Raw genomic sequence first — 144,179 nt, 5'->3', positions numbered from 1 at the left:
TTACTCCATTTAGAGTTTGCACCGTATATTGCTCGGATGGGGGGTTGTTATTAAGCGGTTTTGTGATTACCGGGTAGTTCAGCATTGCCGGTCTTTTGCTTTGCCAACTATAAAAATTGTCCCAGGATCGCCCTATGTTAATGGGACAGTAAGTGGGGTCAATCCTCAGATGTTGGGGGGTGTTTCTGTAATATGTTTCATCAATTGGTTGCTGATCGAACCATTTTTTCTGCCAGAGTGGCTAATTATCGAGGATGGCCTAAATCTGAAGGACCGTAATCAGAACCTCTCTGTAGTCCCCTCTGCTGTTTGGTTCAAGTTCGGGGAGCATCTTTTGCTGCCATAATTAAACTTCTTGCCGCATCAATGGTAGTGTTATCATCTCGTGCCCATGATTTTTTGCTACCTCATCTGGAGTGATCATGAGGAGGACAGCCGATTCCAGCACTTTCAGTTCATATTGCATATACGCCTTGTGTGAAGGGTCCTTTACTTCTGAGACTAGCACTGAATTTCATCTGTTGCCGACTCCGAGATGGATATCGTCGCTGGATTTGCAGATTCTTGTGTGCCTTTTCCAATGCTCGTAGTGGGCATCTCTGTTTGATGAGTTTCAAACGCTGATTGTTCAAATCCTTCTCCCTGCTCAAATTCCCCTGGGTCCTGCTGACACTTTGTTTGATTGGCTTTTAGAGCTGCTGATTCCCCACTTGCCTCAGCCATTTTCCTCTTTAAGTCATCGATTTCCTCATCCTTGACCTGTTGTAGGGCCCTATGAGCTGCTGTCATGATCTATCTGTCATATTTCTCTTATTCCAGGGCCTCTTTCACCTCTTTGATTTCTTGGCTCAAGGAAGTAGATCCTACAGTCATCGTTGAAGAGTAGGGTGTCTCCTGTATGGCCAGGAGCTGAGTTAGAGACCTGCTAACCACTGCATACAAGCCTTGTAGCTTCTCATTTTGTTCATTTTCTCTGGTTAGCTCCTCCTCGAGGCGTTGCTGTTCGATATGCAATGCAGAGTTCGCCGTGTTGAATTGTTACACTTCTTTGTAATAGTACGTTGCATTCTCCCGTTCTCTCTATAACTCTGATTGTGCTTGGAGATGTGCGTTCTTTAGTGCTTCGATTTGTTGCTTTAACTGTGCAAGGATTCTGTTGCTGCTCTAGATGCTTCTTTTTTTTGTTGTCTTCTAACTCCAGCTCCCTTAGGTTGTAAAGAGCCCTTTGACACTGGAACTATAGTTTGATCTGCTCTAAGTGAGTGTCAATGTAAAATGACTTAACTATCTCCACTCCTTCTTTCATGGCTGCTTGTGTGCGTGGCGATCTTGGCCTATGTTGGTCTCTGATCCGATTGCTCAGCCACCTCATCTTGCTTTTCTTTTTGTTTCAAATCTTTTAAGGCATCAGAGGTTGTGGTGGCAGGCTTTGTTTGTGATTCTGTTTTTGGATCCGTTTGCAATTCCGTCTGCTTTCCTTCGAGCCCTTTCTCCAACAGTCCTACCGTACTTTCTTCTTTCTCTTTTTTTGACGTCTCTGAAAGTGTCTCAGCATCCTTGGGAGAACCAAGGTCTTGACCTTGTTGGTCCTGTGTGTCGTGTTGTTCCTCTCCTTGCGAGTGACTTTCTTCTTTTTTAATCTTACTAGATTTGTTAGATGATTCTAGATCATCAACACGTGGCTTCTTTGATTCTTCTTGTTGCCTCTGCTCCATCTTTCGCTTGAGCTCATGGTGAATGCGTTGTCGCATGATGCTGGCAATTTTCTGTTTTTCTTCACCTTCCTTCCTCTTTTGTTGCTTTATCCTTTCCAAAGCCTCTGTTTGCCTACGTGTCAGCGGAGTATTCTTGGCTTCATAGTCTTCTTTCTCATCATCCGCTTCTGCTTCTTGGGTTTGATGCTGATCTTTCTTTTGTTGGCAGAGCTTTTCCCTCAATGCATGAGCCTCTTCCATAGTCCTCCTGGCATGAATAATGGGGATAGCTTCTACCAAATGTGCAGCCTTTTTCTTCAACCGGGTATATCCCAATGTGTATGGGCTATCCTGCTCCTCCTCCAAATATCGGTACTCAGAAGGAGTATCTCTTGGGTGGGACCCCTCTTCCTGGCTACTCCGAGCAACTGACTCGGTTTTCTTGCTGTCTAAATCCCTTAGAGGTGCACTTTGCCCTATCTGTTTGACTACTGGGTTCGGCCTTGTAGAAGGTCCTGCCACCACTGGTCTTACAGGTCTTTTGGATCTGTGGATTAGATCTATATGTGCTTCGGCAGGTGGTAGATCGTCGATCATTCCTAGTGCTTGATAGGCTATACGTGTGAGAATTGGTCCCCCGTTCATGTAAGCTTTACTTCTTTGACTGCCCTTCAGGTTTGCTTCCACAATAGTGTCAAGAAGATAGTTGCCAAAGTCGCAACTGACCACCCTGCCTTCAGCCAAGCCCATCGCCATTACCACTGCCATGTGCAACAAAGGTTTGGTATATCTAGGCGGCTTCTGCACCTTGAAATGTTGTGATATAAGATGCAATGGCAGTTCCATTTCTAAGTAGATTAGATCTTGATACGCCAGCTTGTGGCCTCGTTGCTTCAAAAAGTCTTTATCATTGTCTATTGCCTCCGTTTTCTGCAATAGATTGTGCGTCCCCTAGAGGTGGAGGGCTTCATTGATAATTTCCGCTGTAATTTTTACCTTAACGATTGCCGCATCCTTGTCTGTCAGAGTTGCTTCCCCATTGTATTGAATTGAACTTATGAGCTCGTGAGCTCGTCTGAAGTCTGTTCCCGAAGGAGGCAGTTGTAAGAAGTTGTCGAGCTATAGGCACCTGCTGACCCCTGCTTGCACTTCTCGTTTCTGGTGCAAAGGCCACATTTCCTGTGGAAAGATGGTGGTCTTTACAATTTCTCCGTCTGCTGCTTGAAACCTTCCGATGAAGATGTTCACCGGAATTGCTTCAAGTACCTGTTTGAGGTGATTTTTCTCATTTGATGAGATATCAGTTATCTCATAGGGTGCCGCATTCCACACCTTCTGTGCTTTCCTTTGAGGCATCCTGTTGCCAATTTTAGCAAGTGAAATTAGGTTTTAGCCATTGATCAAAATTGTTGGAAAGTGTAAACTTGGCCATAAAATGAAAAAGTGAACATAACTTTGTCAAAACTACCCCAAATTTGACCAAATTTCACCAGTGTACCTAGGATTACTATAGGCACAAGATTGTAATGTAATAGATGGATTTTGGCAAAAAGGAACATGGATCGCGATCCATGTTGGGAAGCATTTGAAAATTCTAACTTTGGGAAGTTGTTTCTAGGCATAAGGAGATGCTACTGAGAAATTTTCTCTGGATTTAGGGCTGAAGGTACATGGATCGCGATCCATGTTGGGCAATATTTTGGAAATCTGATGATACCATCTGGTAGGGTTCATCTTGATTATGACTTGGTCCAAAAATTTTGGGATTTGGATCAATGGTTTGACACTTGGACTGAAGTTTGGAAATCGTGTACAGATTTAGAGATTTTGTCTTTTTGAAGTGGATTTTGGGATTCAAATGGCTTGAAACTCCATGGCTTGGCTTTCTTGATCATACTGAATGAAATGGCATGGGTTTTAATTATATTGGGCAAGAAGGTACATGGATCGCGATCTATGTTGGGAAGAATTTTGATACAATTCTTGTGCACATTTGTTCCTATAGGTTTTCCTAGAATTTTTTTCAACTTTGGACATGTTTTTCCATAGTTTGCCCCATCTTTTAGTTTATGGCCATATTTTTTCCGTTTTGACCAAATCTGTTTCTGGCAACCACTTTTGGAGTCATGTTTTGCTTGAGATCTCTCCTTGTTTTGATTTCTGATGATTTAGGTCTATAGTTCATAGCTTTGCTTGGTTCCTTGGCAATTTCCCCCAGACATTGAATTCTTTTGAGAAGACAAACTGAATCCTAGATGTTTCACCATTTTGCAAGTAAACTTTTGCTTAGTTTTGATCCTACCACCATTCTTACGTTACATTTGCTTGTTGATAGGCTTCGAGGAGAGTGTGAAGTTTCCCAAATAAATTTAGCAGTAATTTGACCAAAAGACCATTTACAAACTAAAAGTAGCAATCCATGTGGGTTTGATGATCTTTAGAGCACTTTTTGTGATCATTTTGCAACACCAATACTATTTGTACATTGTCCAGCTAGTGAGCCGCTTTTATCCTGATTTTGGCAAAAAGGAACATGGATTGCGATCCATGTTTCCCAAACCCTAAAATCATGGAAACTTCTATAGGAGCGATAATAGAGGGTCAGGAACAAACTCCTATGACTGGTTTTTCAAAATGCATCCCAACATGGATCGCGATCCATGTTCCAGCACTTTTTTAGTTGTTTTTAGCTTAGCTAATACTATCAGTTGGTTGGGGTCTACTGATGAACTTTTTCTTGTTTTTGATGGGTTTTGGACTTCCTCATTGGCCCTGTTAGTTTGCCAATTTTGTGACCTTGTACTGCTTCGATTTGTTTTTTTGGTAATGTTGATGCAGTATGCGTCTGTGCGCTCCTTGCCGCACTGTCGAAGCAAGGGACTTGCCGATACACCGTGTGCGAGCCACAAATGGCTCCAAGCACACAACAAGACTAATCTAGCAAGCTCAAGAGAGCAAAGGGTGTGTCACTCACTGCTCTACGCTCGCCTTCGTGGTGGATTCCTCGCCGCGATGAAGAAGAAGCTGCAATCGTGCCGCGCTCAACCGCTTCGCCGCCGCCGTGCCTTCGTAGCAATGCTCTCTCTATCTCTCTCTCTCTGTCTCTCTCTCTCTCTCTCTCTCTCTCTCTCTCACACACACACACACACACATACACACACACACAAGGAGGTGAAGAAGAAGAAGATGGAGATGGAGATGGAGCAAGAGCACTCTTCTATTGCACAAATGAGAGAATGAGTGAATTTTAGGTTTAGTTGGCTTTTATATGAGCTCACCCCATTCACACTTGGGCGCCCATGCTTAGCCAACTAATCCCTTGAATGTCCCAGTTAGAGTGCGCCTCTCATCGGCGATCACTCTTACCCTTTTTCTATTTGGTCCGACAAGCCCGGTACCTGACTCTACCAAATACATAGTACACGTCCGTCGTAGGTGATGGGGTGTTCGTGAGCCATGAGGGTTAACATGCCCCCCTTCCTGATGTAGATTCCGTCCTCGGAAGCTATTGAGTTGAAGCTCGTTCATCGAGGTGGAAGAGCATTTGAGATGAATGTCCTTAGCCTTCTTCAGTCACTATAAAATCAAACAACATTGGCATAGTAATTGCATTCTCATAAGTGATTAAAAAGCATATGCAGTTTTAGGTAGACAAATTGATTGGTAAAAGAATTTCAAACAATTTGTCAGCAATTAACATTAAATTGCAATGTAATTAAATTGCGATGTAAAGGTAAAAAATTAAACAAGTCTGGGGTCGCTAATTTGACGGTGAAAAGGCACTAGAGATCGAATATTAATACCATGGGTAAGCTTCTTAATTTTCTGTGGTCAATTAAGTTGTTTAATCGCGAGAGCCAAGTATTCATGTTCGAGGGCTGACTAGAGGCTATATCTAGAAGACCTTGTAGTTAAGCTACCATAAAAGGAATTTCTCATGAAATCATCGCCTGACTAATTACTTTTTCTTTGACCCCCCAAAGTCTTTTCACAGTGATTCAATTTGATGTGTGTTCTTATTTTGTATGCCTTGGGTTTTTTGCTTTTCAAGGAAAAGCGCCCATACTGGGAACCTCTAGGGCTCTTGTACCATAGGCAATACATGTGAGTGAAGTACCAAATCAAGCTGAGATTTATCTTCCAGCTTAAGATTTTACAGTGTGGCACTTTGATTTTTTGTTTGTTCATTTTCAGCATTTTAATTTTGTAACTTTGGGGGGTCATATAACACTGATACAGCTCCCCAGGCTCATCACACTGGTAAACTCCCTTTATAATACTTAAGTGAAAGGTCAATAGGGTCAAGCCCACTAGAAAGCCCTAGTACTTTCACACAATGCTGCCTAAATCGGATTAAGAACCTAAGTAACCATTGATTATTAGGAAGGCATTCCCCATGGTATTAAGAGAAGATCTCTAACACCTAACTTGGTCAAACTAGCTTAGTCGGACTGTTTGATTTTTAAACCTAGACAAGTGATTATGACAAAAAATTACATTGAATTAAATGTTTGATACTAAGCAAATGCGGTGAATATTAGGCTACCAATCACAATTAAAGCAGACAATCATAGATGCAAAAAAGATAAGGGACAATGCTAATGGACAAGAAACACCTGTTTGTGTCGATGGTCGTGCTTGATTTGAAGAGTGAGTCGAGATAAAGATTCCATGAAGGTCCAAATCCTATCAATAGCAACACACTCTTGTACACACTAGGAAACAAAAGGAATACCTCCAGGAAGCACATTAGTGGGAAAATGTACCAACACTTATTGAACACAACAAAAAACATAAGGAACCCTAACCTAATTATTTGCACTCCCCTAGAGAGTCAAGGGAATAGAATATTGTAGAGGTTGGGGGGAAACCCTAAGGCTAAACCCCTATCCTCGTCATCGAGATAAACAAAGTCATCATCCATGAGACCATATGTGCCATCCGTGTAGTCCTGTAAATTTTCTTCTTCATCATAGGTGCCCATGTTTACTAAGAAGGTCACTAGATGCCTATAGTCATCTTGGTCAAAAGGGTAGGCTTGTGCAATGGGAGAAACGCTCTCTACTAAGTATGGATCAGACGTGGTCAAGAGACGTATCAGCCATTCTAACTCCTCAAAATTCCTCTCACATGCTAGCGTACCTATCAAATCCCATTCACATGCAAGCACTGCAAAGACCATGTGAAATATTTGTGAAAAGTAACGAGGGTACCTCTCACCCAAGGCAGGAGTGGATGACTCTAGCGTGCTAGCCATATCTGTACACGCAAATAGACGATGGTTAGAGTGCAAATATTACAAGGGTCGTGTTCTTGTGCATAATTTGTTTTTATGATTTTGTGTTATGGCTCTTGCTCTTTTACTTTTTTATCTTGTTTTTGTGAGTATAAGGCTTTATATATACATTCCCTAAGATTGGAGATTAAGAGGTCAGGGAGAAAGGTTGAGAGGGAAGCAAGTGAATGATGGATGTCCACAAACACTCCCCCCTTCCTTGGGTAGATCATACCGTTTGAAATGATGTCGTCACCCTTTGAAACCAATTGTTCCAGTTGGTAATAGGTGAGGATTTTTTCCAATAGTTTTCTATTACCCTAGGTGACTCGTCAAGTTGCAAGGGTGGTAAGGTACTCTCCCAGGATCGAACTTGAAGTGGTTCATCAGGTGATTCTTGAACACTGGGAGGTGTGGATTCTTTTGTAGCTTCATGGAGGTCCACCACTATAGATGGAGGCTGTGTAGAAGCTTTTACCTCTATGGATGTATTACATGAGGAGCTAGAAGCTTCATGGAACTCCCCCCTTCCTGAGCTAGGTGGAATAAATTGGTTTTGCCTTGGAGCCCAAACTAGCTCTGGACTAGGTGTGTAGCATTCTGTGATCTTTCCCTTCCCACGGTCTGCCATTGGCTTTAGCATTACATTGTTTGACTCATATGGGTTTGTTGTCGATAGTGAAGGACACATTTTACGTTTAGGTACCCAAATTTGCTCATTTCCATCATAGTAGCCTTGGGCTTCTAATAGTCGTTTTGGAATCCATCGTGATTTGGTCTTGAATCTCCTAGAGCGCGCTCTTGGTTCTCCAGGGAAATTTTTTCTTGAAATGGATGGGAGGGTTGAGGTAGTTGGAAGTAAGGCCTTGGGGACCCATTGATATGTACTCTTAGGTCATGCAGGTTGAGTACTTGCAATATTACTGCTTGCTGCAACTACAAGTGTTGAAGTGCTAGGTTCATGGGTAGCCGGCAAAGACGAGTTAACCACCTTGGCTTGTGAATGTTGGCTATCCTTCAACTTTGCTAGAGTTTGCAACGTAGGTGACTTTGCTTGAATGATAGGGGTAAGAGTCGGTGGTCGCGTCGTGACACTACCAGTATCCCAATCAGTAGTGCATTTGGTTGCCAACATCCACGTGCGTCCCAGGTTTACGTTGCCTTCCATAGCTCCCGCGGGCATGACTAGAAACCTCTGCACTATGCTTCCATTGTCATAGACAATAGGGGTCTGAAGGACTCCAAGAATAGCAGTTTTCTTTTTATTAATGCCCTTGACTTGCATCGTACTCGGGGATAGGGTCGGTTTCCCTAATTGACACCAAACTCCATAGGATAACAAATTGTGTTTAGCTCCCGTATCTAATAAGGCATTGTATAGTACTTTCCCATAGGGGCTACTTAGCTCAATTGGGTATCGTAGGGGTGGCTCAGATTCTAATGAGTCATCATCTGTGTCCTTGAAAAATGCTTGCGTGATTCCCAGATTAGCCTCTCGTTGGCGTCTAAGACGTTGTTGTCGTTCTCGAGCCTCAACTCTTGCTTGGATTTTTTTAAGCTCTGCTTGTTCCTTGGCGGCCTTCTTTTGATGGATGGCTTGCAACTCTTCCTGGCTTAGAGGATCATAATATCTTTTGAATTTACTCCCATTAAGGAATCCAATGGTTTCAACTCCATCTAGAGTCTCCACACGAATGGTCCCTTGCGGGGTAATTTCACACACTCGATATGGTCCCTTACCAGCGTATTTCAATTTCTTCTTTTCATTACGTACCCCGTACATAAGAACTTTATCACCAACCTTCATGTCTTTATCCTTTAAATGGCTATCAAACCACTTCTTTCTCCTATCCTTCTCCACTAGAGAATTTCGCACAGCTAATTGCCTTTCTTCATCTAGCCTTTCCAGGATATATAATCGCTCCACTAAGGGGTTACCATCCCAACCTTCTTGAGAAGCTACTCGAAGACTAGGAATGACAAACTCCCATGGCATAACTGCTTCTTGGCCATACACCATCTTAAACGGTGTGCAATTAATAGCAACTTTATACGCAGTACGATAAGCCCATAAAGCTGATGTAACCTTTTGTTCCCAATCAGTGCGATGAGCCTCAACTGTCTTTGTCAAAATGGAGATGAGAGTTTTGTTGGTACTCTCAGCTTGGCCATTTGCTTGGGGATAATAAGGTGTAGACTTGTGGTGAGATATCATGAAGTTTGATGTGAATTCTTTTATTACTTCATTTATAAAATCAGTTCCATTGTCACTCACAAGTTCAAAGGGGCATCCAAAACGTGTGATAATGTTCTCAAAGAGGAACTTAGCTGTTGTTTTTGCATCCGCCTTTCGTGTTGCTTTTGCTTCAGCCCATTTGGTTACATAGTCGGTAGCCACAATGATATATCGTGATTGCATGTTACGTGCAGCCGGACTAATCGGTCCTACAAAGTCTAAGCCCCACTTTTCAAATGGTTGGGTTACCTTGATGGGATGTAGAGGCATCCTATCACTTCTTTGTGGCTTCTTGAAGCGTTGGCATTCATCACATCCCTTTGCAAAAAGTGATGCATCCTTAAACAGAGTGGGCCACCTGACTGTAAGATCTTTCGGGCAGTCAACTTTCCTGAAAAGTGACCACCAACTACGCCCGTGTGTGCCTCTTGTAGAATATATAAATACTCATCCTCGCGGGCACAGCGTCTAAGAACATCATCTTTTCCTCTCTTATAGAGAGTTCCAGGCAATAAGCAATAGGGTTCGCATTCCTTGATTAATTTTTGAGCTATATCTTTTCGCAGTTCTTTGGGTGGAAAACCATTAACTAAGAAGTTAACAATCTTTTCACTCCATTCAGGCATTGTCTCAACAATGAACAAAGGAGTATCAGGCAATTCATCATCAACCCCCGTAGGAGCTTCGCCATTAGGGATACGAGATAACTGATCCGCCATGACATGTTTTCTCCCAGGCCTCACAACAACGGTGAAGTCAAACTCAAGAAGAATTAACAACCATCGTGTAATTCGACCTGTGGAACACGGCTTGTTTACCAAATATAGCAATGCTTGATGATCAACATAAAACACAAACTTGGTAGCAAGAAGGTAATAGCGAAATTTCTTTACTGCGTAAATCATAGCTAGACCTTCGCGCTCTGTAGTAGTGTAGTTCATCTCGGCATCATTTAATTGGCGACTTGCAAAGCTAATAGGGTAGTCCAATTTATGTTCTCCTGGTTGAGTTAGAACACACCCAATAGCAAAATTTGATGCATCAATATGCACATGAAAAGGTACATTCCAATCAGGTGTTCGCGGGATTGGAGCACTTGTTAGGGCCTTCTTTAATAACTCATAAGATTGATGACATTCTTCCGTCCAGTGAAACTCGATAAGAAGCTTGTACAATGGACACGCTATCTCGGCAAAGTTTAAAATAAACCTTCGATAATAACCAACATGGCCCATAAATCTTTGAACTCCTTTATAGTTAGTAGGTGGTGGCAAATCGGCAATGGCTTTAATCTTACTCTCATCTATGGATATCCCGTTCTTGGACACTATATGCCCTAGAATGACTCCATGCTTAACCCAAAACTGGCATTTGAAAGGGTTCAATGAGATGCGATAAAATCTGCACCTTTAAAATATTTTTCGTAGATATAACAAATGCTTCTCCCAAGAAGAATAAACACAAAGGTCATCTAGGAAAGCTTCACAAAACTCCCTTAGAAATTCTTTAAACGCAGTGTTTATTAATCGTTGGAATGTAGCAGGGGCATTCGTTAAGCCAAAAGCCATAACACGAAATGCAAACACTCCAAACTCTGTGATAAAAGCAGTTTTAGCTTGGTCCTCTAATGCAATTGTGATTTGATTGTAACCAGAGTACCCATCTAAAAAGCTATAAGCTTCCTTGCCCGCAACTCTTTCAAGCACATGTTCTGAATATGGCAAGGGATAATGATCTCTCCTAGTGGCTGCATTAACTTTCTTGAGGTCCACGCACACTCTTAGTTTTCCATTCTTTTTTGGCACAATGACTATTGGAGAAACCCATTCTGAGTGCTCAATAGGGTATATGAATCCACATTGTATAAGTTTTTCAATCTCCTCTTGTACAATTTTGGCGTACTTAGGATTCATTGGATAGGGTCGTTGCTGGACGGGTTTTGCAGTGTTGATCATGGGAATTGTACGTTGCACCATAGAAGGTGGAACGCCCTTCATGTCATGATATGTCCAAGCAAAGATATCCTTGTATTCCTTGAGGAGCTCCTTAAGTACAGCCTCTTCAGTTTCGGTAAGGTCTTGAGCAATAAAGACTGGTTTAGACTCCTCACCTGGTTCTGCTAATTCTATCTCTTTAACTACCGTTGGACCATCATAGACTCCACTACTTCCATTGGTAGGTATTCATTGGGCTTTGGCATACACAACCTTTCGCTCCCCCGTGGTATAAGATTTAAAATGTTCAGGAGCCGTATGTAAGTCAGTAGGCTCTTGTCCTGACGGAGACCTTTCTTTTAGTTCTGCCTCCTTTTGTTGTTGTGCTAACTCTCGGTTTTGACGTCTTCTTATAGTTCGACTCAATTTCGGCTATGTAACCTCCAATTGAGCGAGGTCAATGGGTCGCGGGCTGCACCACATAACACTCTGGAGATGTTCACCCCAATTGTCTACTAGCTTTCGATGAGCATCACATGCCCCTAGACAGCTAAGCCATTCTGCAGTAGATCTTTCCTTGTTTATCCTAGCTCTCACATTTTCTCAATATCGTCGTCTCTTATATGACCTTTGTTTCTTGTTAAGGTTTTGATTTTGGTAAATGTTTGAACTCGACTCGCTTGATAGGTCTTCGCTTGTATCTTCTTCACTCTCATCAATTTTTTGTTGATTACCTGTCTTTTTTTGCTTTTTTGTAATAGAAAATTATTTACAATGATTATTAGTCAGCCAAAAATTAGCCAAAATTTGTGTCGCCTCCCTTATATACATACTCTTATTCTGGCATTAGATGGTGATAGTATGGCTAGGATTATGCCAACTAAGAGTCTGTCAGGCTCTGAAAAACTTGTGTTTTAAGGGAAAGGAAAGGAAAAGAAAAGAAGTAAGATGATAATAATGGTATATACAAATGATAATCCAGTCACATTTCCCCCCTTCCTAGAATGAGTCGGCCGCGACGAACATGTATCAAAGTGCTTGGGAATAAAGCGCGTGTCTATGCATAGCCGTATAGTGTGGCTCTATGATGTTGATGGAGGATATGCATGGGAAAACAAAATGTTGTGCAAGAGATAGGTGTTGAACAATATGTTCAGTGGTTGTTGGTGGCGAGGTTCCTTGGAAGCTGCGTGGTCTGAACAATAGTAGTTGGAAAAGACGCGCTCTGTGTTTGACTGTGACCTGCAAAATTTTTGATGTTGCCTGTGGGATTGCTTTTTGGCATTTTTTGGGTTGCCATCAAAATTGCTTAGGTATGGATCCGCTAGAAGAGGCATCATGAGCGAGGTTGTTTTGGTTGTCATACCCATTTGCGTGTGTTTGGATGTCAAAGATAGTGGTCCATTGGGTTAGGCCGTTTGACAACAGTGGTGGGAAATATGTGGTGGTTTAATTTCTGTGTAGGCAATGTAGGTTTACGTGTATTGGTTTGGCGTTTAGGTATCCACAATTGCCTAGGCTTGGTTTCCATGATTGATTTCTTAACCCATATTTTCGTGACCATGGTGGTGGATGATCAATGAGCTGTTGCATGTGGCGATGGTAGAGGTTCCCATACATGGTCCATTTGTACGAATGGTGTGGCTAAAGATTGGCCCTCGTGTTCAATGAGTAAAGTGTTGTCCTGCCAGTTTGGTGTGGCTTGATAAGTGTGCATCCATGGCACTCCCAGAATAGCTGCTTCATTAAGATGTTGATCTTTGACCACATGAAATTGATGTGGATAAATTGTCCCATCAATGGTGATTGGAAAATTTATGTGGCCTAGACTGTCCATAGTACCTTTGTCTGCGACTTTGAACCCCATAGTGTTGGGCATTAGAGGTTCCTGTGTGATTTTTCTGAAAGTGGAGTAGTTAACCACATTAGCTCTGGCCCCTGTGTCCACTAACGCTCTTTCGGTCGTGTCGTTGGCAAGTTGTAAACCGAATGCGTAGATCCATTCCTCCTAACCATGTAGCCACCATTTGTATGGATGCTATCGGAGCATTCTTAATAGCCACGTCCTGTTGTTCTTTCCTCTAGAAGTTTGCTTGTTACCTGCGTTTCAATATTTTGAGTTTGGCTTCCTGCTGTGCTTGTTCCCGAATATCCTGTGCTTGATGTCTACGCTAAAATGCTGCATGGAGTGTTGCGAGTTCTTCTGGTGTCAGTGGAAGAAGATATTATTTTAACCCGCAACCACTCGTCCAATTAGGCATCTCCTCTCCTGCAAATGTTGCAAGTTTGATGGCGCCACTTTGTGATATATCACGGATTACAAAAGGCCCCATTCCTCGCTTTTTGAGTTTTTTGGAGTGTTGTTTTAGGGTATACATGAGAACATAATCCCCTTTTTGGAACTTCTTACCAATCACGTGTTGATCATGGAAAGCTTTGACTTTTTTTTTCTGAGCATATATCCCAGCTATCGCTTTAAGTCTAGTTTCATCTAATTGTTCTAGGGTGTCTAGTCTCTCCGATAGCTCATGGCTTGTCCATCCTAATTGTGTTGCCACTCTGAGGGATTTAATTAGGAATTCCAATGGTAGTATCTCATTAATCCCAAATACCAGGTTAAAGGGAGTTGTTCCAATGCAAATTTTAAAAGCTACACGGTAAGCCCATAAGGTTGTGTGTAGCTTTTAATCCCAATCATTTCTTGAGTCACTCACTATCTTGATGAGCACTGTGCATAGGATTTTTTTGGTACTCTCTGCCTATCCATTGGCTTTCGGATGATAGGGTGTTGACTTTTGATGGACCACCATGAATTCGTCAAGGAGGCTCTCAATGATGTCATTCACAAATTGTATTCCTCTATCGCTCACTATTTCAATTGGTAGTCCATACCGCGTAAAGACGTTTTCGAAAAGGAACTGAGTTGTAGTCCTTGCATCATTTTTTTGGGTTGCTTTTGCTTCCGCCCATTTCGTCATGTAGTATGTTGCTACGATGATGTTGAGGCGGTCTGGGGCGGGCAACAAGAAGAGTGGCCTCCAAGCACTCTTCTAGGCTCCCATGCTGCTCAATTGGGTTGGGGTTGGAAAAAAACAACAAACACACACACAAACCCGTAACCTAACCCTACACAAATTTGGGGCACCACCTAGTTTTGGATGCGAACTAGGACGCGTAGAGAGAGAGAGAGAGAGAGAGAGAGAGAGAGAGAGTGCTCGGGCTGCTTTGAAACGTATCGGCAATGATCAAGCAAACACAACTATATATTTAAGAAAGAGAGAGAAAGGGGGAGGGGGTGCTTGTTGCATTAATACCTTCTTACAAATCTGTCATGACAAATCAAAGTGAGATTAGTATTTGTTCAACATAGCTTGCGTAAATTTCACCACAATACATCACAAGAAAAGCCACCCCAATCACTGTCTTAAGGCCAGGGGAGTCCTCTCCACCCTGTCGCCTTCTTACAGTATGTGGGATTTATGGCTAGATTGATGAGAACACCAGAGACAAGCTATCAAGAACTTAACAAAAACCACCAAGACACTTACGCATCATTGTTGTCCATTACTTCACGTTGGAAAGGAGACAAAGTATCCAAGCTTAGTCCAAATCCACCCTCCTTGATTCAGCAAATGTTGGGCTTACACTAGTAGAAGAAATGATAGATTTCCTACTCTCAATTGAATGATCACTCTCTCTCTTACAATGGCATAGAGTTCCCTTGCTAATCCCCTATTACAACACATGCACATGCATAAGACAATGAGCTTCCACTCAAGAGCTCCTTCTAGAGAGGTTGAGCTTGGCTTCTCAAGCTATAGCATAGTGCTCTTGCTTATGGCTCCCCCTTTTGTGCTAGCTACACCCTCCTTTTATAGCAATTTTGAAGGCTAGGGTTACTCCTCTAACCATGGTTGGGTTAGATTTTCAGCAATTTATCTAATTTCTTTTGCTTGGAATTATCAAGAAGTTGGTGGGGAAAGAGAGAGGAGAGAAATGGAGGTGATAGGACTTTTCATAGTGGGTTAGTGTTAGTAGAGTTAGTATTAATTTACAAATGGAATTGGATATTTACAATGGGAGTATCCATGTAAGATACAAATAAGGAAGAAAAACTCTTAAGAGGTAAGAAAAGGTGGATTTCTTACAAGGTTGATGCTCCAAGTGTCTTGAGTAGGGCCAATTTTGACGCTTGTTGACGGTCCACTAGCTTTGACGATACATTTTTTTTCCACTCTTGACCTTCCTTGAGAGACAAGGTAATTGAAGCTGAGTAATCAACCACCATGATGCTGTCGTTTAAGAGAAGAAGCTGAATTTTGTGGTTTTTTTGATAGATATGGGTAAATTGGAGGAGGAAAAATGAGACTAGGTGGTCAATTTTGGAATGGAATTGTGTGTGGGAGGTTGAGTTCACCATGGTTTCTCTTATTCTTCAAGGTTGAGGAGAAGGTGAGTAGGGTGCAGAGAGGAGTGGTGAGAGAGGTGGGGCTGATGAGTGGAGAAGTGTGTGTGAAAGAGGAAAATGATAAAGTGGAAGAGAGAGTGTGGCTGCATAGCATGGGAAAACTGGGGTCCACTAATAAAATCATAGCTCACAGCTCGTAGCTCAAAAAAATATGAAAAAATTTGAGGCAAAAGTTCAGCCCACGAGCTACAACTTTTGTTTGTATCACCTTTTCAAACTCGGAGAGCAAGTGAACTTTAAAAATTCAGCAAAACCGACCGTTTTTTTCCACTGCTCAAGGTCCTTGTGGGGTCCTTCTTTGGATGATTCTTTTGAATACCTCCAAGAGTGAGCCCTCGATAGTGCATGTATGCATGCCACCTACCCTTGACCTTATTTGGTAGGTCTATAATTGAAGATATTGTTGAGATTATGATATAAGTGAATAGTACAACTAAGAAAATCAAATATTGAGGGGTCTAAAAAATATGTACATGTCAAATATAAATAATATAAGCGGAAAAAATATAAAGGGGTCAAAAGAAATCTCTCTCATTATGAGGCTACCATAAAAAGATAAATGTTTTTGGTGTTCTAAAACAAAACAAAATAGATGTAGGAAGGGAAAAATCACAATAGTGAAAAAATATACACATAAATAAAACTAGTTTTTTTGGATTTTTGTTGGGGTGGAGTTACACCAAATATAAGAGAAGCTTACATGAAAATATTTCTATATGGAATAAAGAATATGAAAAATGGTAAGAAAAATTGTGGTAATGGTGAGGCAATGTACAGAGCATAAATAACACACACCTAGGTAGAAATATTTAAATAAATACCAAAATAATTATGAAAAAATCTTTTATTTAGGCCCTATATACAAAGAAATATTTACATACGCATGGGCCATAATATACTTATATTTTTTATATTTTATATTTTTTTTGGCTCAACTAGCCCAACGACTAGCTAATTGAGGGTTTTTTATTTCAGTAAGGAGATATGGGAAAAGTCCCCTAACTCACACGCACCTATATACAGTGAAAGGGTGAGGGTAACCACAGTGTTTGAGTGATTTGATAGGGGGGGATAACTCACTATGGCAATCACAGAGAGCCGAAAAACGGCTATCATTAGCCCTCCCCCAGGATGATGGTATATTCATGTACCATCATAAAGAATCTTTTCCAAAGAGAGTGCTTCAGTGTCCTTGACAAGATCTTCATTGTTTGGCCCCTTGGAATTTTGGTTTGTGTTACACTCATGCTTCATGGAACAATACTTACATGGGATAGTTGCCTTTTGCTCTGGTAGATCCTTTGGTAGAAGGTGACTCAAGTAAGGCTTCAAGCGATAGCCGTTTACCTTCCTGGAGTGCTCTTTCCCATTCAAGTCCATAAGTTGATAGTAACTTGAATTGAAAGCCTTCTTGACTATGTATGGCCCCTGCCATCTTGTTTCAAATTTGGCATCAATAAGATTATCGAGTCGATTGTCATACCTTAGCACAAGATCTCCTTCATTGATGCCTTTGTCCTTCAGTTTCTTGTCAAGCTTCTCCTTTGTCTGTGTGGCTTTCCTCTTATAGCACTCGTATGCTGCTTCTCTTTTCCACTCAAGCTCAGCTAAGGTAAGAAGTCGATCCATCCATGCTTCTTGATCATCTTGTGCTGATTTGCCATGAAGTCGCATTGTTGGAATGTTTAGTTCAATTGGCTGTAAAGCCTCTTGACCATAGACCAAGTGAAATGGTGTGAACTCCGTGGCTTCCCTATATGTGGTTCGATATGCCCACAAGGCACCATCCAAGAAGTCATCCCATAATTTTGTTTTGTTTTGCACAATCTTTCTAATGATTCCTGCAATGACACCATTAGCCTTCTCCACCAAACCATTTGATTGTGGGTAGTATGGTGTGCTATGACGATGTAGAATGTGAAGCTCTTCACAAACTTCTGTGAGCAAGCCCTTCCTAAACCCTGGACCATTATCAGAAACAATCTCCAAAGGTGTGCCAAATCTGCAACAAATGTGATTGTACACAAACTTGCTAACTGTCCTCTCATTCACTCTTGCCACACTTTGAGCTTCCACCCACCTAGTCATATAGTCTACAGCCACTAGAATGTAGAGTTTACCATTTTTTGTCCTAGGCAGAGGACCCATAGCATCAATGCCCCACTTTTCAAAGGGTCCATTTGCAAGCACTATTTTCCTCGGGCCATGCACCAACCTTCTATTTCCATTTATCTGACAATTGTGACAGCTTTTACACCAATGTTGAACATCCACATGCAAGCTTGGCCAAACATACCCCGCAAGCAAAATCTTCTTCACAGTTGATTCTTGGGCAAAATGACCACCACATGCCTCTTCATGCAAACCTTTTAGAATGGCTGGAATTTCCTCGATAGTTGGTACTCTTCTGCACACTTGATCCTTCCCTCTTTGATAGAGGGAGCCTTCTAGGAAGAGATATGCGCTTGCCTTCTTCATGAGTCTCCTCTTCTGAGCCTTCGTGAAGTCTTGTGGAAACTCGCCCTCCAAAATGTAGCTAATAATGGGAGTCAATGACTCCAATCGCTGGTATCTCGGTTGCTTGACAGTTGCCGCCACCATGATGACCTGCACTTCTTTCTCAACACATGTAACTACTTGTTGTGCAAGTAAATCGGCATCTTCATTCTGTTTCCTAGGAATATGATATAGTGCACTTCTTCAAATTGATTAAACAATCTACGAATGGCATGAACTTTTGTCCGTAAGCTTTCATTCTTGCATGCCCAAATACCTAAAATCTGTTTAACAATGAGAAGTGCATCTCCCTTTACCATGAGGCGTTGTATCCCTTGGCCAATGCACATCTTCAAACCATGAATTAGTGTGTCGTATTCTGCTTCATTGTTGCTAGCTGAACTTGGTAGATTGAACTTCTCTTTCATGACCACCTCTCCACTTGGGTTGAGCAACACTAGCCCTCCCCCTGCTTTTCCTGTGGCTCGACGAAAAGCTCCATCAAAGAACAAGGTAAAAGCATTAGGAATACTTTTTGGTGGTGGCAATGGTAGGGTCTTTACTTCAGGCACCTTAATCTCCTTTTCATGCACCCTATAAGTGAGAATCCCTGCCAATTGTGCACGCACACTATCTTCTACCTTGAAAGAGTATTGAAACTCTTGCAACTCCATAATCCACTTTGAGATCCTAGTACTAAGATTCATTTGAGATGACACCCAAGGGAACAAATTCTCTGCGGTGAGAATTACAAAAGGTTTTGGGAGCAAGTAGGATCTAAACTTCCTTATCGCAAACATGAGAGAAAGCATCATGAGTTCTGCTTCTGTGTAGTCTCTCTCTAAAGCATTCATGACCCTACTAGCAAAGTAGATGGGTCGCATCCTTGTACTGTGGGGATCTTGTTGTAGCAACACAGCACCAATTGTTTCCCTTCCAACACTAGAGCTAACAAAGAATGTGTACTCCCAACAAGGAGGCATGAGTGTTGGTAGCTCTGACAAAATGACTTTAATGTTACAAAAATACTCTTCAAGCTCATCAGACCATGCAAATTCTACTTGTTGTGTCAACTTTTGCAAAGGATGAAGCAACTCCGAGGCTAAGTGAATGAAGCGTGACATATACTTCACCCTCTGAATGAAAGAGATGACCTCCTTAAGACTCTTCGGTGACGGGAGCTCAATAAGAGCCTTTGCCTTTGAAGGATCCACCTCAATGCCTTTATAGGAAACCTTGTGACCGAGCAAGATCACTTCATCCTCACCTATGTGGCACTTGTCGGGGTTGAGTTGACCTCCCATGTCGTAGAGCTTCTTTAAACCTTCTTCTACCCTTTGTAGATGCAATGATTTTGAGCTATAAATACAGAAATCATCAATGAACACCCTAATTGACTTTCCAAAGAATGCTTGAAACACCATGTTCATGAAACGTTGGAATGTTGCAGGAGCATTTGTCAGACCAAATGGCATGACTCTAAAAGCATAACAACCCCAAGGAGTGATAAAGGTTGTTTTCAATTGATCCTCCAATTCAATCCCTATTTGAAAGTAACCTGAGTAGCCATCACACACAGTGTACTTCTCATGACCAGCTACCTCATTTAGTATCTCATCCTGAAATGGGAGGGGAAAGTGATCTCTTTTTGTTGCCTCATCGAGTGGACGGTAATCCACACACACCCTCCACTTTCCGTTTTTCTTAGGAGTGACAACAACGGGAGAGACCCACTCTGAATTCTCCACTGGATAAATGAAACCTGCTGCTAGAAGCTTTCTTACCTCCTTGAGTAAAGCCTGCTCCTTGATGACTCCTAGCCTTCGTAGCTTCTGAGCCTTAGGTGTGGCCTCTGGCTTCAACTCAATCTTGTGTTGAACAACATCTACTCCACGCACATCGGTGTAGTCTTTAGCAAAAAGCCTCGGAAATTTCCTTAGCACACATTTGAACTCCTCTCTTTCATCCTTTGTAAGTGTTGTAGACAACATACCTTCTAACATTCCTTCATCTTCCACCTTTTGGTTCTCTTGGGAACCTACCTCTTCCAAACCTCGAGAAGAGGTCTCCTGGTTGTTTGGCTTAAACCTTACCCCCATGACTTCAATGGAGGACTCCTCTTCAGTAATGCTGCCGCTACTTTCTTCTTCTGAAGTGTTTTCAGTCCAATCTTCTTCCGTCTCACTTCGAGATGATTCTTCATGGAGCTCCTCTTGGCGTTGCTCCTTCATGTCAAAGACAACCTTCTTGTGATTGTCATTCCTGCAAATTAGCTTTCCACTCTCCCAATCCTGCAAAGCTCGCATTTTCATTAGCCATGGTCTTCCTAGGATAAATGGGTAACCATTTCCCTTGGTAGACATGACATAGAAATCCACTGCCTTCTTAATGTCAAAGGCCTCCACAAAAACATTTTTACAAATGCCTACGCACCTAGCCTTGCTATTGTTTGCCATTTTCACTTTGATTTCAGGTGTCTCATGGATGTGCATGCCTAGTCTTTGCATGAGCCCTTCTGTCATGATGCAAATTTGTGCACCCCCATCCACTAGACCTTTCCTAACCAATCTTCCTTTTATGTAACAATCTAGCACAGGTGTAATATCCTCGTTCATTTCAGCATGTGCAATTTTTACAACAGTAAAACTCTCTTTTACCTTTCTCCTAGTGCTAACTGCCTTTGTTAAATCCCTCCTAACTTGTGGGCATAATGCAAGAAACTGAGGCCATGAGATATCAGGAGCCTTACCTCGCATGTCTTCCAACAGGTTGTATGGAGCCATACCATGTCCAAGAGGGAAGTCTTGGAGATTGATACGACGTCGAGTCCTCTTAGCTTCCTTGGTCTCCTTTGCCTTCTTGCCTTGTCCATGGTCACTCTGTGATGGGACACCCTCTTTCTCTTTACCTTTTCCTCGGCCACGCTTAATGCCATTTGCTTCCATGTCAACCTCATTTGAGTTTGTCACCTCTACCACATGCACATTTGGATCTGGCAAAGGTGGAACTCCTTCTACCCCTTGTGGAGGTGGTCTTGGTCCATTTGGTCTTTGTAGAAGCCTTGGTTGTTGACCAGTTCCTTCACCTGCATTCATCACTGGGTAATTCAAGTTAGGTCTCCCTGGCTCCCCACGGGGCCAAGGACAATTATACATCCCATGTCCAGACTCTCCGCAATTCCAACATTGCAAGACTCTCCTAGGTCGTGGATCTCGCTCTTCAGACTTCTTTGCTTGTCCCTTTGGACCTACAGCTTGTGCAAGGTGAATTGACAGGCTGCTTAAAGATTCGTTTAATTTCTCAATTACTTCCGCCGTTACCTCAGGAAGCTCCCTCGATGTTGATGCTTGTGACTTACCTTTGGGTCTAAGACCTTCTATTGGAACCTCTCCCCTTAAGCACTTGAGTTTCCTATATTTCTCAGTAGCCCTAGTTTCAGCTGCATCAAAGGTAGCAGGTGCACCCGCCTCAACTTTTACCTTAAGGTCAGGAAAGAGTCCGGCTATGAACCTCTCCTTCTTTAGAAATTCTGCACCATCACCAGGGTTAGCAACATTTCGTATCCATAGAGCCCAAAGACGTAGAAACTCTTGCTTGTACAAGTAGTAGTCATCTAAGTCTTTTTGCTTATGAGAAACAATGTCTTGCCATAATTTTTGAGTGTTTTGGGGATCAAAGAAGTATTTCTTGAAACGATTCAAAACTTCTATGTAATTCCCCTTAACTTCCTCAGGCAAAGAGTCAAACCAAGTGCTAGCATCTTTCCTAAGGACCACCTCAAACATTTCTACACGTTCTTGATCAGTTATTATCCTCTTGATACGGCAAGACATCTTGAAATTCGCTAAAAATAATTCTGCATCCTCTCCAGGCTCTCCAAAGAAAAGAGGATACCCAGACATTTGGCGTTGGCTTTCCATTGAATTGATTTCAAAGTGACACCCGTTTTTGTTTTTCTTTCTTAAAAAGATTTACACAATAATGTTTTCTAGCTTGCAATCTATTCTACAACAAAATAAAGATATTCACATCAAATGACCTATGATAATCAATAAGAGGTAGGATGACAGGGTTTGGTGATGTGAGAATTTCTCCTACTCTTTGGGCACCAAACATGAACACCATACGTTGTTGAAAATGGATTTTCCTACTAATTGCAATGTTTATTCTAATGTGTGGAGTGAAATGGAAGGGGAAAACCTCTATTCCTGGGCCATTATCCATGGTCTATGCATGACCTAATGCTTAAAACAAAACAAAAATATAGACGTCCAAACTAAGGTCGTACCTAATGAGAGGCAAAATAAAAGGATTTACTGAAGCGTTTATCTCGGCCAACCTAAGAGGACCTAAAATTCTACGAGTGACACGTTGAAATTGCAACTTAGTACTAACGATTATGTGTACCTTTTGCCTCGCAATGGGAATGAAGGGATCATACAAATTTTCGTGATTCATGGAAACTACTTGACTATGCTAAAGGTTGATTCTACACAAAAATACACAAGCCGTTCCTCCGTGGGGGCACCAATTTGAGGCGGTCTCGGACGGGCAACAAGAAGAGTGGCCTCCAAGCACTCTTCTAGGCTCCCATGCTGCTCAATTGGGTTGGGGTTGGAAAAAAACAACAAACACACACACAAACCCGCAACCTAACCCTACACAAATTTGGGGCACCACCTAGTTTTGGATGCGAACTAGGACGCGTAGAGAGAGAGAGAGAGAGAGAGAGAGAGAGAGAGAGAGTGCTCGGGCTGCTTTGAAACGTATCGGCAATGATCAAGCAAACACAACTATATATTTAAGAAAGAGAGAGAAAGGGGGAGGGGGTGCTTGTTGCATTAATACCTTCTTACAAATCTGTCATGACAAATCAAAGTGAGATTAGTATTTGTTCAACATAGCTTGCGTAAATTTCACCACAATACATCACAAGAAAAGCCACCCCAATCACTGTCTTAAGGCCAGGGGAGTCCTCTCCACCCTGTCGCCTTCTTACAGTATGTGGGATTTATGGCTAGATTGATGAGAACACCAGAGACAAGCTATCAAGAACTTAACAAAAACCACCAAGACACTTACGCATCATTGTTGTCCATTACTTCACGTTGGAAAGGAGACAAAGTATCCAAGCTTAGTCCAAATCCACCCTCCTTGATTCAGCAAATGTTGGGCTTACACTAGTAGGAGAAATGATAGATTTCCTACTCTCAATTGAATGATCACTCTCTCTCTCTTACAATGGCATAGAGTTCCCTTGCTAATCCCCTATTACAACACATGCACATGCATAAGACAATGAGCTTCCACTCAAGAGCTCCTTCTCAAGAGGTTGAGCTTGGCTTCTCAAGCTATAGCATAGTGCTCTTGCTTATGGCTCCCCCTTTTGTGCTAGCTACACCCTCCTTTTATAGCAATTTTGAAGGCTAGGGTTACTCCTCTAACCATGGTTGGGTTAGATTTTCAGCAATTTATCTAATTTCTTTTGCTTGGAATTATCAAGAAGTTGGTGGGGAAAGAGAGAGGAGAGAAATGGAGGTGATAGGACTTTTCATAGTGGGTTAGTGTTAGTAGAGTTAGTATTAATTTACAAATGGAATTGGATATTTACAATGGGAGTATCCATGTAGGATACAAATAAGGAAGAAAAACTCTTAAGAGGTAAGAAAAGGTGGATTTCTTACAAGGTTGATGCTCCAAGTGTCTTGAGTAGGGCCAATTTTGACGCTTGTTGACGGTCCACTAGCTTTGACGATACATTTTTTCTCCACTCTTGACCTTCCTTGAGAGACAAGGTAATTGAAGCTGAGTAATCAACCACCATGATGCTGTCTTTTAAGAGAAGAGGCTGAATTTTGTGGTTTTTTTTATAGATATGGGTAAATTGGAGGAGGAAAAATGAGACTAGGTGGTCAATTTTGGAATGGAATTGTGTGTGGGAGGTTGAGTTCACCATGGTTTCTCTTATTCTTCAAGGTTGAGGAGAAGGTGAGTAGGGTGCAGAGAGGAGTGGTGAGAGAGGTGGGGATGATGAGTGGAGAAGTGTGTGTGAAAGAGGAAAATGATAAAGTGGAAGAGAGAGTGTGGCTGCATAGCATGGGAAAACTGGGGTCCACTAATAAAATCATAGCTCACAGCTCGTAGCTCAAAAAAATATGAAAAAATTTGAGGCAAAAGTTCAGCCCACGAGCTACAACTTTTGTTTGTATCACCTTTTCAAACTCGGAGAGCAAGTGAACTTTAAAAATTCAGCAAAACCGACCGTTTTTTTCCACTGCTCAAGGTCCTTGTGGGGTCCTTCTTTGGATGATTCTTTTGAATACTTCCAAGAGTGAGCCCTCCATAGTGCATGTATGCATGCCACCTACCCTTGACCTTATTTGGTAGGTCTATAATTGAAGATATTGCTGAGATTATGATATAAGTGAATAGTACAACTAAGAAAATCAAATATTGAGGGGTCTAAAAAATATGTACATGTCAAATATAAATAATATAAGCGGAAAAAATATAAAGGGGTCAAAAGAAATCTCTCTCATTATGAGGCTACCATAAAAAGATAAATATTTTTGGTGTTCTAAAACAAAACAAAATAGATGTAGGAAGGGAAAAATCACAATAGTGAAAAAATATACACATAAATAAAACTAGTTTTTTTGGATTTTTGTTGGGGTGGAGTTACACCAAATATAAGAGAAGCTTACATGAAAATATTTCTATATGGAATAAAGAATATGAAAAATGGTAAGAAAAATTGTGGTAATGGTGAGGCAATGTACAGAGCATAAATAACACACACCTAGGTAGAAATATTTAAATAAATACCAAAATAATTATGAAAAAATCTTTTATTTAGGCCCTATATACAAAGAAATATTTACATACGCATGGGCCATAATATACTTATATTTTTTATATTTTATATTTTTTTTGGCTCAACTAGCCCAACGACTAGCTAATTGAGGGTTTTTTATTTCAGTAAGGAGATATGGGAAAAGTCCCCTAACTCACACGCACCTATATACAGTGAAAGGGTGAGGGTAACCACAGTGTTTGAGTGATTTGATAGGGGGGGATAACTCACTATGGCAATCACAGAGAGCCGAAAAACGGCTATCAATGTATTGTGCGTGAGTCCTGTATCCTGGAGGTATGATGGACCCAATGAAATCAATGCCCCATTTGGCAAAAGCACGTACACCCATCATTTGCCTCAGTGGCATTTCATCTCTTCTTTGGGTGGTTTTGTGCATTGACATTCATCACATCATTTGACATATGTCGTTGCATCCATGAATAGGGTTGGCCACCATATGCCTGAGTGTAGCACAAGCTTTGCCGTTTTATCAGCAAAGAAGTGTCCACCAAGTTGTCCAGAGTGTGCTTAATCTAGGATGATGTAATATTCACTTTCTGTAGCACACAGCCATAATTGTTTGTCCTTTCCCCACCTATACAGTTGGTTGGCAATGAGAAAATAGTATTTGGCCTCTTCTTTTGACAGTTTTCATTCTTGCTTTGCCCCATCCCGCTGGAAAGGTTTTGTTTTTTAAGTACTCAACTATGGGAGCACTCCATTTAGGTGCTTGTACTACACGAAACATGGTGGCATGTTCCACTGGGGGTTGAATTATACAACTATCACAGGACTTTACATATTTATGGACATTGTATTCCTTGTAACCGTTAGCCTGTCTGTGTTTCACCAGTGTGAAATCCCGTATTTTGTATATGAGCTTGTTTGAGGTAGTAGGTGGTATCTTCGGGCTGTACACATAGTCTCAGTATCCCATCCTTACTGTGTTTGTATAGCCGTCCTGCTAAAAGTTGGAGATTTCATGTTTGATGGATAATTGATGGTTGTCTTTATGTCTGCAATGAGCCGATTGTGAGTAGAGGAATGACCTCTTTGCTCCATCTTGGCACCATTTCTATATTAAACAGATATGAATCAGGAAGTTCATCATCAACACCCTCAGGGGCTTCCCCATGAAATAGTCATGAAAGATGATCTGCTCTTTGGTGTGTTGTCCCCTTTTTTACGACCACCGTGAAGTCAAACTCAAGCAATAGTATAAACCAGTGAACAATTCTTCCAGTGTTGCAAGGTTTGTTTACTAGATACAGCAGTGCTTGATGATCCACGAAGAAGAAAAACTTGTTTTCTAGAAGGTAGTGTCTAAATTTCTTGACAGCACAGATCATTCCCAAACCTTCTCTTTCCGTAGTCGTATAATTTCTCTCTGTATTGTTTGGTTGCCGACTAGAGTAGCAAATGGGAAAATCCATTTTCTTCTCTCCTCACTGAGCTAATACGCACCCGATAGCATAGGCTGATGTATCCACATGGACATGAAAGATTTTGCTCCAGTCAGGGGCTTGCAAAATTGGAGCTGAAATTAAATGTTGCTTCAGTTTTTGGAAAGCATGCTCACATTCCTACGTCAATTCGAACTTAGTTATGAGGGCGTACAATGGCTTAGCTATTACAGCATACATATATATGAAACGTCTGTAATATCCGTAATGCCCCATAAATGCTTGCACTTCTTTTATCTTCGTTGGTCTCGGTAGTGCAGCAATTGTCTGCACCTTTTCTTAATCAGTTGAAATTCCATTTTTGGACACAATGTGGCCCAAAATTCTACCCTGTCTTACTATGAAGATGCATTTTCCGGGTTTAACCAAATACGATACATTCTGCATTTTTCAAAGACTTTTCCCAGATGAGTGATGTGATCAATTTGTCGATGGGAATGAACACAAAGATCATCCATGTAGATCTCCAAAAATTGTCTGAGATATTACTTGAATGCGTGGGTCATTAGTCTTTGAAATGTGGTCGGGACATTGGTCAAGCCGAAAGGCATTACCCTGTATGTAAATATACCCCACTCTCTCGCAAAAGTTGTCTTATGTTGATCTTCCACTTTAATCGTCAACTGGTTGTAGCCTAAGAACCCATCCAAGAAACTATAGGCCTCTTTCCCTGCTACCCTCTCAATAACATGATCGGTTATTGGCAGTGGGTAGTTATCCTTGATGGTGGCTGCATTTACTTGTTTGAGGTTTACACAGACACGCAGTTTGCCATTCTTTTTGGCTACCACCACAATCGGGGATACCCACTCGGTGTGCTCAATCTCATAGATAAACTCAACATCCTTCAGTTCGTCTATTTCCTCCTTAATTTTCTTTGCAAAAGTTTCATTGTACATGTAAGGACGTTGTCTGCGTGGTTTGGCATCACTCTTAAGGGGAATCATGTGCTGATATATCATTAGGATCTATCCCCTTTATATCTTTGTATGACCATGCAAAGACATCTTTATATTGCCTGAGCATATCAACTAGAAGTTGCTCTTCCTCTTTAGTAAGGTCCATGGCAATATATGCCGGTTTAGGCTCCTCACCTTGTTCTGCTAAGTTAATGCTTTTGGTGTTTTCAGGTCCATCATATGAAATTCTTGGTTCTTTGGGATCTCGTTTGGGTTTTTGCACCACTATCTTCCTATCCTGAATGGTATACTTCTTATAGTGGGAAAGTGCACCAAATTTATCATCATTTGATTCCTCATCAGTTTCCATTTTTGTTGTCCAAACTTCCTTCAAAGCTCGTTTCAAATCATTGTATTTGACTTCGCGCTCCATCTTGGACAACTCAAACGATTTTTTGATATTTTTCTCTTTTTTTGGTTTTTGTTTTGATGTTGTTTTGGTTGAGTCACGTTTCATATATCACTTTGATATCCTGTCCTTGAGGCAGTCAGTCGCTTTGACTAATCTCAAATACTACGTTTTGTCAGTTAATAGAGGTACTGAGTCCTCGTTGTGCTTGTTGTGGTTGTTTCTGCGTTTATCTCGATACCTGCTTTATCTTTGAGGGTTTTGTTTTGAGAAATCATAGTAGATCACTCGTCGATCCTTCCGTTTGATTCTCTGACTCAAGCTACTAGACAACTCATCGTCCGCGTTATCTTCTAGCGTCTTATCAGTCGAGTCTTGAAAATCTTCTTCTTCATCCATTTGGACAAGGTCTCTTATAGAGATTTCGTCCACTATGCATTGGCACTCGGCCACCCCTTCCTTGTCAGGTATGTCTTCCTCTGTCTTTGGAGTTAGGCGGACATTCATCATCTGGAATGGAATGATATCATACCCTTCCTCATCATAGAATTTGGTGAGGGTCACCTCGTTAACACGTACATCAAGAGTAGCTAGTATTTGTTACCATCCAAAAGGTTCGAACATCTCTTCTGGAAAAGGATCTGGTATGTATGCTTCGTCTTGTGCAGTCCTATCAAGAATGCAGTTTTTCTTTTTTAGACTTCCACAATCCAAAGCTTCTCCTATCCATTGGTGAGCTTTGTTCTGGAGCCACGCCGGTATTCCTACTTGTTGGTCAGTTGTGGAACGCAAGTCTTCTCCTAGGGTTCTTTCTACGTCTCTATAGCTATGATCTATGACACTAATTTTCGTAGTGACATCCTTGTTCCAGAGATAGATATAGTCATAGCCCCAATCTTGCACCATTTTGAGCTAACGCATGAATGGTCTGCCCAGTATGATGTTGAAATTGCTGCTCTCATCAAAATTCATAATAGCGAAGGTGTGTTCATATGCAATTCCACAAGAGGTTACTACAATCTGCTCCAAGATGCCAATAAGTCTCTCCAGGTACCCATCCGCTAGTTGAAGTTTCATTCTAGTTTTCCTTAGAGCAAGTTTTCCCCATTTTTTCCACATTGCTTTGGTGGCTATGGCAATTCTGGCTCCACTATCCAATATCGCTACCAATTTTACGTCCTTGTACTCTACCGATAGGGTAGTATTTCCTTCTTCACCTTCACAATAGTCCCCTACCTTGTTTACTGGCACTGGCTCATGTTTACTTTGCTTCGAGGGTTGTGTCTTTAGTGTGTTTCAAGAAGCCTAAGGTGAAGGAATTATCGGCCGTATTTTTTCCGAATTTTTCGCGACCTCATCCCAAAGATGCGGTCAGTAACTCTGACAGAGTCGGTGTACAACGGATAGAGGATGACATCAGCTCGTGAAGAGTTTTAGTATCCATCATCTTAGGATTGGCTTTCCATTGAGATGAGACTTTCCTTACCTCAGATCGAGTTTCAAGGTTACCAATAAATGAAGGTAAAGTCTTCAACAACTGTGGTTTACTGTCTTCCAATATCAATGTGCCTGCATCGCCATACAATGATCGGATGTCATTTGGGTAGAGGTCATGCTCCAGGTGGATTTCTGGGATAGGAGCTGACACAAGTGTGGCACTTCCATCTTTTCCTCACATAGCCCTATTTTCCTGGGGTAAAGGAGGTTGATGTCCCAAAACAGGTTGAGATTTTTCCTGATCCAAGATTGCGTTATTTGGCCCCACTTGGTACCTTGGAGGGGGCGGAAGTTGTTGTCCCCCATGTGGTCCACATTGTCTCTCTCTAACAGAGTTCCGATTATAGAAACATTCGTGAGTTTCGTGGTTTGTCCATTTTTGTTCTGTAGCACACCATTTCAATCTTTGTTGTGCATTTACTCCTAGCCTTTGTTGAAGGTTGCACACTGGGTTGGATGATCTCCTCCACAAGTATCACATTTTTGGGTGGGCAGTTGTTGTGTGTTTGGGTTCGTCTTGTTTCCTTGGTTTATCCTCTTGATCACTTCCTCGATCATTCAATCAACGTCCGGCACAGTTGGGTTTTGCCCTCCCAATTTTGTATGGACTCACTCATGGTTGAAGAGGTGCTACTAGACCCCTGATCTGTGTCTTCAGTCACCTCCTCATATGCTTTGCAGTTATCTACAAGATACAACACCTCTTTTGTGACTTGCTCAAAGGTTACATATGCTTTCAGGTGCAAGTCCTTTTTGAGCATGTCATTTTGCAATCCCTCTATGAAGAGGACTGATAGTGTTTCATCTTGAGGTAGCTCTCGAGCAGGGCATCTTTCTATGTACAGCTTGAAACGAAGTGATGCTTCCTTCACTTTCTCTTTTTCCTTTTGCCTAAATGCATAGATCTGGGAGATTGTGTTATGCTTGATCCCTCTTTTTGAGAATTCCTCAGCGAATTCTCGAAGAAGTTGCTCAATACTTGGGAATTCCAAACTGTTTAATGGTTGGAACCAAGTCAGGGCAGTACCTTCCAATGTCAACCCAAATCCTTCATATTGAGTGTGGAAATCAGTTACATGTTCCGCTGTCAATACTTGTTTGAAGATTGAAACATGGGCATATGGATCTCCAGATCCATTATACTTTTTGGGTAAGCATTTTGCCACCTGAGATGGTCGCATACGCCTGGCCTCTGCAACCATTCTAACACTCCTGGTCCCCCTGGTGTGGCTTCTCTTGGTTCATAATCTCCTCTTGGTACTAACAGTGGTATCCTATCCGCTATACGTTCATCAAGTCGATCTCGTGTAATAGTCGGAGGGATTCCAGTGGTGTAAGTGAATTCAGGAACAGTACTGCCCCTATGTGTGTTCATGGAAGCCCTAGTTGCCGTCGATCCTAAAGGTTCTATTTTTGGAACTTGTTCATGTCCATAAGAATCCTCCACTCTGGTTCTCAAGGGGCTCTCAAGTACAGTCTCAGGTCTGATGTGAGTAGTCATGGTTTTTACCTCTTTCGGATTTATGTAGTATTGGCTGAGTGGTCCTCCAAAATATGTATATCTCTCTAACTTCTTTCGATCCATTGGAGAGTACTTTCGGCCATACTTATCCATTATGACCACCTGAATACTTCTGCCCTCCGTGTACGTGTAAACATACAATTTTTTCTGGTCTGTTAATTCTTTGATGCGGGGCTCGTCACATTTGTAATAGAGTGTTTTTTCTCCATTATTGAACTTATAAAGCCCCACATATGTGTTGTCTGTGTTAAGGCGCTTTGTCTCATTGGTGCGTCTGAGTACCTCGTTTTGTTTCTCCATTTTGGGTGGTGCATCGGCCAGCTCATTATCTACTTTGTCCTTGGTGCCAGTCATTCCCCATTTATCCACAATAAAAGGGTTATGAACCACTAGGTACATCATTCCCTCTCGGTCAAAATATCTATCCCCGTCATAATCAACATCTACAAGATCTCTGAACTTAACACGATAGCGGTCCATTCCATCCTTATAGATTTTGGCTTTAAGCACATTTTTAAATTGAAACTTCAAATACAACAATTTCACATGAGATGTAGGTTGAGAAGGACCTGCACCCATCGAAGTTGTTCCCTTAGGGTTTGACTTGTTAGAATCTTCAGTCATGAGGCCGTATGATCTCTCATACGAATTGTCAGAGAAACTCTCCTCTAAAATGGGTTCCAAAGGCGGCATTGGTCTCTGATTCACGCTTTCTTTCGTTGAGTGATTACTCCCTTGATCAAAGATGTTGGGGTTCCTATTCTGGTACACTCTTCCTGATCGCAGATTCATGAAGAATTGGTAATAAAAAATCCAAACCAAGTTACCTCATTAAATAGTTTGAATCTCCCGTTTGATCTTGCTTGTTGGGTAGTATCTTCTAGTACTGCAACCTGTCAAGAATTTGCTTGATAGATGTAAGCTTACAGCTGTTCTTGTTAGTTCTTACTTTTGTTCGACAAAACTTAGCACACAATTCCCTACACAACCTCAACAATTTTGATCCAATTTCAATTTTGAAAGAAGCTCCAGGTTGCTATGGACTAGCTCCTTGTATGGTAAGTTTCTGTCTCTGTTCTAACTCAGAGGTACATGGATTGTGATCCATGTTGAGAAGCTAGTTGAACTTTTGTTACTAACATCAGATTTAACATGATTAAGAGGTCTTCCAGTATCAATTCTTTTTTTTGAAATGAATCTTTAGATTGGAGGCTAAGTTGATTTTGTCACTTTGCCTGAGCTTCTGTCAGTTATGAGCTGTTGGAATGGTTTCTTGCATCCAATTTCAACTCTGGAAGGACCACTAGACTCTTTGTGATGCCCTCTAGCTATGGTACTAGTTTGGTATCAATTTGTGTCAGGGAAACATGGATCGCGATCCATGTTCCTTTGTGTCAAAATACACTGAATTTTGTCCCCCAGCTAGTCCTTGGCCTAGAGATGCTGACTATATGGTTTTTGAATGCTTTAAAGCTTTTTTGGACAGACAAAAGCTAGTTTTAGGGTTTATTTCAGTGGTTTCCCCCTGGTGTGATTTTTGCCACCTTTTGCCCTCTTTTTGAAATTTTCTGATAAGGGTCCTTTAGGATAAAGTGCTCCAATTGTTATCACTTCCCTGCTTGTCTTTTATCAGCTCAAACTTCCAAAAAGACACATGGATCGCGATCCATGTTTGGCAAGATTTTGGACTGACACTTTGTGAGCTGATCACACAAGGTATGATGATGCTATTCCCCAAGTCTTTTTGGATTTGGTCAATTTTTTCCAAGTGAGAAGCAGGATTTTGTGTCTATTTTGCGGTTTTTTGCAAACCACTCCTTTTCTGGTATTTTGACCAGCTTTTTTCACTTTTTGTCTATGGCTCCTTTTGGAAAAGTTTTTCAACTAGTAATCAAGAGTACACTGGTCAAATCTTACTGTCAGATGTCTACCTGGAACATGGATCACGATCCATGTTGGGAAGCATCTGGGCATGAAATTTGGTTCTGTTGATTCCTTGCTTCTAGTTGGCCGCACTTCTCATCCCTTTTTGGATTTGGGCAAATAAAATTTCAGTTTTGTCCTGTTTTCCCTTTTTCCCAAGGTTTTGGTCTGCTCACCCCAATCGTTTGATTTTTATGATCTTCTAGCCCTCTTTTTCCCACCAAACTCAAGGTTCCGATACCTGAGAGCCTCTTTTAAGCAAAGGAAATAATTTTAGCACATTTTTCCAAAAAGGTACATGGATCGCGATCCATGTTGGACAGGCAAATTGGAAGTTTTTTGCACGGTCTTTTCCAACAAGTGTTTTTATCCCCTTCTTGAAAGTTTTACTGGGTTTGGTCCAATTTTGAAGCTCTGACCATCACTTCTTCAACTTTTCAAAGTTATGGTCTTCAACAGCAAAATAAGGTTTTTGACAGTTTTTCCCTCAATCCTTTTGGCCACAAATGATGGTGTAATTTGTTTCCTAACCTACTCCTATAACTGAAATGAATATGCAAACATAACTGAACTTAACAGTACGAAAATAACAACAACGTGTGTGGTGGAACAGCCCTTTCCAAGCATGTGAAAAATCAAAGAACGAAATACTATCTTGTACTTCACTCACAGCTTTCTTTTCTCTTAAGGAATAGCACTGGCTAGTCTTGGACTCCAGTCTCTATCAAGCACTAAACCTACGTCTAGCTGCTTCACTGTCTATGGGTAAGCGGAACGGGTATCAAAAGCTTGAAGGGAGAATTTTATTTTTATTTTTATTTTTTTGTACACTGAGTCACTCACCACCTAAGGATCAGTTTCCCCGGCAGCGGTGCCAATGTTAGCGGGTCACCGCGACGGACGTCTGCAACATAGCTCTTTTGTACTAACATAATATCAATATGCAAGGAAGCAACTCGGGATGGGGCATGGAGACTTAATGAGAGTGTCAATCTCACCAAAGTGAACTCAGGGGCTACTCTTTCTACGATAAAAGTAAATCAACCACTTCCTAGTCAGACAATCAATATGCGTCCAAATCCACCACTTAACGTCATCACGCCTTTTTGGTATCCAAACGAATCCGGCATGCCAGGAAACTTAAGGAGTGGTATCGCAACACTTATGGGCTCAATCCTACCAAGTTCTGTCACCATCTGGGAAGGTATATAAATCACGATCCATCACAAAAATGTGCAGAAAACTGAAACAGAAGTACTTGGAAAGATCTTCCTTAAGCATAGAAACACCTATCCGTGGTCAAAACATCAAAAAACAACCATTTTAACCCCCAAATCAATGCATTTAGCTCACAAACAATACGTCGCGAACCACAGCAGAATTGGAAATGATTACACTTAGATTGTAGAGCAAGAGACAAGGAACGCAATGTGCTATTCGGAATAAATTCCGATTACCAGCTCAGGAGAAAAGAAGATTACAAGTTGTAGTCACAAGAAGCCTCCACAGTGCACGTTTTTTACTTCCTCTGGCCAATGATACTTCTTTTCTCAAAACTAAGCGTTTTGACTTTAAAAGTTAGGGGGCTTTCCCATGGCCATCTGGCCTCTTACAAGGGTTGTAGACTCAGAGAAATAAAGAGGATATTGTCTAATCACATCATGATTAAAACTCATCTTAGGCTGAATTACATGGTTTTTTTCAAAAAAAATAGAGTGTCCACAGGGTTTGGTGTGCATACGCTTGTATGCGCCTGAATCCACCAAACAACCACCCAGGTAAGAGGCCAAAGAATGGGCACTAACTAAACCTGGTAAGAGAGATATTAGGGAGTCGTATCCACAAGGTAGCCCAAACATGGGTGGGTGGGGGGGAGGGAGGGGGGGGTTGATAGAGATATATACTTATGGTGGATAGCTCTATTTTAACCATTGTAATCATCCTAAAAAAGCTAGGAGTTGTAAGTAAAGTACAAGGTAATCTCCCATAAGGCAACAACTCAAGTTTCAACTCGAGTTCATACAGTTGGATATTACAGTGATTCAGAGCATAGTCAACAACACCCTTCAAATGAGGTGCTAGAGCAACCACAGCCCAATGCAGTGGCAAACCCAAAGTTTACTTAAAGGAGTCATGGTACAATGCATTGCCAAAAGGTATGTGTGTATGTAGTTGGGTGCAACAGTTTAGTCTTAGATAAAGTGACTAAGTGTGTGAGTGTGTGAGTTGTAACTAGAACTAGCAATCATGGTCAGATGTTGTGACCGTGTGCGTGTGCGTGTGCGTGTGTGTGTGTGCGTGTGTGTGTGTGTAGAACGAGAGAGAGAGAGATATATTTTTGTGCTGCTGTTGATACAGGACGAGAGAGAGAGAGAGAGAGATGGCGGGGGGGGAGGGTGAGTGTGTGTGTGTGTGTGTGTGTGTGTGTGTGTGTGTGTGTGTGTGTGTGTGTAAATAATGAGACGGAGAGAGTGCCTTCACCATGCACACTGCATGGGCTGTCGATTCAGAATAAAAGAAAGACAGAGAATGGCAAGAGTGAGAGTTGGAGAGAGAGCGAGAGAGAGAGAGAGAGAGAGAGAGAGAGAGAGAGAGAGAGAGAGAGAGAGAGAGAGAGACTAAGAGAGTGTGTGAGAGAGAGAGTGTGTGTGGCGTGTGTTGAGAGAGAGAGAGAGAGATTCGACTTGTGGCCCCTCTGGGCTGGTGACAAACAAGAAAGGGGAAAGAGAGAGCGTATGCTTGCGATAATGGAGGAGAGAGGGGGGGGATAATGGAGGAGAAGGAGGGAGTGGTGCCATGCTTGGATGCCCCTCTGTTGACGAATGAGCATGGGGGGTTGGTAGCGCATGCAGGGAAGAGAGGGAAAAATCTTTTTTTTTTCAATATATATTATTGTTGAGCTTCCCCCCCCCCCCCCCAAGTGGGGTTGATTCCCGCGGCCAGGCTCCGAAAGCCGGCCAGTAGGTTCCATGGTGAGAGGCCAAGCCTCAAGCATATATTGTGTTGCTTGTTCTCCGGTTATGGGTGCATTGAGAGCATGGGTGAGAGTGGTGTTCATTTTGGTTCCGTTGTCGGGACAAGCTCACTATGTAAGCTACATTTTTTTGGTTGTTTTGAATGCTCCAGCGGGTGCAAATTCTAGGTGTTGATGAAGTCGACAATATGGAAGTCACCAGCTTGGTAAGCTGACTGCCCTGGTGTGATATTTTTAAGCCTCAATGGAGGAGGTGGATGGGATTCTTTAGGCATATGGTTGAATGGGAACTTGCTTTCATGAGGAGTATTTGGAGCAGTCAAGAAAATCATAAAGACCAAAGCCAAGAGATTAAAGCTTGCTATGAGAACAAGAAGGGAAATTTGGGCAACCCTCCAGAATCCACCAACCCACCAAACCGTTTGATAAATGCACCTTCCCAAGGTAATACTATGATACTAGAAAACAGTATTCCAATCATGTTGAACTATGATACTATGATACTATGATACTAGAAAACAATATAATACTATGATACTAGAAAACAGTATTCCAATCATGTTGAACCAAGAATACAATTCAAGCATTTGAAGCAGCATGCAAACTGTTGCATACCCTTGCAAATGTGCATTTATCATGTCGTTCCCACATTTCTCCTTTATAGACTATTTTTACTTCCTTTTTCTTGTAATATTAGTAAAATTATCTAGTTATCTTTCAAGCAATCACATATACTCCTCCAGGCATATCTCTATCCTCGTCCCAGGACATCGGGTATCCTGTCTCCTCCACCACGTGTGGAGGCTGCTCCTTTACAAAGATTCCAATTCTTATTTTTCTTTATCCTGTGTGGGAAAGGCTTCAAAGATAATCTATTTTAGGTTTCCTTTAAATCAATGATCCCAAGAAGTAGAGCAAAGGGCTGGCTGATGAGGACAATTGCGGAATAGAACATTTAGGTTCCTAGCCTTTCCAAGGTTCCTTTTTACCAAACAATTTGAAGAGTTCCTTGATTAAATCACATCCTCCTCCCTTATCATGATCCCTCCATGGATCCTTTTTCCTTCCTCTTTTTCCAGTCGGCATCAAGCCTACCCGGACTAGGCCGATTTCCAGACACATCCGCGGGTCCCTATTACCCGACGAGGACACACTCCCATTCAATCCTATTTCTAGGGCAGTGAATGAACCCGAGCTCAAAGCATAGACCAACGGTTATCAGTCCTAGCTAAAAAGGACCATCCCCTATTGTATCCCACAGGTAAACACCTACACCGACCTTTTCCAAGCATGTAAGACAGGGTTCACACTTAAATTTTCTATGTTATGTTAGGGCTATCCACGTCAATCTTCTCGATAAAGTTTTTAATCCTAATTAAAATTTAGATTACGCTCCCTCAGTTATAATCTCTTAATTCCTATTTCCTTAGAATTTTTTTCTCAAGTAAGACCTTAATAAAACAACGAGTCTCTTGGAAGTTTAAGGTTCTGTCTCAACGTAAGTTTCAAGTTAACCCCGACTTTGATGAATCCCATTTTGGTCTCTTTTCATCATTTTCCATGCATGTGGCATCTCCATGGAAGCGACGGGAGTTTTATGTTCATGGAACACGGTCACGACATCTGTGAAGCTATCCCCTTACTCTCCCCTTCGAATTTGCAAAACAAACTTGAAATGAACAATGCATATGCTTTCTATGATTAATTTTTCTTTGGTGTGTCTATGCGTGGTACACATAAAACTTCAAAATGCACCAACTTGCAATCTTGGACTATTAATCAAAAACTTCCTTTGAGTGCTTATGCAAGAGTGAAACTCTTATATGCATGGTAGCGTAAAAATTGCAAAGTTCCTAAGAGTGGATATGCTAGTGTATCGTAAAATACGCATGTGATAGTGTATGAATGATTAACAATTCTTCTTTAAGAAGGGATTTAGGCATACCTTTACTACCGTGGAGAGGATTAATTATGTTGCTAAAAGAGGCGTATGGTTTCAGAACTTTCCATTTGGTAAGAGAGAAAAGAGAGAATGACTTTATGGGAAATCCTCTTTTTCAATTAACTTCCTTTGATTATGCTAAATTAACCTTCAAAACCTCACCCTTTTCCTAATTTGCATTACTAAAGAAAACCTTGCACATATACAACCAACATAGAAGTTATGTCTTCTTCCTAAGCAAAAAGGATTGCTTATGAAAATTGAAGAGCTTAAGCAAGAATTTAAGTAAGCATGAAAGTAAATCTCTTTCAAGAATGAGAATTAACAAGATAACCTTACCTTAGTGTGTATATGGTAGAATCTTCTCCTTGCTTTGGAAGAGAAACAATGAAGTGTGTTGACGTAACCTGCTCTTTTCCGCTTCACTTTGCTTGAAGACCATCGATTTGGCAATTGGAAGAATGAAAGGTTAGAGAAAAGATTCAAGCTATGGAAAGCTTGAAGGTTAAGAGAGAGAAAGTGGAGAGTGTAATGGTAATTTTGATTATGGTTATGGACATGGCTTCTCTTGAGGAGAGAGGTGTGTGTAGGGATGTGTGTGAAGGAGGATTAGCTTTGGCTTTCATAGCTCACTATCAAGCTTGCACTTTCCAAAATGTGAAGAGAAGTGTTTGATAGAGTAGAGAAGGCCTCCTTTTAAGCTTAATTTGATAAGTTGCTTAACTTATCTTGATAAGTTGCTTAACTTATCTTGATAAGTTACTTTTGCATATTTTGATATCTTTTCTTCCTTTTCAAAGCTTCTTCAACAAGCTACTTATGCAACAAGCTACTTTCCCAACAAGTGGCTTATGCAACAAGTTACTTTTTCACTTTACCCTTAATCTTTCTTTATTTCCTTATGCAAATTATAAAACTAATTTCCCATACATTGGTTATATCCACGTTTCCATAGTGTAAACCAAAAGTGTCTCGTGAGTAACTAGGGTGCTTGATTATAGCCCAAATTTACTCAATCGTTTTTAAAAAGTCGACGACTTAAATATGTCGTCAAGAGTAAAGGCTAAGAGGAGGACCTTACAAAATCCCCGACAAAAATAAAGAGTTGTCCTCAACTCTAAACAAATAAAAAAGGTGGTAAATCTTTATCCGTCAATTACACTTTCAACTTTTGGGTAACGCTAATTTACCCTTCGTTGGTTAGCTGGCCTATATAAGATGCAATATATTTTCATTTCTTACAGTATTATTCCCTTTGTCTTTCACTTTTCTTTCCATCCCTTGTCAAAATTTCTTAGGTTTGTCTCTTTGCTCATTATCTTACTTTATGGATTGGTGACAAGAGCTAGTTTTATATGTGGCCATTTCTCATCTTTAGCAAACAAGTGAATCCGTGAGGAGAGATTTTGTGGAGTGATATGGGTGCTTGCTATTTCCTCACTTGGAAACTTCAGTAGCTCAAACCAAATGGCGTACGTTTCAAGGGTGACCCTTTGGGGTTGGGATCACTTTCGTAATAATGTCCATTTGGCTACGGTTATTGAAGCTATGGGTTTGGGTCCTCGATTATTATTGTGTGATGAGGTGAATGCATTGAGGTTTTTTAGAACGAGTCTTTTGCCTTGCTCAATTCCTTCCTCATCAAAAGATATATCTTTACCCATTTAGAGGGCCCTTTAACTTCACACCTCATACTACAGAGACCAATGCAACAATTTCACAGTGAATCCTTCCTATTGATGAGAGGCCTAATATGTACCCTGCTTGTGATAGTTGCTTTTGTAATCATGTAATGGACGGGCTTATTGACCTCTAGAAAATTTATCTTCGTTGTATCCCTTAACACGTTCATCATGTTCTAAGATCTTGATGCTTGTCTTAAGTCCTTCTTTCTCTGATTTTTCTTGATGGATATAATGAAATTGATTTTTAGTTCTTATATATTGTATTTGATAAAAGTCCTTGAGAGAATTTCAAACATAGCTAAATCTAGTTTTTTTATTTTTTAATTCCATACAGAGATCTGAGTCACAAGATGTAACGGATAACGCTAATCTTGTTATTATTTAGCAAAAGGTCGGGTTACAAAGGTTCAGTAAGATAGAACTTGGATTTGTAGCTACATGGGCTAACATGGTTTAGTTTGAGTCCAAAAAAAAAGAGGAGAATCCTGATCAAAAAAGATGAGGAATTTGAGAATTAAGGCGTTCCCAATCTTCCCAAGAGGCATCTTTAATGGGATAGCCCTTCCGCTGGACCAAAACCTCCCAAATTGTTCGGTGTCGTAGCTTCTGCTCCTTCATGTCTAAAATTTTATATGGCTCCATCTTGAATTCTTCTTATATGTTAAGAATAGTGTCATCATCATTTAGGATGTGAAGGGGATCCACAACATATCTTTTTAGCAAGCTAACATGAAAAACATTGTGCACATGAGGGGGTAAAGCGAGTTCATAAGATTGGTCCCCTATCCTTCTCAGAATCTCAAACGGTCCACAAAATCTATATGCTAACTTCCTGTATTTTTCCAATTTGAGTGAACTTCTCTTTGGTTTGACCCTAAGAAAAACTCTATCTCCTGCCTTGAAAATTCGGGGAGATCTATGTAAATCAACATAACTCTTTTGCATGTCACTTGCTCTCTTAAGATTCTCCCTTATTATTTTAATTTGGCGATCCATTTCTTCAAGTGTATTCTTTGTTGCAGGCACTGTGAGACTTGGGTCGTCCATTTTGAGAGGAATGATACAATCTTGTCTGTCAGGACAAGGGTAGGACCAGTCCGGGCCAAGGGCCAGGACGGACATGCAGTCAAGGGGGTCCCTATATTTAGAAGGCCAGGGGCCTATATAGGGCATGGCCGGGTGGTAATGAGCATGTTCAGCTCCCCTTCCTTACTAAGGGCCAAGCCCCGCGACAAATTTGCAGAGACCTGTGCATGCAAGGGTGTGAGATTTAATGGAAGCTCGGAAGCTCACATGCATGTGCTAGCTTGCATGTGTTAACCTTGTCCTAACCATGCAGTGCAAAACTGATTACAAAGTTTTGAAAGCTTGATTTTGGGAAAACGGTTCGAGCTTCGACAATCATGAGCACCGCTTTAGACTCAGCCGCAGGGAATATCTACACAGACAGGAAATGTTTAGCATACATGCTCATGCATCATGCAAAACTTCGGCGGCTCAAAGCGGGCTATAAGAATCGGTAAGCAAGTTCCCGTTTGTTTTTTACATTCTGCATTCATGAAATCTTGCAGATCTATTTGTACTCACATATCGCTTGCCAAGGTCAACCATGTACACTAACAAACACGGCCGGCAAGACTAGAAAGTGTATCATGCATCGAGTATGTGTGATAACTTATACGGCTTTAAGCACAGTAGCTGGGTCGGTTTGATGCAAAAGCATAGCAAGTTGTCATTGTTCTAGAATCTCAAGGAGATTCACCTGGCTTGCTGATCGACTTCATGTACGGTGCCCAGTTGCTCGGTATGACCGCATACTGTCACCTTTTCTAGAAATTGACAGAGAATACATCAATTATGCATACTTTTTTATAATTCTCGAGATGGTGAGATATTCAACATGGTCATTTAGCTAAAAGTGTTCGACAAGGTCGATTCATTTTTGCCAATTTGCCATGTTTTGTAATCTCAAGGAGATTAGCACATCCTACTGCTTGCCTTGATGCAGGAGGCATGTTGTTCGGCATGGCCGACTCCTTGTCATTATTTCTAGCCGTTGCCATAGGATGCTTATCACACAGTCTTAGCTCATTTCAGTTGAAATTCCTCGACAAGGTCGATTCTTTTTGTCATGCTCTCTGCATGTCAACAACCGCCTCAGTTGGCTATCAGCAAGGCTTCAATTTCTGTGAAGCAAGGCTTCAAGTTAGGCATCTTGCATTGAGACTCCCCACGTTTGGCATATGCTATGAGCATACAAACTTGGGAGGAATTCGGTAATCTGCTTGTAGGTTCTTTCATTACATGCCAGATGGATGTATATGATACAAGGGACATATATATATACACGCGACAACTCTCTCTCGTGTAGCAGACTAGGCTATGAGCCGTTATGGAACAAGTTCTTTTCCATCAAAATTTCAGGATGACTGGTTACAACAGGATAACCAGGTGAGCCTGATTTTAAATTTGTTTTTTTTTCATGTTTTCATTCGAACACATTGTCTGTTATGTAAAGCAAAGTGCTTTGACAAATTCACATGAAGCAAGGCTTCTCACATGTGCCACGATACTGCCCATTCACTTGGCATCAAGGACATTGGCACGCCAGTTTGGGAAACTGTTACCATTGCAATTTGCTCCCATTTTATGTGTGGCAACAACACGTTATGATGCATCGCTCCCAAGGCAGAATCTGCAAGGCACTTATGGTTTTGGCTCTCCTGCTTGAGGCCGTTATAGTAGCCAAGGGCTTACAATTCTGCATGCACGGCATGCTAACCGGGTGCCATGAATTCCACTGATTCATGGATTACGCTTCCGCTATCACACTCGCAACTCTATCAAGGACAGACTAAGTGATGGACTGTTTAAAGTGTTTTTTGGTTGCTATCAACACAACAGTACTAAAAAGAACCAAAAATTTGGACTTTATTCCCAGGCACAGTGCCAATGCCAAGTCATCCTCATATAATCACGACCCCTACAAGGTAGATGGGTCGGAATGAGTTTTATGTTTTTCTATTATCTCTCTCGATGAGAGAGTCATACCAGAACATTGTGGACTACTTATACGATAAGCTGCACGTCAGGCATAAGATGCGTCAGGGCACACAGCTTGGGTACACACTCTACAACCTTACGGAAAGTTCCTCAGCCCAGCATGCTCTTCTACTCTCTCTCTCTCTCTCTCTCTCTCTCTCTCTCTCTCTCTCTCTCTCTCTCTCTCTCTCTCTCTCTCTCTCTCTCTCTCTCTCTCTCTCTCTCTCTCTCTCTCTCTCTCTTTAAGGGAATAACGAAAATTTTATAACAAGCTTTTGATACATGTTTTTCTGGTGAGTCAGCCTGAGACAAGGTACTCTAACTCTCAGCTAGAAATTGGGCAAGACGCCATCTAAATTAGTCCTCATAGGTTCCTCGATTGAACACTAATTGTCACAAGGGCTATGAGCCACACACACTGGCTAAGAGTCATTGTCAGATCTTGGGTAAGACCCAACTGTTGGTATTCCTTGGGCGATTGTTCTCCACCTCGACCAGATCTACCCAGGGGAGTACACATTGGCGTTAATGGACAAGCAAGAATCTTGTCATTACGGAGGTTTAGGGTGTCATTTTTGCACTACATGTTTTTAGTGCGACACTCAAGTTGAGTTTTTGATAATCTTCACCTCACAGCAGCAGCTGATCTCTACAAGGAAGTATAGATGCAGCAATCAGTTGTGATAGCATGGCTATCCACAAGAGCTAAGCAGTTCACTTGTGTGGATTTCCTGCTCTCTCCATGGCACTACGAAGTGTCTAAGGACATATTGTTCTGGGGTACAACCCGGCGGGTGACTGCTACATCACCCCATAGGCATTGCGGATCACAGTTGATCTGCATTGAGGATCACAGTTTGATCTCTCCCACTTAGACTTTCAAGGAAAGAATTCTGCAATCTACCACGCGGTAGCAGACAAATTCAACTTTTCAAGTTGATTTCAATCATTACATACACGGTTAACTATGTTGGTTACTATTACCTGCTAGTTGAGCCGTTTCTACAAAGGGCCTTACCAAATGGTTTGACTGTGTAGATTTTAACCAAAGGGGTTGGATTGCGAAGGCAACACCCACGGTTCCCAGTGCAAAGCTGTTTGTTTTTTCAGGTAAGAGACGTGCTCCTCTCCGTTTGAATACGGGTAAGTGAACATTACGTTCAAACCTCCAGGTACGCATCTATTGATTTGGTGTTTCCAATTTTTGTATGCTTTGCTTGTTTTTTTTTCAAGACATATAAGTACGCTTGAATGCTACAGAGCCATGCCAAGGGCATGTCGGCACAAAGTATTTTGAGCCAAGTGTCTAATCTACCTTTCTGCCTTCTGTTGTTACGGACCTACTTGTAGGGTTCGATTTGGCACATGTTGTCACATGGGATACAACATGGTCTAGGAACTCAAGGAGTTCGGTTTAGCCAGTGTGGAGCATGATAAAGAGGGTCCCTCTCACTCGCGTCGCAGAGTTTTTGTAGTTACCTCCACACACAAGTACATCTTGTACTTGAAGGATGTTCTTTTTTACACATCCTTACATGATACTTATTCCACATGTGGAGAATATGAGTCTCTAGACTGACACTGGCGCCATTATTTCAATTATGTGTGACGACAAAGTCCCTAGGTGTTGGTCACATCTGTTTTCTAGACCATTTTTAGCACGACGTATCAGGAGCAATTTCGTGGCTAGAAATTGTCGGATACTTTGAATGACTTGTTAAGGTACAAGTACTGCTAAACAACATTACAGATGGTTGTTTATACATATAGCAAGGCTATAAGTTGTTAATGAAAAAGTTTCATTGTCTGTATCTAGAAGTGATCAATGTTTCACCTTCTCTTGTGATTCAGACGTTTGAGCAAGGCTTGCAAAAGACTACAAACTGAAAGTATTTAGTTTCTTTTCAGAACTATTTACATTCCTTTTTAATGTGTGCTACATGCATCACATTTGCCATAAATATTAGCAAGGATCACCATGGCAATAAAGGTTCGGATCAGTTTTTTTCTAAATGCATGCACACTAGGTGTTATGGGCCCTAGTGTTTAGCAAAGGCTAATTTGCAACGGCATGCATATTCCTCAGGTTGTTGCTTATGTGCACTATCTCTATGAGATTACCTTTGAATCTACTGATCACCAATAGAGATCATGGCTCGGTTTGGGTGTTTGTAGATTTTTCACATTAACCACGATGGTTATTCCGAACATTGTTGATTCCTCAACAATGTACGTTGTTGTGATTCTCCATTTACCAGTCGTCTGGGAAGACTGTCTGTAAACCGTGGGGGAAACACACCTCAGTACTGTCAGTATCCAAGGGGATTAACAGATTACAAAGTGTAATCTTGGGCTAAAGGATATGCAAAGTGCGTACATTAGCACCAAGCAATCAAATTCATAAGCATTTATTGCTCTTTTTGGAGTTTACTTACTATCAATTAACGCATGTTGCAACTAGGTAGTCTCTTCATGTATAACTCAGATTCTCAACCTTGAACACTCGTTAGGGTACTCTTTTTGGTACACCTGTGTTGTGATAAACTTGTTCCCATGCTCATGATCGTTCTAAATGGAGTCTACACACTACGTTTGAATAGGAACCGATACCATCAGATGGTTACAAATGGACAACAATGTAGAAAATCAAGATGTTACTCTTGGTTTCATTGAACCTCCTACTAAACCGGGTTCCGCTCAAATGAACCGTTGGATCCATGTGGGATGTTACGGTAGAAAACAGTAGTGTTCTTATGAAGATACCATCACTTGTGTTTTCGCAAACAAAAACGCTTCTCCAAGGGGGAAGTAATGTCAGGACAAGGGTAGGACCAGTCCGGGCCAAGGGCCAGGACGGACATGCAGTCAAGGGGGTCCCTATATTTAGAAGGCCAGGGGCCTATATAGGGCATGGTTGGGTGGTGATGAGCATGTTCAGTTCCTCTGACCTTTCATTGTCGATAAAGAGCTTTGAATGGGGACATTCCTAGGCTTCTATGGTAGGAAGAATTATAAGCAAATTTCACTAAGGGTAAATATTTGATCCAAAGATGAGGTTGCTGATTGCAATATGATCTCAATATATCTTCTATGACTTGATTAACTCTTTCAGTTTGTTCATTTGTCTCTGGATGATAGGTTGAACTCAGGTTTAATTGAGTGCCTAAGGATTGGAACATGGCCTTCCAAAACTTAGAGGTAAACTTGACATCACAATCACTGATTATCCTAGCAGGTATTCCATGTAATCTGATAATTTCTTTTACAAAAATTTGAGCAATATCTGTTGCAGAGGTAGTGGTTTTGATTGTGACAAGGTGAGCTACTGTGGTGAATTTATCCACCACCACAAAAATTGAATCAAAATTTCCAGTAGTCTTGCGCAACCCTGTTATAAAATCCATACTGATGCACTCCCACTTCATTGCAGATATATCCAATGGTTGTAGCTTCCCAGGAATCTCAACTCTTTCAGCCTTCACCTTTTGGCATACCAAACACTTCTTAACATACTCTGAGGTATCCTTTTTCATCTTAGGCCAGTAGAAATTTTGCTTGCTATAGTACAATCATGATTAAACGCAGGGAAAAAAAGCAGTCTGGGTTAAGCCTTAGAAGATGGTTTTTCAAAGACTTGAGAGCCATATCCAAGCAAAGACATCCTGTTATAAGAGTATATTTGATTGTTCTCAGAGTTAAGTAGAGAGATATATTTATGTATGGTATATGGAAAAAATTACAGCAAACCTAATATGCTCCTCAAGTTGTACACCACATATCAGCGTGCCTCAAGCAAAAATACACAAAGCAAACCTGTGTTACAACATGGAGAGCAAGGCACATTCCACTTGCAGCATTTCATTTCTCTTAGTCTTAAGCTGTATAGAGTATATTTATATACCTCAAAAAGTGTGAGAGTGCACGTTGTCGTGTAGCTCCGCTCCCATGCTAAGAAAGATGCTAGATAAATGCACATCAAGTTGTTTGAAGCTTACATGATTAATGAACAGTGATTAGGGCCTGGTAACAGGCCAAGTTTGATGCTGAATATATGTCAAATGCGGCTGAAAGGGCCAAAACATGCCTTAATGATGCTAAAAACTGCTATGCTTGAAGTGGACATGGATGGGATATTATGACCTAGAACTACAGTGCTTGAAGTGTTGTATCGGCCTGTCTTTATAGCTCGTCGATTGGAGCTACGGTGAAGAAGTTATGGCAGTTTGAAGTTTGAGTCGATTGCAGATCCGTACCGGATTGGCAAACTGCAGTGCTGAGGTGACAGAAATAAAATGAATGCACGGGCTTGAAGTGCTCACTTTGTGAAGCGCGTCGGTCTTTTCAGATTAGCGATCGGAGTTCCAATTGCCAAGATATTAGCCATTAAAGATTCGCCGGGGGCCGGCTCCGTACCAGTCCGGTCCGCTAGATCGGAGTGCCATCTGGGATTTTTATAGCCTCAACAGGGTTAGTATGCATTTTATGTAGCTTGAGAGGTTTACAGGGATTTATGGCTCGTCAGGAAAAGTCTGACTTGATCAGATAAAAGGGCTTGAGGCCGATGACAATTGTCGGCGTGCTGCTGAACTGGGTAATTGTGGCATTATTCAAGATGCTGGTATGGACAGTAAAATTCACGATGATATGGTTGGTGAAGGATTGTTGGAGGAGACGACATGCTTAGCAATGCCCTGGTTGTTATGTATGATAAATTCGGTGCCCGTTAAAAGGTTGCCCGACTTGAGAAGGTTGCCCGGCTTCAAGGGCCACCCAAAAACTTGAGAAGGCCGCCCAAAGGCAACCAAAGAATTGGGGCATTGGACGACGACAATGAAGCTTTGCCCGCCCATAAGCCAAATTACCTTGGCCGCCCATATACCAATGGATTAGCATGGCCGCCCACTTGCTAAGAAAAAAGGGGTAACCCTATTTTATTAAGGAGAAAGTGTGAAGCCAAAGAAAAGGTGGCGGCAAACAGCGTGTAGAGGGTGCAGCAGGGAGAGAGTCGCTCACGCGAGCCGGCTCGGGACTCAGACGGTGTATGCAAAGAAGGGAAAAGTGCTTAAAATCCCCTTGCGCTTCATTTCGGTCCCAGCGGCGGCCGATTTGGCGCTGGTCACTGTCCGAGCCTGCCACATCATCACAGACGCTCCCACGCCACGTCAGCCGGCGTCGTGACTGCATGGTGGGGCAAAAACAAAAGGAGGGCTATTAAAAGAAGGCTATCAACGAGAAGCTAGGGAGAGGAGCGCAAAAAACAAAGAGAGCAGGAGAGCGTGAGGAGGTGAAGGTTTCTCTTCCTCTCTCTCGACAAGTCTCGGCAAGACAAGAGGGTGATTGCAAGTGAAGGCAAGCGAGAGAGGAGAGCAAGGGAAAGCCATCGAGCTTGGAGCAGAAGGTAGAAAGGGAAAAAGAAGCTTGGAGAAAGCATGACTCTCTCTCTCTTTCGGCTTAGCAAAAAGAAGCCAACTAAAGCACGATTCTCGTTCGGCTTAGCAAGGAGAAGGCAACCAAAGCATGATTCTCTTTCGGCTTAGGCAAGGAGAGATCAACAAGGGCTTGTAAGCAGTCAGGAGAAGAAATAGTCTTCGGCATAGACAGTGATTGAAGACAAATCAAACAGATGGAATCGACACAACAAGATTTTCCTCGTCAGCGGGCAAATTAGTTTAGTTATCTCTTTTTGATGAATTACGGAGCCGTTAACGGCCCTGTGTGATCTGTAATGGGAGTTTAAGCTCCTAAACTATCATTAGCATTACTTAATGGTGTCGTTAACGACACTTTGTCTTGATTGCGTATCAGTTTCATTGGTGTTACCAATTTTCGAGCAAGTTTTGTGCGTCGATAGCATTACCAAGTAATTAATTGTTGTTGTATTGTGCGGTGCGGCAATTTTTCACTCTCAATTTTTCCACAGCCAGCAGCCTGGTGCTGACCTAGCTCAAGTTTCGAACACTTATCCCCCGACAACGTGTGCAGGAGAGAGAGAGAGAGAGAGAGAGAGAGAGAGAGAGAGAGAGAGAGAGAGAGAGAGAGAGAGAGAGAGAGAGAGAGAGAACACACAAATACCAGAGATCGTGAAGAGGGGGCGATCAGTCCCCCCATGACTACCATGAGCAGAAGACCCTCAGTACAATCAGTATGATGGAAGTGGGTACCCCCCTAGCCCTCTAAATAGGTGCCCAAGGAGAGGTAGGGCAAGGCTAATAAAAATCCCCACGACCGAACAGAAAATGATATATGAAAATATATGTGGGCGCCCGGGCAAGGTGGGCGGCCAGACCAGGTACACCTAGACTATGGGTGGCCAGTCCAAAGACATACTAGCCGTACAAGTATGCCCTAGACCTGTGAAGCAGCAGAGTGGTCTAAGTCTAACACCCCCTCTCAGGACATGATGTTGAACAAACCGCGTGAAGCCAAAGATGTGAGGCAAATGATGAAGATATCTACTGCGATGTCCCCCACTGAAGGACAGTGGTGTCCGAACCATCAAGAGATCTCCAAGGAAAGATGTCGCATCGTGTATAATCCAATGGTTGGGCAACTTGAGTTAATAGACCATCTCATTGATTGGTCTAAGAATCATGAAGGAACTATAGTACCTTTTTGCTAACTTAGCATAGTACTTTTGGTGTCCCGTAGGATTCTTGCCCGTGGTGTGGCTTAATCAAGCCTTGGGACATTTAAGTAAGACACAATCATTTTCCTTAAAGGCTTGGGCTCATCTGTGCTTATCAATAGTAGCCTTTTGCCTTTGTTGTGAGATAGAGATAGCATCCTTAGTCTTTTGGAAAGCTTCTTGTGGATCTCGGCTATACTCATCTGCAGCGAAGATCTTCCCATGTACTTTAAGTAGTAGGGGACTTTTGGATCTTCCCTCAATTATATTGAAAGGTTCTTTTTTCGTGGAAGTATGTACAGTGTTATTGTAGGCATACTCCACTAAGGGTAAGTACTTCTCCCATTGGGACCTTTGATCTACTTCTATTATGTAGGCTTTTAGTAGATCAAAAATTGTTAGGTTAGCTATTTCACTTTGGCCATCCGTTTGCGGGTGATAGGCCGAAGAGAAATTTAGCCTTGTCCCTAAATTCTCAAAGAGAACCTTCCAAAAATCACTAGTCATTCTAGGATCTCTATCCAACACTATGGACATTGGCAAGCCATGGTACTTGAAGATTTGTGAAAGGAAGAAGGTTGCCATTTGATGGGCTTTGATAGTCTTTTTGACAGGTATAAAATGACCTTGTTTGTTGAACCTGTCTACTATCATCCATATTCCCGTATTCCCATGGATAGACTTAGGCAATCCAAAGATAAAATCCATGGATATGCTCTCCCATGGTGAATTAGAGATTGGCAAAGGTTGAAGCAATCCAGGTTGCTTCCCTCTATCAAACTTCGTCTTTTGGCATACCACACATTTAGAAACATTCTCTTGTATGTTTGCTTTCATGGTAGGCCAATAGAAATATGTTTCAATCCCTTTCAGGATAGATTGAATCCCTATATGCCCCGCATAAGGAGGAGCATGAGATTCATACATTACTTTCTCACGTAGCGAGTTAGTAGTGCATAGTCTATTGCCATAGAGAAGATAACCATCTTGTAAAGTAAATGGTTCCTCTTTCTTTTCTAGTGCAAGGGATGAAATCACATCTCTAAAATTGAGATCAATAGCATACTCATCTATCATAGAAGATAGATCATTGTGAGTTGCTATGGAAATCGCATTCACTCTCGGCCATCTTGAGAGTGCATCGGCTACTTGATTATGCTTGCCAGCAATGTGAGCAATATGAAAATGAAATTGTGAAAGGAAATTTTCCCACCTCATTTGTTTGTCGAAGATCTTGGTCTGCGTCATGAAGTACTTAAGGCTTTGGTGGCCGTCCGCAGAATGAAAAGAGTCCCCAATAAATAGTGCTTCCATGAGTCTAAGCTTAGTATGTAGAACTGCAAGGAGTTCCTTTTCATATATGCCTAGAGGTTGCTCAACAAGTCGAGCCTTCGACTTTCATAGGCTATGGCATGCCCTTCTTGGAGCAAGACAGCTCCAAGGCAATCACCACAAGCGTCACATTAGACCTCAAACTAGCTTTGAGAGATCCGGCAGTGTAAGCACAGGTTGAGAGATAAGCTTTTCTTTATGCTTTTTAAAAGCATTGTTCTCCTTGGTAGACCATGTATACCTAACGTTTTTCTTTGTTAGATCATGTAATGGTCCTGTTATTAGTGAGAGTTTTTCGATGAAGCATCTATAGTAGACACACATACCTATAAAGCTTCTTAGCTCATGAAGATTCCTTGGATTAGGCAATCCTTTCATTACCTCTAAGTTTGATGGATCCATTTGGATGCCATCTTGAGAGATAATGTGACCTAAATACTGAATCTCTTGAAAGAAAAATTCACTTTTCTTTCGATTAACATAAAGTTTATTCTCTCTTAAGACATGAAGTATTACCTGGAGGTGTTGCTTGAGTTCGTCCAGTGAATTAGAGTAGATGATAATATCATCAAAGCTTCGGTGGGGCCTGAATAGCTTCTCCATCAAGCGGTTGAATGTGGCTGGTGCATTAGTCAAGCCAAAAGGCATGGCAATGTATTTGTAAAGACCAAACGTACTGCGAAATGCGGTCTTTACAATGTCTTGATCAACTATCCTTATTTAATGGTATCCACTTTTTAGGTCAATCCTACTGAAGTAAATCGACCCTTGTAGCTTATCAAATGCGTCTTCTACCCGTGAAATGGGAAACCTATTTTTGATAGTGATCCTATTTAGTGCTCTATAGTCGACACACATACGATATGTGTCGTCTTTCTTTTGCACTAATAACACGGGTGAGCAAAATGGAGATGAGCTAGTCCTAAACATGTCCTTTTCAACTAACTCATGTACTTGCCGCATAATCTCCTCTTGTTGAGCTTGAGAAACTCTATAAGGAGGTTTATTAGGCAGTGAACTTCCTGGAAGAAGTTCAATTGCATGGTCATCATTGCCTCGTTTAGGAGGTACTTCACAAGGGATGTCGTCAATAAAAACATCTTGAAATCCCTTGAGAAAATTGGATAACTCTAGTTCCTTGTGATTGTTTATATTTTCTTTTGCTAAAGCATTAGGTTCATTGTGAAAATCTTTAACAAAAATCATGTACATGGAAATAGAGCTCTTTATTGACTTATTGAAAGCTTGCGTATGTAGGACAAGGGGTATGGTGTTACCCATCTCCTTAGCATCTATGTACATATCTTTTTCCCTGAACCTAAAGTAGATTTTCCTTTCAAGGAATTTAACATTGGCAACCATGCGATCAAACCATGGTGCCCTAGGATTACATCCTCGTGCTTGAGAGGAGAGATAAAGAAATCCTCTTTGTCCATATAGCTTTGGACATGGAGCCTCAATTTCCGATTAAAGGAGTGACTGAAGCTTCTTGCCCCTTGAAAGCACCATCGCCGGGTAGGACATCTCACATCTCATAGCCTTGGTTGCCTAGCTTGGTCTCCAACTCTGTGGATATGAAATTGTGAGTAGAACCAGGGTCAAAGAGAATAAAAGCATCATGTTCTCTTACCTTTCCCCAAGCATGGCATAGAGGAGATCCTTTGTGGTGAGCTTCCTCTTTCTTGATTTCGACCAAGGTAGCTCTAGGAGGCTCATGGCGGGTGTTCTTTGGGGACAAGCACGATATGCATGCCCTTGCTCGCCGCATTTGAAACAACGGTTATCCTTGCGATAACGCTCAAGCTCTTCAGGAGAGAGTTTGTTTTTGCCTTTGTAAACTCCCTTCTCCTTAGCTTTGTTGTTATTGGAATTGCCCTTAGGAGACTTTTGGACATTGTCCTTCCCCTTAGGCTCATTGGACCCTTGTTTTCTGTGGGCTTAAGTTTTCTCTTAGCCCCTGTTTAAATATTGATTCGTGAAGCCACCATGGTATGATGTATAACCGCAGATATAGTGCATGGCCTTTGGGAGTTCACATACTCCGCAATTTCTTCAGTTAAGTCTGCACAAAATTGTTGTTTTTGCTCTCCAAAATCCAACTTTCTAAAGACAGTGGCTTTGAGATGTAAGTCCCAAAACTTGTCTACATATTTTGAATGGATTCGTAGGGAGAGAGCTTCAAGCTTTGGCATTTGGTGAGTACTTTGTCTTTGGCATCGGTTGAAGGAGTACGAGTGGAAGTGCGACGCGAGAGAGAGTGCGAGAAGAATAGCACGACGATATGGTGAACTCGCTCTACTGTAATGTGTAGAGCATAGTGAGTTCTTATTAGGTTTTTACAAAAGAATATGTGTACATACCTGGCGGCCCGCCCACTTACCTGGGCGACCACATTGGGCTTTAAACCCCAACAACCTCCCACTTAAAGTCCAATGTGGTACTTTAAGTGTGAGAGAAGCTACTATACAAGCTAATATACAAGAGATGTAGAGAAGTGATGTACTACCCTACACCTAACTGCTTGCGAAAATGCGCAAAGCTCTCTGAGGGAAGTCCTTTTGTAAGTAGATCAGCAGGATTTTTTGTGGTGTGAACTTTGACAAGCTGAAGTTGCTTATCCTCGAGCATTTCCCTGATGAAATGATACTTCACATCCACATGCTTTGTCTTTCAGTGATAAACTGGATTGCGAGCCAATTGTATAGCACTTTGACTATCACAATATAACACAGGCATCTCTTCTTTGATTCCCAAATCTGTTACTAGTCGATTAAGCCAAATTGATTCTTTGCATGCCTCTGATGCTGCAACATATTCAGCCTCTGTAGTAGACTGAGTAACACAATCTTGTAATCTAGAACGCCATGATACTGCTCCACCAGCCAATGTAAAGACATACCCTGACGTAGACCTTCGGTTGTCTAAGTCACCTGCATAATCTGAGTCTATAAAACCCTTTACACTCAGCTCCTGACTCCCATAGCATATACGCATACTCTTTGTAGCTTTCAGGTATCTCAATATTCCTTTCACTGCCTCCCAATGTTTCTTGCCTGGGTTTGACATGTATCGACTTACTACTCCCACTGCAAATGCAATGTCTGGGCGAGTAGCAATCATTGCATACATCAAACTACTCACTGCAGACACATATGGAATCTTATCCATTTCAGCCTGTTCTTCCTCAAACACGGGACAATCTTGTTTGCTAAGTTTCACATATGGTGGCAATGGAACACTCAATGCCTTTCCCTTCTCCATATTGAAACGTTGCAAAACCTTGTCAATATACTTTGTTTGAGATAACCAAATCAACTTCTTTGATCTGTCTCTCTCAATGTGCATACCAAGTATATGACTTGCCTCACCCATGTCTTTCATGTCAAACGATTTTGCCATCTTTGACTTCAAAGCTGAAATTTCTTCCAAGTGCTTGCCAGCAATCAACATGTCATCCACATACAAAATAAGGATCAGCCAATTGCCATCCTTAGCCTTCTTTGTATATAGACAGTGATCGAACTCACTACGTTTGTAGCCTTGAGAAAGCATAAACTTATGGAATTTATGGTACCATGCCCTCGGTGATTGTTTTAAGCCATAAATACTCTTTAACAACTGGCATACCCAATCTTCCTTCCCTTTCTCAACAAACCCTTTTGGCTGCTGCATGTAAATTTCCACGTCTAAATCACCATGCAAGAACGTTGTCTTGACATCCATTTGGTGCAACACCAAATCTAATATGGAAACCAATGCAAGAAAGCATCTCAATGTAGTCATCTTGACCACCGGAGAGAAGACTTCATCAAAGTCAATGCCTTGTTCTTGCTTAAAGCCCTTGGCAACAAGCCTTGCTTTGTACTTTGGCTGACTATCATGAGCGGTGATCTTATACCTGTTAACCCATTTACAAGGTAGAGCCTTTTTGCCCTGTGGTAATTTAACTAGCTTCCATGTCTTGTTTTTATGCAGAGCTGTCATCTCTGACTGCATGGCCAATTACCAATTCCCGGAGTCCTTCATTTGCACTGCTTCCTTGTAACATGAAGGCTCATTGCAATCAGTCAACATGACATAGTTCATAGATGGAACAAACCTATCAGGAGGTCGCGTGACACGTCCAGATCTACGCACAATAGGTGGCTCAGGCTCAGCCACAACCTATGGTTCCACTCTATCCTGTCCTTGCTCCTCTTGAGCCCTGACATTTTGTCTTGCACGTGCAGGTCCATCTTCTTGGAAGACAACTCTTCTAATCTCCTCAACCCTCTTTGGTTTAGAATGATATTGGATTCATTAAAGTGAACATCATTGCTGCGGACAACCTTTCTGGATTCGGGATCCCAAAGTATGTACCCCATCTCACCAGAATTACCATAGCCTAGAAAGATGCACTTTCTACTCTTTGGCTCAAGTTTGTTCCTAAATTCCTTTGGAACGTGAGTATATGCCTCACAGCCAAAGACTCTGAGATGCTTGTATGAGGGCATTTTGCCTGACCATACCATCTCTGGCACTGAATCCTTCTGCAAAACCTTGCTAGGAGATCTATTTACAAGATGAACAGCTGTTGATACAGCTTCAGCCCAAAACCCATTTGGCAGTTGTGCATTAGACAACATACTTCTGACCTTCTCTTGTATGGTCCTATTCATCCTCTCAGCAACACCATTTTGAGGAGGATTGTAAGGAGCAGTAAGTTCAAGTTTTATACCTTTTGACTCACAAAAGTCCTGAAAGGCCTTTGAAACATACTCTCCACCATTGTCCGTGCATAAGCATTTAAGCTTCTTGCCACTCTGATTCTCCACAAGTGTCACACACGTTTTGAAAACACTCAACGCTTCATCCTTGTGCTTGAGAAAGTAAACCCATACTTTCCTCGAGTAATCATCTATAAATGTCATAAAGTAAGAAGCTCCCCCTAGAGATAGGTTAGGCATAGGTCCACACAAATCACTATGAACAAGTGCCAACTGTGTATCTCTTCTACTGCTTCTATGCTTATGTGGCTGCTGTGTTTGCTTACCATACAGACAATGTTCACAGAATTCAAAATCATTAAATGAAAAGCCAGGCAAATAACCAGAACGAGACAAGATTTCCATTCCCTTCTTGGACATATGTCCTAACCGGCTATGCCACAAAGAAACGTTCGGCTGCTCGGTTACATTGATTACATTTTTAGAGACATTTGATACATAAATCATGTAAAGTCCTCCAGACTTTACTCCATGTGCTACTATCATAGAACCCTTGGATATCTTCCACATGTTCTGTCCAAAAGTGGTGACGTAGCCAGCATCATCAAGTAAACCTGTGGTGATCAAGCTCTTTGTAATTGCGGGAACATGTCTCACATTCTTCAGCGTGAAAGAAGAGCCATTCTGAAACTTCAATTGAACATCTCCAACACCTAAGATCTCACATGTCTGCCCATTGCCTAGCCGAACATGATCTTTAGTGGTCACATAAGAGGTAAACCACTCCTTGCTTGGAGACACATGAAGTGATGCCCTTGAGTCTATAATCCAGTCACTCAATGCATTTCCATCAGATGCTGTAAGAAGAGCTGAGTCCATTGTATTCTTCAAGAAGTAGATGTCTCCTGACACTAGACTGTCATCCTCTGCAACAGTGTTTGTCACATTTATTTCTTGAATCTTCACTGAGGACTTGTTCTTCTCACCATGGTCTTCAGCTTTCTCTTTGCCTTTTTCTATTTTCCATTCTCTGCAGTCTCTTTTCATGTGACCCTTCTTGCCACAATGGTAGCATTCTATGTCACTCTTGCCTTTAGCACTGCGGGACTTGCTACGAGACTGATTCCTCTTTCCACCTTTGTACTTTTCTTTGGTCCTTCCCCTGACAACTAAGGTTGTTCCTTTGCCTTTGTCCATTGTCTTTCTATTAGTTTCTTCAGTAAGCAGACTTCCTTCTACACCTGCTATGTTCAAACCATCTGGAGGTGCAGAATTACTCAAAGCTGTGTGAAAAGTGTCCCAACTTTCCGGCAATGTGATCAACAGGAACATAGCTCTAACAGGTTCATCAAACTTGACACCTTGAGCTGACAACTGACTATAGATTGTGTTGAATTCATTCAGATGATTGGACATACGTGTCCCTTCTTTCATCTTCAAGTCAACAAGCTTCTTAAGCCAGTATACCTGTGAAGCTGCACTCTGCTTCTCATAAAGATCACTCAGCTTTAACCATGCTTGATAAGCCGACATCTCGTCTGCTACATTGAAGTAAACGCTTTCTGCCAAAGTCGGCATAATGGTAGAAAGTGCCAATTCATCCATTTCGCTCCATTCATCTTCGTCCATATCTTCTGGTTTTATCCCCTTGAGCTTTATAGGTTTTATCTGCTTCTTTTGTACCAACACGTGTCAAATCTGCTTCTTCCACAATGGGAAATTGGTTCCATCTAGCTTCTTGATATTGTAAAGAGCAGTGTCCTGTGATCCAGCCATAGCTACGCTTCACAGTGGTTTACTTTCCTGGGAAAAATTCGGCAGAGTTTTCCCTGTAAAATGACCTCTGAACCAATATCAACCTGTCAAATGAACCAAGAAGGCTTCAGATTCTACATAATTTTCGACAGAGTCTCCTTTGTAAAATGGCTCTGGTGTACTCAAAAACAGACCAAAAAACAGCTCAAAAAACCACTGTCTCTCTAACATTGTAAGCTGTGGGTAAACCTGTCCTGCACCTGTACTGTCTCTGACTGTCCTGTCACTGTCCTGTAAGCATAGACTGCGACAATGCCTCAACGGCAGTAAAGAAAAGATGCAATCCCAAGTGTCTAACTCACAATCAATACATCCTAGCTGCCTATCTAAGGGTGCTCGAGGGATCGCTCCAAGACCTGTATCACCGAAAGGATCTCAACATTCGAGAATCCCCCAGCTCAATAAAACCTCACTCGACCCTCAACAAAGGCTGCAGTAAATCTGACAGTACATAGACTTCCCACAAAGTCATACATCCACAAATTTCCCACTGTATGTTGTAACCGCTGTGGCGGTTGTTTGCTGCGTGACTCACAGCCAGCAAACCCTCAACAAACATACATCATCTCTGACAATACATCCCATGTGGAAGTACCTGCAATGTCAGGATGAAATCTGGAATATCAAGCAGCAAACACAAGCTACCTGATGAACTAGTGGATGTCGCCTACAGTCTGTGTGTAGATGCGCCCGTGTCGTATGTGACACGCCTCCAAGAATTGTGAGCCGTCCTTTGATGTGTAGACAACCACAAATCAGCACTCTAGGAGTGTCGATATCCTCAGCACCTGCAGTCGTAGGCCGAAAACCCCAAATTTGCAGAGTCGGATCTGCACCCGTCGAGACCACGTAATCGAAAATGGCCTGCGCAGACTTTTGTCGAAGCCGAACGGTGGCCGAGATGACCTCAGAATGAAATTCTGAGCACACCTAGCTCTATGGGCTATCCCACAAGATTTGGGGCCGTGTCTTTGCCTGTCAAATTTCACTCCAATCTGAGCTGGTGACTCTAGCCTCCTGCAGTGCTGCCCCGAGCTTCGATATGAGCTCTGATACCAATTGAAGGAGTACGAACGGAAGTGCGACGCGAGAGAGTGCGAGAAGAATAGCACGACGATATGGTGAACTCGCTCTACTGTAATGTGTAGAGCATAGTGAGTTCTTATTAGGTTTTTACAAAAGAATATGTGTACATACCTGGCGGCCCGCCCACTTACCTGGGCGACCACATTGGGCTTTATACCCCAACATCGGTGGCCAAAAATTGCTTCATAATGGAAGCTCTTAAAGCTTTCCATGTTTGTGGAGCTTCATCGTTTGCCCGTACGCTAGACCACCATTGCCTGGCGGACTTTTGAAAATGCATAATTACATGGCATAGCTTAGAGGACTCTGTGAAGCCCTCATTCTCAAATGCCGCATCGAATTGTTGGATGAAAGCCAAGATTTTGTCCGTAGCACCAAAGGTGCCATTGTAGGTAAGGAAAGAGATGCTCTTTCCTCCCTCTTTGAACTTCTTGAGCTTGGACGATTGGACGATCTCTTCCACGCGGCATAGGATTTCCTATTGCCTCTTCTTTTTTATGGTTCAAAAGTTGCACCATCGCTTTCTTCAGAAGATGAAGAATTTGAGGAAGATGGAGAAAAGGGTGACCTCTTTCTCGCCTTTTTCTTGCCTTGGTCCTCCTTGTCTGCACCATCACTGTCCTCATAAGAGGAAGAGGATGAAGAAGATGGAGAAGAGGGTGACCTCTTTCTCGCCTTTTTCTTCTCTTGCTTTCTGTCATTCCTCTTTGAACTATGGTGTGGAGAGGTGTGCGATGGTCTTCTCCGTTTAGGAGGTAATGGAGAGCGTTTTACCCGCCCTCTTCGCTGAGCCATCTCCGTCGAGGTGACAGGAGACTCACTTCTTTCTCGTTCCTTTGATGAGGGATCTTGAGTTCTCCTTTGGGAAGGAGATGCATCATCAAGAAGTAAATTTTTGAGTCCTTCGTATGGATCCTCTTCTTCCCGAATCAGAAAGAGGCCTCTTTTGGAAGTCTCACAAGGAGGCTTCCTACGTACTCTCTTGTCATGGTGGGGAGCTTGGAGAATCCCATGAGCACAAAGCTGCCGTTGCACTTCACTTTGGAGGGATGGATTGCCCATGGCTTGTTGAAGCTTAGAAACAAGGTAGTTAACAAGCATAGGGGGATCATTACTAGCCTGCTCATTAGCAAAATCAAAGCTATCAACATTAATTTCACTCTCTTTACTATTGTCAGCCATTCTAACAATTTTTAGGTGTGATATTTTTAGGTGTACTTTGGCACTTCAAGCCCTAGTTGCTGCTTCTCTTTACCCCTTTAGAAAAGTACTCAAGCTACTGTACCCGTGGCTTGAATATCATTAATTGTAAGCAATAGAAGGAGGGTCTTTCAACACCATAACAACATCGGCTCCTGTCAAGATTCTAATAGCTCAATAGTGGTTAGCCCCATAAGACTCCACTATAATGACCATAGCTCTTTACAATGATGCCCCGTTATCTGCACGAAGGCAGACGCATTGCAAGGCTGAAAAATCCCTATTCTACTTACTCAATTGCAATTAATAACAACCACCATTTATAGCTAGCTTGAGGACCTCCCTTCTTGAGCAAGAAAAGAGAAAAATTACGCTCTGATACCAATGTAACATTTAATGGCCTAGTAACTTGTGTGTAGCAGAAAATAGCATAGACATAGTGAGCATTTCATTAGAATAGATTCCTAATGAGCATAGCAAGAGTGCTTGGATGGAGAGAGCAACAAAAATCATAACACCTAGTTAGATAGGCATGAACAATACTTCACAAGAGAGAAATTAATCTATTGACAACAGTTGAGGACCGGATTTACATGGAGTCGGTCCCCATTCTAAAAGGCTTTGTATTATAGGTTTTATAGGTTTCCCCCATCAAGGGAGACATTTTACAATATAATTCTTTGTGTACCTTCAATAACTAGCTAGTGCAATGAAGATGGAAACTTCAAGCACTAAACAGACACTTATAAAACACAACATCAATTCCCTCACGGTCTCAGATCCAAGACCTCACACACCTTTGAAGATGGTGAGAGTTAACGGGGTATGAGAGTAGATTGAGAGGAAGGAGTAGTCTTACAAGAAAGAAGTATATCTCCTCACCTAATCACTCATAATAGCTTATAATTAGCATGGAAGAGGAGATGGGCATGCATTGAAGCTTGGCTCTTGGTTGGATTTGCATCACAAAGCCAAGAGTTGTTGGTGTCAGCCTCCCTTCTCACAAGCTTGGAGTAGGTGATGAGCTTTCCATTAAAGCTTGAGAAGGAGAGAGAGAGTCTTCTTGCTTCACATGAGATTGTGTGATAATTCCTTGCCAAAATCAGCCCCCTCTCTCTCTCTTGGTCGACCCCTCTTGCAAATTACTCATGTTGGCACCCAATTGGACCTTGCAAAGCTTAGCCAATGAAAATTAAGAAGCATAGCCTTGTGACATGTGTCCCCCTTTCCCCTTTTGTGAGAGCTTTAGGTAATTAAATAATGTAACTAAACTCTCATTGGACCACTCTGTCTTCTGGCCAATAGGAATCAAGCAAGCCATTGAACTGTTGAATACTCATTGGACGCCCAGGGAGACTGTTGATTAATAAGTCTTATTGATTCGTGTTTTTAAATGAATTAAATTAAATGAATTATTGGTTCATGTTTTTAAACCATTTAATGACAGCATAGTAACAACCAATCGTGGCATAAAAGAAACCAAAGTATAAACAAATTATGGAAAAAAAAAAAATCGAATTCGGCTCAACTCCAACCTGAGAGGTAGTGTTTTGTTCAACAAGCTCCATAGTGCTACTTTAAGAAGGGGAACTCAGCAACATCCCACACACACATTCGTCTATTGTGAACCAATGTAAACGGCAAACACACTCAACTTACTTTCCACGATACACACAACAGAGAGCAAAGCTAAGCGAGGGGAAAGATAATCCCTCACCTTGTGTTAAATAGTTGCAAGTAGAAGCCCATCCAACAATAATCAATCAATTAGTCCCACGAAAATTGCTTACAAAATCGGTCCGAAGTCCAAGTTTGCACGAGACACAACTACAATGTTATGATAGTACAAGTGATTTGCAATGGCGCACAGAGAAGAGAAAGGGGTACCAAATTGGCATACTGGAGAACAAACCACTATGCCAATAGGCAAGCAAAAGTGCTTGTAAAGACATGTGCAAAAAATGTATTCACGCTCGAGAGAGACCAAATAAAGGAAACGTACCCAAAGGTGACTACTCTATTGAATGAGTTTAGGGGTGGGATCCCACCACAGAAAACTAGCACCTCAAGGGTTTTTCTAAGGTAAATAAAACCTATTTACCTTACCAAATTATGCGAATTAGGAGAAAGATTTAGGGTTGTTTACAAGAATTTAAGTGGATGGCACATCCCAAGTCCAATTAATGTTGCAATTTAAAGGGTTGGACAAGAGTATCTAAGAATAGAAGACTGCTTATCAAGGGAATTTTTTCCGCTAGTAAGCCACAAATAAACGTAACTGTGTGTGTGTGTGTGTGTGTGTGTGTGTGTGTGTGTGTGAGAGAGAGAGAATAGAATTTCAAGGGAAAATATCAACAATCACAAATAGCAAGGTACAAACTCAAGGTAAACTCCGACAAAACAAAATAACCATCTATTCCATTAGTAGCTCAAGTGTAAGCATGTGTTGTTGGATGAAGCAATCGTAGGAAGACAAAATGACCATGTGTGTGAGTGAGAGGGAGAGAGAGAGAGAGAGGGAGAGAATTATCATAGCATTTTTGCACATCATAAATACATACATCTCTAATTGATGCATATCACCATCCATCACTTGCTATAGTCAATGAGCTGTGAGTTGTTTTATCTCTTCACATTTGAAACTATATTCAATGAGCTTATCCTAAATTGAAATGTGATGCTTAGATGCATCTCATCATTGGTACGCCTCATGATTTTATCACTTGCTATCTTTACTTCTCTTTACCAATTTTTGGAAGAGGTATCCTCTCCTTTAGATCAAGAGTGGAAGAGCTATCCTCTTCCTTTGGATCAAGAGATTGTGTTCTAAGCTTATGGCGATATCACTCAGATTCAACGAAGAACACCTTTTCAAAGCTTTATTCCACGTCTGAAAAATACTCGCATTTGTAAGCGCACATCAAATCATTTTGCATTACGAAAAGCCACAATGCATGCCAGGCACTGATAAGATGGGACGGCCAGGCTTAAGCTAAAGTTGTATAGGGGACGGCCATGCATTCTCATTAACACGTACTACATTCACATGCAGCATGCTCTTTGTCGGGCAAAATTATCAAGATGAGTGTGCTAACATGATATCTCAGGCAATTACCATCTGACAGACCTTGACAGACCAACAAGGCTCCCTAATCATAATATCAAGATGAGTGTGCTAACATGATATATCTCAGGCAATTACCATCTGACAGACCTTGGCAGACCAACAAGGCTCCCTAATCATAAGAAAATTACACCATAATTACAGCAATAATTCGATCAATTCTGCGAAACCAAGCCAAACAAATTCCCCGTAAAACCCTCTTAGTGTTACAAGAAAACAGTAAAAAATGGCAGTATGTACAACAGGCTCCTTAATTAAATTTCCTCCGTTAAAAGAGGGCGGGCAATAAACAAATGTGTCCATGGGGGAAAAGTACTACAACCCCCAAACCTCGTAAAACACTAGCCTACGCTTTCAGTTAGAGAGGAAGACCTAAAAAGAGGCAGACATTAATCTAAAAACTACAATTAGCAGAGATCAAGCCTTCCTGGCCTTCTTTGCAGGAGTTTTCTTCGCTTTGGGCGCAGCTTTAGGCTTTGGAGACTTGGGAGCAGGCTTGGCAGGTGACTTAACGGGAGACTTGGGAGCCACCTTCACTGCTTTGGGCTTTGGGGTCTTCTTGGGCGTTGCTGCCTTCTTAGGCGCTGGCTTTTTGGGGGTTGCTGCTTTCTTGGGGGTTGAAGCAGGAGGAGGCGGAGGGGGTGCTGCAGCAGCAGCAGGAGGCGATTTAGCAACCACAGCCTTCTTTGGTGCTGCCTTCTTAGCAGACTTCTTGGGCGACTTGGCCTTCTTGGGGGCGGCCTTCTTTGGCGCTACCTTCTTGGGCGCTGGTTTTATTGCCTTTGGGGCAGAGGGTGCCTTTGCGGCAGCGGAAGACTTGCTCTTCTTGGGAGCCACTTGCTTTTTGAGCTCATCAGATAGCTTGTACGAAGCCTTGACCTTCACTAGTTTGTTCTGTTTTACCAAATTTCTCAGCTGTACTGTCAAAAGCTTCTTGAAATTGGGAGGAAGAACACCCTTATACTTGGCATCTATGTACTTGGCAATGGCATACTGACTGGAACCAGTCCTCTCCTTAAGTGCGGCAATAGCCTCCGAACTCATCTGCAGATTAGAAGCAGGCAGTCAAAAATGGGCATACCAGGAACCAGCCCTCAATCACAAATGCATGTCCAGGAAACTTATTGGCAATCGGCCATGAAGAAAAACCGGATCGCCATGGTGAAAATAAAACCTCTCTCTCTCTCTCTCTCTCTCTCTCTCTCTCTCTCTCTCTCTCTCTCTCTCTCTCTCTCTCTCTCTCTCTCTCTCTGAAAACGCAAAACAAGCCTAGTCTGAAATAATACAATCAAGTGCCCAATGGTTGCAACTGCGTACAGTAAATCAAAGTTCTCCCCAATCTAGCAGAGAAAAGGAAAAAGACCTGAAGATAACTGGGGTGAGCAGGTTCCGATTTACTCTTTGGCGTAGCAGACTTGGCCTTCTTGGGAGCGGCCTTCTTTGCCTTCTTCTCTGCGGGCGGAGGAGCCGGGGAAGCTTCAGCGGCGGCCATGGAAATACGCGGAAAACTTGCGAGAGGGCTGAGGTGCAGGAGCTCGGGATCTGACTGTGGATTGACAAGAAATGAGCCAGACATACAGTGTGTATAAAAATAACCACACGAGGTTATGTGACGATGAAGCTGCTTTTTAAGCCTTGTTGAAGGCCCCTTCTTGAAATCCTGGCTTCCTATTGGTCCATTCACCAAAGAGAGGATCGAAGTCCGCTTCAAGTTTAATTTTGAGCCGTTAGATCTGACGCCATCGACGGTTAAGTGCTTTTCTCCTTCACGAAACTGTTTCCTTTTGCTCTTTGTTTTTGCTTCCAGCTTTTGAATCCCATCCATGGTGCCACCTTCTCTCACATTTCATGGCCTCCCTATCCGAGACCATTGCTTACATATTCCCCTTGCCACCAAGCCCACTTCCCATGGCAACCACCAAGTTTTTCCTACTCAAGTTCAATGCACAAGACATGTGCCTCGGACAGTTGCAGTGTGCTTTCTCTGCTACCAGAGTCCCCTCACTGAGCACCATTATGCGCCTGTTTGTAGTAATCTTGTCAGTGGAGGAGCGTATGGTACTTGTACATCTCATTTCATCATCGAGTTGCTCTCCCAAGTCTTAAAGAGCAACCGCACTATCATTTCTACCAAGTAGCTTTTATGTAGTGATTTGTGAGCAACATGTGCAATGTTGGGGAACTCAGGACAACTCTTGCATAGAAAAATGATAATAATAAGACATATCAAAGACTAGGGTGAGAAAGTATGCGTAGATTGTTTGATTTCTCATTGTGACATTCGAATAAACTCACACACAAAAACCAAAAGAATCCCCTTGTGTGCTTCATCCTCTTGAGGTTAAGACCCAGATATGCCCTTGGTAAATGACTAGAAAGAGACTCTGCAATGCATCGATTACGTGGTTTTATAGCATGACTTTCCTTAGGCCAAGTTACTATGATTGAGAGAGATATTTCAATCAGCATACAAAGACAACAAACACGCATGAAAGCACAACCTCCGATTGTGACCATCCAATGTGTAGTTTGATGGGAGATATTGTTTGAAAGGTAATTGTAAGCTTAAAACTCAAATAATATTAACACATCCATTGAAATTTACTTGGGAACATGCTCTTGGAGTTCATGATTTTTAAATTTCTACGTAGAACCCAAGCCTATGTGAATGGGACCTCAACGAGACTCCCACGTTACACAATCTCGAATTCCTCCCACTCTTCTTGATCAATTGGTACCATACCAACGATTTCATCATGTTTTTTGTCATGCACAATACCACCATCTTTCCTCATCATGTGTTGTAAGTTGTGTGCATGGAATAGATGTTGTCCACCAACCTTGCATAAAGTCATCACTACTGCCAAGAACATGGTAACATGGGGGCGGGGGGGGGGGGGGTATCACATTCTCTCTAATGTCTTCAACTTCCATGGCCTACTTCAATGCACATGCAATGAGCATGGGACAAAGAATGCGTAGAAAAGCAACCACGATTACTAGGGTTGACCACCCCATTTCCCTATATACACATACAGGAAGTAAAATGTTGTCCACTAAAAGTAAATCCAAGTCTAACAAGAATCTCCTCAACTCAACTGACTCACAAGTTGTACAACCAGTATCTATAGAAGTTACTGTTGTTGACTAATCCAAGAAAAAGCATCGAAATTGAGGGTAAAGGCATAAACTATTGGTATCTAAATCATTTTCCAACTCTCAAATGGTCCACCCTCAAGGAAAGAGTATTGTCCACTAAAAGCCATTCATGACCAACGTAGACCCCATGCTCTTAGACAATGTGCACGTGAATACTCCATTCACTGCACCCCCTGACTCTTCAGAGCTATTCCCCTCCGAGGATATATTACTTGATGGTAGAAGCCTTGCCGAAGTGCAAGAGGTTGAGCAATATATCATTGCGGCTAGGGAAAAGGAAATTGAGAGCTTACACAAGGCGGAGCAACGAAGAGAGTTAAAAGCAAAAGCTCCTATGTCAATATCCTTGCTAGGAGAGCGAGTGCTCCTGAATTAGCGACCACTAAGGTCAACCCATAGAGAGCCACATTGCATATAGTTCTAAAGACACCCCTAGCACCTCAATCCTAGATGGAGCGTTCTTAAATGAGAACTGGGAGTACAAACTACAAACGGAAACTCTAACCGACTTATACACATGTCACCCCTATCACGTGGGTTGGTTAAATGTCCTACAATCCACAACGGGTGCTACTAGCGTAGAGGATCAACGACAAAGAGTTTGTGAGGTCATCCATAGGGTTATTGAGCTAGAGAGACAGAACAAGGGGATCCATATGCCTTCAATGGGTCTCATGAGATTCTTGGATACAAGGAAGGCTAAACAACCAACCTTATCACAAATGGAGACTCCCTCGGTAACTCCGATGGATCCCTCATATGTTGTTTCGCCAGGGATCTCAGTGCAATCTGAGCCTACAAGTGATAGCTTTACTTTTCCAAGTCTAGCTCATCTTTCCCTTGATGACACCACGGCTACCATGCATAGCCCAATGATGGGCATGCCAAGAAACACGCCATGGACCTCATTTGTTAGTAAAGCACCTACATGGTAGCTCAATGCCGACAACGGCCCCTACAAGTGTGTACCAATCGTATGCACCTATGGGTCATCGCACTCATGTAGCCCCTACCCCTCCCATTGTTTCAACAACCTATGCTCCACAACCACAACACCCAAGTTCTTATTTCCATGGGACCATACCGGCTAGCATTAGCATGTCACATCCGACGTCTGCTATGGCTAGGGCCACACATATGAAATTTGGAACGCCACATGGCACAACACCGTACCAAACGTGGAACCCAAGGGCTTCCTATGCGCCAAGCCCAATGCCAATACCTAATCCACATGTAGTCTCTGGAGCACCTCCACCCACGGTTCCTGCTCACTTAGGTGACTTGGCAAGATTTGCTCAAGCTATCGGTCGATCTATTGCTGAGAATATGTGTAACAGCCTGATAGAGAACCTAGAAGTAAGGGAATACAAATAGCCAAGCTCACACAAAAATTTAGACGGGGATGTGAGAAAGCATATCGAAGTGTTTGAACAATATGCGATTCTCTAGGAGAACACAATGACCTGCATAAGAGTAATGCTTTAAGCCTAACCTTAAGTGGGAAGGCTGGGGATTGGTATAGAACCCTAAGGGCGGTAGAAAAAACGATTTACCCTACTCTTAGGAGACTATTCTTAAAAGAATACATACGAGAGGGAGTGCTTTGGGGTGTAGCCTCTCAGCTCCAGAAAGCCCAACAAGAGGAAGGAGAGTTGGTGAGAGACTTTATTAGTCGCTTAAAGCATTTGAATTCTTGTGTAATCCAAATGAGCGCTTCAATAATAATCAATTGCTAGATATACGACATGAGGATATCTACAATGACCTAGTCATTAGAGGTATCACCACCACTTGGGAAGCAGTCACCACCAATGCGATCCAATTGGAGAATAATTTAATGATTCAAGGAGAAAGAGTGTCTGTTGAGCCTAAATCTATTAGCTCGCAAGCATCGGGGCATCAGCCAATGACCCTAAAGCCTATTGCTAAAGAGCCAAAGATATCTGAGATGACTTTAGCAGATCTCACCAAGGCCATTCAAGAGAGTCTTAGAGACAATCCTGCTCCGCAAAACAATCATATGTATCCAAGAAGGGAGCAACAATGGTGCTTAGTATGCTATGGACCTCATAGTACCAGTGAATGCCCTACTTTTAGAGTAAAATTCAATGGGAACTTCAATGCATGTGGGAGGTATGGTCATCAAGCTAAGGATTGCATAGTATTTAAGCACACAATGTCCAATAGACCAACCTTAGCATGGGCAGACACACCTCGAGTGCCTGCATTGATGCCCCGGCCCCACCTCTTGAACAAACGTCACAACACATGGTCCCTAGGGTCCAAAATGTTGTTCAAACAACATCCTTACCACCTCCAGTGCTAGGACCGCAACCACCACATCCGAGAATCACTTTCATGAATCAAGTGGGTTGTGAGTCACCCATTGCTTGTTTGGAAGGTTGTGAGGAAGGTATAGACCCTAATATTGCCTATGGGATGGATGCACTTGAAGAAAGTCCACAATACTACATGGAGGACTATTGGGGACAAGTCAAACCTGTCTATCAAGTAGCCGCTCTTGCTGCAAGAGGCCAAAATGTCAATTACACTCCTAAGAGACCACCTCTTCAATGCTATGAGTGTGGAGGTCCACATCGTGTGGCCGAGTGTCCTATTAGGCTACAAAAGAACGCCACACTAATGCAAACCAATCAAGCCAGCACATCCACAATGGCGATACTCATGTGTAATCTTGATTGAGGTTACCGAGGAGCCATCACAAAGTACAACGTACTCACACGATCGATGCTCCAAAAACAAAATTATATTCTTGAGAAAAGAAACACGGCATCAATTGCCCAATCTCAGAAAAAGAAGAAAACATGAAGGAAGAGATCACAAAAAGCAGGGAAGTCAGACCCCAGTTCAAAGACTAACATAGTGATTGGTGACGATCCCGTATATATGAACGATGCTGAAGAGGATTCTAATTTAGGTGAAACCATGGAGACCAAAACGACCACTAAGATAGAAACCAACAAGGAAGATCTTCATGAGCCATAATGGCCAGGATCTAAGAAGAAGATATGAACTTATCCAAACCCTACAGAGGAGATCGAGCGAGTCAAGCAATTGAGGAGTTTGGTAGAAGATACCCAAAGGGATCTAGAACCAGTACCTAGGGAGATCTAGATTACAGAGACCGTGTTCCCTACGCAACAACAACCTCACCAAGTTTATAGACCCTTAGCCATACCTAGTGTCATCCAATAAGAAAGTGGCTTAAAGTCATGGGAAAGTGGGCGTACTCACTTCTTGATGGAAAGAATGTTTACAGAGGGACTACCTGATCCTATTGAAGAAATGGAGATCCCATCTTCCCCATGTCAAGGGACTGAAGCCCAAAAGGTGTCGTTAAACATTGCCAAATTGATGGATTTCATGTCTTCAGAAGTTAGAACCACCATCATGTCCAAACTATATAAAGACCCTGAGCTAGTCTCAGCTCTTCGAGCCTTCCTCAATGGAGAACTGAAGTTTGGGCTACCACAATTTGCCCAGATGGATGGAGTTGGGGAGATGCCAATAGAGGAGGAACACTTAGATCCACAACCCAACCTAGATGAGAACCTTGTTATAGAAATACCTGTTAACAAGTTGGGACAATACTTTGAGGGTGATGAATCCAATGCGACCATACAATCACTACGAAAGGATTAACTGTGAAGGGAATCCTTGATGGTGTCGTTGGGGTTAGCATTGTGACTAAAAATTGCTGGGAAACTACGGGAAGACCTCACCTTGCGACCACAACCATAGTAGTGAAGATGGCCAATGGTTCTATTGTTAAACCTATTGGGATGCTAGAAGATCTCAAGATCAAGGTCTTTGGACATAAAATAAGAATTACCTTCATTGTTATGGATTTCTCCAAGCACACTGTGGCATCTGAGATGATCTTAGGACGTCCTTTCATGAGGGAAGCAAAAATGGTGCATGACTGGTCTAAAAACCTTTAGCTTAAGTGTTATAAAGGGAGTTTACTAGCGTGATGAGCCTGGGGAGGGTAACAATGTTATATGACCCCCAAAGTTACAAAATTAAAATGTTGAAAACCAACAGACAAAAAAATCAAAGTGCCACAATGTAAAATCTTAAGCTAGAAGAGAAATCTCAGCTTGATTTGGTACTCCACTCACATGTATCGCCTATGGTACTAGAGGCCTAGAGGTTCCCAGTGTGGGCGCTTTTCTTTGAAAAGCAAAAAACCCAAGGCATACAAAATAAGCACACACATCAAAATGGAATCACTGTGAAAAGACTTTGGGGGTCAAAGAAAAGGAAATAACTCAAGCGATGATTTCATATGCAATTCCTTTTATCGTAGCTTAACTACAAGGTCTTCTAGGTATAGCCTCTAGTCAGCCCTCGTACATGAAATACTTGGCTCTCGCATTAAAAAACTTAATTGACCAGAGAAAATTGAGAAGGTTGCCCATGGTATTAATAGTCGATCTTTAGTGCCTTTTGACCATTAAATTAGCGACCCCGAACTTGTTTAGTTTTTTACCTTTACAACTGTTTATGCGTTTGATTATATTACAGTTTAATGTTTATTGCTGACAAATGGTTTAAAATATTGTTACCAATCAATTTGTCTGACTACAACTGTATATGCTTTTTAATTGTATATGAGAATGCAATTACTGTGCCAATGTTGTTTAATTTTGCAGTGACTGAAGAAGGCTAAGGACACTCATCTCAAAGGCTCTTCCACCTCGACGAATGAGCTTCAACTCAAAAGCTTCCGAGGATGGACTCTACATCAGGAAGGGGGGCATGTTAACCCTCATGCACATTCCTATCACCTACGATAGACGCCGTATTATTTATTTGGTAGAGTCAGGTAATGGGCTTGTCGGTCCAATAGGAAAAGGGTAAGAGTGATCGCCAATGAGAGGCACACACTAACAGGAACATTCAAGGGTTAGTTGGCTAAGTATGGGCGCCCAAGTGTGAATGGGGCAAGCTCATATAAAAGTCACCTAAACCTAAAAATCATTCACTCTCATTTGTGCGATTGAAGAGTGCTCTTGCTCCATCTCCATCTTCTTCTTCTTCATCTCCTTGTGTGTGTGTGTGTGTGTGTGTGTGTGTGTGTGTGTGTGTGTGAGAGAGAGAGAGAGAGAGAGAGTGTGTGTGCGATCGAGCATTGCGACGACGGCACGGCGGCGACGAGGCGGTTGAACGCGGCACAGCAGTAGCTCCTTCTTCTTCGCGGTGAGGAATCCTCCACGAAGGTGAGCATAGGGCAGTGAGTGACACACCCTTGCTCTCTTGAGCTTGCTAGATTAGTCTAGTTGTGTGCTTGGAGCCATTTGTGGCTCATACACAGTGTATCGGCAAGTCCCTTGCATTGACACGTGCAACAGATGCGCACACATGATCATGCAAGCCATGGTGTTCAAGGTCGGGGACAAGGCACACCGTGTGTGTGCAGGACCTCTTGCTAGGCGGGGATGATGACGAATGGACCCGTGTGTAGAGCCTTTTGAGGCAGGAAGGTGACGGGTCGATCGGCATAGAATCCTGTGTTGTGGATCTTGATGGGTGTGCGAGGCCATGAGCAAAGACAACTCGACTCTGCCGCTCACGCTGAGGAGCACTACAGTGCCCAAGGTGTGCACCTTTGACCACTCAGCGGCCTGATGCCATTGCTGCTGTGCGGAGCGCCGACACCCAAAGGCCCTTGGCCTTAAATTAACAAAAACACAAAACCCTCCTTAGGATAGGTGCCCACGGAGAGTAAGGCATGGGCAAAAGCCATCTATTTGATGTTATGCATGGACCATCCATGCCTTGGTACACCATTCGCATGCAGGATGTACTATTTTTCAAAAGCTTATATGCAAGAATTTGCATCGCTACGGAAAATCAAAGCTTTATGGCAAGTTGGGATGTCGAAATTGCCATCAAATCAATTGGATTGGCAAACGGGTTTAGGCAATGCTACATCAACTGGCATGCAAGCAACACAGATCATTCGCTTGTTTTTAAAAGCAACATTGTCGAGCATAGTGCAAAGTGCAAGGGAAGCATGTAGAGAGGAGCAAGGCTCCACGCCACTGCAATGACAAATTGCCCAATACGAGGTTGGCACTGTTAACGATTGCAATCCAGGTACGCTTTGTTTATATGCTTGCACTAGATTTGGATTGTTGCAATTATACGCTTTCAATATGGCGTCCCAATCAACGAGGTGGTGGATCGACGCGGTCAAGTTTCTTCAAATTTTGTTTCAACCTTGAACGTGAACACACGGTCGTATATGGGTATATCGACAATTCATTTGTCACTAGATTGGAGCAGGCTCCATATGCCCAAGGTACATTGGTTATGTCTTGCATGTACATGCAAGGCCTGTGCATTGTAGGGAATACAAATTCGGCAAGGCCGACGAGTGCTGACCTATCATTTGTACTGTGAGGGAGCAAGGCTCTGTACAGGGAGGTGCTCATGTGGAAAGCTTGTGTAGCCAACATCATTGATCTTAAACACAGCTTGGGTTTATTCAACCCTTCGATATTTAAAAGCAAGTCAGGCATGGCCTGTGATTTGTGTGGTAAAGGTACTCACCGAGGGCGATCACTAGTTATTCTTTCACGATGTTGGCAAGCAATGCTAGGAGAGAACTCCTAGGCCCGTTGTCTGCCATCGATGCAGTCAACCTAGATTATGATCCTCCAACAACGGAGCATGGCTCCATACCTTATGTGAAGCATGGCTTCCCTTTTGACATTTGGCATAACGGTTTTCAACGTTGGGAATATGCTAATAGCATACGAACTTAGGGCAACTTGCCAAGATGTCTGCAGGTTTTAAGATCACACGAGGACGTAACTACCTCACTCACGCAGCAATATATGGTTATGAGCTAGATTTAAGCTAGTTTTTATTTCGAAAAACTCACGACAACTCGCCACAATAGGGCGACGAGGTTAGTCAATTTCCAGTTATGTTTGTTTTTTTCTATGTTTTACTTTTCATTTTGGAAAAAGATCTCTCTGTTGTGCAAAGTAGAGTGCTTGGGTAGACTCCATACGAAGCAACTGTACAAAGCAAGGTGCTTTGCCTGTCTTCATGTGAAGCACGGCTTCTCTTATGTGCCATAGTATTATCGATTGACTTCAGATGAATGATAATGGCACACATCTTTGGTACTATGTGAATATAAGTTCATACTTTATGCAACGACGCACTGTGATATATTCGTGCAATGTAATTGTGCAAGGCACGCATACCAACGGCTCACATGGTTGCGGCTGTCATTGAAGCCAAGGGCTTATCATTTTTTTTTTGATGGGACGTACAACACCCATCATTGCATACGCTTTCGCTATAACGCTAAATACTCTGTCAAGGACAAGGTAAGTAGATGATATCTTCAAAAAAAATTATGTTATTCGCAGGCAAAGTGCCATGTTTAAAGTTACCCTGGTATGGTCACACTCACATACAAGGTCAATGGCTCAAGACGTGACTTATGCTACCTTTCTCTATGCGAGCGTGGTACAACTACACAATTATACGCTAATAGGATAAGCTAAGACACATACAAGGGGCATACCACACATTGAAATACGGGGGTTTTCTCAGCCCAACATTCTCTCTCTCTCTCTCTCTCTCTTCCCAAATTCCATGTGGGAAAGGTGAACATAGACAACACGCATGTTCACAAAAACCCAAGATTATGGAATTTTGGGTGTGCAAACAATCTAGTTGTGAATACGACTCTAACTTCAATGGATCTCCTATTGGCATTAAGTATGACTATATGAGTACAGTTTTGGGGTAAGTCCCAGCTCGTGATTCCTAAGTCACTTAGTAAGAGTTGATGGTCAATAATTAGAACCTTCACACTTGTATTTTCAAGAAAAGCAGTCCATAGACTGCCAAGGGCTAGTGGACAAATTTTAACTTCCACAGGAATGTGATGCCACGGGCAAACCCTAGGGGGGTCACGGCATCGGCCAAGGGCCAGCTGCTAGTTGAGCAGTTCTCCTGCCAAGTTTAACCAAGGGGTCTGGATTGCACAGGAAACACCCAAGCTTACATGTGCAATACTACTTGCATTTCACTAATTTTCAATTAGTGCTCCTATGCCTTGCAGGCAGGGAAATTTGGACAGGTGCCTTTCACTACGGACTAGTGACCACTATGTTCAACCTCCAGGTACGCATCTGATTTGGTTTTGTTTCTTTTTGTTTGTTTTTTCCAATAGGATGGACAAACTATGTTATCCTCCATTTTTGCTCTTGAGAGACATGACAAGGTCATGTAAGAGCTGTAACATTTAATGGCCTAGTAACTTGTGTGTAGCGGAAAATAACATAAACATAGTGAGCATTTCATTAGAATAGATTCCTAATGAGCAAAACAAGAGTGCTTGGATGGAGAGAGCAACAAAAAGCATAACACCTAGTTAGATAGGCATGAACAATACTTCAAAAGAGAGAGAAATTAAGCTATTGATAACAGTTGAGGACCAAATTTACATGGAGCCAGTCCCCCCTCCAAAAGGCTTTGTATTATAGGTTTCCCCCATCAAGGGAGACATTTTACAATACAATACTTTGTGTTCCTTCAATAACTTGCTGGTGCAATGAAGATGGAAGCTTCAAGCACCATGCACACACTTATAAAACACAACATCAATTCCCTCACAGTCTCAGACCCAAGACCTCACACATCTTCGAAGATGGTGAGAGCTAGCGGGGTATGAGAGTAGATTGAGAGGAAGAAGGAGTAGTCTTACGAGAAAGAAGTATATCTCTTCACATAATCGCTCATAAAAGCTTAGCATAGCTTAGTAATTAGCATGCTAGAGGAGATGAGCATGCATTGAAGCTTGGCTCTTGGTTGGATTTGCATCACAAAGCCAAGAGTTGTTGGTGTCAGCCTCCCTTCTCACAAGCTTGGAGTAGATGATGAGATTTCCATTAAAGCTTGAGAAGGAGAGAGAGAGAGTCTTCTTGCTTCACACATGAGATTGTCTGAGAGTGTGTGTGATAATGCCTTGCCAAAATCAGCCCACTCTCTCTCTTGGTCGACCCCTCTTGGATTTTACTCATGTTGGCGCCCCATTGGACCCTGCAAAGCTTAGCCAATGATAATTGAGAAGCATAAGTGATAGCCTTTTGACATGTGTCCCCCTTTCCCCTTTTGTGAGAGCTTTAGGTATTTAATTAATGCAATTAAACTCTCATTGGACCCCTTTGTCTTCTGTCCAATAGGAATCAGGCAAGCCATTGGGCTGTTGAATGCTCATTGGACCCCTTGAGAGACTGTCCAATAGTCTTCTAGAGAGCTTAATTCCTATTGGTTCTTTTATCAAGTGTTCTAAAATGAATTAAACTAAATGTACTCTAGGCCTAATTCTCATTGGTCCACCTCTATGGCCATCCAATAGGATTTGAGTGCACCTTGGGGGCAACTGGGCTAAGGAGCTGACATGTGTCCCCTATTCCCTTTGTGTAAAGGGAGCCTAAGTGTGTGTGTATGTGTGTTTCTCTCTCATCCCCTACTAAAAGGGCTCGCCCCCTCCTATGTAGGGATCTAGGAAGACTTTGTGGACACTTACAAAGCATCCAATATCCCTAAGGTTTGACCATTGGACTTTACATTGAATTTTGGAACCTTAGCATTTTGGAAGTCTTAATGGGCTGAACCTTAGGGTCTTTGAAGCCCATTGTTGCACATTGCTCTTTTGTAGATGGCCCCCCCTTTGGATCCCTATTTTCCCTCCTTTGGATCCCTATTGTGGCCGGTCTGCCAGCTTAACCAATATTTTAGCTTTTTCTCCCCTGGTACTTCCCCATATTAAATGATCAATTTAACATGAGAAAATCATTTAGGAGAATTAGATATTAGTTATTGTGACAAGAGCCAAGAAATTTGGGTTGTAGTATCCAAAATAATTTTCGGTAGTATGCAGTTATAGACCCACTTGTAGGGTCTATTTGGCACATGCTGTCACATGGGATGCAACATCGTCTAGGAACTCAAGGAGTTCGGTTTAGCCAGTGTGGAGCAAGGCTAATGAGGTTCCCTTCGACTCTCGTCGTAGAATGTTTGCAGTTACCTCCATGCACAAGTACATCTTGTACTTGAAGGATGTTCTTTTTTTAGACATCCTTGCATGAGACATATTCCACATGTGGAGAATATGAGTCTTTGGGATTGACACTGGCGTCCACTATTTCAAGTATGTGTCACGACAAAGTCCCTAGGTGTTGGTCAAATCTGTTCTCTAAACCATTTTCAGCACGACGTATCAGGAGCAATTTCAGTGGCCAAAAATTGTCGGATACTTATAATGACTTGTTACGGTACAAGTGCAGCTAAAAAACATTACACATGGTTGTTTTAGCATATACCAAGGCTATGAGTTGTTAATGAAAAGGTTTCCTTGTTTGTACCTAGAAGTGATTAATGTTTCATCTTCTATTATGGTTGAAACGTTTCAGCACAGCTTGCAACTAATTGCAACAGAAAGTATTTAGTTTCTTTTCAGAACTATTTATATTCCTCTTTAATGTGTGCAAGGAGCATCACATTCGCCATACATCTTGGCAAGGATGATTGGATATACAGGTTCAGATCTGTTTTTGCTAAATGCATACACACTAGGTGTTATGGGCCCTAGTGTTTAGCAAAGCCTGATTTGGAGCGGCATGCATATTCATCACAGTAGTTGCTTATGAAGAATTTTGCACTCCATGTACAGTATCTCTATGAGATTACTTTTGGGTCTACCAATCACCAATAGAGGTCATGGCTCGGTTTGGGTGTTTGTGGATCTTTCAAGTTAACCACAATGGTTATTCAGGACATTGTTGATTCCTCAACCATGTTGTACGATATTGTGATCCACGTTTACTAGGCCTCTGGGATGACTGTCTGTAAACCGTGGGGAAAAACACATCTCAATACTGTAAGAATCCAAAGAGGATAGGCAGATTACAAGTTATAAGTGTACTCTTGTGCTAAAGAATATGCAAAGTGCGTATGTTAGCACCAAGCAATCCAATTAGCAAGAATGTATCGCTCTAATTTGGCATTGCTTACAATAAGGTAAAGCATGTTTGTGACTCAGTTTAGTCCCTTCATGTTTAAGTCTGGTTCTCAACCTTGAACACTAGTTATGGTGGGGTTGTTTACTGATGAAATTTGAGAGCAAGTCAAGGACTTAAACTTGGCTGCCTGATGAGTTATGTCAGCAAGTTACTTTCATGGAAAGTGGTACTCTTTCGGGTACATCTTGTTGTGATAACTCATTTAGCATGCTCATGTGTGTTCTATATGGAGTCTACACACTATGATTAGATAGAAACTAGTAACACAAGATGGTGGCAAATGGACAACAATGTAGAAGATGGTATTCTTGGTTTCATTGATCCTCCTACTGAACCGTGTTCCGATCAAGCAAACACTTGGATCCATGAAGGATGCCACTGTGGAAATAATTAGTGTATCATAACTCTTGTTTTTGAGGACGAAAACGCTTCTCCAAGGGGGGAGTAATGTCATGCCAAGGGTAGGACTGGGCAAGGCCAACGGCAAGGACGAACGTGCATTAAGGGGGTTCCTATATTTAGCCAGGCCAAGGGCCTTTATAGGACATGGTTGGGAGGAGAATCACACGTTCCAGCACCCTATGCATTTCAAGTTTAATTCATTTAAAAACACTTGATAAAAGAACCAATAGAAATTAAGCTCTCTAGAAGACTATTGGACAGTCTACCACGGAGTCCAATGAGCATTCAACAACCCAATGGCTTGCCTGATTCCTATTGGAAAGACTAAGAGGTCCAATGAGAGTTTAATTGAATTATTTAAATACCTAAAGCTCTCACAAAAGGGGAAAGGGGAACACATGTCACAAGGCTAGCACTTATGCTTCTAATTTCCTATTGGCTAAGCTTGGCATGAGCCAATGAGGGCCAGCAAGAGGAAATAGCAAGAGGGGTCAACCGAGAGAGAGAGGGGGCTGATTTTTGCAAGGCATTATCACACACACACACACACACACACACACACACACACACACACACACACACACACTCACACAAGCTCTTGTGTGAAGTAAAGAAGACCATGTCCTTCTCAAGCTTTAATGGAAAGCTCATCATCTACTCCAAGATTGTGAGAAGGGAGGCCTACACCAACAACTCTTGGCTTTGTGATTCAAATCCAACCAAGAGCCAAGCTCCAATGCATGCTCATCTCCTCTACCATGCTAATTACTAAGCTATGCTAAGCTATTAAGGGTAATTATGTGAGGAGACATACTTCTTTCTCGTAAAAATACTTCTTCTTCCTCTCGATCTACTCTCATACCCTGCTAGTTCTAACAATCTTCGAAGATGTGTGAGGTCTTGGGTCTGAGACCGTGAGGGAATTGATGTTGTTTTTTCAAGTGTAAGCTTGGTGCTTGAAGCTTCCATCTTCATTGCACTAGCAAGTTATTGGAGGATCACAAAGTATTGTATTGTAAAATGTCTCCCTTGATGGGGGAAACCTATAATACAAAGCCTTTTGGAGGGGGGACAGACTCCATGTAAATCCGGTCCTCAACTGCTGTCAATAGCATAATTTCTCTCTCATTTTGAAGTATTGTTCATGTCTATCTAACTAGGTTTTATGCTTTTGTTGCTCTCTCCATCCAAGCACTCTTGGTATGCTCATTAGGAACCTATTCTTAATGAAATGCTCACTATGTCTATGTTATTTTCCGCTACACGCAAGTTACTAGACCATTAAATGTTACATTGGTATCAGAGCACAAGGTTTCTCTTTTCTTGTTCAAGAAGAAAGGTCCTCAAGCTAACTATAAATGGTTGGTATTATTAATTGCAATTGAGTAAGTAGAATAGGGATTTTTCAGCTTTGCAGTGTGCCTGCTTCGCAGATAACGGGGCATCACCGTCGAGAGCTATGGTCTTAATAGTGGAGTCCTACGGGGCTTGCCTACGGCTTAACCATTGTTGAGCTATTAGAAGCTTGACAGGAGTCGGTGCTGTTTTGGTGGTGAAATACTCTCTCTTCTATTCTTTGCAATTAATGATATTCGAGCCACACGTTGTACAGGAGCTTGAGTGCTTTTCTAAAGGGTTAAGAGGAGTAGCAACTAGGGCTTAAAGTGCCAAAGTACACTTAAAAATTTTACACCTAAAATTTGTTAGAATGACTGACAATAGTAAAGAGAGTGAAATTAATGTTGATAGCTTTGGTTTTGCTAGTGAACATGCTACTAATGATGCCCCTATGCTTGTCAATTACCTTGTTACTAGGCTTCAACAAGCCATGGGCAATCCATCCCTCCAAGGTGAAGTGCAACGGTAGCTACATACTCATGGGATTCTCCAAACTCCCCACCAAGAAGAGAGAGTACCTAGGAAGCCTCCTTGTGAGACTTCCAAAAGAGGCCTCTCTCCGATAAAGGAAGAAGAAGAGGATCCGTACGAAGGGCTCAAAAATTTATAATTGACGATGCATCTCCTTCCCGAAGGAGAACTCAAGTTTCAATGGTAGAGCCCCCACCAAAAGAACAAGAAAGAAGCGAGTCTCCTGGCACCTCGACGGAGATGGCTCCACAAAGATGGCGGGCAAAACACTCTCCAACACCCCCCTAAACGGAGAAGACCATTGCATACTTATCTAGACCATAATTCAAAGAGGGACGAGACAAAAGAAGAGAAGAACAAGGCAAGAAAGAGGTTACCCTCTTCTCCATTTTCTTCATCCTCTTCCTCTTCTAAAGAAAGTGATGGTGCAAACAGGGAGGAACAAGGGAAGAAAAAGGTGAGAAAGAGGTCACCCTCTTCTCCATCCTCCTCATACTCTTCCTCTTCTGAAGAAGCTGATGGTGCAGCTCTTGAACCACCTAAAAGAAGAGGCCATAGGAAATCCTATGCCGCGTGGAAGAGGTTGTCCAAGCTCAATGTTTGGAGGTGATAACAACATACAAGTGCCCACCTAGCCAAGTGTTTGGAGGTGATAACAACATACAAGTGCCCACCTAGCCAAGGCGCCCGTTGGGTCATTCGGCCAAAGTTTTGATGTGGTCACATTATTTTTTCGATGTTTAATACATCAAACCCTATAAAAGCCTAATGTCAATCGTCTATGTCAAGTTTGAGTCAAAGATGTAATTTTTCCAGTGATGTATGCAAAGGTCCATGAGAAGTTGGCCGCCGGCCACTTTAGAAAGCCCTAGGTATATAATACACTAAGGTTAGTGGGAATGGGAGATTATTTTTGAAAGATAAGCGACTACTGCGTTACGTACAGAGAGCTACCTCTTTGCTCCAACTTGTAATCATCGCTTCTGGGGCTACGGTAATCCAAATTCAGTTTTGTTTCTTGCATTGTGTTCCTCTTACTCTGCTCTTTCATTCAAGTGTAAGCATTCAAGATTCGGTGAAGGTTTCAAACGCATCCGTTTAGGCCTTAAATCGTTTTTTTGAGTGTTTATATGCGTATTTTATGTTGTTTTGACCCTAGGAGAGGCTTTAGGGACCCAAAAACGACCCTTTAGGATCATCCGTTTATTGTTTTTGCGTACTGTTGGACGAACGATCGCGATCATTGTACCTCTTCAGAATGCTGTGACAGTGATAGGATATGTTTCTGATAGTCCCCTGTAGCTTCCCTTCAAGTTTCGTGCGATTCCGATATGATTTGCATGGTGAACGGGCGTGATGACTGTAGAGTTGTGTAGAAGGACATAGGCAGATCTCTTCGAGTTCACTTCATTAGGATTGACACCCTAGTGAGTTTCCATGCCTCATCCGAGTCGCTTCCCCTGTATCGATAATTTTATGTTGATGCTTGAGAGCTATGCTATGGACGTCCGTCGCGGCGACCCGCAAACACTCAAAAAGTTCAAAGAGGGAGGAAAGAACATCTCTTTCCTTAACTACGATGGAACCTTTGGTGCTACAGACAAAATCTTGGCCTTCATCAAGCAATTCGATGCAGCGTTTGGAGATGAGGGCTTCACGGAGTCTTCTAAGATACACCATGTACCTATGCATTTTCAAAATTCCACTAGGCAATGGTGGTCTAGCCTACGGGCAAACGGTGAAGCTCCATGAACATGGAAAGCTTTAAGAGCTTCCATCATAAAGCAGTTTTTGGCTACCGATGCCAAAGACAAAGTACTCACCGAATGGTGAAGCTTGAAGCTCTCTCCCTACGAATCTATCCACAAATATGTAGACAAGTTTTGGGATTTACATCTCAAAGCCACTGTCTTCAAAAAGATGGATTTTGGAGAGCAAAAACAACAATTTTGTGTGGGCTTAACTGAAGATATGGTGGAGTATGTCAACTTCCAAAGGCCACGCACCATATATGCAGTCATACACCATACCATGGTGGCTTCACAAATCAATTTGCAAGAGGGGCTAAGATAAATCTTAAGCCCACGGAGAACAAGGATCGTAACAATGAGCCTAAGGGGAAGGACAATGTCCAAAAGTCTCCTAAAGGAAATGACAACAACAAAACCAAGGAGAAGGGAGTTTATAAAGGCAAAAATAAACTCTCCCTTGAAGAGCTTGAGCGTTATTGTAAAGATAACCGATGTTTTAAGTGCGGGGAGCAAGGGCATGCTTATCGTGCTTGCCCCCACAAGAATAAACAAAACGAACCTCCTAGAGCTACCTTGGTTGAAATCCAAGAAAAGGAAGCTCACCACAAAGGATCTCCTTTATGCCATGCTTGGGGAAATGTAAGAGAGAGAAAGAGAGTGAGCGTGAGCTTTATCCTCTCGCTACGCCCCGCTCTCTCAACACATTGAAGATCCGACTGCACCATTGTTGTAGGCTCGAGGAGAGCTACGCGACAATGCCAAGCATTCCACGCGAGACGAAGCGCACACGCCGACGCATCTACGAGCAATTTGTGGCTGTAAGTGTATCAAACAATGTCTGTTTTCTGCGTGCTAGTAGTCTATAGAATCGTGGCGACATAAGCTACGTATAGGTACTCATAAATTTAAGTTTCGGGCACTTTCAAAATTCTGCTCTGTCATCCTACGCGTTTTCCGCAGATGGGTTTAGAGTGAGGGTTTTGAGTGTAGAAGCTTAGGGACAGGTGTATCCTAGTGAGGGGATGGTGTTCCTTAAGTTTCATACGAATCTTGCATGATTAGGTGAGTTACCTTCCGTATGTGTGTATGTGGCTAGGTGGTGTAGTTGAGAGCAGTGAGGTTCTTGATTGTGGTTTAGTTGGCCTTCCTGAGTGTTGTATGTGTAGGATGGTCTCAGCCTGACAAGCTTAAGAGATTTCCTCTGTGTGCCTATCGTGTCATTTGTGTCCTCGATTGACATTATGTTGATCTAGGTAGTGTTTGCATGCACTTCATGGGTGTGTGAGTCGCTCCGTCCAACAGTATGTCAACTTCCAAAGGCCACGCACCATATATGCGGTCATACACCATACCATGGTGGCTTCACAAATCGATTTGCAACAGGGGCTAAGATAAATCTTAAGCCCACGGAGAACAAGGATCGTAACAATGAGCCTAAGGGGAAGGACAATGTCCAAAAGTCTCCTAAAGGAAATGACAACAACAAAGCCAAGGAGAAGGGAGTTTATAAAGGCAAAAATAAACTCTCCCCTGAAGAGCTTGAGCGTTATTGTAAAGATAACCGATGTTTTAAGTGCATGGAGCAAGGGCATGCTTATCGTGCTTGCCCCCACAAGAATACACAAAACGAACCTCCTAGAGCTACCTTGGTTGAAATCCAAGAAAAGGAAGCTCACCACAAAGGATCTCCTTTATGCCATGCTTGGGGAAATGTAAGAAAACATGATGCTTTTATTTTCTTTGACCCTGGTTCTACTCATAATTTCATATCCACAGAGTTGGCCACCAAGCTAGGCATTCAAGCCTATGAGATGGGAGATGTCCTACCTGTCGATGGTGCTTTCAAGGGGCAAAAAGCCTCAGTCGCTCCCTTAATTGGGAAATTGAGGCTCCATGTCCAAAGCTATGTGGACAAGGAGGATTACTTATCTCTTCTCTCAAGCACGAGGATGTAATCCTTGGGGCATCATGGTTTGATTGCATGGTTGCCAATGTTAAATTCCCTGAAAGGAAAATCTACTTTAGGTTCAGGGAAAAAGATATGTACATAGATGCTAAGGAGTTGGGTAACGCCATATCCATTGTACATAAGCAAGCTTTCAATAAGTCAATACAAAGCTCTATTTCCGTGTACATGATTTTTGTTAAAGATTCTCAAAATGAACCTAGTATTTTAGCAAAAGAAAATATAAACAATCACAAGGAATTAGAGTTATCCAATTTTCTCAAGGGATTTCAAGATGTTTTTATTGACGACATCCCTTGTGAACTACCTCCTAAACGAGGCAATGATGACCATGCAATTGAACTTCTTCTAGGAAGTTCACTGCCTAATAAACCTCCTTATAGAGTTTCTCAAGCTCAACAAGAGGAGATTATGCGGCAAATGCTTGAGTGAGTTGAGAAGGGCATGGTTAGGCCTAGCTTATCTCCATTTTGTTCACCCGTGTTATTACTGCAAAAGAAAGACCACACATATCGTATGTGTGTCGACTATAGAGCACTAAATAGGATTACTATCAAGAATAGGTTTCCCGTTCCACGGGTAGAAGACCTATTTGATAAGTTGCAAGGGGATTGACCTAAAAAGTGGCTACCATCAAATAAGGATAGTTGATCAAGATATTGTAAAGACCACAGTTCGCACTACGTTTGGTCTTCATGAGTACATTGTCATGCCTTTTGGCTTGACCAATGCACCAGCCACATCTAACCGCTTGATGGAGAAGCTATTTAGGCCTCACCGAACCTTTACTGGAGTGTTCTTTGATGATATAATCATCTACTCTAATTCACTAGACGAACACAAGCAACACCTCCAGGTAATATTTCAAGTTTTACGAGAGAATAAACTTTATATTAATTGAAGAAAAAGGGATTTTTTCTTACAAGAGATTCAGTATTTAGGTCACATTATCTCTCAAGATGGCATCTAAATGGATCCATCAAAGCTAGAGGTAACAAAAGGATGGCCTAATCCAAGGAATCTACATGAACTAAGAAGCTTTATAGGTATGTGTGCATACTATAGACGCTTCATAGAAAAGTTCTCACAAATCGTGGGACCATTACATGACCTAACAAAGAAAAACGTTAGGTATACATGGTCTACCAAGGAGAACAATGCTTTCAAAAAGCTTAAAGAAAATCTTATCTTTCAACCTGCGCTTACACTACCGGATCTCTCAAAGCCATTTGAAGTCCAATGCAACGCGTGTGGTGATTGCCTTGGAGCTATTTTGCTCCAAGAAGGGCACGCCATAGCCTTCAAAAGTCGAAGGCTCGACCTTGTTGAGCAAGCTCTAGGCATATATGAGAAGGAACTCTTAGCAGTTTGTTTGAGGACAGATCGAATGGGCAACTGGTTGGACACGTAGCCGGACACCACATTTGTACTCTATTAGTTTTTCGAGCTAGTGTAGTAATACTCTGTGTAAATCTTGATTACAGAGTAGTGGATCAATCCCCTGAGTTGTAATGCTGTAATGATATTTGTAAAGGTCCATGTGAGCCGGCCACTAGCCATTTAGAATACCCTAGGTATAAAGGTCAATAACCTTAATGTGAAAAAAGGCTTATCTTTAGAAGAAGAAGGGAGCTCTGAAAAGGTATGCTCAAGCTACGAGCTGCTCCAACTTGTAATCATCGCAGTGAATGAATGGGTAATCAGTTTTCAAAACTTGCATCGTGTTCCTCTTTCTTTGCTCTTTCATTCTAGTGTAAGCATTGTCGGTTTTGCTGTGGTTTGTGACTACGTGTTAGTGAGCCTTAATTGCAGATTTGAGTGCTTAAATCACTACTTTTAGTCGTTTTGACCACAAGAGAGTATTCTTAGACCATAGGACGACATTCCTGGCATGTTCTGTTGCAGTTTTCAGGACCTTTTTCATGATGGATCATAATTTTGGTACCTTGCCGGATTGCGAACAGACTTGCTAGGATAGTGCTCTTAGGTGTCCTAGACCTCCTCCTAAAATTTTGTTGCATTTGAGTCCGTTCGAGTGCCAAAATGGCGTGATGACCTAGAGTTGTGAGAAAGGACATAGACAGATTTCCCTGATCATTGAGTGTTGGTTTGATTGTAGAGTTGTTGTGTTTGCTTGTTAAGGTTCACTTCTTGATATTGACTATCTCAAAGAGTCTCCGTGCCCCATCCGAGTCACTTTCCTGAGTATTGACATTATGCTAGTACCAAAAAAGCTATGTTGCAGACGTCCGTCGCGGTGACCTGCTAACATTGGCGCCGTTGTCGGGGATATGATCCTTAGATGGTGAGTGACCTAGTGCGTATTTAAAGCGTTCTTTTTTGAAGATTTTCTCTCCATTCCATTTACACCTTAGTAGTGAAGCAGCTAGACACGGGGTTTAGTGCTTGGTAGAGTCTAGAAGTCGAGGACTTGCTAGATCTATTCTCAAGAGGTAAAGAGGATTGTGAGAGAGATAGCCAAAAGCATTTCATTCTCCAACTTTCTCTATGCTTTCAGAGTGCTGTTCCATTTTTTGTTTCGACTTTATTTTGTACCGTTCTATTTGTTTTTGTTTCATGTTTCATTTCAGTACTTAGAAGTAGGGTAAGTAGAAACTACCACCATCAAATTTGGGCTAAAAGATTGAAGAAAAAAAGGGTGAAAACCATATTTTTTGGCCGAAATGACCATAACTCTAAAATTTTAAATCTGACGGTAGAGACCTTAAAAGTGATCCAAATTCAAAAATTTGTGGATCAAAGGCATGAACACACTTTCTAGAAGCAATTTGGAAAGTTTGACCAAATTCTGTGGAGGAGGATGGATCGCAATCCATGTACCCCAAAAACCATTTTTGGTGAAAAGTGACCAGTTATAGTGTACATCATTGTGAAACTGCTCTGATCAAGTTTGCTTGAAAGAAAAAATCAAGAATCACATCAGAATTGATTGTTAGGCAAAAACAACAAAAACAGGGATTCATACACAAAATTGGGCAAATCTTGAGATTTTCAGATCTAAATTCAAAAAGAGGTGAGATTTGGCATCTATAGGGCATAGAGAACCTACACAACAAAATTCATGAAAAAATGCTGTCAAACATGGATCGCGATCCATGTACCTTTTGACATTTGGGGTTGATATTTGACAAGTACATCCCTGATAACTAGTGGAACAACTTGCCAAAAGGGGCCATAGCAAAAAATTGAAAAAAGTTGGTCAAAATAGCCAAATACAGAAACTAGTGAAAAACCGCAGGATAGACAGAAAACTTGCTTTTAAATGACAAAGTTGGTCCAAATCCAAAACTTTTGATATCATAGCATTTAGTAAACAGGCCACTTGGACAAACCAACTTGACAGACCCAGAAAGTGCAAAATCTTGGCTTTTAGTGATCCAAATGCAAAGTGACTTGGGGAATAGCCTTAGAACACCTGTGTCTACAAGCACACCAAAATTGGTCTGATTTGGCCTCTGTACTACGATCGCGATTGGTGTACCTCTGTGCCAGAATTGTACAAGATTTGACATGTGCCTTCCTGATAAGATTCCAAACAAGTTTGTCTAAAGCAACCACACCCAAAAACATCAAAAATCAAGGAAATCAGGCCACTTGGGTGAAACTAGCCTTGCAGACCCAGAAATTGTAAAATCTTGACTTTTGGTGATCCAAATGCAAAAAGACTTGGGGGATAGCCTTAAAACATCAGTGTGTACAAGCATGCCAAATTTGGTCTAATTTGGGCTCCAAACTACGATCGCGATCGGTGTACCTAAGTGCCAGATTTTGACCAGACTTTACCCACACATACACCTAGGTTATATAAGATACCAAGAGTTTTGAAAATTCAAAAAAAATCACCAAAATAGCCAAAAACAGCAGACAGTCAGGAAAACACTGCAGCAGACCAAGATCTGGTGAAAATATGACTTTTTCTTGTCCAAATTCAAAAAGATTTGGGGAGTAGACTATACACATCATTGTCAACCATATTGACAAGTTTCATCCAATTTGGGCTCCAAAGTACGATCGCGATCGGTGTACCATAGTGACATTTTGAGTTGAGACTTGGTGAGTAGGCAGCTTATAACTAGACAAACAACTTTCTCAAAAGAACCAGGGTAAAAAAACCAAAAGACAGTTGTCAAATAGGGCAAACACTGATAACTGATCCTTCAAACCAAAATTTTGAGAAAATTCAAGTTTTTGTGATCCAAATGCAAAGTGGGTTTGGGAATAGACTAATCATACCCATGTCTATCAACTCCTAAAATTTCATTAAAAAAGGAGCTGGAACTACGATCGCGATCGGTGTACCCCAGTGACATTTTGGATTGAAATTTTTTGAGTAGGTAGCTGACATCTAGTGCAACATATTTTCCAAAAGAAGCAAGGTCAAAAAAGCAAAAGAAAGTGGTCAAAAGTCCAGTTACACAATCAGGCCAGTAACCGCAAAACCACCTGGGATTTGGGTTTTCATTGATCAAAACATCTCCAAATTCAAAAATACAAAGACACTTGGTATCAAGACATCAAGGGCTAGCTACCGTGCAAAAATCTTCCAAATCTGTGACATGGGGTCAACGATCGCGATCGGTGTACCTCTACACAGTGGGGGTATCTGACTTCATAAGTTTGTAGACCTACTTGAGTACATCCCAAATCTCAAGTTTGAGTGAAAAATACCCTGTGGAAGCCAAGATACAAGCCAAAGTTCTTGTGTTCTGGTCCTGAGACTGTTTTGAGTGTTGTTTCAAGTGCAGTTCACTAAAATTGCTCTAACTTTTGATAGACAACTCCAAATTGAGTCAGGTATAGCTAGGAAAAAAGCTTGCGGGCAATACCTGAATTTTTCTAGGTTTCTTAATTCCAAACTTTTAGGGTACCCAGAACCAATTTCCAAAGACCAAAAAAGTCACAAATTCCTGACTTTTTAGAGACTTGACCAGGGGCAAAAAGGGATTGTGTGCACTAAGCCAAGGTGTTCTTATCAAGGACCATCTTGAGAGTATTGAGTGAGTCTTAAACATGACAACTCATCCATCATTAGGGTTTCCCACTCAACTCAAAGCGATGCCACCTACACAAACAACCAGAAATACTGCAACACCCTATAACAAGAGGGTTGAGACAAGACCATGAGGCTTATCAATCATATCAAGCCAAACCTCAAGGCATGGCTCATGGATATTTTTCAAGTGATCATGTAGCTCACTGGAAGCCAAACCAATCAACTAAAATGCAGGAGTTTGAAAGAGCAAAAGTGGAAATTGCTGGAGATTTAGAGGAGAAGCATCCTCTAATCAACAAACCCAACGTGAAGTTCATCAAAACCAATGAAGCCACGAGAGTTCTAACGGATTACACTTATGATGGCCTTTATAGGTTACCTATTGGGGATCAAACAAACTTCTATAGATGTTTAAATTCCATCATTGAAGAGTTGACAGACTACAAGAACCTCTATGCCTTCACATACACAGATGACCAGGGAGTGCAAGTTCTAATGGTAGATAAGTATGGACGAGAGTACAAACTTATCAGCCCAATTGAGCTAGAAAGATATACATACATGGGTACTCCAATCTCTCCTTACTACTTTCAACCAAGTGTAAGTGTACCAGAGTTTTTTGAGACTGATTTGCAAGAAGCTAACATTGAAACTATGGGATCAAATGGACCTCAAACATCCAAAATAGCTATTCACGAGAGTGTAGCTCCTGCCTCATTGAGTGGAACCAAGAGACCACCAATTAGACTTACAAATCCACCAACATTTCCAAAACATGTCTCAAAGGGGATTCCACCAGGATTTGCTCCAAGACGAGAAGAAGGAACGAGGGATGTCTGTGTAAGAGACCCCAACACGCTAAGATACATGGTTGAACCAGAACCAATGAGACCATATCAATTGGCGAAATGTGTCAAGAAGTATGATGATGGGTTAAGGGATCCATACCTACATGCATCCTTGTTCAAACAAGTGTTAAGAGCCGAACAAGTATTTTATTTTCATACACAGTATGAGGGATTTGACTTAACCTTGGAAGGGATAGCATTGAATTGGTTCCAACCGTTGGACAAAAATGCCTTCTCAAACGTTGAACAATTGTTACAAGAATTTGTTGTGGAGTTCTCTAAAAGGGGAATCAAGAATAACACAGTGTCCCAAATCTATGCATTCAAGCAAAAAGAAGATGAGAGAGTGAAGGAAGCATCGCTACGCTTCAAACAATATATAGAGAGATGTCCGGAACGCGAGTTACCGCAGGATGAAAGATTATCAATTCTCTTCATAGAGGGTTTGAAAAATGAAACTCTCAAGAAAGATTTGCACCTAAAAGGATGTACTTCCTTTGAACAAGTCACGAGAGAAGCGTTATACCTAGTTGACAATTGTAAAGCCTATGGCGAGGAAATTGGTGATACAAAGATCACTATGGATAATGCTCCTTTAGCATCTAGTGAAACCAACACAAGGCAAGTGGTGATGTCTCAATTAATGACCAACCTAGATGAGCTAGCAGCGCAAGTAGCACAACGAATAAAATGGTGTGCCATTGAGCAAAAATGGACCAATCATGAGATGAGTGAGTGCTACTATAATCAAACCTACACGAGGGGGATACTATTTGGACATCAAATAGAAAAACAAATGCCATTACCAAATCATCCATTATTTAAAAATAGGGTTGTATCAAGGGCTTTACAAAGAGATGAGGTATTACAACCTAAGCTAGGGCAAGAACCCATGAGAAAACTCTATTCATTGAATGAGGACACTCTGATGTTCATAGCCAATCAAGAGCGTAGACCAGAGACCATTCTGGCTAAGCAAGAACAACCATTAGTTGTGCCAGCAGTGACTCAACAAGATGGACCATGCTACAAGTGTGGAGGTAAACATTGGACCAAAATTTGTTCTCGTGTAGAGATAATTGGATATTGTTTGGAGTGTACCATTACACACGTTGTTCCAAATTGTCCAAAACACCCAAACAAACACGGGAAAACAACAACGAATGTTGTGGGAGTGTTACCTTCTCCAAGTGGATCAGAGGCAGAACCCAAAATTCCTGTGAAGGTAGTGACTAGAGCACAAGCAAAAGAAAATGCTGAGGACCAAGCTAATGAGGAGAAAGATCAACAACCCAAACAAGGGGAAACAACTAGTGTGTCAGTGAGGACTGGGAGAAAATCCTAGAAAGCCAAAAGAGACAGAATTAAAGCAAAAACAATTACAAATCAAACTGCACTACAAACAGAATTACAAGAGACAAAGGAGCAGTTAAAACAAGAACGGGAAAACAAAATGGTGGTGAGCGATAAGAAGCCAAGGAAGGCGTCTTCCGGAGGATCTGTGTTGGTAGACAAAGTCCTTGCTGCACTAGAAGCATATGAGGCTAGATTGAAACCCAACCAAACCTAGAGCAACGAGGGATGAAATATCCTCATGCTGAGGTAGAGACTGAGAGGTTGAAAATGTGTAAGGAATTGGTAAAAACTTCACAGGCAATGATGGAGCCTGAAGCACCAATTCCACCTCCAGAAACAAAACCAAAAAGTGTTGGATTTGAAATGCCTAAGGCAAAGGTTGTTGAAACATTAACTCAAAGAAACATTGAGCTAGAATCACAAAAGGATGTGCAAGCAAAGACTGCAACACAAGAAACCAACAACCTAGAAATTCAACTAGATGATCAAGTAGTGGCCAACACCACTAATGATGCAAGGTCAAGATCACAATTTATGGCACCTATCCCAGAGATAGATGAGCCATGGCCAAATGAATTGTGGGAAGCAATTAGAAGTGCAAAAGATGGAAGTGCGACTTTCCAATCTGCACCCATAACTGAAATCAATACAGGGCATGAAGTCTATCAGGGAGACATTCAATCTCTAAATGGAGATGCTGGGACGGAAGTTTCAATTGAAAGCAAACCAGAGTCCTTGAAGACATTACCCTCATACATAGGAGAACATGAGGCAGACTTAGAGACTAGAGTGGTGCCATCTCAGAGGAAAGCCATATCCAAGATGATGGATACAAAGAGTATGCAAGAGTTGATGTCAGCTCCAATACAATGTACCATTACTCTATCTGAACTGCTTAAGATTAGACCACATGTATGGGATGACCTAGACAACAATTTGGGGAAGATGGGATTAAAGATACCTCTTCAAGATCTACCCTCAAATGAACAATCAAACAAAACTCAACAAGAAAGTGCAAACGCTAAACCTGTGCCAATAAACAAGGTGGGGGAATACTGCGAAGGAGAAGAAGGAAATACCACCTTACCTGTGGAACACAATGGAGTTAAAACATTGGCTATACTTGATAGTGGGGCTAGAGTAGCCATAGCCACAAAAGACATTTGGGAAAAATGGGGTAGACCAGCGCTTAGGAAAACTAGAATGAAGCTGCAACTTGCAGATGGATACAAGGAAAAACCTATGGGTATCCTAGAGCAAATTATTGTGACTTCTTGTGGAATTGAATATGAACATACGTTTGCAATAGTAGATTTTGGAAAAGGGAACAATTTTGATATCATTTTAGGAAGACCTTTCATGCGTCAACTTAAGATGGTTCAAGATTGGGGCTATGACTATATCTACTTGAGACATAAAAAGATCACCACAAAAATAAGCATAAAAGACCATAGCTATAGAGATGTGAATAGAACTTCTTTAGAAGAAATTGATTCTACTATAGTCAATGGGAAAGAGATACCTGCGTGGCTACAAACCAAACATGAACTTTGGATGTGTGGTGCTTTGAAGTGTGGAAGCTTAGTGAAGGAGGATTGCATCCTAGAAAGATCAATGGACGATGAAGCTTACATACCGGAACCCTTTCCAGAGCAATTATTTGAGCCATTTGGATGGACTCAAATATTGGCAACCTTGGATATGTGTGTAAATGAGCTAACTCCAACCAAGTTTTGTAATGAAGAAGGCTACGACCTAGTTTCATGTTTTATGTTGAAAGTGTTGAAGGAAGCTAATGAAGTTTGTGAGTGTGAAAGCAGAAAAAGTGAGACAGATAGCTACATCCTGGAGCATGAGGCGAAATTGAAAACGAAGGAAGCAGAGCAACCACAAGAATACGTCATTATTGACATACCTGAAGAAACAACAAAAGATGTTTCAAAGAAGACGACTCCCAAAAAAGTGCAAATGAAAGTAGATGAAAGAGAAAAGCTTCCAAGTTCAATGACAAATCTTCAACAAATGCAAGATCAAAAGAAGAAAAGGGACAAGGAAGAAGATGGACTATCTCCTAAGATGACCAAATTCAGCATATGCGGACCAACAGGGCTCAAGGTTACATGTTCGGCCGCAATAGATCCAGAAGCAACAAAGAATCTAATGACTTATGGAACATGGATCATGATGGGAAAGCCACCAATCAATGAGCTAGAAGAAACAGTTTACACAAGTTCAAAAATGCCTCTTCCTAGCTTTGGAGTGGCAGAAGCTGTACTCAAATTGAGTACCGGGGAGTATAAAGATACTTTCCACATAATCAACTCCCATCATATCAAAGAGAGTCTGGTCCTGACAGAAAGCTGGAGGAACATCTTCTTTCGACAACAATCAAAAGCTTCAACAACAACAACGATAAGACTCCATGAAGCTTCTCAAATCCATGAAGAGAAGAAATCGCCAACCATCGCGAAAAAAGGTAAAGCAAAGGTAAACATTGAAGTATATCAACCTCGCCAGACGACTTTACCTTCAACGAGCTTCTATCAAATTTCCCACGAAGCCTCTACATGAAGAGCCACACCATCAACAATGCAATGGAAACCAAAGCAAAAAGTCTATCAACCAAAGTTCCCATCACAAAAAAGCATCCAGAAGAAGCCGAAGAATGTCAACCAAGTGTTGGTATCCAAAGAGCACATCCAAGTCAAAGACCCAGTTTGGATACATGAAACACGGGTTCAACCACAACAACAAAAGGTGACAGGGTGGATAGCATCAAATAAGTCAATCACTGCTCAAGGCTACTTCCAAGGAAACACTAATGTTTGGGCCAAAAAGCCTAAAGTAACAGCCTGGACCTACCCACCTCAACCAACGAGTTCTACAAGGAACAAGACGCGCTATCACAGGAATACAAAATACTCAGGCAAGCGAAAGAACACCAACAAAAGGCAAACAAAAAGACCTTCCAAGCGGGCAATGCGACAAGTTTGGGTACCAAAGTCACTCGCTAGTCAAATTACCCAACGCAAACAGGTGAATCAGTGAATGATTCCAGTTAAGCTACTCGAAGCACAAGGATTTTATGAAGGTAACACACAAATATGGTTACCAAAAATTGTAGCTCAATCGGGAACAACGAAGAGAAATCAAGCAGCACAAGCTCCTACCCCAAAGCAAGCAATGACAACCAAAAGCCAACATCAGCCAATTACAACCAAGGCTGCTGCAATCTACAGATGGATACCTTGTCATCAATTACAAAAGCAAGGCTTTTACAACGGAAATCATCAGGTTTGGATACCAAAGCCTAGTGTCCATCAAATTATAGAAGAAGATAAAATGCCAAAGACGGTCACACAAGGACCAAAAACAAGATGGGTTCCAAAATTGCTAGTGGAAACTCAATCACAGAGAACCCACACATCTCGACAATCGCTTCTCATGGAAATTAATGCAAAGGCTACATCAAGCCCTATCAGAGCTGAAGGACTTGTTTTACAAAGAAGTATCAACATACAACAAGCAAGTCAAGAGGAGCCAAAATATTCCAACCTACTCGACAAAATGGTGGCATCCAAAGACCAACACAATGGAAGAGGCCTAAATTTCAAGAACTTATGGAATTGGGTTTCCGGCCTTGAACATGTAAGTCCAAGTCGCCATTAAAAATACATGGCATAAAAGTCAAGAGTCGGGCAGCTGAGCCACTAAATGAGCAAGGCATTAGTCCCAAAGCTTCAAGTAATATTCTCTGTAGTCTAAGAGTCTTAGCTATTTTAGGTACTGTTCAAGGTGGAGGAGTTGAGCATATTTATGTTGTGTCGCTCATGCTGGTATAGGTGAGCATAAGAGTCCAAGTCTATGTATTTTAAGTTTGGTAAAGTGAAGAAGAGAGTCCAAAAGACACGCACTACGCATAGTGAGGAATGAGTGGAGAAGCTTCTACATCGAAAACCCTTCTTGGAAACGTGCAAGCTATTGAGACGTCCTTTGATGTCACATGTGCTACATTTGTTCCTTGAAGCACCCATCAACTCCATCTTTTACACTACATGCTTTTGTTTGAAACTTCTCATAAGCATATAGAGTGTCCCATAATTGGCACTTACATTAGGCACTCTTCCTTTGTTTCTCCCAAGCACTCACCTTGCATGACACGTACTTCGAGTCCAAATGCTCAACTCCAATAAGAGCGTATACCAAAGGCACCTTTTTCCCACTGGGTTTTTCCCTTTGGTCATCCAGGTTTTAAGACCCTAATCCAGACCTCATCATCAACTTCTTGTATATATTCCTTCTACATCAACAATAAGAAAAGGGCTACCCAAATCAATCAACAACAACTTGGAGCAAAAACAACAGGTCTCCATATGCTTATCAAGAGCATCTTCTATCTTCAAGGGTGACAACAAAGCTCCAACCAACAATGGCAAGTCAAAGAATGGCCTACAACATCAAGCAATGAGAAATTTAGTAAACGAGCCAAGGCGCCCGTTGGGTCATCCGGCCAAAGTTTTGATGTGGTCACATTATTTTTTCGATGTTTAATACATCAAACCCTGTAAAAGCCTAATGTCAATCGTCTATGTCAAGTCTGAGTCAAAGATGTAATTTTTCCAGTGATGTATGTAAAGGTCCATGAGAAGTTGGCCGCCGGCCACTTTAGAAAGCCCTAGGTATATAATACACTAAGGTTAGTGGGAACGGGAGATTATTTTTGGAAGATAAGCGACTACTGCGTTACGTACAGAGAGCTACCTCTTTGCTCCAACTTGTAATCATCGCTTCTGGGGCTACGGTAATCCAAATTCAGTTTTGTTTCTTGCATTGTGTTCCTCTTACTCTACTCTTTCATTCAAGTGTAAGCATTCAAGATTCGGTGAAGGTTTCAAACGCATCCGTTTAGGCCTTAAATCGCTTTTTTGAGTGTTTATATGCGTATTTTATGTTGTTTTGACCCTAGGAGAGGCTTTAGGGACCCAAAAACGACCCTTTAGGATCATCCGTTTATTGTTTTTGCGTACTGTTGGACGAACGATTGCGATCGTTGTACCTCTTTAGAATGCTGTGACAGTGACAGGATATGTTTCTGATAGTCCCCTGTAGCTTCCCTTCAAGTTTCGTGCGATTCCGATATGATTTGCATGGTGAACGGGCGTGATGACTCTAGAGATGTGTAGAAGGATATAGGCAGATCTCTTCGAGTTCACTTCATTAGGATTGACACCCTAGTGAGTTTCCATGCCTCATCCGAGTCGCTTCCCTTGTATCGATAATTTTATGTTGATGCTTGAGAGCTATGCTATGGACGTCCGTCGCGGCGACCCGCAAACACTCAAAAAGTTCAAAGAGGGAGGAAAGAACATCTCTTTCCTTAACTACGATGGCACCTTTGGTGCTACATACAAAATCTTGGCCTTCATCAAGCAATTCGATGCAGCGTTTGGAGTTGAGGGCTTCACGGAGTCCTCTAAGATACACCATGTACCTATGCATTTTCAAAAGTCCGCTAGGCAATGGTGGTCTAGCCTACGGGCAAACGGTGAAGCTCCATGAACATGGAAAGCTTTAAGAGCTTCCATCATGAAGCAGTTTTTGGCTACCGATGCCAAAGACAAAGTACTCACCGAATGGTGAAGCTTGAAGCTCTCTCCCTACGAATCTATCCACAAATATGTAGACAAGTTTTGGGATTTACATCTCAAAGCCACTGTCTTCAAAAAGATGGATTTTCGAGAGAAAAAACAACAATTTTGTGCAGGCTTAACTAAAGATATGGTGGAGTATGTGTTGACCGCTAGGTCAACAACACAACATAACTCAAGTTTCGTACCAAAGTCTTATCTTTTGCGAGTTATGAAATGCTGCGGATTATGGCTATAAACGTCATTTGTAATGAGTAGTTATTCTAGTTTCAGAAGCCGGGGTGCAATGGCACTTCCAGATTGTAAATACAAAGCCATTTGACCCTTTCAACCCCATTTTTGGTTAAACGTAAGGTAGCCTTAGTATATAAGGTACCTAGGTCATTTTGTAAGAAGACTTTTTAATCATAATCAAAACTTAGAGCTGACGTCTACTATGTGTGAGAGAGAAAGAGAGTGAGCGTGAGCTTTATCCTCTCGCTACGCCCCGCTCTCTCAACACATTGAAGATCCGACTGCACCATTGTTGTAGGCTCGAGGAGAGCTACGCGACAATGCCAAGCATTCCACGCGAGACGAAGCGCACACGCCGACGCATCTACGAGCAATTTGTGGCTGTAAGTGTATCAAACAATGTCTGTTTTCTGCGTGCTAGTAGTCTATAGAATCGTGGCGACATAAGCTACGCATAGGTACTCATAAATGTCAGTTTCGGGCACGTTCAAAATTCTACTCTGTCATCCTACGTGTTTTCCGCAGATGGGTTTAGAGTGAGGGTTTTGAGTGTAGAAGCTTAGGGATAGGTGTATCCTAGTGAGGGGATGTTGTTCCTTAAGTTTCATACGAATCTGGCATGATTAGGTGAGTTACCTTCCGTATGTGTGTATGTGGCTAGGTGGTGTAGTTGAGAGCACTGAGGTTCTTGATTGTGGTTTAGTTGGCCTTCCTGAGTGTTGTATGTGTAGGATGGTCTCAGCCTGACAAGCTTAAGAGATTTCCTCCGTGTGCCTATCGTGTCATCCGTGTCCTCGATTGACATTATGTTGATCTAGGTAGTGTTTACATGCACTTCATGGGTGTGTGAGTCGCTCCCTCCAACATTGGCGCGGCTGCCGGGGACACAAGGACCTAAGTAGGTTTCCTACTAACACTCGTGTGATGGTTGCTTGATTTAGTTTCGGCTAAAGAAAACGTTTTTCTTAAGTGGATCCGGAAGAGGATATTCCGTGATCAAGTGGATAGCCAGGAAGCGTGTGTCTTGCCGAGGGTCTGCGACTAGATAGGTTTAGTTAGGATCTGTGGATTAGAGTAGTTGTTGGTGGTCGAGTGATTTGTGAGGTGATAAAAGCGTTTACTAGTCCGTGTGTGGCAGTGAAGCGTTTTTCTACTCACAGATGCAAAACCCCATATGATTTGTAGGAGTAGCTTTAGGTAAGTGATCCGATTCTGACTAGAGCTATTCAGCCCTGAATTATTTGCTAAAGTGCTTGATTGCATTTGAAATCAAGGAAAAGTGTGCTTTTGAGGGTAAAAATGCATTAAACAAGCTTTTGTGGATATTTTTGTATGACTGACTGATGTTGTGCATATAAAAGAGCATTTGCAAGGGTTCTGTGAAGAAAACCTACAATTCTGTAAACATAGACCGCGTAGGATGTCTCAAGGGGGTTCTGGAGACCAAATTTGAAAATTTTGACTGCGCCAGTGGGTTCAGAGGGTAGGTTTTACCCTAGTAACATATTGACTTGGGTGTTTTTCCCTATTTTTGTTGACCAAAAGCCAAAAGGCGGAGTAAGAAAACGTAAAATTTCAGAAAAGGCTTAAATTGAGTGATTTTTTGCATGTTTTTGCAATTGTGAAGCATACTTGCACTTGCTGAGAGCATAAGGAAGCATTAGGGACACTTCAGTCTGAAAAAATAAGCAGTAGACATTCTACGCGTAGGATGTCTACAGGGTGATCTGGGCATTTTTTTTGAAAATCTGAGTTTACCAGTGTGTTTAGAAGGTAGGTTTTATCCTATTTTCACCTGGAAAGTGAAAATTTGACCAAATTTTGACAGATCAAAGCCAAAAGACGAGAATTGCCAAACATCCTACCCAAATTGTGTCCAAGGCCTAATTTTGAGACCAAACCATAGGATGACTCCATAGGCATGTTCTAAATGTTGTATTGAGTGCATTTGATAAATTTCATCTCATTTGGGTTAGTGAAAGGAAAGATTGAGCAGACTTTAGCGTTTTTGGACAGACAAAAGGCAAGAACAGCTAAAATTTGGGACTTTTGAAGTCCAAACCAAAATCTAAGCATACCACTAGGTTACTGACATCAAGGGGAAGCTGTGGGACAAGTCTGGGGTCAAACGTGCCAAAAAGACATCCTACGCGTACGATGTCTTCTGTGTGATTTTGGACTCTAAACAAAATTCTGAGCATACCACAATGATCAGCACCTTAAGAAGAGTCTGTGGTTCAAATTTGGGGCAATTCTGAGTAGTTAGAAATCCTACGCGTAGGATGTCTACTGCATAATTCTGAAACCAAAATTCTACTGTGACCATACCATGCTGTCATATAGCCTTAGGCAAGCCTCCTAGGAAAATTTGGTCCAATTTGGAGTTGATTTGACTTAGGAATTCATCAGAACAGACCTCGGGCTTTTGGAACAGATTCTTGATCATTTGACCAACCTATAGGTGTCAGAATCAAAAAGTAAAAATAGCTGTGAGCTTAGCACATCAAGGGGAAGCTACAGTGCAAGTTTGAGCTGAAACAGAGCAAAAAGACATCCTACGCGTAGGATGTCTCAAGGCCATTTTTAGGTCCAAATGAAAATCTGAGCATACCATTGTGTTGCTGTACTTAAGGGGAGTCTCTGGACCAAATTTTGTTAAATTCTGAGCATATAGACATCCTACGTGTAGGATGTCTCTAGGCCAGTTTTAGGGTCCAACTGTACTTTTGACCATACCGAAGTGTTCACAGTGTCAAAGAGATCCCAAATCTTCTTTTAAAATTGAATTTGGACTCATTTTGACCAGTCTAAACTACATTTCACTATTTTGGCCATAACTTTCACAAACGGTATCGGATCGGAAAAGTTTTTATATCAAAACGTAGCCTGAGAGCGGCTCTACAGATCTTAGAGCAAAACTTGAACTATCTGTATGCCAACGGCAACCATTTAGGTCAATTTTGAAAAAAAACCGTCGTTTGAGGCCTCAAAATTCATCCGCAAGTTAGGGGTGTCTAAAAGCGACAATTTGCGAGAATTGTGAGAAAACGGTTGCGGTTCAGGAGGATCTGTGTTGGCAGAGAAGGTTAATGAAACATTAGATGCCCTCTTGAAAACCTATGATGTGAGGCTCAAAAACAACCAAACCCAAGAACATAGGTGGATGACATATCCCTATGCGGAACTAGAAAAGCAAAGGTTTGAAATGTGCCAGAAAATGATTCAAACAGCCCAAGCTTTACTAGAACCACCAGTTGCAAAACCTGAGGATGTGATCTGTGTCATGCCTACACAAGTAATCCCACCAAACCAGGAACTAAAAGAGCCAGATTCTAGTCATGAGCACAGACCAAACCTCAAAGACCCAGCATTAGAACCAAGGATAGTACTGAATACCACGGATAACTCTTCCGAGGGATTTCACCAAGCTATACCTGAGGATTGTAAAGAGATAGATGGTCTTGAAGAATTGTGGAAACAAGTCAGAGAGGCCAATGAAGCCGATGACCTAAGAAGACGAGTAGACAAGATTGGTGATGAACGAGGAGTGTTTCTACCACCAATAGAGGAATTTGAGACTAGATCTCAAATGAATCTAGATGTGAGATCGTATTGGGGCGAAAAAGGATCTGTACAATCTATGGATAGTCAACCCCATTCGCTAAGAACACTACTGTCCTACATGGGAGAGTACGAGACCAAGTCAGATGTGGTTGCAGTCCCATCACAGAGACTGTCTCCCAACAAGGCCATCGATTCAAAGGGGCTAGTAGATATATCTACCCCAGTCACCTGTACAATAATGTTAGCCGAGTTGCTCAGAATAAGGCCAAACATGTGGGCTAATGTGGGTAAATGTCTAGAGAAATTTGGTGTAAAAACCCCAATGAATCAAATCGAGGAAGGCATCAAAGAGCTTGAAACGCCTCAACTAAATACTAGGCCAGTTCCATTAAACAAGGTAGGCGAGTATTACGAGGGAGAGGAGGGAAACACCACCCTTCCTGTGGAATTCAATGGTGTAAAAACCATGGCAATCCTTGACAATGGAGCTGGTGTGGCCATTGCAACCAAAGAGGTTTGGAAAAAATGGGGAAAACCTGCCTTGATATCCACACAAATGACCCTGCAGCTTGCAGACGGACACAAGGAAAAGCCCCTAGGACTGCTAGAAAAAGTACTTGTTACTTCTTGTGGCATTGAATATGAACACACTTTTGCTGTTGTTGACTTTGGCAAGAAGAACAACTATGACATCATTCTGGGAAGACCATTCATGCGACAATTGAAAATGGTCCAAGATTGGGGATATGACCATATATACCTGAGACATATGGAAACCATAACAAAGATAAACTTGAGGGACCATAGCTATAGGGATGTGACAAGAACACCGATTGAGCAGTTTGATTCCGCCACAGTTGCAGGATCAGAACTTCCAGCTTGGTTAGGTAAGCCTAAAGAACTGTGGATGTGTGGAGCTTCACAATGTGATAGCTTGAAACGTGAGGAATGTATCCTAGAGCGGGTTATAGAGGATAAGGACTATATCCCAGAACCATTTCCTGAAGAAGAGTTAGAACCTTTTGGATGGGAACACATCTTGGCTACTTTGGATGTGTGCGCCGTGGAAGATGCTCCCACAACAAAGTTTTGTGATGAAAATGGCTATGATGTCGTTCCTTATTTTGCAGTGAGTGTAATCCAGGAAAAAGAAGCGATCCAGACATCAACAAGCTCTTGAAATAAGGAGCAAACAAAGAAATGTGGAGAATCAAAAGATGAAGAGGACGACGAGTTCTATGACTCTGTAGAACACTTCGAGCTTCACGAAGATCAACGACCCGGGAATGAATGTCATCGCTACACAAGTAAAGTGCATCAAAAGTGGATTCCAAAGTCCTCGGTGAAGACACAGCCACCACAAGCATCCTCATACATGGATCCTAATAAGGATGCAAGGACTCAGCTAGGAGGAATACGACCAGAGCAATGAGCTAACAATGCTCTAATCAATGGGCTAGAAAAGTCCTCGAAGAAACTACCACCCACGAGCAAACAGACAGTGACTTTCCACTACCAGCAAAAAAATCAAGGGAAAGTACAAGAAGTCAACCTTGCTAAGGATAGTAGCGATAGTGATGAATCTTACGACATCCCCTATCATCAACTCAGGCCATCACTATCACCAACCCCTTCAGCAACAACCATGATAGGTCAAAAGAACAGGACAACAAGTCAAAGCCAAAAAGCTCGACAAATCTGGATACCAAAAAGCCAAATCGGTCAAAAACAGATATGGATCAAGAAGACAAAGATCTCTAATGACAAATCACAAGATCCAACACCAAAACAAAAACAAGGAAAGCGTGCACGAACGGGTAAGAATATCACAAAATTGCAAGCTTTCACAACTCAGGTTTGGGCTCCAACGAAGTTGATTCAAGCACGAAAAAGTCAGGAATTCATTTGGATTCCAAAACAACCACAATATCAACTTTCAAAGCCTGAATCCCTTCCCCAACCAAGCGTACAAGGGCTGAAGCAAAGACCACTATTGACTCACACAACAAAAAGGTGGATCCCAAAGAAGTCTCTTCAAACACAAATGAAGCACGGGCAAGTATGGGTTCCCAAACGAGAGTCAGCAACAAAACAGCCAATAATCGCAAAGAAATGGGTCCCAAAGAAGAACAACAAAACTGCTGTCAGTGCATTGCTGCTTGAATTCTTACAATTCTTCCTACGATTACAGTACAGTTAGAAGAGAGCAAGTCGCTTCAATCAAGCAACGATACAGGAGCTTCAAAGACCATTACATTGCTTAGAATAGGAAGCCTCGCCAACAAATGCCAATAAGAAAATTGCTTATACCCACATCTTGCACAACATAAATCTTTTCCATGCATTGACTGTGTATGCATAATAGGGCTACATTACAAGGCCTGCATAGGCACAACTTTCAATTGCCCAAGCACAACACATACCCTTTGCGATACCCTGTCGTAAAGGATGACTCCAAATAGGAAGGGGGGAGGCATTCTGAATGCGGACCTAACATTATGACTATTAGAGGGCAATGTTTTGTGAGATGCATTGAATTTTTGCGTTTTATTGTGATAATTTTTTGATGAAATTTAGAGTATATGCCCTCATAGTAGTGTTACAGAGGAGTATGGGGAAAAAATCCATAAATGAGCCCCTAGGGACATGTGTATAGTGTACATAGCATTTAGATTTCTATTTGAATGATTTTTCTTTTGTTAAGTTTTTTTTAAAGATTTTCTTTGTTATTATTAAGAGAAAATAAAAAAATCCATAATCCACATGAAGAAAAGACTGACGAGAGGCCTGAGCACTACAAAGAGAAGAAGGGGCAGGAAAATGATGAAACTTCCCAAAGTATGTCTCAGCAGCCGCTACAACAGCCAAAGAACTTGTCACAAAGCAGTGTTAACAGGCAACCGACAAGTCATAAAAGTCAGAGTCGAGTAGCTAAGCCACAAAATGAGTGAGGTGTTAGTCCCAAAGCTTCAAGTAATATTCTCTGTGGTCTAAGCGTCTTAGCTATTCTAGGTACTTCTCAAGCTGGAAGAGTTGAGCATGTTTACATTGTGTCGCTCATGCTGGTATAGGTGAGCAAAAGAGTCGAAGTCTAAGTACTTAAGTCTGGTGAAGTGAAGGAGAAGGTCCAAAAGACACTCACGTACTGAGCACAATGAGATACGAGTGGAGAAACTTCTACATCGATAACCCTTCTTAGAAAGGTGGAAGCTATTGAGACATCTTTTGATGTCATATGTGCTACATTTATTCCTCAAAACACCCATCATCTCCTTCTTTCACATTGCATGCTTTTGGTGAAAAATTTCTCATATGCATATAGAGTGTCCCATAATTGGCACTTGCATCAGGCACTCTTTCCGTGTTTCACCCAAGCGCACACCTTTCATGAACATGTACTTCACGTTCAACTGCTCAACTCCAATAAGAGCGTATACCAAAGGCATTTTTTTCCCACTGGGTTTTTTCCCTTTGGTCATCCAGGTTTTAGACCCTAATCTAAAGACACCTATCACCATCCTCTTGTACATATTCCTTCTACATCAACAATAAGGAAATGCTACTCAAATCAATTGACAAATGAATTGGAGCACCAATTTCAGATCATAGCATACTTCTCCTCAATGGCGAGTCGAAGAATGGCCTACAATGACAACGCTACAGACAACACTAACAACATGATTACACAAGAACAAAGAAGTCCTCAATGACAAAGAGCAGACATAAGGGTAATCAGAGGATCTCAAAATCTTGTCCTTGATAATGCGCATCGAATGCTCGGTAGGGTTTTGAACCTCAAATTAGCATAATTATGTCCTGGATTCGGCCTGACAGATAGACTTTGCATTGGAGTGCAACTTGGCCTAAAGAAGTTAAGAGTTTAGCCATACAATTTCTACAAAATCCTTACAAAGTTGTCATTGGCTCACAAGATTAGAAAGCCAATCACTCAATTCTACAGATTGTAGAAGTTGTTTTTGAGAATCACAAATACTCCGAATTGACAGATTTGCTGGAGCAATTGATGGATGGAGCTTTCTCTATCCATGATGATAAGAGTCAAGTTAAACAACATTGGGTTCTTTTTGAATTTAGATTTGGCAGTAGACCTATAATGACAGAAACAGATGCTGCAGCTCGGAGCGTGGATGTGAAAGACATAAAGTTCGTCATCAATTATGATTTTCCTGAATCATGTGAAGACTATGTACATCGGATTGGACGAACAAGACAAGCTACTGCAAAGGCTATAGTCTATACTTTCTTTACAACAACAAAATGACAGCAAAGACCACATCGCCATCGACAATCAGGTCATGTCGGGGACGACATGAACGCGGAAGGGGGGAATGTTGACCGCTGGGTCAACAACACAACATAACTCAAGTTTCGTACCAAAGTCTTATCTTTTGCGAGTTATGAAATGCTGCGCATTATGGCTATAAACGTCATTTGTAATGAGTAGTAATTCTAGTTTCAGAAGCCGGGTTGCAATGGCACTTCCATATTGTAAATACAAAGCCATTTGCCCCTTTCAACCCCATTTTTGATTAAACCTAAGGTAGCCTTAGTATATAAGGTACCTAGGTCATTTTGTAAGAAGACTTTTTAATCATAATCAAAACTTAGCGCTGCCGTCTACTGTGTGTGAGGGAGAAAGAGAGTGAGTGTGAGCTTTATCCTCTCGCTACGCCCCACTCGCTCAACACATTGGAGATCCGACTGCACCATTGTTGTAGGCTCGAGGAGAGCTACGCGACAATGCCAAGCATTCCACGCGAGACGAAGCGCACACGCCGACGCATCTACGAGCAATTTGTGGCTGTAAGTGTATCAAACAATGTCTGTTTTCTGCGTGCTAGTAGTCTATAGAATCGTGGCGACATAAGCTACGTATAGGTACTCATAAATTTAAGTTTCGGGCACTTTCAAAATTCTGCTCTGTCATCCTACGCGTTTTCCGCAGATGGGTTTAGAGTGAGGGTTTTGAGTGTAGAAGCTTAGGGACAGGTGTATCCTAGTGAGGGGATGGTGTTCCTTAAGTTTCATACAAATCTTGCATGATTAGGTGAGTTACCTTCCGTATGTGTGTATGTGGCTAGGTGGTGTAGTTGAGAGTAGTGAGGTTCTTGATTGTGGTTTAGTTGGCCTTCCTGAGTGTTGTATGTGTAGGATGGTCTCAACTTGACAAGCTTAAGAGATTTCCTCTGTGTGCCTATCGTGTCATTTGTGTCCTCGATTGACATTATGTTGATCTAGGTAGTGTTTGCATGCACTTCATGGGTGTGTGAGTCGCTCCGTCCAACAGTATGTCAACTTCCAAAGGCCACGCACCATATATGCGGTCATACACCATACCATGGTGGCTTCACAAATCAATTTGCAACAGGGGCTAAGATAAATCTTAAGCCCACGGAGAATAAGGATCGTAACAATGAGCCTAAGGGGAAGGACAATGTCCAAAAGTCTCCTAAAGGAAATGACAACAACAAAGCCAAGGAGAAGGGAGTTTATAAAGGCAAAAATAAGCTCTCCCCTGAAGGGCTTGAGCGTTATTGTAAAGATAACCGATGTTTTAAGTGCGGGGAGCAAGGGCATGCTTATCGTGCTTGCCCCCACAAGAATACACAAAACGAACCTCCTAGAGCTACCTTGGTTGAAATCCAAGAAAAGGAAGCTCACCACAAAGGATCTCCTTTATGCCATGCTTGGGGAAATGTAAGAAAACATGATGCTTTTATTTTCTTTGACCCTGGTTCTACTCATAATTTCATATCCACAGAGTTGGCCACCAAGCTAGGCATTCAAGCCTATGAGATGGGAGATGTCCTACCTGTCGATGGTGCTTTCAAGGGGCAAAAAGCCTCAGTCGCTCCCTTAATTGGGAAATTGAGGCTCCATGTCCAAAGCTATGTGGACAAGGAGGATTACTTATCTCTTCTCTCAAGCACGAGGATGTAATCCTTGGGGCATCATGGTTTGATTGCATGGTTGCCAATGTTAAATTCCCTGAAAGGAAAATCTACTTTAGGTTCAGGGAAAAAGATATGTACATAGATGCTAAGGAGTTGGGTAACGCCATATCCATTGTACATAAGCAAGCTTTCAATAAGTCAATACAAAGCTCTATTTCCGTGTACATGATTTTTGTTAAAGATTCTCAAAATGAACCTAGTATTTTAGCAAAAGAAAATATAAACAATCACAAGGAATTAGAGTTATCCAATTTTCTCAAGGGATTTCAAGATGTTTTTATTGACGACATCCCTTGTGAACTACCTCCTAAACGAGGCAATGATGACCATGAAATTGAACTTCTTCTAGGAAGTTCACTGCCTAATAAACCTCCTTATAGAGTTTCTCAAGCTCAACAAGAGGAGATTATGCGGCAAATGCTTGAGTGAGTTGAGAAGGGCATGGTTAGGCCTAGCTTATCTCCATTTTGTTCACCCGTGTTATTACTGCAAAAGAAAGACCACACATATCGTATGTGTGTCGACTATAGAGCACTAAATAGGATTACTATCAAGAATAGGTTTCCCGTTCCACGGGTAGAAGACCTATTTGATAAGTTGCAAGGGGATTGACCTAAAAAGTGGCTACCATCAAATAAGGATAGTTGATCAAGATATTGTAAAGACCACAGTTCGCACTACGTTTGGTCTTCATGAGTACATTGTCATGCCTTTTGGCTTGACCAATGCACCAGCCACATCTAACCGTTTGATGGAGAAGCTATTTAGGCCTCACCGAACCTTTACTGGAGTGTTCTTTGATGATATAATCATCTACTCTAATTCACTAGACGAACACAAGCAACACCTCCAGGTAATATTTCAAGTTTTACGAGAGAATAAACTTTATATTAATTGAAGGAAAAGGGAATTTCTTACAAGAGATTCAGTATTTAGGTCACATTATCTCTCAAGATGGAATCTAAATGGATCCATCAAAGCTAGAGGTAACAAAAGGATGGCCTAATCCAAGGAATCTACATGAACTAAGAAGCTTTATAGGTATGTGTGCATACTATAGACGCTTCATCGAAAAGTTCTCACAAATCATGGGACGATTACATGACCTAAAAAAGAAAAACGTTAGGTATACATGGTCTACCAAGGAGAACAATGCTTTCAAAAAGCTTAAAGAAAATCTTATCTTTCAACCTGCGCTTACACTACCGGATCTCTCAAAGCCATTTGAAGTCCAATGCAACGCGTGTGGTGATTGCCTTGGAGCTATTTTGCTCCAAGAAGGGCACGCCATAGCCTTCAAAAGTCGAAGGCTCGACCTTGTTGAGCAAGCTCTAGGCATATATGAGAAGGAACTCTTAGCAGTTTGTTTGAGGACAGATCGAACGGGCAACTGGTTGGATACGTAGCCGGACACCACATTTGTACTCTATTAGTTTTTCGAGCTAGTGTAGTAATACTCTGTGTAAATCTTGATTACAGAGTAGTGGATCAATCCCGTGAGTTGTAATGTTGTAATGATATTTGTAAAGGTCCATGTGAGCCGGCCACTAGCCATTTAGAATGCCCTAGGTATAAAGGTCAATAACCTTAATGTGAAAAAAGGCTTATCTTTAGAAGAAGAAGGGAGCTCTGAAAAGGTATGCTCAAGCTACGAGCTGCTCCAACTTGTAATCGTCGCAGTGAATGAATGGGTAATCAGTGTTCCTCTTTCTTTGCTCTTTCATTCTAGTGTAAGCATTGTCGGTTTTGCTGTGGTTTGTGACTACGTGTTAGTGCGCCTTAATTGTAGATTTGAGTGCTTAAATCACTACTTTTAGTTGTTTTGACCACAAGAGAGTATTCTTAGACCATAGGACGACATTCCTGGCATGTTCTGTTGCAGTTTTCAGGACCTTTTTCATGATGGATCATGATTTTGGTACCTTGCCGGATTGCGACCAGACTTGCTAGGATAGTGCCCCTAGGTGTCCTAGACCTGCTCCTAAAATTTTGTTGCATTTGAGTCCGTTCGAGTGCCAAAATGGCGTGATGACTTAGAGTTGTGAGAAAGGACATAGACAGATTTCCCTGATCATTGAGTGTTGGTTTGATTGTAGAGTTGTTGTGTGTGCTTGTTAAGGTTCACTTCTTGATATTGACTATCTCAAAGAGTCTCCGTGCCTTATTCGAGTCACTTTCCTGAGTATTAACATTATGCTAGTACCAAAAAGCTATGTTGCAGACGTCCGTCGCGGTGACCTGCTAACATTGGCGCCGTTGTCGGGGATATGATCCTTAGATGGTGAGTGACCTAGTGCGTATTTAGAGCGTTCTTTGTTGAAGATTTTCTCTCCATTCCATTTACACCTTAGTAGTGAAGCAGCTAGACACGGGGTTTAGTGCTTGGTAGAGTCTAGAAGTCGAGGACTTGCTAGATCTATTCTCAAGAGGTAAAAAGGATTGTGAGAGAGATAGCCAAAAGCATTTCATTCTCCGATTTTCTCTATGCTTTCAGAGTGCTGTTCCATTTTTTGTTTCGACTTTATTTTGTACCGTTCTGTTTGTTTTTGTTTCATGTTTCATTTCCAGTACTTAGGAGTAGGGTAAGTAGAAACTACCACCATCAAATTTGGGCTAAAAGATTGAAGAAAAAAAGGGTGAAAACCATATTTTTTGGCCGAAATGACCATAACTCTAAAATTTTAAATTTGACGGTAGAGACCTTAAAAGTGATCCAAATTCAAAAATTTGTGGATCAAAGGCATGAACACACTTTCTAGAAGCAATTTGGAAAGTTTGACCAAATTCTGTGGAGGAAGATGGATCGCAATCCATGTACCCCAAAAACCATTTTTGGTGAAAAGTGACTAGTTACAATGTACATCATTGTGAAACTGCTCTGATCAAGTTTGCTTGAAAGAAAAAATCAAGAATCACATCAGAATTGACTGTTAGGGCAAAAACAACAAAAACAGGGATTCATACACAAAATTGGGCAAATCTTGAGATTTTCAGATCCAAATTCAAAAAGGGGTGAGATTTGGCATCTATAGGGCATAGAGAACCTACACAACAAAATTCATGAAAAAATGCTGTCAAACATGGATCGCGATCCATGTACCTTTTGACATTTGGGGTTGATATTTGACAAGTACATCCCTGATAACTAGTGGAACAACTTGCCAAAAGCGGCCATAGCAAAAAATTGAAAAAAGTTGGTCAAAATAGCCAAATACAGAAACTAGTCAAAAATCGTAGGACAGACAGAAAACTTGCTTTTAAATGACAAAATTGGTCCAAATCCAAAACTTTTGATATCATAGCATCTAGTAAACATGCTGATCCTAATGGTACCAAGAAAAGTCAAATTGGCTTCAAAACATGGATCGCGATCCATGTTTTGAAGCCAAAATTATGTACATGGATTGCGATCCATGTACATAATTTTTCTGAATTTTTTTTGGCTGAGATTTGAGTTGTATAGGTAGCTGGTACCATTTGGACCAACTTTCCCAAAAGAACCATATGCAAAAAAGTTGTAAAAAGTGGTCAAAAGAGCAAAAAACAAAACATTGTCAAAACTGTCACAGCAGACTGTAGAAGTTAGTTTTGGTTGGGCAAAATTGATCCAAATTCAAAAAGATTTGTGGATCAAGCTACAAACACCATAAGCTATCAGCACACCAAAAATTTAGATCCAAAAGTGGTGGAATATGGATCGCGATCCATGTACCCTTGAGAAATTTTTGAACAGAAACTTTTTCAGCAGCCTGTAGTAGCAGAGACCATTGTGAACAAAAGTCCCCAAAGAAATTTTGTCAAAAAAGTCCAAATCATACAAAAACCATCTAGCAGGGATCAGTGAACCAAGGACAAGCTGCGAGTCAAGTTTCATTACCATCTGACACATAGGTACATGGATCGCGATCCATGTTCCTTTGTCACAGACTGATATCAAACTTGCACCATAGCTAGAGGACATCACAAGGAGTCTAGTGGTTTTTTCAAAACTGAATTTGGATACCAAAAACCAAAGTAAAAGCCTAGAATTTCCAAGTACCCTGACAAAGTGCCAGAATTGACCTAACTTTCAATCTAGAGGTCTATTTTCAAAAAAATTGATACCATAGGACCTCCTAATCATGCTGATTCTGATAGTACCAAAAAAAGTTAATTTGGGTTCCAAACATGGGTCGAAGTCCATTTATGGAAAAAATTGAGCAAATTTGGGTCAAAAGGGATCAAAACAGGTGCCAGACTAACAACCGTAGTGCAGACCTAGTATTGGCCATTTGACCTGTCAAAACAAGTCCAAATCCAAAAGATTTGAGATTTAGCTTGTGGACATAGACTGCAATAAGCTGCCAAGAGATAAAGTCTAGATGTGGTTGAGCATGGATCGCGATCTATGTACCTCAACCTCAGAATTTATTGAAAATTGGTATATAGTCTGCATATGACCTTGTCTACACACAGTCAAAACTTGAAGAAAAAAATTTAACAGAGGAACATGGATTGTGATCCATGTACCTCAACATAGTGGGTGTATCTAACTTCATGATCTTGTAGACATACTTGAGAACATCCCAAATCTCAAGTTTGAGCTAAAAATACCTTATGGAGGCCAAGATATAAGCCGAAGTTCCCGTGTTCTGGTCTTGAGACTGTCTTGCATGCTATTTCAAGTGCAGTTCACTAAAATTGCTCTAACTTTTGATAGACAACTCCAAATTGAGTCAGTGTAGACCTGAATATTTCTAGGTTTCCTAAATCCAAAGTTTTAGGGTACCCAAAACCAGTTTCCAAAGACCAAAAAGTCACAAAGACCTAAATTTTGAGAGACCTTACCAGAGGCAAAAAAAGATAAGTTGCACTAAGCCAAAGTGAGCTTGTCAAGGACTACCTTGAGAGTTTTGAGTGAGCCTTAACCATGACAAATCATACACCACCAGGGTTCTCTACTCCACTCCGAGACATGAAAAATGCAACAAACACTACAATGTCGACAACAATGGGATTGGGAGAATACATAGAGGAGAGGCATCCTCTTATCGACAAACTGAACATGAGATTCATCAAATCCAATGAATCGATGAGAGTGCTTACAGATTACACTTATGAGGGCTTATATAGATTCACAAACGGGGATCAATATATCTTCTACAAGTGTGTAGAGCCCTATGCTAGAGAGTTGACCACCCATAAAAACCTCTATGCATTCACATATATAAATGCCAATGGAGTGCAAGTTTTGATGGTAGATAAGTATGGACGTGAGTACTTAGAATGATATACATACAAAGATACTCCAATATTTACTTACTTTTAGCCAAAAATGATGCCAAAGTACACATCAGAGAGGATTCCATCGGGATTTTCTCCAAGACTAGAGGCGAGGACGAGAGACGTCTTTCCAACAGACCACAAATTGGTTAGATTAGTGGCTGAACCACAACGGTTAAGACCATATCAAGTGGCTCAATGTGTCAAGACAAAGTATAGTGGGTCAGGGGATCCATATGCTCATGTTTCACTCTTCAAACAAGTTTTGAGAGCTGAAAAGATTAAAGATTTCTATTCTCAGTATATGAGGGATTTGGCTTGATATTGGAAGGAGCAGCCTTGAATTTGTTACAAGGACTAAATAGAGATGATTTTCCCGACATATCACAACTCTTGCAAGAATTTATCGGGGAGTCTTGAAAAGGGGAATCAAGCACAACACAGTGTCCCAAATATATGCTTTCAAACAAAAAAAGGACGAAAAGGTGAAGGAAGCTCTGCTTCGCTTCAAACAATACATCGAGAGATGTCCTGTGAGAGAGCCACCGCAAGAGGAGAGATTGTCAGTTCTCTTCATTGAGGGCTTGAGTAATGAAACTATCAAAAAGGACCTACATTTGAAAGGATGCATGACATTCGATCAAGTCACAAGAGAAGCTCTATATCTAGTTGACAATTGCAAGGCCTATGGAGAGGTGAGTGAAGATACAAATAACACGAATAGTAGTGTCTCATCTCCAAAGAGCGAACCAACAACAAAGAGAGATGTTCAAACTCCTTGGGAACCAATCATTGATCAAGTGGTTGAGGGGGTGATTAGAAGAATAAACCAAGGCTACAAACAAAACCTAAATGTGTAACAACTTCAATTGAGGAGATATAATACTTGTGGAGGGGATCATCCCACTCCATGGTGTAGCACTCAGCCAAAGCCACAACATGTGCTAGGGCAACAACCACCTCTTTTGAATGATGGTAGAGTAGTAGTCAACTACACTCAACCAACACATGTGCCACAACCCATGAGAAACCAGTACTCCATGGATACGAATACGCTCACGTTCATAGCCAATCAAAAGTATGGTTCAAAGAACATTCTTACCAAGCAAGAACAACCATTAGCTGTATCACCAGCTATAAAACAAGAAGGTCCGTGTTATGAGTGTGGAGGTGATCATTGGGTACGAAGTTGTCCAAACAAGGGTCCACAAATAGAATTATGTGTATTCTGTGAACGTTGTGGAAGAGATTATCTACGCCAAAATTGTGCTAAGAATCCAGACTACAAAGGGAAAGCAACAATGAATGTTGTAGGCGTGTTGACTTCTTTAAGCGGATCTGAGGTAGACCCTGCAATTCCTTTAAAGGTGATGACTTGAGCTCAAGCTCAAGAAGCTGCCAGAAACAAACCAGATGAGGAAGCCACATTGCTTGCTCAAACAAAAATTGAGAACATATCGGTGAGAACAGGAAGAACATCGTGGAAAGCCAAACGGGATAAAATGAAAGCAAAGAGGCTGCATGAGAAAGATGCTTTGGAAAGTGAACTAAATCAAACAAAAGAACAACTTAGATGAGAGCAACAAAGCAAGAGAAACGCAAAGGGACCTAAAGAGTCAAATACTAACTCGGGAGGTTCAGTCTTGGTCGACAAAGTCTTTGAACCTTTGGATGTGATCTTGAATGCTTATGCTAGGTTAAAGACCAACCAAACCCAGGAGGATAGATGATAACGTACCCTCACCTGCGATATGAAAAAGAGAGGTTACAAATGTGCAAGAAGCTCATCCAAAAGGCCCAAGATCTTATGGAACCAGTTCCAGATGCTCCAAAAAGGGAGGTGCTAATTTGTGAAAAAATCCAGGAATTGGAAAGTCATTGTATTGTAAACAAAGAGGAAGAGCCAGGAGTTGATGGGGAAGTAACCAATACCACAGATGGGGTGGGCTCACAAGCAATGATGCCAATTCCTGAAGTGGAAGAACAATGGCCACAGGATCTATGGGAGGATATCCGAAACAAAAAAGATGGAAGTGCAACACTACAGTCACAACACCTATCCCTGAGATAAACATGGATCATCAATTTTTCCCAGGGGATATACGATCTCTATATGGGGATGCGGGGTCTGTCGCATGTAAAGAGAGTAAACCATGCTCTCTAAAGACATTGCCATCTGTCATAGGAGAACTTGAAACAAAATTGGAGGTTAAAATGGTACCTTCTTAGTGGAAAGCCACACCAAAAATGATGGATACCAAGAGCTTGCATGAATTGATGTCTTCTTCTATACAATGCACACTTCATCTCTCAGAGCTACTAAAAATTAGACCGCATCTATGGGGCCAAATGGGCAAAAACTTGGAAAACATGGGGTTGAAAATCCCTTTACATGACCAACTTGTTGACAAAAACATAGATGACACCATGCCTAAGAAGCCACAGACAAAGCCAATACCAGTAAATAAGGTGGGTGACTACTGTGAAGAAGGAGAAGGAAACACGGCCACCTTACCACTTGAGTACAAAGGAGTAAATATGGTTGCTATATTAGATAGTGGGGCAGGAATTGCCATTGCAACCAAAGAAATATGGAAAAAATGGAAAAAGCCTGCTCTTACAAAAACTCAAATGAAATTGCAATTAGCAGATGGATATGTGGAGAAACCGATTGGAATATTAGAACAAAACATTGTATCCTCGTGTGGCATTGAGTATGAGCACACCTTTGCCATAATGAATTTTGATAAGAGTAGCAATTTTGATATCATATTGGGCAGACCATTCATGTGCCAGCTCAAAATGGTACAAGACTGGGGCTATGACTAAATCTACTTAGGACACAAGGAAATTACTACAAAAATTAGTGTCAAAGATCATAGTTTTAGAGATGTAGAGCAAACCCTGTGGGAAGAACTAAACTGCACAATTGGAAAGCAAAGCGCATAGCTGGATGTAGGGAGCTCCTGAGAGTGGAAGTCTTATAAAGGAAGATTGCATCCTAGAGCGTTCAGTAGAAGATGAAGCTTACATTAAAGAATCATTTCCAGAGGAGTTATATGAACCCTTAGGATGGGATCAAATACTGGCCACTCTTGATGTGTGTGTGAATGAGGTGAACCTGACTAAATTTTGCGATGAAAATGGGTATGATATAACTCCCTTATTTACAATAAAGGTGCTGAAGGAAGCTAATGAGCATTACCATATACATGTGGCAGTGATGTGTGTGAACACACTAGGACCGCCGGGGCATTTTTTCCCTCTTTAGGAGGTTTTTTCTCCCGTGCATTGTATATACGTCCATCACTCTAGGGCTATCCATCTTTCCATTGCACACCAAGGAACACACTCTCTATTGTGTGCCTTGAGCTTCCTTTGTCTTCTCTAAGCTGTGAGCATTTTTCTGCAACCCTAATTCCAACAATTGGTATCAGAGCAGGTTGCGTCCTCCCGGGCTCAGTCACCAGCAGCTCCAGCACACGCCTGCTCACTTTCTCCAATTTTTGTGAGCTTTGGCAAGCGTTTGTAGGTCGACAAAAGTTTCGGGTTTGCTCGTAGAGCTTAGTCTGCTCAGATTTTTGATTTGGGCTCATTTCGGCCTCCGTTTCCACTACAAGCAGTATTACACATGCTATTTTGTCATTTTGTGCAAAATATTTGTCAGTGCTGTTTTTTGCATAACAGGTGCCTTACAATATTCTATGGTTTGTGCTATATAGCACGTGTTTTTCCTGCTATGTTTCTCCTCTTTTCGGGCAATTTTCACATCAGGTGTAGCATTTACCATGGCTGAGAACAACACAGATGTGTTCAAGATGTTTGATATTGAGGACAAATTGGATAGGGGAAACCCTATGTGGGCTTACATGCAACATGTCCTTGTGTCAAAGGGTGTTTGGAATATTGTGCAGGGCATTGATGTAAGTCCTGGTTCTGAGGATGTAGGCGATGTTGAGGATGTGGCAGGTCTTGCTGCAAGGATTACTGCTATTAGAGTTGTTTTGCCTACGGCAGAACAATCTCGTTGGGATGTAAAGGATGCGCAAGCTCATGCATTGATTGCGTTGTATGTGAAGCACACCATTGTTCCTCACGTTCGTTCATCAAAATCTGCAAAACAAGCTTGGGATATTTTGGTTGGTCTTTATGCAAGTCGCAATGAGGCTAAAATTGCTTGCTGTGTAAAGAGCTGGAGTCGAAGATTATGCACGAGGAAGATGATATGGACACTTTCCTTGCTAGTGTCACGGATATCAATGAGCAACTTATTTCTGCAGGTAAAGTCATTTCAGGCAGTTCCCTTGTGCAGACTGTTCTTGATGCCTTACCAGATTCTTACCAAACTTTTGCTAGTACTTGGAGACTTATGACCCAAGGAAATCCTGAAGTTGTCAAGTTTGATGCATTATGCACATTGCTGTTGCAAGAGTCACTTTCCAAAAAAAACAAGACTAGACAACGTGCAGTTGAACAGGCTTTTATTGCTTCTCAAAGAAAGGGTGGTAACAACAATGCAGCCACTTCTTATGGTTCTGTTGCGAGTGGTAAAAATTATATTCCTAATGCTTTTGCTGGCAGCAATTTGTCTGGAAATTCTGGTGATCCTTAAGGGCAAAAGAAGATGTGTTGCCATTTTTGTAAAGCTAATGATCACTTGATCAAGCAGTGTCCTAAGTTGAAGGCCAAAGAGGCTAAGAAGAAAGAGGGTGGTTCCACTGCAAATGCTGGTTCCACTACAAATGCAGCCATTTTGTGAAAGGAGTGTGATGCTGATGTTGATGCAGAATGGGCTTTTAGTGCAGAGTGCACTTACAATCCTGCTGTCCATGATGCATGCATGTCAGTTGCTATAGATTCACATGTGTGGTATTTCGATAGTGGTGCTACAAAGCACATTACCTCACATCATGAATTGTTCACCCCTCTAGAGTCTATCCCTCATGGGAATTCAATCACTCGTGTCAACAATGCCTCTTATCCTGTTCAGGGAGTTGGAAAGATCGTGCTTACTGTTGCAGATGGTAGTTCTTTCACACTTGTTGATGTACTTTATGTACCTAGGATCAAGAAGAATCTTTTGTCCGTATCTACACTTGGTAGACTTGGACTTGTAGTCAAATTTGTGGATGATAGATGTACAATTCATGATATGAGCTTTGGTGATGAAATTTTTGCATCTAGGCCTTTGTGACATGGGCTATATAAGGTCACTTTGTATGACAAGTATGGCCAAAATTTTGCAAATGCATTTGCTGATTCAAGGGCTATTTCAGATGCAAAACTCTGGCATGAACGTTTTGGTCATCTGATTTTGCCAGTTTGCTGTGTTTGCAGAAATCTGATATGGTTGCTTCTTTGCCACCTCTTGAAGCACTTGTCAAACATGTTTGTGACGGCTGTATTTTGGGTAAGATGCAGCATTTAAAGTTTCCAAAGGATGGTTCAATTAGGACCCCATGTAGGTTGCAGCTTGTGCATAGTGATGTTTGTGGGCCCATGCAAACTCCGTCCTTGGGCAATTACCTTTACTTCGTGACTTTCATTGATGATTACTCCAGGCATGCATGGGTATTTCCGCTTAAAGCAAAGTCCGAAGTTTTAATGTGCTTCATACAATTTCTGGCTATGCGTGAAAATGTCTCAAAATGTACTATTGGGCACCCTCCGTTCCGATCGAGGGGGGGAGTATGTCTCATGAATTTAATGTATTTCTGGCTAGTCGTGGGATAAAATGTAATCAGAATGGCCTATGAACTTTGAGAGTAGCGGAATTAGGAAATTAGGTGAAGCACTTTTGAGAGATTACTTTGTGAGCATAGCGTGTGAACTTAATCGATGGTAGCAACATAAACATGGTACTTAGTTAACTTGGCATGAACAATACTTTTGCAAGAGAGAGAGAGAGTTTAGAGAACATGACAATAGTTGAGGACCGGATTCATATGGAGCCGGTCCCCCCTCCAATAGGCATCTGTATTATAGTTTCTCCCATCAAGAGAGACTTGGTACGATACAATCTGTGTGTTCCTTGTAGCCTAGGTGATGCAATGAAGAAGGAAAGCTTCATGCATCACAAGCATAACATAAACTTGAAGAAAGCATTAACTATCCCAAGCCTCAGTCCCAAGGCCTCAAACACCTTCGAAGGTGGAGAGAGCTAGCGGGGAATGAGGATAGGGAAGAGGAAGAAGAAACATTCCATAGGAGAAAGAAATACTTCCTCACTTATCATTTCTCTTCTTGCTAGCATACATAATAGCATAGTAATGAAGATGGAGAAGATGGCAAGTTTAAGCATTGAAGCATGACTCTTGGTTGGATTTGCATTCCATAGCCAAGAGTATTGGTGTAGGCTTTCACTCTCACAAGTTTGGAGAAGGAGGCGGTGTTCCTCCACTTTGACCAAGTGAGAATGGCCTAGCAAATGAGTGTGTGTGTGTGTGTGTGGAGTATATCCCACTAGCACCCCCCTTCCTTGCTTTGGGCAAAATTTCTACATGCTACAAGCTCATTGGACCCCTTTTCCCCTAGCCAATCACATGAAGCCTGCAGTCAAGCACATGGGTAGTCTTTTGACAAGCGTCCTCCTTACCCCTTAGAGAGAGAGAGAGCTTGAAAATATCTAGATATTTGTTAGATGGAAGTAGAATCTCATTGGACCCTCTTTAGCCCAACCAATAGCATTCAAGCACACCATGTGGTTAAGCTTAGTGAGAGTCTGACATGTGTCCCATGTGCTCTTTTAGAATTCCCCTAACTTTGAGATTTTTATGCATAGGAAGTTTCTCAAGCAACTTCCTCATTAAGTGTGTAGGTTCTCTTTTTGACTCAAGCATCTTACCCCCCATGCATAGGAAGCTTCTCAAGCAACTTCCTCAACAAATGTGACAAGTACCTCAAGTGCCTTAGTCATCAAGCATGACAAGTACCTTAGGTGGAGTTCCCACCTCAAGCACAACCCTAGCTTGCTTAAGTTTAGGTCGGGTTTGCACCTCAAGCACAGCCCTAGCTTCTTTAAGTTTAGGTCGGGTTCCCACCTCAAGCACAACCCTAGCTTGCTTAAGTTTAGGTCGGGTTCCCACCTCAAGCTCAACCCTAGCTTGCTCAACGTCAAAGGACTTTTAACACTAACCATTGGAGGTCTTTAATGAAGCTAACCCTAAGGTATTTTAAGCTTCATTAGTTAACCTTGCTCTTTGACAGACCATCTCTCATTTGGGCCCCTTTATCATTGGCCCCGTGTTGAGATAGATTTGTAAGCACATGTCTATATTCTAACCCTTGTTCCCATTTATTATCCCATATTAAATGATCAGTTTAATATGAGAAAATCATTTGGGTTGGTTAGATATTAGATATTTAATGACATTACCTCTCTCTTGAAATCATAGTCGTCCTCAACTATGAGGTAAAATAGATAAAGTCATAGTCATTGTCCAGTTTGTCTTAGAGGGTAGAGGATCCCTTTTTACCCTATGAAATCATTCCAAGATGGATGACTAATCCATTTGGTGCTTGGGAGACATAGCTACCGCAAGCATGTCTGCTCTTTAGTCCATTTCATCCTCCCAAGTAGAGTGACAAATTCTACATGGTGTTTGAGAGTCGTCATCATCCCAAACCGGATTCTTAGTATGCATACTACTTAAATTTGTGCACAATAAAGAGAGAATTAGTCTTATAAGACATAAACATTGATCATTTGAAAGAAACATGTATATTTGGTTACTCTAATGTAGCATTGTAAGCATTGACAAGGTTTATACTATCCTTAAGCTGGATTCCTTGCATCCAGCTAGCATCTTCAAAAGGATAATTTTTTAACTTAATAAGATATTGTCGGATAATCTTACCATGTCGTAATACCTTGTCTTCATGCCGAAGGATAATACCTCTACGTAGCTCTCATCACCGCTCTCTTACGGAAAAGCAAGAAGCATTAAACAGCCCTAATGGATTCTAAAGCACGGTGAGAAGCTCTAGACTCCATATCCATCATCATTTCTCTCTCTCTCTCTATGTCGTTATTCTGAGTAGTCACCCTCTCGGTGATTGTTTTTTCGTGTACAAGTGCATGTATGGATTAACCGAGTACGTACAAAGTAGTCCCATAATTATTTCATCATGTTTAACATGCTAATTTATGTACATGATACTTTTATGATCACGTCTGTGCATAAGAAGTGTTTTTTCGTTTCACGTCATAGAGGCGGTAGAAACACTGTTTTGGTCATAACTCACAAACCGTTATGAATCAGGCCGAACCCTTTACACCAAAAATAAAACACTTCGCGTTGTAGTACCTCTTCTTGATCTTCGATTTCGGGAGGGTCTTCAATAATTGGTTCATTTGGAGGCTCTCCTTTGTAGGGCTTGAGTAGGCTCACATGAAAAACATGGTGCATGAGCCAATGGTTGAGCAACTTTAATTAATAAGCCATCTCATTGATTAGCTTAAGAATTTAAAAAGGACCATAATAAGCCATCTCATTGATTAGCTTAAGAATTTAAAAAGGACCATAATATGTTTTTGCTAGTTTAGCATAATACTTTTGATGACCCATTGGATTTCTACCCATCGTTTGCCTCAATCAAGCCTTAGGAAACTTAAGTAAGACCCAATCATTTTTCTTAAAGGCTAAGGCTCTTCTGTGCTTATTAGCAGCATCCCTTTTTGCCTTTCCTGTGAGATGAATATAACCCCTTTGATCTTTGGAAAAGATTCTTGTTGGTCTCGGCTATATTCATTAGCAACGGAGATCTTCCCATGTACTTTAAGTAGTAAGGGACTTTTGGATCTTCCTTCTTTAACCTCAAAAGGTAGTTTCCCCATAGAAGTATGTACAATATCATTGTACACATACTCTATAAGAAGTGGGTACTTCTATCATTGAGAACATTGAACTACTTCCATGGCATAGGCTTTTAGTAGATCAAGAATCATTAGATTAGTTATTTCACTTTGGTCATCCGTTTGTGGATGATAGGCCGAAAGAGAAATTTAATCTACTTCCTAGATTCTCAAAGAGACCCTTCTAGAAATTACTGGTCATTCTAGGATCTTTGTCTGACACTATGGGTGTTGGAAATCCATGATGCTTGAAAATTTGAGATCTGAAGAGGGTTGGCATTTGATGTGCATCAATAGTCTTTTGACAGGCATAGAGTTTGTTTTCTTGTTAAGCCTATTGAGACTGAAACAATCCAAGTTGCTTCCCTTGATCAAATTTCAACTTTTGGTATACCACGCATTTTGAAACATACTCTTGTATGTTTACTTTTCATGGTAGACCAACATATATACATTTCTACTCCTTGAAGAGTAGATTATGGATTTCCTCTTTGCCTCGCATAAGGAGATGTATGGGATTCATACATGACGTTCTTATTGTATGGGTGATTAACACATAACCTATTGCCATTTGGAAGATATCCATCCTTCAAGGTGAATGGTTCTTGTTACTTCCCTATTGCAAAGGCTGTAATTACGTACTTAAAGTCTCAAACAATAGCATACTCATCTATCATAAAAGATAGATCATAGTGAGTTGGCATAGAAACCACATTTACCCTTGGTCGTTGTTAAAGTGCATCGACCACTTGATTGTGCTTGCCAGCAATGTGAGCAATTTGAAATTTAAATTGCAAAAGAAATTTTGCCTACCTCATTTGTTTATTGGAGAGCTTGGTTTGCGTCATGAAGTTCTTGAGGCTTTGTGATCCATTCATAGGATGAATGGAGTCCCCAAGAGATAGTGTTTCCATGTGTTTAGGGCATATAGAATAGCTAGTAGATTTTTTTTTGTATTTGCTCAATACTCACTTATTGAAGTAGAGTCTTTGACTCTCACATGCTATGGCATGCCCTTCTTGAAGCAAAATAGCTCCAAGGCAATCACCACAAGCATCAGATTGGACCTCAAATAGCTTTGAGAGATCTAGTAGTGTGAACACACGTTGAGAGATAAGCTTCGCAAAAGCTTCTTGCACTTTTGCAGTCCATGAATACTTAACGTTCTTTTTTTGTTAAGTCATGTAATGGGCCTGCTATTAGAGAGATTTTTTTAATGAAGCATCTATAGTATGCACACATACCTATGAATCTTTGTACCTCCTATAGATTCCTTGGATTAGGCCATCCTTTTATTATCTCTAATTTTGTTGCATCCATATGGGTGCCATCTTTAGAGATAACGTGACCTAAATATAGAATCTCTTGTAGGAAAAATTCTCTTTTCTTTTTATTAATGATAAAAAGCTTGTTCTCTCTCACAATCTTGAAAGATTACCTGGAGGTGTCGCTTGTACTCTTCAAGAGAATTTGGATGGCTTGAAGATTTTTTTGTCCATCATGAGTTTGAATGTATCTGGAGCATTTGTCCATCATGAGTTTGAATGCATCTGGAGTATTTGTCAGGCCAAAACTTGTAAATTATCAAATAGATCTTCTACCCGCGGCACGTGAAATCTATTTTTATGATAGTGATCTTATTTAGTGCCCTATATTTGACACACATGTGATATGTGTCCTCTTTCTTTTGCACTAAAAGCAATGGTGAACAAAATGGAGAGGAGCTAGACCTCACCATCCCTTTTTTTTTTTCCACCACTTCATGCACTTGCCTCATGATCTCCTCTTGTTGAGGTTGTGAAACTCGATAAGGAGGCTTGTTAGGCAGTGAGCTTCTTGGTAGGATCTCAATTGCATGGTCATCATCCCTCATTTTAGAGATAGCTCACTAGGGATGTCATCAATGAAAACATCTTGGAATCCATTTAGGAAATTAGACAACTCTAATTCCTCTTGATTCCCTTTATTGCAGGGAGGTGTTTCCCAACTCATAAACATCTATGTGCATGCTCTTTTCCCTATAGGTGAAGTAGATTCTCCTTTCAAGGAGCTTCATGTTGGAAGACATGCAGTTAAATCATGGTGCCCCAACGATAACATTCTCATGTTTGAGAGGGGAGATGAAGAAATCCTCTTTGTCCAAATAGCTTTGGACATGAAGCCTTAATTTTCCAATGAAAGAAGTAACTAAGACGTCTTGTCCCTTGATAGCTCATTTGGCTTTCAATGCATCTCCCATCTTGTGGGTTTGTATGCCTAGCTTAGTGGTCAACTCCGTGGATATGAAGTTGTGAGTTGAACTAGGGTCAACTTTATATTTACCTTTGTAAACTCCCTTCTCCTTGGACCAATTGTTGTTGTTGTTGGAATAGCCTTGGTAAGAATTTTGGGCATTGGTTTTTCCCTTGGCATCATTTTTGTCTTTATCTTCCATGGGCTTGACATTCCGTCTAGCCCCTTGTTGGAAATTGATGCGCGAAGCAACCATGGTGTGGTGGATTACTTTGGTGATAGAACTAGGCCGTTGAGAGTTGACATACTCGGCCATCTCTTTGGGTAATCCCGCACAGAATTGTTGCTTTTGCTCGACAAAGTCTATCTTTTGAAAGATAGTAGCCTTGAGATGTAAATCCCAAAACTTGTCCACATATTTGTGGATAGACTCATGAGAGAGAAGCTTTAAACTTCACCATTTGGTAAGCACTTTTTCCTTTGCATCACTTGCAAGGAATTGCTTCATGATGGAAACTCGTAGAGTTTTCCATGTCTTTGGGGCTTCGCTGTTGTCCACCATTGACAAGCCAATTTTTGGAAGTGCATAGCTACATGGTGTAGCTTGGAGGACTCCGTGAAGCCCTCGTCTCCAAAGGCCCATCAAATTGTTGGATGAAAGCCAATACTTTGTTGGTAGCACCAAAGGTGCCATCATAGGTGAGAAAAGAGATACTCTTTCCTCCCTCTCTGAACTTCTTTAGCTTTTGTGACCTTTGCCATGCAGGGTAAGATTTGCGATGTCCTCCCCTCTTGTATTCTCTAGGAGAATAGCCATAGCTTTCATCGATAGAGGAGGAAGGTGAAGAAGAAGGAGAAGAGGGTGACCTCTTTCTTGCCCTTTTCTTTCTTTGTTTCCTCTCTTCCCTTTTGGATACTTAGTTAACTTGGCATGAACGATATTTTTGCAAGAAAGAGAGAGAGTTTAGAGAACATGACAATAGTTGAGGACCGGATTCATATGGAGTCGGTCCCCCCTCCAATAGGCATTTGTATTATAGTTTCTACCATAAAGAGAGACTTGGTACAATACAATCCGTGTGTTCCTTGTAACCTAGGTGATGCAATGAAGATGGAAAGCTTCATGCATCACAAGCATAACATAAACTTGAAGAAAGCATTAACTATCCCAAGCCTCAGTCCCAAGGCCTCAAACACCTTCGAAGGTGGAGAGAGCTAGCGGGGAATGAGGATAGGGAAGAGGAAGAAGAAACATTCCATAGGAGAAACAAATACTTCCTCACTTATCATTACTCTTCTTGCTAGCATACATAATAGCATAGTAATGAAGATGGAGAAGATGGCAAGTTTAAGCATTGAAGCATGACTCTTGGTTGGATTTGCATTCCATAGCCAAGAGTATTGGTGTAGGCTTTCACTCTCACAAGCTTGGAGAAGGAGGTGGTGTTCCTCCACTTTGACCAAGTGAGAATGGCCTAGCAAATGAGTGTGTGTGTGTGTGTGTGGAGTATATCCCACTAGCACCCCCCTTCCTTGCTTTGGGCAAAATTTCTACATGCTACAAGCTCATTGGACCCCTTTTCCCCTAGCCAATCACATGAAGCCTGCAGTCAAGCACATGGGTAGTCTTTTGACAAGCGTCCTCCTTACCCCTTAGAGAGAGAGAGAGCTTGAAAATATCTAGATATTTGTTAGATGGAAGTAGAATCTCATTGGACCCTCTTTAGCCCAACCAATAGCATTCAAGCACACCATGTGGTTAAGCTTAGTGAGAGTCTGACATGTGTCCCATGTGCTCTTTTAGAATTCCCCTAACTTTGAGATTTTTATGCATAGTAAGTTTCTCAAGCAACTTCCTCATTAAGTGTGCCAAGGTTCTCTTTTTGACTCAAGCATCTTACCCCCCATGCATAGGAAGCTTCTCAAGCAACTTCCTCACTAAATGTGACAAGTACTAGTCATCAAGCATGACAAGCACCTTAGGTGGAGTTCCCACCTCAAGCACAACCCTAGCTTGCTTAAGTTTAGGTCGGGTTCCGACCTCAAGCACAACCCTAGCTTGCTTAAGTTAGGTTGGGTTCCCACCTCAAGCACAACCCTAGCTTGCTTAAGGTTCCCACCGCAAGCACATCCCTAGCTTGCTTAAGTTTAGGGCGCGTTCCCACCTCAAGCTCAGCCCTAGCTTGCTTAAGGTCAAAGGAATTTTAACACTAACCATTGGAGGTCTTTAATGGAGCTAACCCTAAGGTATTTTAAGATTCATTAGTTAACCTTGCTCTTTGACAGACCATCTCTCATTTGGGCCCCTTTATCATTGGCCCCGTGTTGAGATAGATGCGTAAGCACATGTCTATATTCTAACCCTTGTTCTCGTTTATTATCCCAGATTAAATGATCAGTTTAATATGAGAAAATCATTTGGGTTGGTTAGATATTAGATATTTAATGACATAAAACACCAATATACAGTGCCTTATACACCTCAGCAAATTGGTGTTTCTTAGAGGAAAAGCAGGTCTCTTACGAAAATGGCACGATGTATGTTCAAAAGTGAAGGTTTGCCGCATTCTTTTTGGCTTGAGGCCATCATGTGTGCCGCTTATGTACTAAAAATGTGTCATAAAAAAGCTTTGCATTCTATTACTCCATATGAAGCATGGCATGATAGAAAGCCTTCTATTGAGCACATGCGTGTTTTTGGCTGTTTGGCATATGCTTTGGTGCCACAAACACAACACAGAAAATTGGATCATAAGGCTATCAAATGTATTTTTGTTGGTTATAGTGCTGAAAGCAAAGGTTACAGGTTGTATCATCTATAAACAAAGTGTATTGTGATTTCACAAGATGTAGTGTTTGTGGAAGATTCTGTTCAGCCCTTGCTGTTATGTACTAGAGACAAGTAATGTAAGCTCACATGACATTTATGACACTTTGTTGCCTCTTTTCAATGGTGGATTTACGAATGTAAATTCCAATGAGGCAAATGTACAGCCTATGGAGGTTTTTGAAAATGTTACAGATCAGCCTATTATTGATGCAGATGTACATGATGTACCTGATGAGGAAAGGACTGAAAATGAGCAGGCTAGAGGTATGCCAAAATGGTTGGTGCATACATTGCGTGATAGTAAATTGGATGCACCTTTGTCTAGTCGTACTCATTCAGGCTCTCGCCATGCATCTTATGCATCAGATTGTTATGATTTGGTTGTGTCTAGCCTACATGATGTTGAGGAACCTCTATCTTTTAATGAAGCACATAATTCAAAAAATTGGATGGCTGCCATGCAATCAGAATATGTTGCACTTATAGAAAATGACACATGGACTTTATGTGATTTGCCTCCTGGAAAAAAGGCCATTGGTACGAAGTGGGTTTACAAGTTGAAACGCAAGCCGGATGGTGAGATCGATCGTCATAAGGCTTGACTTGTTGCAAAGGGTTATTCACAACAAGAAGGCATAGATTATGAAGGGACTTTTTCTCCCACTTGTCGTATGACTACTGTGCGTTTTCTATGTGCATTGGCAGCTCATTTTGGTTGGGAAGGACATCAATGAAACATTGTTACTGCTTTCTTGAATGGTGACATATTTGAGGAAGTTTATGTAACACAGTCTCGCGGTTTTTCAAGAAAGGACAAGAAGACAAAGTGTGCAGATGTAAGAAGGCTTTGTATGGGTTGAAGCAATCTCCTCATGCTTGGTATGAGAAAGCTGACTCTCATTTGGTCAAACAAGGCTTTTGTAATAGTCCAACAGAAAGCACATTGTATGTAATGCGTGAGGGTGATGTACTTCTCATTGTGGTTCTTTATGTCGATGATTTGCTGATCATTGAACCAAATGAGAGACATATTGCTAAATTTAAGTCTGATTTGTTTGCTACTTTCAAGATGAAAGATTTGGGGCTATTGCATCATTACTTGGGTTAAGCAGTGTGATGGTGGTATTGCCTTCTGTCAGAAAAGTTACATAGAAACATTACTATGTAAGTTTGGACTTGAGGATTGCAAACCTATTGCCACTCCCATGGAAACAGGTTTGAAGTTGAGTCTACATGATGCTGGTGATCCTGCTGATGTCACTCTTTATCAAACTCCTATTGGCTGCCTCATTTATGTATGCAACACGAGGTCGGATATTCAGTTTGCAGTCTCACAGGTCAGCAGATTTATGCATAGCCTAGGGTCTAAGCATTGGCAGGCTATCAAGAGGATTTTTCGCTACCTTAGTGGCACTTTACATCTTGGCTTGTTTTATCCCAAGGGGGGATCATTTCCGCTAGACTTACATGCTTTTTCGGACTTAGATTGGGCTGGTTGTTTTGAAACGAGAGTGTCCACAAGTGGTTTTTGTTTCATGCTTGGCAGTTCATGTATATCATGGTCGAGCAAGAAGCAACCTACTGTGGCCACTTCTAGTTGTGAGGCTAATTTGGGTGTTGGACATGACACTACCAACACTATCTACACTGATAGTCAGAGCGCATTGGCACTTGCGAGAAACCTAGTTTTTCAGCTCGCACAAAGCACATTGAGGTGCATTACCACTATGTCAGGGAGAGGCTCTTAGCAGGAGAGATCAGCTTGGCTTTTGTGCCAACACAGGCCGACCTTGCAGATCTTTTCACAAAGGCATTGTCTCATGAGAAGCTTGAAGCTTTTTGCAAAGCTTTGGGCTTACTTCCCTTTGTGGACTGATCATGTCCTTAGGGCATGGCACTTCCCTTTACTCATGAGAGATCAGCTTGGCTTTTGTGCCAACATAGGACAACCTTGCAGATATTTTCACAAAGGTATGGTCTTGTGAGAAGCTTGAAGCTTTTCACAAAGCTTTGGGCTTACTCCACTTTGTGGACTACTCATGTCCTCAGGGCATGGCACTTCCCTTTACTCATGTGCCAGCTCTTGTTCACCGCATCACTCTAGGGGGGATTTGTTACCATATACATGTGGTAGTGATGTGTGTGAACACACTAGGGCTGATGGGGCATTTTTTCCCTTTTTAGAAGGTTTTTTCCCCATGCATTGTCTATACGCCCATCACTCTAGGGCTATCTATCTTTCCATTGCACACTAAGTAACATACTCTCTATTGTGTGCCTTGAGATTCCTTCATCTTCTCCAAGCTGTGAGCATTTCTATGCAACCCTAATTCCAACAATGAAGTTTGTGAGCGTGAAAGCAAAAAAGGTCAGACAGATGGCTACGTCTTGGAGCATGAACCAAAGTGAAAATGAAGGAACCTAAAGAATCAACAAAAGCTATTTCAAAGAAGCTGACTCCAAAAAAGTGCAAATGAAAGCGAATTAAGGAAAAAAGTTTCCAAGTTCAACATCAAATGTTCAAAAAATGCAAGATCAAAAGAAGAACATGGACAAAGAAGAAGATCAACTATCTCCTACGATGATCAAATTCAACATATGTAGAGAAATAGGACTCAAAATCACATGTTCAGCTATGATAGATCCAGAAGCAACAAAGAATCTAATGACTTATGGCATGTGGATCATGATGGAAAAGCCACCAATCAAAGAGCTATAGGAGATAGTGTACACAAGTTCTAAAACGCCAATTCCTGGCATCGAAGTGGCAAAAGTTGTACTCAAGTTGAGTACCGGGGAGTATAAGGATACTTTCCATATAATCGACTCCCATCACATCAAGGAGAGTCTGATCCTGACAGAAAGCTAGAGGAACATCTTCTTTCAACCACAAGGAAAATCTTCAACAACAACACCATCAAAAATCCCAAAAGCACCTCAAGTCAATGCCAAAAAGGAGCAACCAACCATCACGGAAAAAGGTAAAGCAAAGGTAAACACTCAAGTATATCAACCTCACAAGATGACTTTACCTTCAACGAGCCTACATCAAACTTCCAACGAATCTTCTACATCAAGATTCAAACCATCGACAATGAAATGGAAACAGAAAGAAAAAGTCTAGCAACCAAATTTTCCATCACAAAAAAGCATCAAGAAGAAGCCAAAGGGAATCAACCAAGTGTTAGTATCCAAAGAACACATCCAAGTCACAGACCCAGTTTGGATACATGAAGCACAAGTTCAGCCTCAACAACATAAAGTGAGATGGTGGGCAACATTAAACAAGTCAATCAATGCTCAGGGCTACTTCCAAGGAAACACTAATGTTTGGGCTAAAAATCCTAAAGCAATAGCCTGGACCTACCCTCCTCAACCAATGTGTTCTACACATAACAAGATGCGCTATAAATGCAAGACAAACAACTCAAATAGGAGAAAGAAAAAGCACAAAAGGCAGAAGAAAAGATCTTCCAAGCAAACCATGCGACAAGTTTGGATACTAAATTTTAGACCTCGGCAAAGCTACCCAACACAAACAAGTGCAGCAATGGATAATTCCAGCCAAGCTACTCGAAGCGCAAGGATTTTATGAAGGTAACACTCAAATATGGTTACCAAAAGTTGTAGCTCAATCTGGAACAACCAAGACAAATCATGCAGCACAAGCTTCTACCCAAAGGAAAGCAATGATAACCAAAAGCCAACAGAAGCCAAATACAACCAAGGCTGCTCCAATCTATAGATGGATACCTCGTCATCAACTACAGACTCAGAGATTCTACAATGGAAATCATCAAATCTGGCTACCAAAGCCCAGTGTCCATCAAGTCATCAATCAAAAGGAGCAAATGCAAAGACGCTCACGCAAGGACCAAAGACAATGTGGGTTCCAAAATTGCTAATGGAAACTCAATCACAGAGAACCCACCCATCTTGACAACTGCTTCTCATGCAAGATAAAGCAAAGGCTACATCAGTCCCTACAAGAGTTGAAGGACCTGTTTCACAAAGCAGTATGAACATACGACAAGCAAGTCAAGAGGAGCCAAAATATGCCAAGCTACTCGACAAAATGGTGGCATACAAAGACCAACACAATGGAAAAGGTCTAAATTTCCAAAACTTGTGGAATTGGGTTTTTGGCCTTGAATAGGTAAGTCCAAGTCACCATTAAATATACATGGCATAAAAGCCAAAGTCGAGCAGCTAAGCCATTAAATGAGCGAGGCGTTAGTCCCAAAACTTCATGTAATATTCTCTGTGGCCTAAGCATCTTAGCTATTCTAGGTACTGCTCAAGCTGGAAGAGTTGAGCATTATAACATTGTGTCGCTCATGCTGGTATAGGTGAGCATAAGAGTCGAAGTCATTGTATAGTGGTAAGTAAAGGAGGAATTCCAAAAGACACTCATGCACTCAACACAGTGAGGTATGAGTGGACAAGCTTCTACATTGAAAACCCTTCTTGAAAACATGGAAGCTATTGAGACATCCTTTGATGTAACATGTGCTACATCTGTTCCTTGAAGCACCCATCAACTCCATCTCTTACACTACATGCTTTTGTTTGATAAATCTCTCATGTGCATATAGAGTGTCGCATAATTGGCACTTGCATTAGACACTCTTCCTTTGTTTCTCCCACGCACTCACCTTGCATGACAAGTACTTCAAGTGGAATTGCTCAACTCCAATAAGAGCGTATACCAAAGGCACTTTTTTTCCACCGGGTTTTTTCCTTTGGTCATCCAGGTTTTAAGACCCTAATCTAGAAACTCTCATCATCAACTTCTTGCATATATTCCTTCTACATCAATAGTAAGAAAATGGCTACCAACTTAATGGACAACGACTTGGATCAAAAACTGCAGGTCTCCATATGCTTATCAAGAGAAACCTTTATCTCCCAGGTCACCAACAAAGCTCCATCAAACAATGGCAAGTCAAAGAATGGCCTACAACAACAAGCAATGACAAATTCCGCAAGATTTTTGGCATCAATTGTTGCAGTTTTCAGGACCTTTTTCATGATGGATCATGATTTTGGTACCTTGTTGGATTGCGACCAGACTTTCTAGGATAGTGTCCCTAGGTGTCCTATACCTCCTCCTAAAGTTTTGTTGCATTTTGAGTCCGTTCGAGTGCCAAAATGGCGTGATGACCTAGAGCTATGAGAAAGGACATAGGCAGGTTTCCCTGATCATTGAGTGTTGGTTTTCTTGTAGATTTGTTGTGTTTGCTTGTTAAGGTTCACTTCTTGAGATTGACTATCTCAAAGAGTCTCCTTGCCCCATCCGAGTCACTTCCCTGTGTATTGGCATTATGTTAGTACCAAAAAGCTATGCTGCAGACGTCCGTCACAGCGACCCGCTAACACAATTCTACATGCTCTAGACTTGTGGAAGCACTATTTATTGGGGATTCCTTTCATTCTGTGGACGGATCACCAAAGCCTTAAGTACTTCATGACGTAGACCAAGCTCTTTGACAAACAAATGAGGTGGGCAAATTTCCTTTTGCAATTTCATTTTCATATTGCTCACATTGTTGGCAAGCATCATCAAGTAGCCGATGCACTCTCAAGATGACCGAGAGTGAATGCGGTTTCCATAGCAACTCACAATGATCTATCTTCTATGATAGATGAGTAGCTATCGATCCCGATTTTAGAGATGTGATTTCAGTCCTTGCACTAGGGAAGAAAGAAGAACCATTTACCCTACAAGATGGTTATCTTCTCTATGGCAATAGACTATGTATTACTAACTCACGACGTGAAAAAGTAATGTTTGAATCTCATGCTTCTCCTTATGCGTGGCATACAGGGAATCAGTCTACCCTAAAAGGGTAGAAACATATTTCTATTGTCCTACCATGAAAGCAAACATACAAGAGTATGTTTCAAAATGTGTGGTATGCCAAAAGACGTTTGATAGAGGGAAGCAACCTAGATTGCTTCAACCTTTGCCAATCCCTAATTCACCATGGGAGAGCATATCCATGGATTTTATCTTTGGATTGCCTAAGTCTATCCATGGGAATACAGGAATATGGACGATAGTAGACAAGTTTAGCAAACAAGCACATTTCATACCTGTAAAAAAGACTATCAAAGCCCATCAAATGGCAACCCTCTTCATATCACAAATCTTCAAGTACCATGGCTTGCCAATGTCCATAGTGTCGGATAGAGATCCTAGAATGACAAGTAATTTCTGGAAGGGTCTCTTTGAGAATTTAGGGACAAGGCTAAACTTCTCTTTGGCCTATCACCCGCAAACGGATGGCCAAAGTGAAATAGCTAACCAAACAATCCTTGATCTACTAAAAACCTATGTAATGGAAGTAGATCAAAGGTCCCAATGGGAGAAGTACTTACCCTTAGTGGAGTAAGCTTAGAAAAAACACTGTACATACTTCTACGGAAAAGCACCTTTTGAGGTGATAGAGGGAAGATCAAAAAGTCCCTTGCTACTTAAGGTACACGGGAAGATCTTCGCTGTAGATGAGCATAGCCGATACCTACAAGAATATTTCCAAAAGAATAAGGATGCTATCTCTATCGCACAGCAAAGGCATAAGGATGCTGCTAATAAGCATAGAAGAGCTCAAGCCTTTAAACAAAATGATTGGGTCTTGCTTAAATCTCCCAAGGCTCGATCAAGGCACACAACGGGCAAGAATCCTATGGGACACCAAAAGTACTATGCTAAGTTAGCAAAAAGGTACTATGGTCCCTTCAAAATTCTTAGGCCAATCAATGAGATGGCCTATCAACTCAAGTTGTCCACTCATTGGCTCATACACAATGCTTTCCATGTGAGCCTACTAAAGCCTTACAAAGGAGAGCCACCTCAAGAACCAACTATTGAAGACCCACCGGAGATCGAGGACAAGAAGAGGTGCTGTAGCCTGAGTCCATTCTCTGACATGAAGACGAGGTATTGAGAGGCGGTAAGATTATCCGATGGTATCTTATTAAGTTTAAGAACTATCCTTTTGAAGATGCTAGATGGATGCAAGGCATAAAATTAAGGGATAACCTAAACCTTGTCAATGCTTATAATGATTCCCTAGAGTAAGAAAATGTAAAAATGTTTAAAATGAACAAAGTTTTTGTCTGATAAGACTCTCTTTTTCTTTATAGTGCACACATGTTAATGAGTATGCATGCCTAAGATCATGTTTGCGGAAACAACGTCTCCCGAACACCAAGTAGAGCTTGTCACTCCACTATGGAAGATTGATACGGACTAATGTGCAGACATGCTTGCAGTAGCTAACGTTCTCAAGCACCAAATGGACTAGTTATCCATTCTGGTACGATGTCGTAGGGTAAAATAGGGGTCCTCTACCCGCTAGCAAATGGACTAATGACTAGGCTTTATCGTCTCTACCTCATAGTCGAGGACGACTATGATTTCAAGAGAGAGGTAATGTCATAATAACTAATATCTAATTCTCATAAATGATTTTCTCATGTTAAACTGATCATTTGTTATGGACAAGTACCAGAGGAGAAAAAGCTAGAATACTGGTAAGGCTGGCAGACTAGTCTCAGTAGGGATGCAGAGGAGGGAAAATAGGGATCCAAAGAGGGACCATGTACAAAAGAGCAATGTGCATCAATGGGCTTCAAAGACCCTAAGGTTAAGCCCATTACGACTTCCAAAAAGCTTAGGTTCCAAAATTAAATGAAATGCTCAATGGTTAAACCTTAGGGAAATTTGGATGCTTGTGGGAAGACTCAAAAGTCTTCGCACATCCCTATCAAGGAGGGGGCGAGCCATTTTTGTAGGGGATGAGAGAGAAAAACACACACACACACACACACACACACACACACACACACACACACACACACACACACACACACACTCACTCTTCCAAGCTCCCTTTAGACAAAGGGCATAGTGGACACATGTGAGGTTCCTAGCCCAGTTGCCCCCAAGGTGCATTAAAATCCTATTGGATGGCCATAGAGGTGGACCAATGAGAATTAGGCTAGAGTAAATTTAGTTTAATTCATTTAAAAACACTTGATAAAAGAACCAATAGAAATTAAGCTCTCTAGAAGACTATTGGACAGTCTACCAAGGGGTCCAGTGAGCATTTAGCAGCCCAATGGCTTTCCTGATTCCTATTGGCCAGAAGACTAAGAGGTTCAATGAGAGTTTAATTGAATTATTTAAATACCTAAATCTCTCACAAAAGGGGAAAGGGGGCAATATGTCACAAGGCAATTATGCTTCTAATTTCCTATTGGCTAAGCTTGGCATGAGCCAATGAGGGGCCAACAAGAGGAAATAGAAAGAGGGGTCGACCAAGAGAGAGAGGGGGCTGATTTTGGCAAGGCATTATCACACACACACTTACACAAGCTCACGTGTGAAGTAAAGAAGACTATCTCCTTCTCAAGCTTTAATGGAAAGCTCATCATCTACTCCAAGCTTGTGAGAAGGGAGGCCTACACCAACAACTCTTGGCTTTGTGATGCAAATCCAACCAAGAGCCAAGCTCCAATGCATGCTCACCTCCTCTACCATGCTAATACTAAGCTATGCTAAGCTATTAAGAGTGATTATGTGAGGAGACATACTTATTTCTCATAAGAATACTTCTTCTTCCTCTCGATCTACTCTCATATCCCGCTAGCTCTCACCATCTTCGAAGGTGTGTGAGGTCTTGGGTCTGAGACCGTGAGGGAATTGATGTTGTGTTTTCAAGTGTAAGCTTGGTGGTTGAAGCTTGCATCTTCATTGCACTAGCAAGTTATTGGAGGAACACAAAGTATTGTATTGTAAAATGTCTCCCTTGATGGGGGAAACCTATAATACAAAGCCTTTTGGAGAGGGGACTGGCTCCATGTAAATCTGGTCCTCAATTGCTATCAATAGCTTAATTTCTCTCTCTTTTTGAAGTATTGTTCATGTCTATCTAACTAGGTGTTATGCTTTTGTTGCTCTCTCCATCCAAGCACTCTTGCTATGCTCATTAAGAATCTACTTTGAATGAAATGCTTAGTATGTCTATGTTATTTTTTGCTACACACAAGTTACTAGACCATTAAATGTTACATGGAACCAAATCTAGGAGAATCAAGAAGAACATCTGCCCACTTTCAAGAATGACATGGCTAATCATAGACATGGCTAATTGTAATTGATTCCTTGTCAAAGAAGAACCACTATCCACTTGTACAAATCAACAAGCGAGTATAAGGATAAGGGAAGTAAGTGTGTACCAAATGATACACTCTTCATGGATCAATCTAGAAGACAAGGCACAATAACTAATACACTTGGATGAATTAGGAAGATCAACCATCACACCACAAATCTGAAAGACAAAGCAACCATTGAAGTGGCTCAAACAAACATCCACCAAGATACTAACTACACAATGGGCTAAAGCACACCATCCAAAACCATAAGAAATGGGCAAGGAAACCAAGGACTATAAGACGATGCACATGATACTTCGTTGAATGGAGCACTGGTAGTCAATTGAAGATAATAACTTGGAAGCCTCTTTGAAAGAGAAGTATCTTTGACGTGACATCTGACTCAACCCCATGTTGGAACAAAGCAAACACTATCATTGAAAGATTCAAAGCTAAAGCTGAGATCTCCCCTCAAGATAGGAAGCCTCCTTCTTGCTCACTCCTGGAATAGCAAACTTGAATCTCATAGAAGTCAAGACTCAAAGAGAATCACACTATTGGTAAAATTGAATCGCTAAGAATTGGAAGACCAAAATGGTCATCCCTTAGGATGATGTTTTCCAAAGAGGTCATTGGGGTCCAACAGGTCCTAGCTACTCAAGAGAACTCCCTGAGATCAAACCACATGTCAACCACTCCTTTGTATCTTCCAAGATCAAACCTATAGGTACAATCCAAAATATATGCCAAATTCCATACACACTTGTAAGAGCACATATACTCCCACTATTGTAACTTGCTTCCTTAAAAATCTTTACCAAAATTATTCTTTACAATTGTGCTGAAGAGAATATACAAACACAATTGTGTAATCAATATCCAATACACAACATAACACCAACACTCAAGGGACAATTAAAGGAACTGCTTAGGGGACTACAACATGCCTACACTGATTGAAAGGGGCTTCCTCAAGGTTGGATCCCTCCAAAAACAGTACAAAATAAACTTCCAAATTTTGCTGACTGAGGAAGTAGGAACTAGTCCCTACCAACTACCAGCACTATGTGCAAACCTGTCATCCAAAGGACCTCAACAAATGTGTTGTTGAACATCAAGAATACCACTTGTTAGCAAATTGTAATGCCACTATGAGCATACTTTCCTGAGAGAGTTAGGCCATTAGCTCTTCACCTAGACATCAAGAAAATGAGAATTGCCCCTCATCCCCGGACCATATACAGATGTGTGACATGCCCTCCACATTGGTCCAAGTGCCCGAGCACTACGATCGTGCGGTCTCCGCCTAAACCCCATCCTCATGGCTCTACGATTGGAGGATGGTTGAGCCCATCACAACCATTATAGGCTACATAACATTACCCCTCCCCCCCCCAAACCCAAAAAAAAAGAGTTTTCTTCCTTGAAAACAATATGGGAAGTCTCTTGGCACTCGCACCACACCGTTCCCAAGTTGTCGCTTTCACATCTAAGTCTGTCCACTTAACTAGTATCTCCTAGAACAGGTTTGTCTATCTTGATACCTTAAAATATTTTCTAGTTCATGCGGTATCTTTGGTGGCTCTATCAAGTCAACTAAAATCTTTGGAGAAACTATGTTCTCCAACCTATGAACTGATTTCTGTAGTTTACTAACATCGTGGAAGACAGGATGAACTGAAGAACTCTCTTGTAACTCAAATTTATATGCTACATCCCCAATCTTCTTAAGGATTTTAAAGGGGGACACAATATCAAGGAGAAAGTTTGTTACGCTTTCCCATTTTCATGGTTTCTTACTTTGTATGAACCTTAATACAAAGTCACCTTTTATAAATGTAACTTTTCTTCGTCCTTTATCAACGTACGTCTTAGCACGATCATGTACACTATGAATGCTTTCCTTTGCTGCCTTCAACATGTCATTCATATCTTCAAGGAAATCCTTAATAGATTGACTCTTTTCCTTTTCTATACCTACAACGGTAGGAGATATTGGCTAGAAACCATACCTCAACATGAATGGTGTAAATCCAATTGTTGAAATTTGGAACTCTTGTAAGCAAATTCAAAAATGGATAAGTACTCTTCCCAATTAGATTGCTTCTTGCTTACATAAGAATGCAACATGTCCTCTAGGATTTGGTTAACTCTTTTGGTTTGACTATCCTGCACGCCCTCTACCTCAGCCACATTATCACCTCCAATAATCAAATCATCCACATAGATACATATTACCACAATACCTGCCTCATTCTTTTGCACATACAATGAATTGTCTGCATAAGACATCTCAAAGCCCAATGAAATGAGGAATGCCACAATCCTCTCATACCAAGCTCTAGGTGCTTGCTTCAGCCCATACAATGGTTTCTTTAACCTGCATACAAGTTCACATAGCCCCATAGTTGCATAACCTTGTGGCTGCTCCATATAAACAATTTCCTCCAAGTCTCCATTCAAAAATGCATTCTTTACATCCATTTGTTTCAACACCCATTTTAATGAGGAAACCACTGCAATAAACACATGAACAATAGCCATCTTAGCTACGGGGCTGAACGTCTCCTCATAATCAATCCCATAAGTTTGTGCATAACCTTTAGCCACAAGTCTAGCCTTGAACCTGCTCACACTGCCATCAACATTATGCTTTATTTTGTAAATCCAATTACATCCAATTGCCTTCTTTTCCTTTGGTAATGGCACCAATTCCCATGTTCCATTTGCATCAAGTGCAACCATCTCTGCATCCATAGCTTGCCACCATTTTTCATCCTTGATAGCATCCTCAAAACATGTCAACTCTACTTCCTCCGTAATCTTTGCCATAAATTCACAATGACGAGCCACATAACTGTCATAAGTCAATCTCTCCATTGGATTTCTTGCTCTTTCTGACCTGCATGGTCCACGATCACTTCCAGGTGCCCTATTCACTGCTTGCATTCTTCTTGTACCCGGAGCCTTCACAGAGGGTATGCCAAACTCCTCATCCAAACTCTGTTTAGAACCGATGCTATCACCATCATCATAGCCAACACTCAAATTTGGTAACTTAGGGGATTCATCAACTTTTTTCTTTTGCTTTCCTTAATACATTTGAAGAGTTCATAGGACTCACTCTTTCACGTAACCTACCACTCCATGGATTCTTATCATGACTTTGCACTAGAGGACCGTTGCGGCCCACTCAAAACTTGTGATTGTGCACTTGTATATTCTACATACACATTCTCTCTTACATCAGCCCCCAAATCATCTCTTACATCAGCTTACCAACTTTCCATTTTAATCAAAAACAACATCCTTGCTCACCCTTACTTTACTCGTGATAGGATTGTAACACTCGTTCCCTTTTTGCTCAAGGGAATCGCCAACGAATATGCATTTTTTTGCTTTTGGATCAAGCTTACTTCTTAGCTCATCCCGCACATGCACGTAAGCAATACATATGAGCACTTTAAAATCTGATACAATTGGTTTTTCACCTAAAATTTTCTTCAGGTGTCATATCATGTAGTGCAGCAGTAAGGGTCCTGTTCATAATGTAGACAGTTGTAGCAACAACCTCAGCCCAATATTAATGAGGCATGTTCTTCTCATTCATCAACGCTCTAGCAAATTTTTCAATGTGTATGTTCTTTCGCTTAGCAACACCATTTTTTTCTAGAGTATACCTGCATGAAAATTGCCTCTAAATTCCATGCTTTTTTAGAAAACCATTGAATTCATTGGAGAAGTATTCTCCCCCTCCATCTGACCTCAAGCACTTTACATGTTTCCCAGTCTGTTTTTCAATCATAACTTTGAAATTTTCAAAATGCATAAACACCTCACTTTTTTGCTTCATGAAGTAGACCCATACCTTCCTTGTATGGTCGTCACAATGAAACTCACACAATATCTATATCCACCCATAGACGTAGTCTTTGCCTAACCCTATACATTTGTATGCACTAAATCCAACACATTCATGTTGACATGCTTATCGTGAGGAAAGGATGCTTTTGCCTGCTTTCCAAATTGACAAGCTTCATATACTTTCTGCATTTCAACAACTCAAAACATAGGGACACCTGTAACCATCTCTTTAGTTTGCATCATTTTCAGCCTCTCCAAATTTACATGACCAATATGTTTGTGCCAAATCTCTATATCTGGAACAACACCTACACCTTGTGCAAACATGGTAGCATTCACTTCAGGCTGTTAACTTTGGTCATCCTCATTATTATTATTGAGCTATGGGCTGGGCTTGTTGAATCCACACACGTATTCATGGGTGATTGCTGATGATAGGTGCACGCCACATTTAATAGAGAGAGAGAGAGAGAGAGAGAGAGAGAGAGAGAGAGAGAGAGAGAGAGAGAGAGAGAGAGAGAGAGAGAGAGAGCATACTAACTGTCGGCCAAGTGTGGGCGCCCAAGTGTGGTTGGGACGACTCAAATAAGGGCTTGTAACCCTAACTTTTGGGTGAAATCATGATTAGGTGATACACTTTTTCCCCCTATTTAGGTAAAATTTTGACTCCAAATCTTTAGGTAGATTCAACTTTCAAGTGTGTGAGGATCCCTTAAATCAAAGCCTTTTGTGTGTGTGAGCCCAATTTTGGAGCATTCGAGTCATAAAATTATTTCACTAGTGCAAGTGGGAAGGTACGTACGACTGGGTTCTATTCATTCGTAGAGAGAATCGAGTGAAGATCCGTATGGTGAGTGCATGTTCTTGGGTTTCTAAATTAAAAGGCGGAGTCGGGTCCCACAAGGGAGGGGCAATTGCAGACGCACGGCATTTACAACCACAAGCAGGAAAGGTCCTGTTTCAGGCCTAGGAGGAGTATGCTGCACTGGTGTAGCTCAGCCGGTGCTGTTCGGTTGAAGCAGACCTTCATATCGTGTCCTTTTGCATGATCTACACTCGCAGATAGTGCACATTGTCCACTTGCGTGCCTTTGTAGGAAGTCCCGTGTTGATTCTTCTGCTTTCAAGCAAAATGAAAACGCTTGACCGCTAGTGCAAGCAAAAGTCTTCTCCTATGGACACTCAGTCTGCTACTACGGCCACTGCTGAAAAAAATGAGCAGCCAGTTGCTAGAAATCTCAGCAAAGGTTAGTTTGTTATATTTTCAAATGCAAAAGAGTGTTGGTCATTAATGCATGTTTATGTTCATGATTATTGTGCATGGTATTCAAACTCATACAAGTGCCATAACCATCAATGCCATGCTGCAAAAGTAACTGTTTGTTGTATATCTTTTTTCTTTTGCATGTAGGGAATTTGTCGAGGTTTGAGTACCCAAAACTGGCAAGATTCTACCAGAAAAAGGAGGAGTTTGCAGAGGTTTATGGTTTGAGCCAGAGTGGGAAGTTGTGGAAGCACTTGTCAGCTGGTGACTTGCCAGAATCAGAGTGGCTGACTGTGTTTGATACCCCAAAATATAAAGGCTCAAATATTTTTCTCAATATGGTGAAGACTCAATTTGTTGATGACTGTAGGTTACTATTCTATAGGGTGTACCAAGAACCTCCCAGAAATAATGAAATCTACTTAAGTTTGCCACATGCTTCGTTTATGAGAGGTGCTCTGCTGCTAAAGCTGATGGGCCTTATTTGCAGAGAATGTAATACTAAGCTTGAAGCGTAACCCTGATGCATGGAAGAGGAAGGTAGACACCTTTAGAGACACACATGGGCCCATCAATGTTATTATCACAGATGATTCCATGCCTGGACCCTCTATGCAAGCCGATGTGAAGGGAAGGACAGAGCCGTGCTTTATGTCATCTGTGATCGAAAAGCTTCATGCCAAGATTTTGGATATCCAATCAAACAACAAAGCCGAAGTTTTGAAGAATGAGCTGAAGGAGAAAAAGGCTGAATTTCTTAACAAGAGGGATGCGTTGATTCGTAGGGAGGCCACAACATCTGCTGCCTCCACGATCCAAACAGAAATTACATCCCTACAAACTAGATATGGGACTCTGAAAGGTGCTAATGCCACTGCTGAGCAACTTGCAGCTATGGAAGCGCAAATTAATGCCATGTCCAATGCAGTAAAGTTGATAGAAGGAGATGGCAAAATAGCCGACATGAAGATTGCTGTGGAAAGCATAGAGGTAAGTGCTCCTGTTATAAACTATTCTAGGTGTTGTTATAAACTGTCCTAGGTGCACTTTAAATATTGTTCCAGGTTAACCGTATAGATGCTATTATAAAAGTCTAGGTGAAATACTAACCAATTCATAGTACCACCAAATAGGTCAAAATTCACCTATTAGGTGCTTTTATAAAGGTCTACATGAAATATTTACCATTCTATAGTACCACCTAATAGGTGAAATTTCAACTTATAGGTTCTTTTATAAAGCACTAAGTGAAACACTCACCAATCTATAGTAACCCCTAATAGGTGAAATTTTACCAAGGCTACAAACACTAGGTGCTCTGTAAGAGCCTACCAAGGTTTTAAAAACTACCTAATTAGTAGAGTTTATACCTAAAATATAATCTCTAGGTGTTCTAAATATATCTAGGTGGCGCAATAAACTGTTCTAGGTGCTATTGAAAAATAGTTCCAGGTTAAAATAGTTCTAGGTGTTTTAATAAAAGACTAGGTGAAATTCTCACAAACCTAATAGGTGAAATTTCACCTAGTAGGTGCTTTCATAAAGTTATAGGTGAAATACTAAATATTCTATAGTACCACCTAAAAGAAGAAATTTCACCTAGAAAGGCATCTAACACTAGGTGCTTTGTAAGAGCCTACCATAGTTTTGAAAACTACCTAATAGGTGGAATTTTACCTATAACATAATCTGTAGGTGTTCTCTAGTTGTTATAAACTATTCTAGGTGCTATTGAAAAACTATTCAAGGTTAACACTTTACGTGCTTTTATAAAAGTCTAGGTGAAATACTCACCCGTCTATAGTACCACCTAATGAAATTTCACCTATTAGGTGCTTTTATTTAAGACTAGGTGAAATACTCACCATCTATAGTTCAACCTATCATGTGTGGCTTTACCTAATATGTTAAAGTTCACCTATCAGGTGAAACTTCACCTATAAAGTGAAATTCCACCTGTAAGGTAGAATTTCACCTGTTTGGTGAACTTTCATCTATTTGGTTAAACTTTTCCCATCAGGTAAATTTTCTTATGGTGAGGTCATTAATTGTTTTCTGAAGGTATTTCTATGTGTTTTAGTTTACCTTATATCTGACTAAATCTTGTGGTCTTGCAGAGAGACGTCAACCTCTTGGAAAGCAAATTATCATGTTCCTTGCATTATATGTCATTCTTTGAGAATATGATGAAGCAATTGGCCAATGGTTGTACTTTGCTTTTGAGTCCTGCCTTCTATGCCCCTGAGGAGGGTCGTACAAATAGGGCAGATTTTTATTCAGAGTGTGTTGCTTGTGGTGAACCGCTTGCCGCCACAAATGCCATTGGAGTGTACAAGTTGCCATGTGGTCATAAATACCACAATATGTGTTTTGCAACTACACTAGTTTCTAAGCAAGTTTGTGTGCAGTTGGGTTGCAATGAAAGAATTACTGAGACTATTAAGTCTATGCTGGTCGGACATAATCCGAGAGCCTCCGCCTACTTTTAGGAGCCAACAGTTTTTGATGTCAAGACAAAAGTTTTAGGTATTACTAACAAGCTTGCTTATGTGGAATTGTTGACTGTTGTGAGTTATTCTTTTCACCATTTTGCAGGATGGTCTGATGTAGAGGCTGCACATCATATGAGCTTTGAAACTGGTCGTGGTTGCACTGAGAATGCTGTTGGTGTTGAAGAAAGGAACGTTTTTGATGTTGGAATAGCTAGCCTAGGTGGAGCAGAGAAGTCATGGAGTGATCGTGAAGCAACAAAGAATTTTGAGCATGATACTGTCCCCCCTGAATCGATTGTACTTGGTGCAACATCTGAGGTGGGCGTAAAAGCCGTATTGGGTGGCGACATGGATGCATAGTCTGTGTTTTTGGCGGACTTTGTGAAGAGGTTCAAATCAAACAAGCGCACATCGACAACTACTGCACATGGAGAAGGTAAGATATGTTACCAATTAGCTAATTTGGCATTCTTGGAAACTTGAGAGTCATCTAACTTCAACCGGTTTGCGATGCAAATGCAGGCCCATCAAAGAAAACAAGATCTGCTATGCAGAAAGATGCTGGTATTTATCTACAAACTGACAGTTGTACTGTGCCTTCATTTGACTCGAACAATGCCCATCCAAAGCCACGTGCTTGCAAGAAGTTGTAACTTCTTGGATGTGTGCTTGTATTTTTGCCCTTGGTTTACATCATTCCTTTTGTGAACATCCATGTGCTTGCAATACTTGACCGTTTCCCTAATTATTGTCAAATTAGCCTCTGGAAATAAGATTTTTGCCTTTTTGCCTTATTGGAGTAACCATTTTAAAGTTATGCTAATTAAGTTTATATGATTTCATTTGTATGAGTTGTCACTCGTTTTACAAGATATGGTCAATGATTTTCCATGATTGTTTTCCCTTGTGTCTTTGTCTAGATAAGAGAACCATGTGCACAGCCGAAAGAAGTTATAATCAGGGAATTACCCAAAGTGGTTCCAAGCACGGTTCAAACAAACCAGCTTGCATTACTAGTTGATTTGAATGGTGTGCTTGTACACACTTTTTGCCCTCATTTGAAAGAGAAACCCCCTGATCTGGACTCAAATGACCACCATGTAGTACAAGAGCAATACAGAACAAACTATGTGCATAAGGATGCAGCAAGATTCCTTGCTTGGGCTAGCCAAATAGCTAATGTCTATATTTGGAGTTCGATAAGCTTTACAACCTGGAAGAGAAGTTAAAGAGTTGTTTTCCTATTGCAATTAAATGTCTTAGTGGTTGGCTTGGCCAAGAATGTTGTGAGGTTGCAAGCTTTAAATTTCCTACAGGGAAGCCAGTTTTTTTCAAGGCATTACCGGTGTTTTTTGAAAGACACATGGCTAAATATCATGAAGGCAATACTTTGGCCATTGATGATTCTTGGTACAAGCATATGCACAATAGGACAAGTACATATGTCATATTGCCAAAAGAAAAGAAGGCTGATTATATGGTAGACAGATTGCTTCTGTGGCTGGAACAATGGGTGGCTGCTGAGGATCGAGCTAGATTTGTGATGTCTTGGGATGAGCCAAGCCGAAATCAGGACGACTATTTTGTCACCAAAAACATGGAAGGTGGATGGAGGATGAAATACAATACATGGCAAAGGAGGCAACGGTCTCCCCAGTGAAGTCTATTGTGACATTGTATGTTTATGTGATGTACATTCTTGATCTGCAGTTTATAGCATGCGCAAAACGATAAATATAAAGAATGGATTTTCCGGTACACAGCCACTGCTGCTGCTCGTTATGCTACATGTACTTCCCAAATTTCAATTGCTACAACCATTTGTACTGCAGATGTAATTATAATCACAAATATATCAAAATGAAATTTTTGAACACCCGAGTATTGCTCTAGACTTGTGTGTATTTCATTTGTGTATTTTGGAGAGAGTGTGTTTCTTTATTGGAGCTCTGTTTGAGGTATGCATAGGACTAGCTGATGCATTGGAGACATGTTGGAACTTGTTAGATATGAAGTGAAATGAAATGATATGTTAACGTTGTCAGGAGTTTTTTTGAGCAAGGGATTGCGCATATGAACATACACATGCATGGTGCATCGAATAAAGGATTACCCAATTTCCATAGCCAGGTGGTTACGTGGGGCCCACGTGCGTACATGTAGGACAGGGTGTACATAGTGCAGCGATTTTCACTATTATCAGTACCAGTGTGTTTTTTCTACAATAAGGACGAGTTGGTAGCACGTAAAACTTCTCGAGGAAGCTATCCGCGGGCCGACGACATGAGGTAAGCAGGTGCGTCAGATGGCATCGAGTGGCGTCAGGAGGTCGAACGGGGTCAATACTTGCATGCGGAGAAGTATGGACACGACGTGGGTGTTTTCTTGTGATACTTATGCAGAAAGGTCATCATGAGGACCACTTTTTGGGGCCACTTCACGTGGTAGAGGGATGCATTATTTGGAAAAACTGAGTGCCAGGTGTGCGTATGGATGCAGCAGGGTGACAACTATGCACTGCGAGGTCAGTTTTTGGCCTGTTCGGGGTCCGTTTGAGGTCATCTAAAAGACCAAGGGTTCCCAAGTGATAAAGTGAAGTGTGGGAACTGAAAAATCAGAGAGAAGACCAGAAAAAACGTGGAGAAGAGAGGAGGAACAGCTGCAGGTGTGTTTTTGGGGTTTTTGGAGCCTGTTTTGGCCGTAAAATGCTCATCCGAGGTCGGATTTGAGCACTTTGACACTGTAGACTTGGGTTTTGGGCCGTTCCGGACGCGATGGCGCTGTCCATTTTGCCAAATTCCTCCCTCTTTTTCTGCTATTTTGGCTGTGTAAGTTTCTCCTATGAGCGAAGCTTCTGCTCCAGTTTTTGATTGTCTCTAGCTTATTTTACCCATACTGTGTGAGCTATTTGCCCCCTTGGTGTTGGCCCAAGCTCATTTGTATCTAATTATTAGAATTTCTCCTATTCTGAGCTGAGTTTTTTGGATGTGTGTGTGTGTGTGTGTGTGTGTCTCTGTGTGGAGTGGGCAAGTGGATAGTCTCTCTCCTCCCATTCCATAGGTGTGTTCCCTGTCTCGGCCAGGTGGATTGTGTAAGCCGAGTGGTGCCCCATAGTGTGTGTGTGTATCTTCCGAAGAGTGTGTGTCGGGT

At 41.5% G+C, this 144,179-nt stretch overlaps 1 protein-coding gene across 1 annotated transcript; it reads right to left on the bottom strand.

The window, feature by feature from the left end:
• Nucleotides 1-62,438: 62,438 nt before the first annotated feature.
• LOC147423616 (uncharacterized) lies at nt 62,439-63,803 on the bottom strand. The gene is made up of 2 exons (XM_086501734.1): nt 63,567-63,803; nt 62,439-63,247 (listed from the first exon to the last, which is right to left on the bottom strand). The coding sequence occupies exons 1-2, from the start codon at nt 63,777-63,779 to the stop codon at nt 62,621-62,623; spliced, it is 840 nt and encodes a 279-aa protein (XP_086357860.1). The 5' UTR covers nt 63,780-63,803; the 3' UTR covers nt 62,439-62,620.
• Nucleotides 63,804-144,179: the final 80,376 nt, after the last annotated feature.

Source organism: Adiantum capillus-veneris, chromosome 26 (genome assembly GCF_014529385.1).
Source record: "Adiantum capillus-veneris isolate H3 chromosome 26, ASM1452938v2, whole genome shotgun sequence".
Classification (NCBI taxonomy): domain Eukaryota; kingdom Viridiplantae; phylum Streptophyta; class Polypodiopsida; order Polypodiales; family Pteridaceae; genus Adiantum; species Adiantum capillus-veneris.
This window is presented reverse-complemented; position numbering and strand designations above follow the sequence as displayed.

Coding starts and splice junctions, on each gene's coding strand:
- LOC147423616 (XM_086501734.1), bottom strand. CDS start 63,779: ATGTCTGGCTCATTTCTTGTCAATCCACAGTCAGATCCCGAGCTCCTG. Junction 63,248..63,566: donor CTCACCCCAGTTATCTTCAG/GTCTTTTTCCTT, acceptor TCTAATCTGCAG/ATGAGTTCGGAGGCTATTGC.